Source organism: Lepisosteus oculatus, chromosome 29 (assembly GCF_040954835.1).
Source record: "Lepisosteus oculatus isolate fLepOcu1 chromosome 29, fLepOcu1.hap2, whole genome shotgun sequence".
Lineage (NCBI taxonomy): Eukaryota > Metazoa > Chordata > Actinopteri > Semionotiformes > Lepisosteidae > Lepisosteus > Lepisosteus oculatus.
In genome coordinates this window covers 2,900,348-3,035,158 of record NC_090724.1, presented here as the reverse complement: position 1 = coordinate 3,035,158, position 134,811 = coordinate 2,900,348, and the positions used below count along the sequence as shown (strand labels likewise).

The window sequence follows — 134,811 nt, the reverse complement described above, 5'->3', positions numbered from 1 at the left end:
TAAAACATTCCAGAGAAACACAAAAAAAAATCTAGGTTTAGAAGTCACTTCACCACAAATAATCTATCATCTAGTACCACTTGAAATTAACACAGTTTCACAAAGATCTCAAGCCGCTTTAAGACAAAATCAGTTTTAAAAGCATTAATAGATCTAACAGAGAAGTAATATGGCTGAAGGTAAAGCAGATAATGAAGGCAGGCTGTTGCTTCAGAGTGGGCCCACAGAATTCAATTGAACGAGTCTGCAAACTTCATTAGTTTCTGTGAAAGCTGAGATGTAGAGAAGCCTCAGAATGCACGACAGGTGAGGCTGCAAGTGTACAGTAACTTTTTACTGCAGCATTTACTGCCGAGCAGACTTGTCTTTCTTTCCCTCTCCATCTTGGAATTGGGTTACGGCCTTTTAATCCGGGGCACCTCCAGACGTTCTCTCCGATCTGGGGCTCTTCTCTCTCGTCTGCTGGAGTGCTTGTATTACAGCATATGGGGTGCAGGGTTGGGTTTAATGGACATCTTGAACACCCAAGACGGAACAGTGGTAGCTGGGGAAACGCATGAGGTGTCTGTTTCTCCGGGGCTCCATTGTTTTGTTTAATGCCAACCCAACGACTGACTGTTAAAACGAAAGGCCTTATCCCCTTATATTGTGAAATAAGTGAAAACCGGTCTGTTGCTATATTCGACATTTTTCTACCTTTATTCAAAAAGGGTGAAGGTGATTTTTAAGTATCTATTTGTCTAATCTACCTGAATTTAACTTTCTGTCAAGCACATTGAGGCAGAGCTCATGAATAAAGGCAGCTCAGTAAATCCAAATCGGACTGATTTGATTGCAATTGAATTTAAAAAATCATCCATACTGCCAAATACCCACTCTCCCAAACAGTAAGACACGTCGTGTTTAAACGGAAAACAAATATGTAGTCAGTAATGGTTTTGATTTTGTATTTGTGCATTGTTATGGTGGTATGCTTTAGGACATACAACATGTTTGAGAACTGACATTGATTTACATGACATGCACAATAGCTGATCCTGAGTTTTTTTAATATTTGCTGTTTTATTCTGTATATGCCTGTCAAAACATCACGTTTTCCCAATACAGATACATTACTGCCACCCGAGAAGGTTGTTGCATGTCAAGGAGAACAAAACACTGAGACACTTGGGGATAGATTAAGGCTTTTTTTTTCTTTTCTATAGGAATTTTAAACCAGCAAATGCAGCAAAACTATCCAAACTATCCAAAAAAATGAGGAAATCTGTTAGAAACGTCTGTTTGATATTTGAAGTTATTTGTGCCGAGTGCTGAAAAATAACAGCATGTTTAGGGCTTTTTTTTTAAATCTTGTCCAATAGAAGATATCGTTGCTTATTTTTAGAATGTGTTTTAATATCAAAATAAAGAATCAGCAAAACAGAGGGTACTGTGTGATTTTGCAAATGAAAAACAAGTTTTAGATGTTTCAACATAGTTACCCAAGGGGCTGAGCTATTTATTCAAAGTGATGTTTTTTTTCACAACATGAAACTGAATTTGCTTCTGAAGATGCATTTCCTTTTTTCTAATTGGCACTTCACAAATGTAGGGTGGTAGGTTGTGCCAGAGCAGCATGCTAACTCTGTCTTGACATGTGCCAATTTGTCCACAGGTTTGGCATTAACAAACAAATGCACCGTGAATGTGAGATTCCTGGCTCTCGGAAAGCAGGCCTGTTAAAGGCGCTCTGGAATGTGTGTTCAATCCAGATTGTTCCTCCCCTTCTTGCACTTCAGCTCAGTTTGACTGATGGGTGCCTGTACCTCTTGCTCTGGGGTACATCCTGTTGCCAATCAAAAAAGCACATTCCCCCCAGGCCATTCCCTGTCATCACCTCTCCCCCAAAACTTTCCATCTCAAACTGGAGCTCCCTTATTTTATTTTTGCTTTTGTTTTGGTATGGTATACGCAGATATGTTTTTTTCTTGGCTCATTTTTTTTTTGTCTCGCCTTCTAATTCATCCCATTGTTCCTTAAAATGCTTAAAACCCTGTTCCTTGATTGTAGTTTGTTTTGTTTTAGGAGAAATGGCCGACAATATAGATGGAATTCAGGAAACGGGCTCGTGGGGAATTTAACATGAGAAATTGCGCTGATGATCTGCAAAACAGAGTTCAGCTGTAGTCAGAAAAATAGCACGAATCTTAAAATTGTTGTTGATCGTCATTTATTTCATTTTTTTCATGGTCATCATTTAAACGTGACAATGGACAGTGAAATGCATACTTCTCTAGGTCTGAAATCATCCCAAGCACTTGATGTGAATCATTCAGCACTAAAACATATTCCTAACTGAAGTATCTCAGTAACCCGCAGGATATATATAGCATTTCTAATATGCTGACCAAAGTTATTATTCTCATCCATCCCATTGTCAAAGTAATAGCAACCAGCTCCTTTAAATATTGAATGGATTGGTAGTTGGTTCAGCTGCATAATTAGCAAACTGATTGAAGCAAATGCCATGAAATTGAATAAAAGAGTTGCATATCGAGCAGCTGTGATCTAGGTGTGATTCCATTAGCTAGGTCTCCTCGTTAAACCCCCAGAATGTTTAAACACGCAGTTCAGGAGTTGGGAAAGAGCATCAAAAGGTTTATCTCTCAGCAGAAGAATAAGAAATTGCAATCCAAGCCCCAAAAAGAAAGCAAAGAGACCCCTGATGCAATCAACATGATATGACGTGATATGTAATCAAAGGTGCTCAGCATGGAGTTTTGCAGTTGAAATTATGGTGTGGAAAATATGAATAACATTATTATTTCTGCTTAAAGCAGGCCAGCTATTTACTATACATGTAAGCGTGCCTGAACAATGGGGGTTCCAGTCTGTAATCTGCAGGGTATTTTTGATTTGGGAATCTTGGTCTTTTTGGTCTATAATACATAGATACAGGGTGCTTTTGAATTTAGTTGACCTATTCAGACAACAGTATCCTGAAAATCATGCATTGTAAATGAGTGGCATTTAGCACATGTACAAATGAACCAGGGGGAATGATTTTCATCAGAGAATGACACTCTATATATTGTATATTGTATATATAGAATAGGAGTGTGACCACCACTTGTGCCCATGATGCTTGTGTTATTGGAAAAATCAGTGGCAATTTGTAACTGGAAAGTGTATAGCAAAATAACGGTTTTGGCTGGTAGTCCCAATGCTTTTGGAGGATACTGTACTGTAACTTGAAAAATCACCCTCTTTTGATGTTGGAAACATGAATGCCCTATTGCAGCTCATGGTCACTGTCCTCTGCATACAGGGACTTTAAAACTGATGAAAAGGAGCAAATGAGTTGGGTGTAATGGTCTCCCGTTTCCAAACTGAGCTCTGTCAGTCCTTTTTAGCAGTTTTTGTGGCAGCTGCTTAGGTGATCTCATATACATTTTGACATTCTAATGAATGATTCGGCTTGTGGGGAAAAGAAAAAGCAAATGACCAAAAGTAGCAAGATGATGCCTGTCTGTTGCACAAAGCAGGGGGAATTGTGAGCAGTGCAGAGCACCAGACGAGCACTCTATAACATGTCTATGGGGGAGTCGATACAGTGTAAGGCAATGAAGTATCTCCAGGCGCCCATTGATTCCACAGAGAGGAGCCAGCCGACTGTGTCATTATTGGAATGCATTGAGTGTCTTCCTCTTTTTCATGTCTTCACACCCGGTGAGCCTTCAATCGACTATTTTTTCTGCTGCATTACCCTCGGAGAAGGCGGGGGTGGGATGGGGTCGTGACGCCGAGCCGTTTCTCAGACTCTGCATTGAGCTGCCCGCTCTGCTGCGGCTCTTGGCAGCAGCGCTCGACTTCATCAACGCGCCCGCTACGCACTCCAGCTCGCCGGCTGCGGAGCGGAGGAGAACATGAGGGCCGCCATTCGGAAAACATCTTGGAAGCAACAGCAGGGCCGTTCTGCGTGACGCGGGCCTGGCATCTTTCTTTGCCCTCTTCTCTTTTAAATCATGGCAGTTGCTTTCCAGATTCAGATATCTGCTCGGAGCACAACTTATCAGTCTGATTTCTGTTCTTTCATTTATTTATTTTTTTGGGAGGGAAACTTCTTTCAAAAGCTCTGTGCTGGGAAGAAATGACTGCACTTGTTTCTTTCTTTTAACCATGAATCACTGTAGGAGAACAAATGCATCTTCTGTTCTGTTTTATTGCTCTTCAGAAAACAGTTTTTCACAATGCAGGTCCTGTAGGGACTGCTCTACGGATTCTACAAGATATTTAAACCCTCCTACAGATGCATGCTGTTGAATTCTTCCTAATTAATTGTCCTTTTGTCTTCAGATTTAAAGGACAGCGTGGATAAGGCTGTGAGTCGGAATACATTGGATTCTCTAAATTGCGACAAATTCAATAAATCACTTCTTTCCTTTTCTATTGCTGACTCCTCCTTAGTCAACGAGTAAAGACTGAAACTGAAAATAAGTTGAAACTTCACCCTAACAACCAACATGCAACTTACAGGTCCTCCAGTTTCTTTTTCATAGAGTCACTGTGCTCTCAGTTGAAAACCGGCCATCATGCATTCAGAATCTGTGTCAGGGAGCTGTGGACTCAAATTTGGATATGTAAAAGATTACCAAAATGTCTCCTTTGGTTGATCTTTCTTTCTTTACCATGGAGAAAGGAGAAGAGTCCCTAAACATGGCCCAGTGGAATTCTTGAGACTCATTCAGCTAAGAGTAGGAGCCTTCAAGCAGAGGCAGTACAGTCAGCTGGGTCCCAAACCCCAAATCCCGAACTTTAAGCAGAGAACCAAGGTCTGATCAAAGCAGAGGAAAAAGAAGAGAAATGAATGGTGAAACATGTGATGTGATCAAGGTTACCAATCGTAAGGAGAAACGCTAAGTGTGTGCTTGACCTGCTGTGTATTAGCTCCTTGCCTGTCAATGAGACCACAGAGTTGGTGAGGGGCTGTTTGAATGTAATGTGTTGAGACTGCTCTGAGCAGGCAGCTGTCCTGTCTTCGCCCTGGAGAGCCACAGTACCCAGTGAGAGCCATCCTCCCCTCCTCCCTTCCCCTCCTGTGCCCTAACAAGCCCTGACACTCACAGCTCATCTCCAGAGAGAGCCCAAGGGCAAAGAAGGGTGCTTCTGCGAGTCTGCGCTCATTGCTAATCAAACCTCATTCCAAACCAGTGGTCGGAGCGCACGTGGAGTAGCCCCTTCTATGCATTGCTAATCCCTTCTTCCACGGCTCAGTGCTGGTGTCTGATTCCAATTCCATTAAATAATATATGTCACAAACATCAGATCTACATGTTGTTTTCCCTGTCCACCCCATTGAATTTAATTGCTGTGCCTTTCGTGCTTAGCCCTGGATTTTGCCTCAAACCAATATCATGTCAGGTGCCAGTTGACCTTGATGAGCACCCCCCCTCCACCCAATGTGTCCCCATGTGGTTAAACTCATTGCAGTCTATTAGCAGTGCAGAAGCTGGATGTCAAAACTGTGTTAGCACCCCAGGACCTGCTAAATGTCAAGAGTAAAGGATCCAGCTCCACAATTATCGTCTTCTCTCTTCTTCTCAGCTGCATAAGGCTCCGCACCTGCAGTCTCCTAGGAGGGAGGTCAGTAAGATGAGGACAAGTAGGGTCTGTACTTGGAAACCTCACTCCTCTGCCTCTTCCCATTTTCCTTAATCCCTCAACCCCTGCCCCAGCGCCCACCGACCCCCTGCTTCACCCCGACCCATCCTTTCCCCTCTCTCTCCCCGAACCCCACTGGGTCGTGATCACAGAGTCCTGCCCTGGATGTTTAGGAAACTAAAGGAAGAGGGTTGGAGTCCCACAGGCCCCAGCAAAATCTGAATGTCCTATCTGAATTATTGATGCAATGTAGACCATACATAATGCAAAATACATGGTTTGGGGAGGCCTGAGGCAGTGCTTTGGCAGGCAGGCAGGCACCTCTTTCTGCAGAAACACATGGTACTGTGAAGCGCATTGTTGTGTACGCAACAAGCAGAGCAGCTGTGGGTACAACAGATGAGATTATGGACAAAAGTTTGCACACCTTTTCAGTCCTTTCAGTGCAGCATGCTTTGATTCACCCCGATACCATAAGCGGCTTACAAAATACTTCTGCCATGTACTGTCTTGCAAGTCTCGTCATCCTCCTATTTATTTCAGCTGTGTGCACACAGTGACTTTGAAGGTAGGAAAGACAAATGCGAACAGTAACTCATTCATGTGAGCTAGCTGCTTTATTGCATTTTTAATTAAGGTTTCCCAAATTCTTTTAAAAAAATTAAGCAGGAAATGAATGATAGCTGTTCCTAACAACATTTCATGAGGTGGATTTTTTTCTGCCTCATAATCACAAATTTGAATATTTCATGCAACAGTTCTTTATTGTAATTGCAAACTACAGGTGTTGTAATTGGAAACTACAGTTAGATTAGATATTCTCATTTACTAGACAGGTGTAGTTTGATTTAAATAGTTTTTTTTAACTGAAGAGCATGTATAAGTGTCATCATTATGTCTGTAGACCAATTGATAGACTTCTGTAGCTCTTGTATTTGTGCTAAACACACAGCAAATTTATACAAAACGTTGAAGACTGAGGTTTTCATTCATTCTGAGCCACGCATTCATTGTGGCTTAACTGGAGTCTTATTCTGCAGATCCTGCTAGACTGAATGTGGACTAGGTCATCAGTGTTAGGATTCAACAAGTGGCAGTGCATAACTGACCATAATCGACAGCTGTGTCACTCCACAGACCAGTAAAAGCTCAGTTATAGACACTGTGAGACGCAGTGTGAAAATGTTTAATGGCTCACCTGTGCACAGTATGACTATGTAGCTACAGTACGTTCACTTTGCAAAACATGTTTTGGAAAGGACATGGATCCCAGCTATGAAGTTTCCTTTTTCCTTCCAAGAAATGGAAATTGAAGTGAAAATTTGGTAGGAATCATGGCAAACAAGTTCTCCTTCACCTCTCTCATTCTTGTCTTTCTGCATCGCTCCTCCGCAACATCTCCACCTGAACAGCTGCCGCTTGGTCACTCCTCCCTCTGCTTGCAGGTCCTGACTTCCTCACCCTCAGCCTAGCTGGCTCAGCCATCGTCTCCCATGCTTGTCTTCTTCACACACACACAGGTCTCCACGGTTTTTCTTACTGGGTGTTGTCCTTCCTCATAAAGTTGGATTTGTTGATACCAAGGTGAAGCCTGAATGCAAGCAACACACACTGATTTGTAAATGAAAGGGTTCCAGAGCCTCCTTTGTCTTGTACTTCTTTAGTACATCTTCTCAATGAAATTACACATTTACAGGTACAGGTGGCATTCCATGACAGTCGAACTGCATTCATCAGTCCCATCTTCCCATCTCTGATCTACAGGTCTCTGAGATTTGGACATGTAGAGTTGTGGAAGAGGGGTGTTGGTTTTTTGCACCCTCTCCAATCCCATCTGAACCCCTGTCTCTCAAACTATGTGGCTGTTGAACTGTGGTTGACACGGGCTCTTAAAATCCATCTATGCCTCCTGTCACCAATCGCATCCCCTGAGCCTGTCACTTTACTCCGATTTCAATGCATCAAATTTTAAATTTCATGAAGCTCCTTGAACCAGTATCCAGCTGTGCTGGTCGCTACCAGGAGAGGATTGTGATTCCAAGATAAAACAGGATTAGCATACCGAGCCCATCTTCATTCTTAAATATGTAGGTATGTCTCATACTCCACTGATACAGGGATGTTAGGGTGAAAAGAGACAGGGGAGTGCCTTTTAAGTCTTGTCTTGTAACCTGTATCGCACAGTAGCATGCTTCAAATGTGTCTTTTTTTAGCAGCAACTAGTTAATATCAATTGTCTTTCTGAACTTCATGCCTTTGGAAGTCTGAAGGTACCTGGAATCCGATGGCTCTTTAATGCGATGTTTGAACCAGCTGTCAACACTACAGTCAAGGACAGTGAGTTAAGGCCTCTGATAAGACATTCTGGGCTAAATGATTTATAAAGATGGCATGTATGCAGGAGATGACCATGAAAAATGTATGAGGGCTATGTAGTCTTGGAGTTTCTGCTCTTTCAGTGGAAGAGGCAGCTGTCTGAAAAATTGCTGTCTTAGGGCATGCTGTTGTGAGGACTGAGTGGCTTGAAGCCCGCAGAAAAAAGAAGGCCGCACATCGAAAAGATCGGTTTTGGCTTTCTCTGTATCTTGCTAGCCTTTGTCCTTAATGCCCCTTCATACTACTGTAACTCTTTGCAAAGAGTCGCTTCTGAGTGGGATAAAAAAGTGTTCTAAATCACACTTTAGAAAAAGCTGCCCCAGAGATACAAATTCTTTCTTTTTTCCCCCCTCTTTGTCTTTTTCTTTATTTGTCAAAAAAAAACCTCATCACGTCAGGGGCAAAATGAAGAAAAATGATTTCAATTCTCCTAACCTGTCTCCGCACAATTCTCCCAGAGGCCTGGAGCGCAATTATTCCATACGTCCACACACCCATATTGGATAGCAAGAGAGACAGTGTGGGAGTCTCAGCCCCAAGTCAGACTCCCATTTGGGACAAAATGTAATAAAAAAGATGATGTCTTGAGGGAAAAACAGGGGCCTGGTCGATATATCTGCGAGAGTGCCCTGTTTCGGTTGACAGAACGCATTACAGTGGAATACGATTTGAGTTTCTGGAGCGAAGTCTTATCCCAAGACATTCTACAGGAGCACAGAGAGTATCTTCCTGCCAAGATTGCAAACCATCCAAAATCCCACTTACAAATAAAAAAAGTTTTTTGTTTTTTTAACCATTTCATGAACTGCCCTTTTTTTTTGCTTTTCTTAGAGGCATGTACAACTATGTCTGGAACTCAGGCTAGAAGACAACACAGATTCATAAGATAAATTCTTCTTTTTAACTCTTGTTGAAGACTGCACTGGTGACACTGCAGGATAAATCAGAGAGCCGTATTTGCCAGGCTCTGCCAACAGATGGTGATCACATCTGTTTTGTGTAAAGAAGACCTACCGCTGTCTGAGATACAGTTTCATAGAATGCATCCTGCTGGTCATGGTAGGGTTAAAGACGGAGAGAGCCGTTATACATTTTGTGAAACATTTTGTTTCAAGTCAGACACAACCAACATTTTATAGTGAGAAAACTAAAATTATTTGTCTAATTGCAGAAATATGAAAAAGGAGCACTGGATTTAATTCCTGGGGTCCTGTCTGCATGGAGTTTGCATGTTTTCCCTGTATTCACGTGGTTTCTTCCCAAAGTCCACAGATATACTGGTGTGTTAATCGGCTTGTGGGAAAAATTGGCCCATGTGTGGTTGTGTGTGTCTTTCCCATCCAGGGTGTATCCTGCCTTGGGCCCAGTGCTTCCCAGGATATACAGTATGACCCCCTTCTCACCCATGGCCAAAATGTGTATCTTTCCTAGAAAACAGGCAGATGTCTTTTAGATCAGCTGGGCTTCCTTCTCAATATCTGCAACATATACAGTGTGTAGAGAGAAGGGAATAATCCAGGCATCAGGAAGAAGGGGAAACTGAGCTCTGCACAATCCGAGTGCTTTCTTGTATTTTAACTGGCAGTGAACTTCCCAGGAAGGCTTCCTTGGGAGGTCTGTGAAGGACTCCCCTTACCCTGTGGGAACAGTCCCTTTCACATGTGAAAGCGAGAGCACAACAGCAGGGTGATCCAGGAAGACGGGGAGGCATGAACACTGAGGGCACCGGGACAGAGGAAGGCAGGGATCCGCGCCTCCTTGAAGACATCCTGCCATTGTGGGCCCTGAGAGTCGCTGGCACTCGCCGTGGCCCTGCCCCAGACACCGGTTTCCTCCCGCGGGAGAAGCGGGCCGGAGGGAGCCGGCTCTCCGTCTCGCTGGGCTCGAACAGGGGAAAAAAGCGTCTCTCCAGTGACGGCATGGTTAGATCCCGGGCACCGCGCTGTCCGGCCTGCTTGTCTTCCGTTTACAATCCACCGCATTTCCCAGCTTTCTCCCAGTGCTCCTGTATCCAGGAGGGCCGTGGAAATGTCACCCTCCTGCACGGCCTCCTGCATCAGGCCCTGCATCACACACGACATCCAGCTGACGGATGCGAGTGTGTTTGCGTGGCGTTTTGTCCCGGTTTTACTGATCTGAACGTCACGGCTAGCTGCTTTAATGCAACACGGTTTGTATTGTTGCCTGCGTCTTGAGGAATTTTGCTATGGCTGCTGCGTGGATTTGTTTGTCACGTTGAGAAGCTAGCTTGAGCAAGGCACAGCGCCTGACAATCAGATTTGAGGAGTCTTCCTGGCGGTCGTGTTATTTTTCTTTGACAGAAACCTAGTTTATGCGGACAGTAGACGGAACGGAGAGTAATTCACATTCCAGCGAACACAGCAAAGGACAGAGAAACCCAAAGTAAATTATATAACACACTGGAAACGGATAAAAAATAGCAGACAGATATTGCAGAGCCTGTTTTCCTGAGTAATTTGCTGTAGCTGTTCCAGTGACAGTCACCCTTTTCATCCTTTTGCGACTGTGTGTTCAAGGTTTAACTCCTGAAAAACTCCAGCCATCAGAAGCCAAAAAACATATATTTTTTTCCACCAATCCCTGTAGTTTTTCACCCATTTGCCTCATTTTGTTTCATGCTTATAGATCCAAAAAGCTCAATTGATTTTTACCTGCATATTTTTTTCCAGCACTCACTGTAACACAAGTCTCCGTTCAGTCCAGAATTTGCAGTTTCTCAGGTGGCTCCACTGCTGGGCTGCGTCTTGAGTTTAAGGTGATACGTTTTGGCTCTTTTCAGGAACTTAGAACACAACAGATTCCTGAATCTGGTTAGGTTGATTTGTTACCTTTGGCAGGCTTTGTAATTTAAAAAAATAGCCATACCGTCCAGTCTCTATGATTATCATCATAAGCTGCATTTTATTTCAGATAAAAGTTTCATCTCTATAAGTAAGTTTTAATGCAGTTCTACCATTTTACTATTAGCAGATAAAAGAGATAACATTAAGGGATTAAGGGATTCCTTATTAATGATAATATACATATTTAATTATTGGATATTAAAGAAGTTATAACAGATTGATTTAGCAATGCAGATCATTAAAATAGTCATAATGCTTTCCAATACCTTCTCAAAGTACAAACTCTCCATAAAAAGGTTGGTTTATTATTATTATATTTTAATAATCAACCTGCAGTGCTTTATTAATACTTCATAACATCTTTATCACCCATCTAATACATATTTATAAAACATTTATAAATGAGGCATTAATATAAAATGCTATTGAAACAGAAATCTGGGGTATGTAAAAAATGCTATTATTCATCTACAAAAAGGGCCATGATTAAATATTTGTCCCACTGCCAGTATGTTTTGGAGGATTTCAATTCTGAGAAATCGGAATTTGACAAATCAAACTGCGACAGATTGTTTTCCCCAGTCATTGTGTGGACCAGCTTCCTTGCAGCGCAATCATTTGGAAAAAAACAGAATGTCTCTAATATCTCACTGCGAGAGCACATTTGTAACAGATTCATTATCTGCCTTTTTTTTCATTTAGAAGCTGCGCCACCATCTCATCCATTCGGTGCTGAAGCTGCCAATACAAATGGATGAAAATGAAGTCATCTTTCATTTACTTAACGTGCTTAACCCAGCAACGTTTTTCTCCTTCCTTACATGAGTAATCGGTTAAATTAGAAATAAGCCGCTCTGCAAAACCATTGCCTATTATGTATGCAGTCAGAGTAATCAATGCAATTGCTAATATATTAGGGTATAAAGTAAATGCCTCGTAAGAGATGCTGGTATTCCATGAATAAGCACCCAAGGGGATTTGATAGAGGAATTATGAAATCCTGAGAACTGAACTAAACATAGGAATGAATAAAAATCTTTGTACAGAAAATTGCAAAATGGGTTGACAAAGCCTAGTTCTGGGACAAGACCCTTCTCCTTTCTAAGGATACATTTTTGGATCGGGGTAGGTCGCTGCCCTCATGGGGTGGTAACATTGAGGTTTCCCAACTGTCCTAACCAAAAAACAATTGGGGGAAATTTTGAGACCACCATAGGAGGAATCCAGCTACAACTGCCTCCAAGAGTCAGGCTTCCATGCAGCAGGTTGCTGTAAGCCTTATTTATGTCTTGGTTTGGCAGAGTGTCCCTCGTGCAAGCTGGGCGACTGACTGAATCAACCAAGCATCATGCTGTCATTTTGGTTCTTAAGTTTCAATGTTCCTCGGGAGCAAAAATCAGGATGGCAGTGGAATTCCTTGGAACAGCCTGGAGAGAGACTGTTAAATACGTCTTTTCTTGTTCTGTTGTTTCATTCGTGCTCGTGAATGCCACAAGTACTGCTCGTATTCTGCCTCCATTTCTCATAGTTGAAACTGCGGGTCCACTGTGGAGAGTCCTCTAATGAAGAGCTTGGCATCTGTCCATTGAGACAGGTGAGCAACAGCTGTAATCAAGGATGTGCAGTTTGGAGGCAGACTGCTAGCGGAGACACTTTTTATCAGATAAGTGACCAGCTGAGACCTGAATATTAAACTTGCAGAGCCTATAACAATTAAAGCAAAAGCAAAAAAAATAAAGCTTGAATATCACAGAAGCTGTTGCTATCGAAGCCCTTCTAACCAAGCAGACTTTTTTAAAGATTTTGCTATCAGGGAAATAATCGTTTGGAAACTAACCGGTCTCTTCTCATTCTTTTTTTTTATCCTGACAGTATTTATGATTGAGCGCTTGAAGTTACGGACGGAGGAACAAAATCAATTGGATTAGTTGGCAAATTGTTGATACAGTATCGACTCTGCCTCAGGTAACCATGGCTACCGAGCTAAACAAAGTAATCAAAATTGGAGGCTGATGGAAATGGAGGATTAAAGCTTCATTTCTAAGAAAAGATATTCCGGAAGGGCATTCAAAAGTTAGACACGGGGGGATGGCAGAAAGCAATTTGGTTTTTAAGACGGTGCAACAAAAAAAACTTGCTTCTATTTGGAATAAAACGATACATATCTTCTATTGAGGGTAACAAAAATGTATCGTGCTAAGCGTGAAAAAGCTCTATTTATGATTAAATGAGAACTGAAAGCAAGACCTGCAATACTAAATCTCACGGCATTGACAGAGAAAATGCACTTGATAGTGTGCCTTTCAGTGCTTTAAATAAAAAAAATAAACAAAATTGCTTATGTGTGTTCCCAAGAAAAAGGCAAGACTTTTTGTGTTAAAGGAAAATATCAACACCTTACCAACAGGCATATTTTTCTTTCTGTAACTGTATAAAAGCCATAAATATTTGACTATCCCACTTCCAACTTTTTTCTCTTAGGCCTGTGTGTGCTTGACTACCTGGTTATATTTCCAAGCTTTTCCTTAAGGGGCCCCTGCACAGCGGTCTTCTTATTCTTCATCGATGTGTCAAATTGTGGATAATTATCCCGCCAAGGTGGCGACCCTGATCTTGTCATGCCTCTTTGACTGCTATCAGCCGCTCCAATGAGGCACGGTCTCTTGAACGGCAGCCATCCCGCTCATCGTCTGGCTGATCCGTTAATGACGTTCCTCCTCATCCCTGGGGCAGGAGAGACCTGGCGCTGGAGTCACGTCGCAGTCCTGCTCTCAGCCTCCACTTAGGATGCTTTATTGGAATCACTGTGGGTTGCAAACGAGAGTACAGCAATAGCTCAATCCATAACATCAAGCGCTCAAATTATGTCTGTAATATACAGAAAGCAGAAGTCTGGCTGTGTCATCTATAATGCCTTGATGGGAAAATGCCTGTCTTCAAGCGCTTTCCTTGTAAAATCCATCATGCAATAAAAGCAGTCTACTGCAACTATAAAGTTTGTGGCCTCCGGTCAGCACCTTGGTAGCAAGGGCTTAATTTCTTTAAAAGACTTATCTTTTCTTTGAGAGACTGCATGCAAGTTCTTTTTAAAGGATCGTTTTCATTAAACGTCCCTGCTTTGGGACTTCATGGTCGGGAGTTTCTGAGGGCAAGACCATCGCTTGGCTAACAAGAAGGCAAGCCAGAGAAACACTCTCTGGTCTGGGGAATCTTAGCTCTTGTTCATCACCCAGAGGGGACAAAGGAACCCTAAGAGCTCCTGTTGAATGAAACATAGACAAACGAGCAGACAAAATGTTCGTTCAAATAGTGTTTCAGCAGTGGATAGAGTTAAGGCTTTTTTCACAGAATCCCCGTCGGCCTGCTCGTCACTCACGAGGAGATTTGGGTTGAAATCTGGCCGCACAACATTCTTGTCCTGATTCAGAACCCATCCACCTTTTAAACAATGACTAGATTCTTTGTCTGTGTTCCAAGGTTCAGCTGCAGCACCAGTCCTGTACACAGTGTGAATATACAGTCATGCTGCAAAAGTATACATCAGCAGTTTCATGACACAGAGATGCCTTTTAAGCCTCTCTCTATTTATTTATTTCACATTCCCGACTTGGGCTGGGGGGCGATTGCTGCTGAACCACACGTGGGAGATGATAGCCTTGCAAATTCCCATCATACCTCAGTGTATCAGTGGGAAATGGGCAATAATCTTGTAGCTCTTCCTAATAGCCATATGGGGAGGATGAGAGAAGAATCGACTGAAGTGTGTTTGCGTACACCCCTCTATCCAAAGGTCTAGTGCTGCGAACCGTTTAATCCCCGAATACAATTGCTGCCAAGGCAATATTAATATTCAAGATCTGCATTGATAGCCTGTCTTTATTAGCTCCTAATGAAGATAAAAATGCGTTGTGTGATTTATGCTGAAACTATATAAATGCAAATCCACATCGGTGCTACTCTGCTTCTCTCTCCCCAAGCAGCAGGATGGAAGTCTTTAGTCAGGCAGCCTGTCGAGGGGAGATTTGTAAACAATTTAAACGACCAAATTGATTTTTTTCTTTAATATTACTGTATTATGCTAGAGAGTCTCAGAGCTGAGCGAAGTACACTGATTAGGCAACCAGGCGGTTTTTTTTTTCTTTGTACTCCATTCATGCCTTTAGATTGTGTAACAGATAAGCCTTGGCATTTATTTCAAAGCTAACATTTCTATAAAGGTCATCCATATACAGATGCATAGCTGTTTTCTAGGTGCTCTTGTACTGATGTTGAACACAGGAATCATTGCGGTTATCTGTGTAGTGATTTTGTGTCTTTGTTTACTTTCAAGACCTTGCTAGCGAGTTGGGATTACTGCAGTCCCAGGTTCCATCCTTACAGTTGATGACCATGAGAAACTACAGGGGTCTGAACTATTAGTGTAATCTGCCGAGGTCTGGTCTGATCATGAGAGTTTTCATTTTCTGTGAAGAAAACTCCTAAGTAGCTCCTTCTGGATTATATATTGTAATGGTATGTGCTTTTGCAATTTTGCTGTTGTTTTATTCTGATTTATTTTCCTATGTCTGTGATCATTTACTGATGCTACCCAGTTGTGAACCTTTGGTTTGAACAGAGGAGAATATGAGGGCATCTGATCCACGTGTTTCAATTTCTCAACGGCCTAGACAGAGTCGAACCATTGGGCTTTTTCAGAATTACAAGTGATGCCGAAACCAGAGGTCCTACGTTAAAACTGAGAACAAGAGAAATGTCTTTACACAAAGTGTTGTTGCTGTCTGAAACAAGCTACGCTGTGGAAGCTGATAAACCTGGTTTCATTCAGGAAACACCTGGTTGAAATAATTGGATCAATTAGCTACTAACTATGCAACGGGCTAAATGGGCCAATTGTCATTTGTAATGTTTCTTATGTTCTTAAATACTTTTTTTAAAGCAAAACAGGGGAAAGTAATATAGGTTGGACTGTGCTGTGTATAGATTTTTATTGTCATGAGGTATGGTCCAGTGCTAAATTCTTACTCTTTCATCAAGCTCATTGAGAGGTGTCATAGTTTTTGCTGGAATAGTTGGCAAGCGCAGCAGACCACTCTCCTCCCAAGGAGAAAAGAGAAACACACGCACCCATCCATCCATCCATTTTCAGCCTGCTTCATCCAATAGAGGGTGATGGAGGAGCCGACATCCATCCTGGCAAGTAACAGGCACAAGGCAGGTCCTTCACAGGCCACACACAAACGCAGACACACACACATTCGCATCAGGGCCAGTTTTTCCAGAAGCCAGTGAACCTACCAGTGTGTCCAGTATGAAACCCATGTGAACAAAGGGAGGACACAGTTAGCACCCCAGGAATTGAACCCAAGGCCCCAGCAAGGCAGCAATGCTCACCACTGTGCCACAGGCATACCGTACGTCATAGATTAAAGTAACTAGGAATGGCAGATGATGTACACGTTTTCTTTCAGAGCAAAACTGCAGAATTTGCCAACGCCGACAAGAAAAACTCAACACCCCCAATTTCATGACAGGCTTGACGAAGGAATTGAGTGAAAGGGGTTCGTGTCAGTGAATATTCAACAATTGCTCCCTCCTGAGTTTCTTTCAACCACCTTCATCCTTCAAAGAGAGGCCAGGCAGAGAGCTCAGTAGTTCAGTTCACATTTCCTCTTGGATTTGCTGGATTTTAGGTTTCAGATCTCGAGATCTGATGGACACTGAAGGTAACTTTCTCGAGAATTATAAGAAACCTCCTACTCGCACAGTTTCTTAAGTACTCCATCATCTTTCTCTTTTCTTCTGACAAAGATGTATCTGGAAAGGTCGGGGCATGCATTTCAGCCGGAATTCATTTCATGGCGTGACTGCAGTGTTCTCCACAAGAATTTAATTTCCCACTCCCCTGCCGCTCAGGAAAGCTGGGGGAGGGTGGGTGTTATTCTTTCCTTTCCTTTTTTTACTCAGTCTGTACTGTCTCGTTAATGAAAGTGCCAAGGTGACGTCAAAAGTTTGGGAAATTATCTGAAAGAATTTCATATAGCTTGCAAAACTTCCAGGAGTGAGTGTGGGTAACTCGTTAATTCCTTCCAATTAATAGAGAATTGTACTGAATACCACAGGGATAGAAAATGCGTTTTATCTGATTTCATGAGCCTGAAGCCTAATCTAAACCTCAATCTTTCTCATGTGGTCAGATTTTGCACTGAAAGGAAAAGCTGAAATCGTTCACACAAGTGGGTCAAATTCATTGAACACATTACAGATATTGCCCACAATTTCTTATAATGAACGAAACTTAATCTCATTGCCTGGAGGGGGGCACCCTTTTGGCCTGGGACCCCCAGAGGACCACTTTCCTCCTCCTATTGGCAATCTGTGTTTTCAGGATGGTCTACTGTTGCTGTACGATACTGTCAATGACTGCAATTCTGTGAGGAGCCCTGAGCAGACTGTCATAACTGCTGTAGCAAATAAAGCAATATTGATTGACCGATTCATTCATTGATCTGTCCATTTAATTAATACATTGATTGATCAATCTGATGAATTGAAATGCACGGTGCAATCCACACTGAATTCATTGTCAGTTTTCATTCATGCTAGTTCAACGTGAACTGCGGTAGTAAGGGGCCTCCGCTTCGTAATCAGCGCAGTGGAGAATCTGTGAACGGAGTTCAGACTGAAGTTGAAGAAGACAGAAACTTCATGCTCGCGTAGTGCGGTAGCCGTGAAAACAGCGTCTCCTTTGGTGGCAGGTATGCGTAATGCATTTCTAATGGACCTGAGTGCCTATTATCCCTGGGTCTCAGGTGTGAGTTTGTTTAATTTAGTTTAACACACTGGCTCTATTTATTCTGCTCCCATAACTGGAAAATTGATTTCCTTGCCTTTGCGTTGTTCATTATTCACCAGCCAACGAGCCTAAATGCACCGAAATAAAACATGAAACACTTGTGGGTTTTAATTAGCCTTCGCTACACTTGCTTCCACACACAAGCTGACAAGGAGAGGAGGGGGTCGCCTCAAGTCAGTAAATTGGTTGCTGCAACTTGGGAAGACCCGACGCTTTTACTGCGTGGTTATAAAGGCTCACCGTGGTAGGACCTGCCAATCTGCGTGCCGTATTTGCGAATGGTATGCTTATGAACTGTATTTACTTGGGCTTTAACAAGTTTCACCTTATCTTTGTGCTGTTTCCTCCATGCATCGTTACACAGCTCACGCCTTGCTGGGCTAGTTTTGCCTCTTCCTTTGCGTGTGCACAGGCAGTAGTCATTTTTAGGATGAGCAACCTCCCCGGTTTCTCCACACTGGAAATGTGGCTCATTAAAATAAAGAGGAGGTTTTTTTTGGGGGGTGTGGGGGTGGACAGAGGGGTTGGAGGCACAGATTAATTTTGTAGGCTGTCGACTGTTGAGACTTCAGTTAACTGCACAAGTTAAATGCATTCATAGATCCCAGCTTAGCTGGCCGTGTTCTGTCCACATTACAAATCCAATTAACATTAACACAGTGCTTTCCATAACAAGAACTTTAAGCTGCTTTGCTTAAAAAAAATAATAACTATTTTAATAGGGGTGACACTGAGTCCTTCCAATATTACTGCAATTATTCCAGTTTTTGCAAAGTTCTTCCAGTTTTAATGAATATCAGACTGGTGCAGAACCGTCTGCGTCAGGCCCTGCATGGTGCACAAGGCTCATCTAACAGTCCCACCCGCTCTGCTCTCTGGTCACGGATGTATTAAGACTTTGTCAAGCCTGCTTATTTCAATGTAGATCATACTACAAAAGCTGGGCTATGAATATTGATGATGTTAACGTAGCTGTTTTAAGATGTAAAACTTAGCTCTGACAGACAGTTCATGAAGTGAACTTTAAAACAAATACAGGTGTTGAGAACAAATGTCTGCATGGCGTTACAGGACTTGAAAATGGCGACTCCTAATAGCACTGAATTTTCTCAGGACCTAATGACACAGCAGAGATCACCGCTGCAGAGGTGAGGAAGAGTGTGCTTGATAGGTGATCAAATTTTATCTGGGATGGGAACAGCAAACTGAGTGCACAACTATATGTTACAGAGTAGGAGGAAATTGAATCAGCTTTCAGCTTTTAAAGATGGAAGTGTGTGCAGGAATGAATTTATAAACACAAGTGTGTTATCTTTGTTAAACTGGGTAAATTGTGTTTTCGAGGGTTAGGAACTAAAATACCTCAGAGGCCAAAATATAGTGATACTGTACGAATAGCATGAATTATGAATAATAAATATTCATATGAATCTTCCTGTGAATAAAATAATCCCCATCCATGAATTCTCTTCATCACTCTGCTCTCTTCCCCACTGATAACTGGTCTGTGGGGAGTGTACTGGCGCACTCTGGCTACACATTGATCCTGGTGGAGGGGAGTGGAGTGTCCAAGCTATATTATTATTATTTTTAATTATTGTATTATTTGCTGTTAATAATAATAGAGTCTAGGTCAATTTTTCATCAACTGTATAAAATATATGAAATGGATTTGGTAGAGAACTAAACTAAACTAACGAGCTGCTAAAATCCTTTGTGTTTCCTATAGGGATTCAGGTGCCCAACTCCTTTGGTATATTGGGTCCAATTACAAAGGTTACATTTCCTGGCCCATTGTGCTGTTTGTGAGGGCTCTGTACTGCTCCGTGTGTTAAATGTCTCTCATCATGACAACTATGAAGCCTTCGAGGAAGAAGGCCCAAGGTAGGCAGCAGAGGTGATGAATTGTTAGATGTGAGCAAACATCAGCACATGTTTTAATGTATCATTTCTGAGGGGGATCCCTCTGGAGGGCTTCAGGAAACACACACTTGATCAGGGGCAACTGAAAAACGTCTGCAAGCTTTTGCCAGTGACTGCTGCTTAGAATTCAAGTGCAGCCCAGGTTTTCTGACACTGACCCACCTGCTCTCAGGTCGCTTTATGACACCGTTTTCCACTGCCCAGTGTGGGCTTGACCTCGAACAGTGGTTCCCATGGGCTTGACCTAGAACAATGGTTCCCAGTCCTGATAACCCACACACCTGCTGGTTTTCATCTCAGCCCACTTTCATCAGATAATAGCCTTACTCGATCGAAGAAGTTGCTTGAATTTACATTGCATTTCTAGTCATAATTTGGGATTTGATTTCACTCACAAAATACAATGGTTAAGGCTCCAACATGTTTAAGAGCTGGGAAGAAACAGTTCACATTCATCCTCTTATTAAGTATGATCATTAAGTTTGATTGTGTACCTGAGGGCTTGGTGAGATCAAAAACCAGCAGGTGTGTGTGCGTCACCAGGACCCAGACTGGGAGTCACTGACCTAGACGCATTGCCAGTTTCTCCATCGTCCTTAGTCTTCTTCGCTTCTGCCCTTCCTGGATCTGTGGTGAAAGCATCAATCAAAGCAGGAGACCTCTCACAGACCCAAAACATTTCAGCTAAACATGTAGTTTCAGCTTTTTAGGTCAGGAAACCCACCTGACTGTTTTTGCCGAATATAACTATGAAATAGGCCAGTACTTTAAGCTGTTTTTTAGCTTTTTTCCTCTGATGGGGCAGATTCATATCTGACAATCAGCTGAGAGACTGTGCCCAGCCATAGCTGCTGCCAGTGTCTTTTACGTCTCGTAAGGGCTGGATGTCATGAGTAATGTTACTTCCTTTAAAGTGTCAGTGGAAAATTACTACTATAACGAGGGAAGAACACCCAGCCAGCTCCTTCTCCTTTTCAGGCCTGGTCTTTTCAGTTCTGAATCCCCGGTTGACTCACTCAGATGTGCTCACAGGTTTTGCAGCCATTTCCAAGTTGTTTCCCATGCAGTCACTGTAAAATCAACAATTTAAATATGGGTCACCGCCAGGCACGTGTATCACTTAACCTTCCCCACCTGACGGGGAAGGATCACTTCCTGGCACCTTCCCTCTCTCTGTTTTGCTCTTTCTCTCTCACACACACACACACCGCTTGCTTCCCCATCTTCAAGTGCAGGCTGTCCTTTTGATTTTCATTCTACTTTTACTCACGATCCTCTGGTCCTCTGACAGGAAGGGCAACACGGGGGAAAGCAGACACAGGAACAGGAGTTTGAGGTGCTTCTGGATTGGAAAGGGGGTTGCACTTTTTTTATTTCAACCTCTGTGGTCTGTCAGGACGGAAAAGCCACGGCAGCAGAAAAGGTCTATGAGCTCCGAACCTGGGCTTCAAAGGCGAGGAACGGAATTTTTGTGACCAATGATATTCCACTGCAAAATAGAGGTGGCCAAGTGTCAATAGTGTCCTACATCTATGAATACATATATGAGCACTTCTTACTTATCATCACACAAAACCACAAATCCATACCACAAAGCGTTAAATAAAATCTGTTGCATCACAGGGCAAATTACTGTCTTTAGGAGGACATTTTCTTGTCAAGTCTTGTATCCACAGAGGTGATGGGTAAACACACTGTACTACATGTCCTTACAGGGACCTGGCTTTGACTGATATCCCAGTTATGAATAACTATTTGGATTTCATTATTATTCAGTCAGCATAGATTCTTCTTGAACAGTGGAATAATCTGTTCTAGTCACTTTGGAAAGCACAAAGACTTGAAAACCTTTGTAATGATTTAAATTATAATCTTTAAAAGAACATGAATTCAATATGACTTTTAGAGAGCAAGCAGTATCTTTGTGAACTATAAACTACTATAAAAGTAGTAAGATGTGTATATTTGTGTCATGTCCCCTTGTAATCTTCCCTTTTCCAGAAGAAATAGGAGATCAATTCCTTCAGCCTGTCAGTGCTGGACACGAGCCCTTAAATGTATATGGCTGCTCTTCTCCAGAAAAATTCCAGTGCATCAATGGATTTTCTGAAATACTGTATGATGACTAAAACTTAACGTCATTTTCTAAAAGAATGTTTACTTGCAATGACTTAGCCCCTCTTCTTTCTAATCTCCCTCTTTGTGATGACCAGACAGGTCCATCTGCTCAGACAGTCCTCCACAAACACACATTTACACAATGTGAAGAGTGATCTAATTATTTTCTGATCACTCTTTATTTAAATGATCACCATGGTGCTTCACAAAGTTGTGTTGTACAAAAAAAATGCTGTCAAGTTTTATACAACCTTGAAATTCAAGACAATAAATTCACTAATCCTAATGACCACAAATAAAACAGTCAATTTGAGTTTGTTAAAAAAAATAATAAATGATAATCCAAAACTTTAAGCGAATTTCATCGCTTTTAAAAGGGGATTAAAATGGCTCTTGCATTAACGCTGTATTTGTGAATTTGCATAAATCAGGGTCTCATAAATTTACCATTAACTCATAAAAACACTCTGTATCATGTAAATTGAAAGTCAATAGATGTGAAATTCTTAATAAATAATGTCTGCAGGCTGGGAGACACAGACAGATGGTGGAATGAACTAGATCGTGTTAAGTTTTATTATTAATTTTTTAAGGGGGGTTGCATCCTGACACATTTTCATTTACATTTTGTCCATTTCATATTTTGTAGACTGTTTTTTTATGGCTTTATTCAATGTGTGTCAAACCCTTATTTATGAGGAATATGATAGCATTGCTACATTTTGTCCTTATACATTTCCTACCATGTACACTGCTTTTATTAAAGTCCATAAAACTCCAGATAAAAGAGGCTGGTCCTGCAGGAAAAATATCAAGAAGCTGTGTTCTTATCTTTTTACAGCACTGGATATGATTTGTTAGTTTACCTAAAGGTTTACAGGGCAGATGTGGTGTGATACTGTATATGGAAAAATCAATTACTTAACAGCCGATGTAACTACAGTATTTTATATTCAAATGATACAGGTCTCCTCAAAGTGTTCAGACTACAAGGGCAGCTGATTTAACTATTTGGAATCCTCAAAGACGCTGACAAAGTCAGACTAGTGCACATCTTCAGAATCTGCACTGAAACAAGAACCAAAGGTCACAAGTGAAAATCAAGGGAAAGCGCATTTAAAACTGAGATCAGGAGGCTCCTTTCTACACAAAGAGAGGTGGGAGTGTGAAGCAAGCCACCCAGCCAGGCGGCTGAACCTAATTCGAGAGACAGCTGGATGAGCTCCTGGGATCAATTAGCTTCTGAGACTTAAATGAGAGGACCAAATGATCTCCTTTTGTCTGTGAATGGTCTTTTGTGATACACTAGCCTGTGTTTCTTAAACTACATACTGTAGTCGGACACAGTGTATTCCTAATGTGCGTAAATTATTTAGATTATTGCTGGATAGCTATGCCTGATTGACCTCACTCTTTTTTTGGGGAGTTTATGACAAAAATCCAGCTTCTTTGAATCAGCCAAAATTAGTCAGTGCTTTGCGAAGCACTTTTAGCTGTCTGAAAAAACATTCAGTGCACTAAAAACCCAGCTCAATAGATAATTGCATAAGATAGTTCTGGCCAGCCTAAAAGAGTAGGATTGGAGTGCGCTTTAATAATACATTGAAGTCAATTAGAGGTATCAATATTTTCCAGCACAGTTTTTATGATCCTGTGAAATCCTGTTAAGTATAACTTATTGGTAAAGGAAGGAAGCAGAATGTAGGAAAGAGATAATAACGACGGAATGCTTTTCCCCCGCCTTGTATCAAATAATGGTTATATGGTTAGCCCATAATCCAAGTGCGAAAAGAAATCAGCTTGTAACAAAAAGTCAGTTTTGCAATATAGTGTATTACTTTTAATACGGTATTTGTCAGTGTTGGTTTTTGTCTGATTTGCCTTTATAATAGCAGTTGGCAAAGTTACCGCATTTGACCACATGCTGTTTCCCTGTCTGAAAACAGCTCAGCAACTTGGTCAAAAAATAATAGGGGGTTTACTTCTATCCCATAATAGAAAAATACGGATAGTGATAAAATCTGCTTTTAAAAGTATTCCAAGTTTCCATTAATAACCTCATTTAAGCCACAGTAATGTTTTGTGTGTTGGCTTACCTCCATAAAGTCTCCACACAGATTGTAAAACACAATAGTCTATACAATTTACAAAGTGTTCATAATGAGAACATGACAATCTCGAGCAGGAATAAATCTTTTGGACTATTATATGTGGTTCAGACCCTTCGGTTTGAAGTGATTTTGCAACGTTGAAGTTGATATCTGGAGTGGGATCAGAAAAATGTCATAGCCGCGCTTTTATAAAGCATTCTGGGGATTTGTTGTGCTTTTTTGATATAAATAATGAAGTCCACTGTGTTGATTATCAATCTATATGTACTGAAAATATTCTCAAGCCAAGAAATATGAAGACGTTGCGAGTCCCAAGCGAGGGAATCATTACTCAGACCAATACTATACAACAGCTGGGGTGCCCTCTATTGGAGAGTTGTAGCACTGCTTCTGTACTCTCTAAACCCGAACAAGTTGGGCTTCTTGGCGAGCTGTAACTTTTCATAGACAACTCTCACGCCTTATCGATTCCGTTCAGCAGTCGCTTGCATTTACTTTGTAGCCCTGAAGGATCACGCAGCAGTTGATGTGGAGAAGAGAGAATTTTCTGCACCAGTTTAATGAAGTGGGAACAGAAGGGAGCCCAACTTGTGCAAATCCAGTTTGGGGCTTAGCCTCGACACCGGGGGTCGAGGCGCTACTTTTTCGGGCTCTTTAATTACCAAGTAATCAGAATCCAGTTTCACATGTCATCCGTATAACACATGAAGGTCCTTAATTCTGGAGAGCGCGACACAAGTTTGATTAGCTATAATGGACTTTGAAGTGGGCATATTTAAAAAAAATACATCGTGTTTTTCTGGCCTTTTTTTGTTCTAAAAATGAAAAGTAGAAGTAGGCCTATATAATTTGATAAGAGTAGGATTTTTTTTCCAAAACAATAAAATATTCATCTTTGAAAAATATCAGAATAAAAAAAGGAACTGTTATGTGAATTTCCCTTTTTTAAAGATTTTAGAACTAAAAGATGATTAGACTTATAAATAAAGCCATTTTTACAGCTAACAAAAATAATTCATTGTATATTTTAAAATGTCAACCATGGGTGTCAAAAACAAAATAATTTTAATTACTAAAATTGGTAACGATCAGAATTAGGAAATTCTCAACACTGCGGATGCGTTGCCGTATTTGCGCGTGTAACTCAAAGTCGTATTCGGAGCTCTTTTCAAATGTCTTCGGAAACTGTAATAAGCAGAAAATCTTATGAGTTTTGCTCCCTTGGACGTATTTTTGTGCTGGAGTCTGATGTTTGCTGAAAATGGCGCACCGCAGCCACCTACAAAAACGACGAAGTAGAACTAATATACCATTTCTACTGTATCACATTTGCGAGCCAGCGGTTCGGGCGGTAGCGAGTACCCTGCCCGCGGTAATTCGGATGCGGTTTCCTTGCACGGTTTATTAAGGGTTTTTTTTTATCCGGTGCAGAATTTGTGAACGTCTCCCACAAAACGCGAGTGAACTCCCTTCCCGTATTTAACGCTTTTGTCCGCACGGCGCAACATTGTTGTCCGTTTTCGACTTTGGTTTTGCTTCCGAATTCACTACGTGCTCGGGTGCAAAGAGCAGACGGCCTTGTCAGTACGCCCTGGGTCTGGAGGATTACTTTACTACATAAAGTATTTCTTGGGTTGATCTGCTGCGACCTCACGGAGCCCGTTAGACTTCGCAGGAGCTCCCGGAGACTGGCGACAGCTTAAGACAGGTCGCACCGCCGAGGCGCGTCCTGAAACTGACCAACTTCACAGGTACAAATACTGTTGATAAAACGCGGCTGAAATGGATTTGACCGTGGAAGTAGGGAGCGATGGAAGGGGGGGGGAAACGCGTTGTTTTCTTTCTTTTTTTTCTGTGTAAGAAATAGAAACTTCCGCGGCCCGCAATCCTGCAGGGTTAATTCACAGCAGCCCTATTAGTGCGCGTTAAACCGTCGCGAACCGCATGCCTTTGAAGGCCTGGTCACCGCGAACCTCGGATGTTTTGCAATAGCTACGATGTAATTTAAACTTTTGTAAAGTTGTTATTTTATTGTTACGGGGACATGTAATCCCTCATCCACCACACTTCCGCGTTATGCAAGCACCTTGGGTTTTTTTTGTTACCAAAACACACTTTTTTATATATAGGATACCTTCTGTCCTGGTGGTAGCTGAAGTCAGAATGTGTCCTGTTGTATAAAATACAGGCCTACTATGAGGTTTCATCCAGGTTTTTTTCTAATTATTTTTTAATTTGAAAAACGTTGCTTTCCAGATTGCAATGTTGAGCGTTACAATTATGTCGGCTCTTTTGTCAAATGTAATTTCTTTGTAGGGTTTTTATTAATTATTTTTAAAGAATCTGTTTTGTGTTGAAATAATAACTTGGGGCAAATGTAACGTAGCAATATCTGAAAAAGCTCTTGATACAATTGTTTGTTTCATTCTTTGGTGCTTTATTTTATTTGAATTTGCAATGCATAGGATTTTAACTCCCTGCCATGGTGTGTGGGTGTGTACCAGGCAATTCTATGAAGCCAAGACACTGTGGCAGAGCTCGGAATTTCTAGTATGAGTCCGGCTCACGCCAGATATTCTGAGCTTGAAATAAGACAGGAAGCAGAATCCTTCGCATGCGATCTTGAGTGGAATTTGTTTTGCTTTGTTCAGCCTGTACCTTCAGGGTTTCTGGCTGGTTATTCTGCATCCTTAACAAACTGAATGTGTAGTTTAGATGTGAAGCAGAATGTCATGAGGACTTCTAAAATGTTAACACGGAAACCTAAAACATATCAGTACGGTGCATTGAATTCACTGTAAATTATTTTAATATTACAGAGATCGTGATACATAATAATATGAAGAAATTTTAATATACAATAATATTTTAGAAAATATTTATAGAGATTACTCGCGTCCCAGAATGAAACAGCATATTATTTTAATGTTTTTTTAATTGTCTTCTTTCATTTAATTCATTTATATTTCCTTAAAATGTTTTGGAATAACACAATGGAGGGATTCATAGATTAGGCTATTTATAAACAGATCTTTAATTTTTAAAATGAGGAAATAACAAAGTTTTCTCCCCTCCCCCCCGAACAGAAAATAATGGTAACAGAAGTGATAATTAGTCGTGTAGTATCTGCAAATGAAACATAAATTGGGAGTCCTGCTTTGGGTTAAATGATGGGTGATTGTTTCCCTAGCCCGAGTGTGTGGGTGCCTTTCGCCTCCTTGAGTCTAATTGAATTCTCAGCACTGTGTGATTGAAGACATTCAGGACAACCAGGTTACACCCGGAGTTTTACCAGCTGGCACCTGTGTTGAAAGGTGCCAACTGCGTATTTTTCGGTTACTGCGGACCCAAATAAAACGAGCCAAGCCTAACCGACACTAAAGAGACGTGGAAAGCCTGACCTAGACGGTCTCAGCAAGGCTCAGACAGGCCCCCCAGAACCAGGAGCGCCCCTTTATAAACCCACCCGAACTACTCCCGTATAAACCCCACGCTCTCCCTGCCCGACAACTCCGGGTTCACCGTCCTGTTTCGGGGGGGTTGACGTCACTTTTGTAACGTGCTTATCGCACTCAGCCCCGTTAAACGTCCAGCAATCCATCTTTTCCTCACAGAGCACGCTTTTGTGGTATGGTAAGCAAAGTGCATGGTTGTTGCTGATGTGCCTAGGTGTAAGAATATATAGGAACATGTAATAGGTTTATTCCATGCTGAAAAAAAAAGAAGAAAGAGAACACAGCGTTTCGGCCGTGGAGCCTTCTTCAGGTGTGGTCAGGTGTTGACACCTGAAGAAGGCTCCACGGCCGAAACGTTGTGTTCTCTTTCTTTTTTTCAGCATGGAATAAACCTATTACTTGTTCCTTTGCAGCTGACGCAGCTACCCACCGTAAGAATATATATATATAGTAACTTTCATTGCTGTCTTAACGTGAACGTTTTTCGGTGAAAGTCAGCTTTGGAAATAGATATTTTAGCATTTGCTTTTATCAGGCCTTGGCCTTTAATCTGTGCTCCAGCCCCCTCTTTCTTGGCTAATGAAAGCCGTAGCCCTGCGGCCCCGATCAATAACCGCTCCGAGCCGGGCGCGCTTTCCCTTCCCGAGCTCTTTGGCGGCCGCAGCCGGCGGTGCCGCAGTTCACTGGAGTCGTGGTAGCCGGGAAGCAGAGACTTGTCCGTCTCCCGCAGATTGAAAGGGCCGGTCAAAAAAAAAAACTAACCACTCCCCGATGAGAGCCTTTAACAACCGACAGGAGGAATTAGAAATTGACCTTCACCTCTTCAGAAACGCAAAGAAAACTCGCCCTGAAACCGTTGTTCCACCTGGACCCTTGTTTCGGGAAGGCTTTGAAACAGTTTGTGTTTTTAACCGCAGAGGCATTTAAACCTAATCAATTCTGTACTTTTTTTACATTTTGAGTTGCCTTACTATTTATTTATGTTAGACTAGAAGATCAGACTCTTTAAACCTCTGAACAGCGCCCTTGGCACGATGACTGTAATTTGTAGATTACCCGTTAGTTAACAGAGGGTGTGTAGAAGACTTGAAGCACTGGCATATTCTCAATTTACTTTCAAACTGAGTTATTGTCGTGTCATTCTGTGCTGCTTCGTTAAAAGCAATGATCTAAATGTGGTAAACGGTCTCTATCGATTCTTATAAATTTTCAAAAACTCCATTCTTAAAGGGTTTTTGCATTAGGGACCTAGGGACAAAGTGCGATTCCTATCCAAAAAATCTTCAAATTGGCAACAGTCCCTCTCCTCGGTGTTGTTTCTCTGTGTGTCTGCTGCCCCCTGCTGTCTGACATGTTAATGAAAATATTTCTGAAGAAAATCCTGCTCGGATGCCCAGGCCAGCTTCTCTGAAATACCGCTGCAGATCGATTCTGAATTCTATTTCTCAATTGTATGAAAAAATCGTGTTATTAAAATTAAATTAATTTAATATTGAATATGCATCTTCAGCTGCCATTTGGTTGTGTGTATTATTATTATTATTCAATGGGCAATAATTGTGTATGTCTAATTACCCATACACTGTAAAATAATGAAAGCCATTGATAAAACAGAGTCGCTTCTGGCAATTGCAGGCTTGCAGAAATCATGCAATTAAACTTGAATCATTGCCTGATTATATATGGGGTGACAGTTGTCAACCTAAATTAATACGTCAAAATAAAAATATTGAGGAAAAAAAACTTTTTTGACTAATATTCGGGGTATTTTAGTCAATCTGAAGTCTCGCATTTTAAGATGGGAAAATGAGAGCAGTCAGCTTTATGCAATAAAGGGATAAATTATTCTATGGCTAAGTCGCATATTTCTGGAAAAGCCCCAGAATCTGCATTATTAGGCATACAGATATAAAGGAGAAACAGTGAGAACTTTACAATCCGAACTCTCTATCGCTTCTATACACCCCAAATCTAAACATCAAGTTCTATTCCGATGAACGGACCCCCTTCCCAAAATTACACGCGGAAAATACTGTATGTGCTCTGTTCTAAAATGTATCGCACATACTGCACCTGTCTAGTTGGTCTTTCACATCCTTTCCTATGTGCCGAGAATCGCAGTTCTATTTATAACTGCGTTACATGTCGATGACTTCAACAATGATGTATGTATTCTAGGCTTGCGTTTTTGTAGATCCTATACAAGCTTTCACAGTTTTACCTGGTTTCCTTTGATCGTAAAACTCCGCAGGGCAGAAGGGTAACCTGTACTGCATAGCAATTACAAATACGGTTGTGGGGATTATCGCCTTTTCTTCATACTTCGTCATTGAGAACGGTGGACAGAATGTGACAGCGGCCTTAAAATGAATCAAGAACGGCATATTGACCAAAAATATTTTTATTCTGAGTGCGTAGCACAGTAAGGAGGCAAAGAGAGAGCAGTGACGCGGATGGTTTGAAACACGCTCAATTTTTCCACGACTTTCCACCTTTATCCTCCGTCCCGTGTCTCCCTCCCAGAATACAAGCTTTTTTTTCCCTTATTTCTTCTGGCACATTGACTCAAGAGCCCGTAGGCAACCGCTGCTGTCGTGAAGGAAAAAAGAACAAACCATACAGCTGGAATATAAAATCGCCTAATACTTTCTCGTGGTGAAAAGCAGTGTCTAATACACGTTTTAACCTTTCGCCTACGGTTGTCTTTGGGGATGGTGGTGTACTCGTCTCCCCCAGTTTGTAGTTTAAGTTCTTGTAACTTGATGCTGTTAGTTCTGAACTCATTAGCTTAATTACAAACAGATTAAAGCAAAGCAGGGGGGCTACAAGCCGCCTTGTGCTGTGACAGGGCATCGGAAGAGACAGTGAACTCACTCATTATCTCAGCGGTGATAAACACAAGGATGTGTCTGTCGCGTAAAGTTGAAAAATAAGGAAACAAAATTCGGTGTAGTCTCCTGTTAAAATATTTTTTCTGTGTGATTCAGCATGTTGTCTTGTTGACTGGGTCTGATATCAATCATTTTTATTGATTCATTAATAATACAGTGAGAGTACGGTATTTACTTGTAGCCTTTTGAAAAGTATACATAAATATAGATAAGGGGCATTGAATGCTTTGAACTTGCAATGAATGTAACTGCCCTGACAATTACCCTATGTGCTGGACATTTTCGACAGACAATTCAAGCAAATCTTTAAACAATCTTCTTGCCTGGAAATCTCACCCAAATAGCTCAATACATTCCAATTCACTCGTGATCAATATGGCGCAATCAAACTTGTGGTCTGTCAGGACACACTTCGGAGGAATCAATAGCCTACCAATAGTAACTGGGAGTCCTCACAATGCTTACTGATGAGCAGATCTTTTGCATGGACTCTGGCGAAGTCAGACTAATACAGCCGACACCACCATCTGTAAGTACGGAATCGCGCGCTTCAGTGACGGGACAACATACAGGAAACTCTCAACAGGAGTTTGAAGGGTTATGTTAAAAAACATTTGCTACAGACACTCATGAGCCTGCAAGAGTGCCTCTATTTGTTAGGAGGCTCCTGCGTAGACCTGAGCCAGCAACGTTAATTCCACCAACACGTATTTCCACGAAGAAGGCCTACGCCATCTTTGTTGCTACTAGTCTCCTTTACATACCTCCCTCGCTCCAGGCTCTGTGTGTCCCATGTATGGCCTGACCACTATAATATAAAAAGGGTCAATATCAAAGGAACAAAAACTCAAATAAACTGGATTTATCCTGAAATGAACTGGAGTTCTTGCTGTAGTGGAGTCGTTGGCGGAGCAGTGTATTTTTAAGACCTTGTTTTGAATACTCCCGGCACTGATTTCGAGGAGAGACTAGGAGAACCTCAAGACTTCCGAGCCATATGGGAGTTATCAGTAGCAGGCATCCATGAGCTCTAACAGACCCGTGTGTGAGACTTGAAGTTTACCTATAACAGCACTACACCTGCACTTCTGCATCTGGAAATACCTTAAATTCCTACGATAGAGTTACTTACAGGCAATTATCAACTAAAACAACTGCTTGCTTTGGACACAAACAACATATCGGGGCTCAGAGCTTCCAAAATCATATAATCGCGTTTGGCTATCACCCTTTAACAAGCACTTGAGTGGTAGATGGTGACTGTCTTTGTTAATTGGACCAATTTGCTTTGCAAACTCAAATTCCCCTCGAGCAAATCCGAAATAGCAGTTAAATGAGTCCAACGATTGTGGCTAAACCTCGAAGACACTCATCTTTATTTTGTGGTGGGGAATATTTGCATTAGATGTCAAATTCTTTGCAAACTCTCACAGTGGTTTACTGTACATAAAACGTGAACAATACGTTGGCAGCCATCAGGTTTCTTAAATAGAACTGATATAAGAAAGTACATAAATACACGAATTCAGTTTATCAGACAAAGGGTTCCTGAAGAATTGTCTTTGAGTTTAAGCACAGTCTAACACGGTCACCACATGTGGCCAGTTTACTTTTCCTTAAAATCAATCTCGGAGCAAACCATGCACACTAATTACTGTCCACAAGAAGAAGGGTTTTGAAAATCTTCCTAAAATGAATCAAAATTCAGAATGGCGGACATGACGTGTAACACACAAAAACTACTTTCACAACAGGTACAGGTCTGCGTGAATCTTTTCCGAGTTAGGAGGTTTCCGGACAGTTCTAGCAAAGTTTTGCATTGGTCCGTGTGGACCAGTTTGAGCCCTCAAAGTGTTCGTGTTAAAGAAGGAGAATTTCAGCACGATCAGTCTGGTGTTTGCCGTACACGATCACCTGTGCAGACAGAATCCAAGATGGCAGCTTGGCGTCACAAGTGTTCACCGCTAGTAGGCAGTGTTTTCAATTGCATAGCACCATTGCCATATTTGTGAATGAGACGTTCTTTTTTCACGCTAGACGGGAAAAAGTAAACATAGTGTTTACAGACTCAGTGAGGTGTAAGAATCAAATGAAAGATGGTGTCATTTAGCCACATGAATGCTGTCCAGCCGCAAACTAATCAGAATAAACTGTTAATCTCTGACCGGATTACAGAGGCTTTTACCATAGTTGATCCCTGGAAATAACGCCCGTTTCCTGTCGTTTATTTCCGAATTGAAAGGCGCAAATACGTTTTTTTTAATTAAAATATATCCTGCTCTGGATTACTACTACTGGATTACAACTAGAACTTTAGCTTTGTAGAAGTAAATATTCTGTATCCATTGGGTGTTTTGAATCCACATTAAGGCAATTTCTACCGAGACACCCCATCCACAAAAATAAAGAAATCTTATTATCATCGCATACCGTGGTTAGCATTCCCCTGCCTGGAATTACAGGCTCGATACCCTCAGGAATACTCAGTGAAGCAGATGTTTCATCTCAGCAGGAGTTTAACCTCGTTAAATAAAAAGATGACGATGTTAATGGAGATAAATGAGCTCAGCCCGGCATCTTTTTTATTTATTCCTCCGGAGTAGGAACAGCAACCCTGACACCGTCTACACAAACAATTTGGTGCAAAAACTAAATTGAGGTTGAGTGATGAATAAAGGGGTTCAGATTGCTGCCACTTAAATCAGTCTTAGCTCTCCGGGGAGAACCCCCCCTTTAACATCAGCACAGACTACAGGTCAATACTACATTCCCGTATCTATATTAAATAAGAATTAAGTAATATAATCGTTAAAATATGCGAAAGATTTTATTCAGAGAACGGCAGTACAGAACCATGATGCTTCGACTTTTGTGGTTTGACTTTGACTTTTGCTCTCGCCCCTTTCCAGATGTATGCTTTGTTAATGTGCAATACCTACGAGCTGAAAAAAAACCCTCAATCAACACATTTAAAAACTGGGGGGCATGCGACGATGGAAGATGTTATTGTACCCGAAGGAATTCAGCGAGATTAAGTGTTTAGACGGGTAAGCGACTTTATATAGCCAGCCAGCGGGGGGGCCAGACTAATCCCTCCCAAAACAGGAACAGCAGCTTCGATTTGAAGAGGCTCAGAAAAACATTTAGGTCAAAGTGTTTGTGTACTTATTTTAACGTAAATTCAATAATTACGACGAGCTTTCTGAGCGAATTGCTCCATCCGGTGGTCTTTCAGGGGAACAGCTTCAAAACACAGCTAAATTAACAAGTAGGTTCAGACGAGCTGCTGCCCCTTCAATCCGTAATCACTGCTGTAAAGGGGTGTTCAGATTGTTTCGTGAGACGTTTTGGCCCACATACTCTTTAATGGAAGCAATGCGCAGGTTTTCGTCCCCTCTTCCAAACTGAGCGCTTCAAAAATCGACCCTGTACTTCTCCTCATAGTCCGATCTGATTTTGCAAATAAATCAGCGTTTTGATTTTCAGTCAGATCTCGATGGGTGATAATTAAGGACGGTAATTGGCATGACTTCTTTTTGCAGAGTAAAATTGATTTTCAGAATATTGGTAGTTGTTAAATCAGAGGATTTTATTCATAAACCTCATAACGACAGAATTTATTTCAATAACGCTATTATCACGGCATACATTATTTGGTATGAATTGCTGTCAAGCAAGTCCCTAAAAATTGATGTCAATGAAAAAAATCAGCGTTTTCAATCTAGTGCACCAAGGACTTCTCTCCTAATGACAATGTAGATGAATGATTCATGCTATTACAATTACTTGTAAGTGAAATGATCCATTTGAAATTCCCTTGACTACTTCTGCTCTCAGCAAGTCAATTCTGTAATATTCATTTTTTGATTGCCTTGACACAGCGATCTGCCACCCGAGTCTCTGTTCAGAAATTAACCGCTGCTTTCAGAGAGCACAAACGGAAGCTAAGCGGACTCTGGAAACAAACTAACAAGCCATGTTGTCAACGTGATTCCCCGTCTCCTTTTAAGAAATCGTCACACGAGACCCTTGAGTCCACCAAGTGAACTAGATTTGTGAAGTAGCCTGCCCACACTGTTCTGATGTTCTGTATTAATGTTTTTTCAGCAACCCTTTATAAGTATCTGCAATTGGTTTCAGTACAACAGCCTACGATGTTGCCAAATGTGTCATAACTTGCCAACTTCTATAAAAAGCTTGACAGTATAACACTGTATGTATTGTATGAAACCTGACCGTGCTCCGTCCTCTTCAACAGGACCGTATCTTAAGTGAAGTAGTTCCAGTAGGGAGCTGCGTCAGCATGCCTAGGCTGCAGAGGAACAAGTAAAGGTTTATTGCATGCTGAAACAAGCAGAAAAAAACCACAACTTTTCGGCAGTGGAGCCTTCTTCGAGCAAGAGCTCTACTCCAAGCCCATAGATTAATGAGGAAGGGGCCTGACTCTTGTCCCCCCTTTGTTAGATGAGATAATGTCAGAGTACCCAAAGAAAACCCAGGTAAACATGAAGAAGAACATGCAAACTCCACACAGAATGCACCTTTTTGATCAGAACCCTGAATCAAATCCAAGACCCTAGAGCTGCAAGGGAGAAACACACCACCCTGCTCCTAACCTGATAGCCGTCTATAAAGCATTGTGAGCTGACAGATGTAATAGGTAACCATCTAAACTGCCTTTTCTCTTTGAACCACTTATTGCACTTTGAATCGTTTGTTTTACAGAAAGCCTCTGCCTTTGGTCAGAATTAATCCCACACTGTGACATTAGTTGTTAGTTATTCTAGACAAGGTTTTGGGTATTTGGAGGCCTACACCATGAATCAGTCCACAAAATAAGAGGCTCTCCCAAGCAGACTGGGTCCTCATTGGCTCAGGAGCATGGAGAAGAACTGAGCTGGGCTCATCTGTTAGGTTTGCTCAGTTCAGAGACAGAAAGCATTGTGTTTTCAGAAATGAGTAGCCTAGTGTCAGACAGCAGTTGAATCATGTACTCTGTGGCCATCAGCTGTAATTATGATTGGACATGGGCATCAGATTTGGTGGGTTATGGTTTAACAGGAGACTCAGGCAGGGAGAATGTAGCTTCAAAGAAACAAAGCTCATTTGACAATACTGTGTGCATGTTTTAGTGTCAGTGGAAATCCCACTGGGACTCCTGCGTGCTGCCTTTTTCATCACTGTACCCTGCAGCTGGCATTACTGAATCAGCACTGACTCAGTTTAGCTCTCTTGCTTCGGGTTTTTTATGTGTCAGCTCCTTGGTTTAACTAAGCAAATAGTTTGTTCAAATCAGCAATTAAAGAACTCACATGGCATTAAAGGAAGACTGCTCTCCCTCCTCTCCTGGGAAACTGAGATGAGCAACTTTAAACAAACTCAGCATTTTGACATTTTAGGCATCAACAGTACAACAAATTAATGATCTTGGACTGAGGACATCATTGAAAAAAATTCAGCTCATGAAGATGATCATAGTTTCATCTTTCTTGTGAAAGGCAAGAGTCAAAAGTTCTAATATTGATTGTACGCACATGAAGTTTTATGCACTTATAAGCTGGCAAAGGTCATAATAATAGATGCACTTTACATTAGTTGAAGGAATCTTATTCTTGTGTTATTACATGTCCCGTATTATTTTATAATCTATGTGTGACCCACTGTTGTCTCTCTTATTAAAGACTCAGGGAGAATAACCTGTTGAAAGGATTCCCTGTGCCTAATGAGAGGTAATGTTACAAATGGACTTCATGAGTATGTGTGACATTAATTAAATTCCTCCGTGGACTTCCTGCCCATTAGTTTTATGGCAAAGGACATGATTGTTTCTGAAATTGTGTATAGGCAAAGACAATAAACCACAGGAAACATGCAATATAAAAAACAGAACAAACACATCCCATGATTGATAAGGCCTATATCAGAAAAAACAACATAGAAATAAATACTGAAATGTCTTTTTAAAAACACTCGAGCCTGGAAAAGCTCTTTCAATGAGGAGTTTAAACCTTCAAATTGCTTTTACACTTTTGCGGTCTTTGTCTGCAAAGGTTACTGGTCACAGCGTGGTTTTTAACATTGTTAATCAAATTATTTATTTTAATTCCTGAAAGGTAACAGAAACAAGAAAACATTCATCCTTTTGGACACCAGTCTTGTTATGTTCCCTTCTGGCTGGGCTGTTTCTTGATTGAACCAATTACATCCTTAATTAGATCTTTTCTTCACAGTTTCTAAAAACTTACGGCTTTCAGGCATTTCAATAACTTTGCAGATGACTAGAAATCAAAAGCTCTTCTAAGAGATGGAAGCAATTAAAATGACTAATTAGGACAATTATTGGTTCAATTAAGTGTCAGAATAAAAACTAGAAGGCAAGACCATATTGGGGAACATCTGTATTAATGCTAGAGGACATTGGTACTTACAGAATTTTATCAACATCAGAAACCTGATGGGCCATAACTGACATTCACTCGACTCAAGTAAAGGCTCAGGCAATACATACTGTAGCAGAGAAGCTCCCTGTGGGCCACACCACAGTGCACTGCAGCAGACTTGTATTTTCACAAGCTGAAGGCTTTGAGACAATTGAGCATCTAGTGAATTCGGTGAAGTAATTCAAAAGGCAGGGTATAATGAAAGATTCCTCAGTCTCTAGAAAAACCAGGCTGTACACGTATTGTATAAACTAGTAATCTCTTACAAGAGGAAGGCCGGGAAAATCTTTTGGAGGACAAGGAAACCAATGATTATGTTGGGTTTTTTTTTCTGAGTCTCCCTGATTACATTTTCTCAGTGATTACAGGTGGCATGGAATAGAAGCACACTTAATTCACCTGCTGTTCCCCAGTTGGTATTGATTTAATACAGGGGCAGTGCACCTTAATCCAGATGAGCCTCTCTCAGCCTCCTCCGTCCACCTTAATCAGCTCTCAACAGCACAAGGCTTTTTGTTTATGATGATCAAGGCAGGAACATCTGCATAGAATGGATTTTGAATAAAGGTGGAAAGAAGGTAGTATTTAGGTGCAATAAACTGTGTCGAAGCATAAGTCTCTCTTGTCTGCGTCTTTGTCATTCTCCAATGTGATTACTGCTCCTGCATGGATCTGAAACACAGTTCGTTTTCACGTCCCAGCTTTTGGACCAAGGCAGGGAATTTCTACAATAATAATCATAATTTGGGAAAAACAGAAATAAATGCTGAGATTGAGGAGAATTTTAATTTCTTTTTGTTCAAAAATGGCATAAAGATAATAAACATTCATTAAACACGTGCTGAGTGTGTACAGTATATTGTACCTTTATAATGTCTACAAGTTTAATGTTACTGAAAATGATGGAAATTCAATGGTCACTTGAGATTGGAAATGTGACTTTGGGGTGGAGTTTGGTTTGTGCTTCTGGTCTGGTGTCACCTACTGTATTTGTGCTGAACTTCCCTGCTGCCGTCTGTGGAGAATTGTGCACTCAGGAGATTAAGTACATGGCTTGTGCCACAGTTCCACAGCAACAAATTACTGTAGCCTTGCATTCAGCATCTCCTTTTTCATAATCCTCCACATCGAAATCAGTTTCTGGGAGTCTAGTGGGTCTGGTGAAAAGGCAGATGCTGTGCTTAAGAGTCCCCAGAATATCACAGCAGAAGTGCCTGGTAGTAATTTCTGCACACATCTTAGTTAGAATATCTAACTAGAACATCTTATTTAAAGATGGGCAAAATTAACAGCTGTCAAAAACATTGCAATGCCTCTCAGGAAATCCATTATTTAATATTACAAATCAATAAATCAGACTTTACACGGTGATCTGCTGACAAAATGTATGTTTGAACACCTGTATCACAGGCTTGTGGACAGAATACCGAATATTAGTGACTAGCAGTGCTCTAATAAAAGGATAGCTTCTGTCCACATTTGCTAAATCACTCAATGGCGACGACAAAATCCTGCTTCTGCTGCGGATTGGCAGACGTCCTGCAGAACACGCTATATTCCGGTACTAGTTACTCGTTTATCTGTGCCTCTGCGTGTTTACTGAGACAATTAACACCGCAGATCTCATCAAGTATGTAGAATAAATAATTGAATACGAATATGCTGATAGGAAATTGAACTGTTTTTCCATTTTTTTTATCGTAGAAGATTCAGTTTTTCCCCCACCTTGGTTTATTTCCCTATTCCGTGTGCACTAAATGTCACGGATTAGACAGTTCAGCCGTAGTAAAAAGGAGCTGTTCGCGGTCCTGTCTCGGCTGTGTTTAATCAGTCCCGGGAATTGTGAGATTATGGAATTTTTAAAGATTAAATTCTTTGATCTGTTGTAGCGGAGTATTAATGTTGGGCTGTTTTACTGCAACCATAAAGGCTTGGAAGGACCGCTAAATATAACATAACTAACTAGTCCATCGATTCTCAAGGCGCTGCTGGTGATGTTCAGAAAACATCACCTATTTAAGAGTGACCATTTTCTTGTTCAACCGGACCGTGTATGTACCGACTGGGGGGCGGCACGGCGTGAACCATCAAGCCCCGCTCCCCCGACAGATTGACATCTCCGGTTCCAATTGGAAGCCAGCCTGGTCTTTTTTTTGCCGAAGCTCCTGATTGGAGCAACCGGTCAAGGCCGAGGGCAGGTGGAATTGCACATTTTTCTCCGCAGTCTTTCGGTGAATGTCCGTGCGTATTGGCGGACAGGTGGGAGAGTGTGCACGGTGCATGGGTGGTGATACGCCGAGTTGGGATATCTGATAGTGGATCGGAAGATTACACTCAATGTTCTGAAGCTGTTGTTGTTGTCGTGGTGACTGGCTTGGAGTGATTGTGGGTTAGGAGCCTGGCAATTTGCAGATGGGCATCCTATGTACGACAGCTCGCTTGGATGTTCCAACTAAAATAACAAGGCAAAAATGACGCCTGGCTGACAGCACACCTTCTGTTGTACAAAATGTTACTTCTGCGTGGTTTTGAATACATGAAAAATAAATAGAAAATCAGAAGACCGTGGCTCGAGAATCGAAAACTCACAGCGGAATGAATTGTTTACTTCTGATGGGAAGACGTGGCCCACTACTGATTAAACAAGTCGGCTGAGACAGACCTTTTTTTAATAACTAGTTGAGCAATTGCATCAGCTAGAATATTTATACGGATTGCCCGACTCTGCTTAAAAATAAAATAAAAAGCGTGTATCGTTTCAATGTTTAAAATGCATCTTGCTTGTCAGGGGCTTATGGACAGAATGCCGAATACCTGGAAGAAATAAACTCGTAACCTTGCGGCGGCTAACCGAATTCGTTCACAAGGAAGAAACCCTCCTCCAAGACTTTCATTAATACGCGTTGACGATCGAGTTGCGATTCGACTGTCGAACCTGGCTTGGATTGAGAGAAGATAATTTTTAGTGCTCCCAAGGCGACTTTCTTGTGGGTGTTTTTGCCCCGGTGCTCTCGAAGTAGCCGGGTTCGGGCTGAGCGTGCAGGTGTGTTAATTTTGGCAGACAACATGCCCGCATCCGGGTCCGGTGCCAATCCGGTGGAGTACTGGGTTGACGGGTCCCGTCGCGATGTTGCCATCGGGAATTACTACAGCATGGGCCCGGAATTAGGAAGGTACAGTACTCAGCCGTCAACGGATTATTTCATTTCATGCATTCACGATCCATGCATTAGTGGTTATTAATTATCACACATTCGAGAAAATAATAAAAACAACAAAAAGGCCTGTTTGAACCAGCTAGTTGCCAGGCGTCAAAATTCGGATTTTAACTCGTAAAGTTAGTTTTCCAGGTGATTAAAGTCAATATATATATAGTCATTAAGCGTGATAATCCGTTTTTATTTAAAAAGTGTGTGTCTGAGAAGTATTTATACAAATTCTGTTGTTGCATTAGCGCAGAATATAGGTGGTCTATATACAGTAGCTAACTAACTACTCCTAGACTACATAGATTGTGAATTAAAGTTCTTGCAATTCATCGTGGTTCTTTAATTTTGTTGGCCTCCTAGAAAAAAAGGTTCATACTTTTTATTCTGTAGCAGAACACTAAGGCAAAGGGACGGCTCCAACTGCGCCAATTAAAACCTAAGCTCTTGAAGCAGCTGTTGCTGCTGTGTTGTGTACAAACACGCAGTAAGAAATTACTAGACGAGTCATTTACTTTACAGGCTCCGCAACCAGCAATCAGGTACTGTTAAAACTCGCATTTTCTCAGTCTTAAACAGCATCAATTAATCAATTATCAATTATATCAATTAATGAAATCCGTAAAAAATGTCACCAAGTTTCTTAGCTTCGTGGACCGGCCGTGACAGCCGAGTTTAGAGACGACAGAAATCCGAAGGATTCGCATTTGAGCCTGTGCAGGGACGTCAAGTTTTTCCCCTTTCCACGAATAATTCCACGATTTTAAACAATTAGGATTTCGATTTTTTAAAATAGATTTTCAAGTTCTCCTTGGTATTTTAATTTGTGAACTTAAGTAAGTAAGCCTGCTGTTTTATTGTTCAATGAGGTTAGTCCATACAGTTGGTGCACAGCTCCAGCCTATCAGAGACAAACTCCATCAGGGTTTTTATAGGTGTCTTTAAATGTTCAACAGATGAAGACCTTTGAAAAGTTTAATTGGCCCAGTTAAGCTCATTATTAGATCATTAAGAGCTGGGAAAAACATCAGGTATCAGGACTTTCAATACCATATTTTCCATTGTGCTGTGGTATTTCTTTCAGTTTCCTAAATGATATACTTGCAGTTACCTTGAAGCAATGTCATGCATTGCAATAAATGTTACTCAGTCTATCCATGATGTAACAACCTGTCATGATTTCTGATTAAATTGCAGTTGTACTGTAGATTTCTGATCTTAGGCTGAAATGTCACTGCAGTTTTGATGCAAGTGTTCTCAAACATTTTGGCTATAAATCCAACTGAAATGGATTCATAGAGTAATTAAAACATGAGATCCTATTGAGGCGTTTGTGTAATGCAGGAGTCTGGTGTCTGAAATCCTGCAGGTTTTCCATCTCATTAGATGTCAAGAGCTGAAGGCTGTGAAGAAGGGACAAATTGGTCCATTTAAACCTTAACTGAATCGATTTATCACATCTCCTGGGTGCAGAGCTCTTAATAACTGAAGGAGCTGGATGCCTGCAACAGATAACAAGGTTATCTGTTATCAGGTTGGAGTGGATCTGTAGTGGGTTCAGAAGCCCAAGAGCATGGGGGCACAACTTTAGTCCTGGAGTACTGAAAGATTTATTCTTGTCCTTCCTCCTGAGTCCGTGGTTACCTAATTGAACTCATTATTTGCTTAATTGGACAAGTTGAAGCCTTTCCTTGTTTTGATAAAGCTGGGGATTTAACGAGCCCTCTAAAACCTGCTGGACAGTGGCTCTTCAGGTTTGGAGTTGAGCTCCCCTGCTCAAGATCATTATGCATACTGAAGGGACACATACTGAAGGGACACATACTGAAGAGACACATACTGAAGCTTCTAAGAAGAACGGCTTGAAGATTCATTTTAAAATGCATTTTCTGTCACAATGGTCTGTTGTCAGTTTTGACATGGGTAATATCCTATACTGGAGACCTCTGTGGTGGTGCTGGATGTACCTAATACCACTACCAGACAAGTCATTTAGAAGAGCCTGCATTGACACCTCACACTACCGTCTGCAGACCCAGCAGCCGAGTGCCCTCAGGGGCACACACTAATGGGAATGTCTTTTTGCATGAAGAGGAAGCTAGAATGGCAAATCAAAATAATGGAAAAGAGAACAAAAATCATGCCTCCAAGCTGCTTCTATCCCTCCCTTTTATTAGGTTGCAGGTGATGCAGACTGGGTCTTTGATGCTAAAGAGAAAACTACAATCTCCCTGTGCCTCTTTACTCAAGGACATCCAATAGCCCGCAGTGGAGTTATGGATTTGTGGAACACTGCCGGTACTTCAATGTGTTTATTCACCCGGGGTTTCGAGATGAATGAATTCCCACAACCCCTCGCTGGGGGAGGAGCTCAGCGATACACTCGCCGATGTTCATGCTCCACTGACTCTCTGATGAGGTTTCTGTGAAGACACCCCTAAACATTTCCTGTTGTTGTGCACTAGATACTTTAGGACAAATTCCATACAGTATTTATCCTACCAAATGTGAAAGATACCCAGCTATTTGTTGCAGATGATACCCTGATTTATTTCAAGAATGAGATCTTTGGATGAACTAACTACAGTTCTTACTATCAATCAGGTATGCAAGCCCGAATGGCCTTCTCTTGTTCTTATGTTCTTATACATGACCATATTTGCCTCTGTTTTATTCATCCAGCCAGCCATGGGTTATAAGGAATCTTTTTCTATGTAATGTTAAGGACTATGACAAGACAAAATGTTTTCCTGAAGAAGCACAGGACATGACTTAGAACTAGATGGACATGCCTGATATCATCTTGGGTGACAGTCAGTCTGTTACAGAGCTATCCAGAAGGGGACAAAACACTGTAGATTCCACAACAGACCAATCCTGGCCCTGGAGTCCCTCCCACATCCTGGTTTTCAGTGCAGCTGAACCCCTGACTGAACTGAATCCTCACATGTTGTTTGTTTGGAACCTTTACTGCTTTATTTTTCTGCTCAAAGGTCAGGTTCGAGATTTTTAGATACTTAAGAAACCACCATACTTAAAAGTATGACAAGAAATAGGTTTATTCCATGCTGAAAGGAGAAGACAGAAAACGCAACGTTTCGGCTGTGAAGCCTTCTTCAGATGTGAGCACCATACTTTAAAGGCCACCTTCTGCGTGTTAAGGAACTGAAAACAAAGAGTGCAGAGTAAATGAATTGTTAGGGCTATTAAGGACTATGAGTGCTCATCCAGAACAAAAAACAGTAGTTAGGGAGCCCCCAGGACTAGGACTGGGAACGCCTGATCTAGAGAATCCTGTCAAACCATAGAGAGAACATGGAGTGTCCAGAGAGTTTGAAGCCAAAGTCATAACCAGGTGTCTGGAGCTGTGTTACAGCAGTGCTTGCTGAACTTAACCCCGGCCTGTCCCACCTTTGGGTTTTTACTTATGAAAAAGGAGAGGATGCATACGTATACCTAATATACAAATTTGAGTAAAGGAAGCTTCCTTTTTATTTCCCCAGACCTCTTGATTTCCTTTGTCAAAGCAGTGCCGTCGACTTTCAAAATATACTGTACTTTATGACTATGGCTTGAAAGGTGTGAGGCGAATATGGACATTGGTCATCCGTCAGGCTGTTTTTTGCAGGATTGTGGCGATGAGGAAAGACGAGTGCTAGGAAAGTTGAACTGGATGGTGGAAATGGGCTCTGTGTGCAATGAACTGAGTGTGCTCTCGCGCCCTCTGGCAGGCCCAAGCTTTGGTCTCAGCAAGCCCTAGAAAAATGCCAGCACTGCTCTTCAGTCCGGGTGGCAGATTGAACCTCAGATATGAAAGGTTTCGGCCTCCCACTGGAGAGACCACATGAGCTGGGAGAGAAAGATAAGACCCTTCATCTGCTGTTTTCCATCTGGCTCCATTCTTGCCAGGAAATCAGAAATTGCATCTTTTCCATTTTTTTTTTCAGTATAGCCTCTGTGAGTCACCAGTCTGTGGCTTCCGATCCAAAGAGCCACCTGGGACATGGAGCTTTCTAGGGTTTTACATGGGCCTAGTGCTGATGAAATATTTGTCATCTGAGCAGATGGAATTTTGCCATGCAGTGGGAAATATAAATATATTTATATTGACAGAAGTTCTTTGAAGTTGGTAATTAAGTGAACTTAGGAAATCCTGAGGCACAGTGATCATCAAAGATCAAAAGTATGGGCACAGATTAGTTTAATAAATCTTCTTTTAAAAATTTGAATATGAATCCCTGTATACAGGAACAGTCCCAGAAACCTAACATCTTGTGTACATTTTTGTGGCTCCCTAGTACTAAAGGAACTTCATCACCCTTCCTTAAAGATGTAGAATTCTCCAGGTCCACACTGGCATGAAACTCAATAGCAGTAATGTGTTGTTATCCTGTACGATGATGAAGACTTTTCATACCCAACACCATATTTACCCTAATATAAGCTTTCCCAGAAATTGGAACTGTGGAGATTGAAAAAATAACTCTATAAAGCACAAGTTACCTTTCTGAATAATTAGTGGTAATGAAAGAAGTTCTCTTGGTTATAAATAAAGGAAAATGGAGAGTTTAAAAGACAAAATGCAAATATGCTTTCAAACCATGCTTTTTTCCCTAAAAACTTGTCTTGCTTCCTTTTTCAAGCAAGAGCTCTTCCTTCATCTCTCTCCATCGTATTATGCACTAGTGCACAGCTTGAACACCCCAGACTGCCTTCCTGTCTGATGATTCCCATGCTGTTCAGCACACAGGATCACCTCCTCCTTGAACACAAAGTGTGCCCTGATCTCTTCTTCATTTTAGACAACACAAACGGTTTTTAGGAAGTTTTTTTTTAATCACTTGATCACAACAACACGCCAGAATCAGACAAAATGATGGTCTGTTACAGTATGTGCAAATGTGGTAAATACGTCAACAACCAGATCAACTTTCTATTTTTTTACTTGTATTCGGATATACGTCTCAGCCCAATTGTACCACCCTGAAATTTTTTGGGAAAAAAGTGTGGCTCTTATTCAGGTATATATGGTACTATAAGGCAAAAGAACAGATTAAGCAATATGCATTTTATATAAGGGCCATAGAAAACATGGTTATCCCTTTGCATAAGAAGCTGAAGAAAGTTAAACTGCAATTCTGTCAAAATAAGCTGTACGTGAAGGGATGTTAAAGACAGTGGTCATGCAAAAAAGGTGTCCCTTAGTATTCAAGAACATGGAAATAATGGTTTCACGCAGGTGGATAGTTCTCTTTTGATTGCAGGAAACAATAAAAACTACCCCTCCACTCCCCACCTTCTCCACCTTTCCTCTCTGCTCTGTGCCTGGAGCTGTATGTCTCCTGGGAGAGGGAAGGTGGTTAGGAGCTGATGTTTTGGAAGAAGCATGCTGGTTGCTGGGGAGATGAGTGTCTACAGTGTAAATCAGAGGAATGGACTAATTAGTGAGCCACTGGATGACTGATAAAAAATGGAAAGATGTCCAAGAATGGTCCTGATCTTCGGGGAGTTTTCCGAGAGGCAGTGAGAGAGCAGCAGATTCTATTCTCTCTTGTTAGGTTGTACTTTCATCTTGTATCATACTGAGTGTATCCAATTCTGGGCACCGGATCATGCTTTTTAGCTTTGAGGTGGCATGATTGAAGGGAATTCGTTCTTCAGCATGGCTATTTCCTCACACAGGCAGGCAGGCTTTTCAGAAACACCTGAGACAGCAGTGGAACACAGCAGTCCAGGAAAAAAAATGTACAAATCTATAAAGGGACACAACTCTTTTTCTTTTTTCCAGCTTCCCGAGAGATCGATTGTTCATTGTGATAAGTCGTTACTCTTTTTCTTCCATGCCTCATAAATGTGTTTTCTGAAAGTGTAAGATGTGCTGTTGCCACAACCCATATTTTCACACCGCCATGCAATCAGGGGAAGAAATGAATAGTGGCTGGGCTTAAAAATGTTCTTACGGCTGGTTTCTTTGTCTTTAGTTATTAGAACTTCACAGAAAAAAGTGGAAAGGGAAGACGAAACAGAAATAGGCAAATACAAGCCCGTCTATTAAAGGAAACTTGGCTCTTTCGTTCAGTTGCAAGTCTTAGTTCAAACAAATCCATAATAAGGAGAACCTCAACACTTAGCCCGATTAAGAAATAAAGTAATCAAAGCATTGACTGGACTGTAAAAGAACATCTGTGAAGTGAACAATAAGAAAAAGGAGAATTGGGAGATTGAAGTCCAAGAAAAGCCAAAGTTATCATCTACCTAAAGTACTGGAATTTCAGCGGAACATATCCATGTTTTCATCGTTTCCTAGCACTATGTCATAGAGAGCAGAGGGCAGTTTTTCCATGGTTGGAACACACTTTGATTTTATTTCCTCAAATCATCCTGCAAAGCCTGGGCCCTCCACTTTGCCTTCCCTGGGGTACATGAAGAATGTTGCAGAGAACCGCAAAAAGTGAAAAGTGACTTAATGCTGCCTCTCAGATGGGGAGCATGGAGGGGAAAAGACACAGGAAGAGGGGGAAACTGTTCGAGTGAGAGTGTCTCGTTAGAAACAGGGAAGGACTGGTGTGTGGTATATTGAATAGTGAAGTCCCCTGTTAAGCCTCATCGATAGCCTGCAGTGGGTTGTTTTTGTCCTTTTGGAAGCAGAGGCTGTATTTTGGATGCTACAGAGGTCATGAACCCTGCTGCGTTTGTCAGGCTATTAGGGATGTTGATTCAAAATCAATAGCTTCTCTTGGGCTGTGTACAATTAAACATCATCACAACTTGCTCCTGTATTTATTGTTCTTAATTTTGATTTTTTTTTCCAGTTTCAAACTGTACTCTGAAAGAGCCAAGCTTTCAGTGAAATAGTTTCTTTTGAAAAAGTGTGAATATTTGTTGGAGCACCCCATTGCTCCTGTAGTTTTCAGTTCTTGTGGTAGGGAAGGTAAACGAGTATAACAGAAGTGTCAAAATAGGCTGATTATTGATTGCATAATTGGACCTGCTGTTCAATTCAAAATGTTTCAATACAAATGCCATTCCTGTGCAATAGTTACAGAAAGAGATCACAGGGACACAAGTGGTGACATTTAAAAAAGACTGGACAGATGGAGTCATGGATCAATGTGAAAACAGGTGTATTTTGATTCAGCATGCTGTTGCACCAGGGGAAGAAACCAACTGCATGGAGATTCATATTCCAAGAAAACAATCCAGTTTGCCAGTTCCGAGCTCGGTTTGTGATGGATGAGCTTGAAATGATATGAAATTTTAGTAGAACACAAATAAGTATGTGCAGTTAAACTGGCAATTGTGTGTGTTTATCTGCCGTTCATTTTCAAACTTGCAACAAATTCTCCTTTCCTTGTTTCAGAAAGGAAAACGATATTAGATAATATACATACATAGCGACATGCTTTTAAATCGCAGTTATGTCATAACTCCTGTTTCCTTCCTCCAAAGCGCTCCTCCCCCTCACCAGGCTGAAAAAAACTGAAATATACATCTGGCTGCAATATTATCTGCAAAGGAGATTAAAAGACAGGACTCAGCAAGACCAAGCCACATATTAAAGGCAACATACTGTAATATCAGCAGGGTGCAGAGATTTACAGACACTTAAAGGGGGCGGGAAATCAGCATTTGGTCAAGGACCCTAATAATCAGAAATCCAGTATTATACATCTGCATCGGCTTCCTATTAAATTTTCTCTTCTTTAGCCAATGAATATGGTGTTTGTTCCACCCTGTGGTATCATCTACCAATAAGAATTATGGTGCAAGAGTCTTTGTGATAAGAAATGCTTCCCACTTAGAAAACGTTTCAAAACCCAACTAACCCCTGAAGCTCTTTATCCCAAAAAGACTTAATTACTCCCATACAGGAATTGACCATTTCTGTCCTTAACTAATTAACAAATGATTACCTAATTCACCTCCATTGTGCCTGTTTCCAAGTATAAGAGGCCTTGTCTGGGATCAAGTAGCTCAACCAACACTCGGTTTGAGTTTAAATGTTTTGAGTAAATTAATACCCCCCTTTTTTCCCCAAATAACTTAGTGGAAAAGCTCCAAGGTCACCTGATGCATGTTAAATAATTCCCTCAAATCCTCACCCCTTATTTTCAAACACACAGAGTAAAATCTATGTATTCACAACATAGCCACGGTGGCTCAGCTCAGATAGAGTGTTTGGTTTGGTCTTTGGAGGCCGTCTGACCTCTGTGTTGAAGGGATATGTGACCTTGTGTCAGGCTAATGTGATTGTCTGCAGGGATGGTTCACTCACTGTGTTAGGCCTTCATTCTGTGATTTTCCTAGGGGGGCCACATCTGTAGTTTTCAGGTGTGAAGAGAAACAGACTCAGAAGCCCTACGCAGCAAAGATACTAAAGAAAACGGTGAGTAGCTGCCATTCAAACCATCTTTCCACACCGTCTCTGCCCTGCGGTTTCTATTCCCCGGGGCAGACAGGATCAGTAACGTCATGTAACAGAAGGGAGAGCACTTTTGGAGTTTGGGTTATTCCCCTGTGGAGTAACGGCCAAAGATAGAATCTTGTGCAGTGGTTATGAAGGAGATGTGATGGCATTTTTTCCCTCATTTGAGTAAAGCATTACTCATTTTTTGGAGAGTAATTAGCCTGTAAACAGGTAGCAAGGTGGTGCAGTGGCCAGCATTGCTACCTTGCAGCTCTGGGGCCCTGGGTTCAATTCCGGACCTGGGGAGCCATTTGTGTGGAGTTTGTATGTTCTCTGCGTGTTTGATCCGGGTGTTCTGGTTTCCCACAGTCCAAAGACATACAGGTAGGTTGATTTTAAGTGGCTTCTGGGAAAACTGGCCGTGGTGTGTGTGTGTCTTTGTATGCCCTACGATGGACTGGCATCCCATCCAGGGTGTACCCTGCCTTGTGCCCATGGCTTGCTGGGATAGGCTCCGGCTCCCCACAACACTGAACTGGAGGAAGCAGCTAGAAAATGGATGGATATTCTGTAAACGTTAGATCAGTGTCACTACTATGTAAACAACATGCTCTGCAGAGAGATTCTTTCACAGAAATATTCCACATACTGTATGTGGGACTGAGCTATACCATAAGTATTATAAGTACCATTTAATATTGATCACATTTGAAGTGATAAAACATCATTTCCGACCAGAATCACAATCTTGAAATGGAGATTTAATTGACAAAAACCCAAATTAGCTTTCAGATTTGGAAAATAATCGCAATTGTAAGAGTAGAATGTAAAAAATTAGACAAGTGTTCTGTGAGAGTTTTGGAAAATTAAATTTTACACTATAATTATTATATTTCAGATTGACAAGAAAATTGTGAGGACTGAAATTGGCGTCCTGTTACGTCTTTCTCACCCGAATATAGTAAGTAATCTGGGCAGTGTCCTGAAGTCATCCTTTATTTTTGTTTTTTCGTAAAGCAAAAAATGTAAGACCTTTCTTTACATTTTTTCCCAGCAAAAAAACATTACTGAAATCTCCAGAATGATAACTGTCAGCTAATGCTTCTCATTTCTTGTTGTGTTTCCTTGTGGCCTTCAGTTCCTGCTTCAGTTACTTCCCACTTGTCTTTTATCTTCTTGGCTTTTCCAGCAGTGTTTTTATCAGTGAGGAAGCAGAGGCCATAAGCCTCTGCAAAACAATTTCACAATGTTCTTCCTTTCAAATTTGTCTTAACCTGTGAGATATTGCTTGAAATTGAATTTAAGAATGAATAATTACGAGATGAGATCCTGTTTCATGTCCTTGACACTCAGCCTACTTGATGATTCTAGTGTCACACCCTGGTACTGGAAGCAGATTGTTTCTGGAAAAAGGACCTCTTTATCATTGAATTATACACTTAATACAATACATGCTTCACTGCTTTTTATATACTGTAGTATGCATTGTAGTATTGGCAGTCTGGTGATTACAATTATAAATAGTGATGTCTGTCAAACCTTTCCCTCCACACTCACGGGAAATGGCATAGTGTACTTTCTCTTGAGGGTTTGTAAATGTCATCATGAATATTGCATCTTGTGAGCCCAGTATAGTTACAGACCCGGCAGTAATGTGGCTCTTGTGTGGTTAACTGAACTGGCCACAGTATGACTGGCCCCCTCTGTGTCTCCCAGATCAGGCTGAAGGACATCTTTGAGACAGAATCGGAGATCGCCCTTGTGCTGGAGCTGGTGACCGGAGGAGAGCTGTTTGACAGGTCTGTCCCCCGATCAAGAATTCTCACAGTCTGATAGGATAGTTTGTAAAACAAAGTAGTTCAAGTAGGGAGGTGCGTCAGCATGCGTAGGCTGCAAAGGAACAGGTAAAGGTTTGTTCCCTGCTAAAAAGAGAAGAAAAGAAACACAACGTTTCAGCTGTGGAGCCTTCTTCAGGTGTGAGAAGACGGCTGCACAGCCGAAACTTTATTTCTTTTTTTCTCTTCTCAGCATGGAACAAACCTTTACTTGTTCTTTAGTTTGTAAAACAGTTCCTAAGGAGGTCATTGTTCTAAGTGGGAAGGCCTGTCTGACCTGGTCTCTTTTCAACGTCTCTGCTATAAACATGTAACCTGTACCATGCGGGTGAGAAGGAAGAGAAGGGTGGAATTTTGAGAGGCTCAGTTGTACGGAATGGTTTTCTGCGATCCTCACTGGCGGGCCGTTCTCGCGCAGGATCGTGGAGAGGGGCTATTACAGCGAGCGAGACGCTGCTCACGTCATCAAGCAGATCCTGGAGGCCGTGGCGGTAAGTCCGCGCTCTCAGTGCTCTTTTGGAGGGTCCAGTTCGCCTTCCTGTTTGGAGTTTTTATTTCCCCTGGCTGCTTCTTTTGAAAGTAGCATTAGCGTTGATGTGTGGGTCCTCTTTATTTCTGTACTTGTTGGGATCCACTTTAAATAAGTCAATCATCCATAGTGTGGCTATTTATATGTTATTAGAGGACTTACTGCAGCCTCTATTGGAAGTGGCCTCCAGTAACAGCATCATTTTCTTATGCCAGTCTGCCACAGTAGCTAGTTGATTCAAGGATCTTATCCAGCAGTTTCTTGGAAACCCGGTACAGGCTATTTCACAGGCTTTGACCACATGGCTGGGTAGTTTGTTCCATACTTCTGCAATCCTTTTTGTTAAAAAGAAAGTTTTAAAAGTGCTCCTATGTGGGTTGCCCCTGTGTAATCTGGTTTTGATTCAGTGTTGATGCTGTAGAAGTCACTGGGTTGTCTTTGTCAATGCCTTCACTGTACCCAGTCTTCCAGACTGCACTTCATGCTGTAGAACACCAGTCTGATTCTGCAGACTTTAATTTGTGCATTCAGTGTAAAGGGAAAGGGGCATCAGAAATTACCATCATACTGTATGTATCAGATGAACTGTTCATTGGATGCCGAAGCAGACACGCAGAAAGGCAATCATGAAAACACCTTGAAGAGATTCTCTTCGTCAAGTCCAGTTGCTTCCAAAGAAACACTGAGGCTTCATTTGTATATTGATTTTTATTCAGAACAGTATTACACTATGAATTGCATTCAGCAAGTGCACAATGACTGGAAAGAAAATGGCACCAGTGCCCCTTGAAATGTCAGGGGGTGGAATTGACTGATATGAGAGATGAAAATCTCCCGGCGCTTCGCAGCCAAACAGACACATTGGTTTATCTGAAAGTGGGTAGGACCGCAAGACCAGGGCTTTGTACCAGAGCTGTGCTTCCTGGCTAAATATGGGTCAGTGCTGTCATCACACGAGAAAAAGGTAGTACTGGGCGGCTCTCCCAGCTCCTGAGCATGTGGATTAATCCGTTCAGAATCCATCTCTTTTTTTTTTTTGCTTTTAATACCCTGGCCGAGCAGGAGAGGCAGCAGGGACGTGGGCGGTGCTATTATGTAACCTCCCCCGTGTGCATGTCGCCATGCCAGAGTGTTGTTTTTGTCAAGAGTGTGGCTGTATGTGCCCGTGGGGCTGTGCGTGCCTGAGAAGCCTGTTCGTCTGGCGTGTCTGATGCACACCGCTTCCGATTATGTACATGCAAGCACCCGTGCTTGCGAGAGACCGGGCTTCGATTTCTCAGAGTATCTGGCCTTCAGTGTATGCAGTGTGTGCCGATTTCATCTGCTGTTCCTGATCTCTCTGATCTCCGCTTTAAATAAATAAAAGTGGGCGGCGTGGTGGTTTGCAGTGCTCTTTTGCAGCGCTGGGGCCCTGGGCGCTGTCTGTGTGGAGTTTGTTTGTTCTCTCCAGGTTTGTGTGGGTCTCCTCCGGGTGCCCCGGATTCCTCCCCTGGTGTGACTGGTTGTATGTATTTGTGTCTGTCTGCCCTGCGATGGACTGGCTTCCTGTCATGTCCAGGGTGTACCTGTGTCCTTCTTGTAACCACGCAGTGAAAGTGGTTAAAAATGGATGAATGGATATGTAGCAGCCTTGTGCTTCTTATTTTCTCTTAAGGCCTACTCTTAAAAATGCAATGGGATGACATGCATCTCTGACCATGGGTCCCATTTATCTCTGACCTGCCACATTGTTTCAGTAAGCTGGGAAGCTGTGATGGTTGGAAGATCATTATTTTGAAAGATCAGCCCACTGTGTTTGCATGAACATAGAGCCATAGGGCACAGCAAAGAGAGATGGACAACAGAAGATGATCAGTTTGAGCCACAACATCTTCACTGAATAGGAGAAGTGGGAAGTTCGGATCGTTCTGTTTGTCTCTGATTGCCACCAGAGAGGTTTTCTGCTCCATACAGTGGGATCCCTTATGTTCTGGAGGTGGTCTACTGACAAGACAGTGAAAAACAGGGCCTTTGTCTCATGTGAGTAAATAGAGTCGTTTGAAGTTCAGACCTAGTGTATCTGAGAATGGCTATCAGAGATGGGGGTCATTCTGCAAAGGCAAAATGAATACCGTGTGATGTGTTCAGTGAGGTTTATTTCAGCTTATCAATATTATCCTCGTAATGTTTTTTCCATTAGCGCTAATGGCATTCAGCCTGCCACTTAGCCTGCAGTAGTTTCAGTGGAAGTTAATGGGGCTAATCTTAACAGCCTCTCTCTAGACAGTGTGTGTTGCTAATGTGCTGGAATGGAACATAGCAGCTGACAATTGCTGCTGACAGTAGCTTCTGTGCTTATCTGAGTTGCTCAAGAGGAACATGTTTAAATTTATTTTTATGTCTGTTGTCTTCAGCTGAAGACAGGTGTGAAGCCCCTTGCTAATAAGTAGAACAATGAATAACAGTCTATTCAGGAGCTCTGTCTTAGTGTGCTAGACTATTGTGGGTTTAAGTAGTTGCGTGAGAGTTAGCACTACTGCTTACTCCAGGATGGGGCACCCGTGGTGAGTTGTGAACATGTGGTTTGTAAATTCTCTTTCTGTAGGGGGTGGTTCCCAGTACATCATGTGTAGCTGGTAGAGATTCAGCAAAACGTTAGTGCATTGCGAATTGGGTAATTCACAAAGCAGAGTGCAAATAAGGAGTGTATACTCAAATTGGGATAAATACATTAATGGAGTTTAGTGGAGAATCTGTATTAGGACCACTGTTCTACTTAATTTATATCAATGGTCTTGGTTCTGGTACAGTTACTAAAGTAGTTAAATTTTTCAGATGATGCCAAATGAAGAGGACTAGCAACATCAGTAGAAACAGCTAATGAAATAAATTTAAAAAAAGATATAGCTCAAATTCAAGACTAGGCAAACATCTAGCAGGTAACATTTAACATGGACAGGTCCAGGATTTTGCATGTACTGTAAGGAGCAAAGACAAACTATGAAACTGAAGAGGCCACTTATGATTTAAGACTTAATAATTTGTTGAAACATCACTTAAATCTTTTAGACAATGAAGGGAAGCAATAAAAAGGCAAACAGAATGTTAGGTTGTATAGATTTAGATATATACAGTATATTAAAAGTGTAGAACTTAAACAGTATATCAAATAATCAAATCAGTCAATATCAATATAAGAAAAAAGTAAGGCCTCATTTAGAACGTTGTGTACCGTTTTGGTCACCATGTTATATAAAAGGAATTTCTGTTTTGGATGCCGTCCAGAGAAGAGCAGCCAGATATATTCTAGGGCTCAAGGGAATGGTGTACACTGATGGTAGGAAGGAACTGAACTGTTCAAGTGGGACATGGACGACTACGAGGAAATCCAACCCGAAGTGTTCAAAATCCTCCATCACCACGACAAAGTTAAGGCAGCGGATTTCCTAAGAATGAAGAGTGAAATTCAGACAAGAGGCCACAAGGTGAAGCTACAGGGAAGTGCATTTAAAACCAAGAACAAAGGGCACTTCTTTACCCAAAGAGAGGTGGGAGTTTTGAGCAAGCTATCTGGCCATGCTTTTGAAGCTGATTCTCTGTATTCTTCCAAGGCCGGATGAGATCCTCAGATCCATTAGCTCCTTACTGCCAAAGATGAGCGAGACAGGCCAAATGGCTTCCTCTTGTTTCTAAATATTCTTATGTTACCTTCTTATGATTATGGGACTAAAGAGAAAAAAAACCCCGGATGGACTCGAAAACCTGAATGGCCTCTGTTAGAGAGCTGGGGCTACTTAAACACACTGCAGCCAATGTTAAGAATAGCTAAATTAAGCAACATCTATATAAATAAAAGCTTATGTCGATCAATACTAAGAGCCTCAGGCTGCATTGTCTTCAGTGGCTCAGTGCTAGAAAGCAAAGGCTATGTGGTAAACAGTCGGAGAAGGAGCTTTTCAAACACTGTCAAATGTTGAAATACTCAGAAAAGCAAAGCTATATAATGGGAAAGGATTTGGATTTGATTGTTACCAATCTGTAGAAATAAAATGATCCCTGAGCTTCAGAGAGAACCATCTGTTGCACCCATTCTTGGGAAAGGTTTTAAGTCATGTGACAATGAGTCCTACATGACAATGTCCTGACTGACATGCGCAGTAAATTGGCATCTTTTTATTAGTGTTGGTGCTATCACTGTTTTGCAAATGGAGGGGTAATGTACTGTCAACCAATTAGTGTAGCAGTAGGATACAGGATTCTATTCATACTTTAACAGATTGCATCTGCTACATGTCAGTGGCCCAAGCTGTGCACATCAGAACATGCAGTACCCTTAACTGCCCTTTCGTTACATACTTAATTCTTGGACTTCAGTTTCTAAATATTTTGAAGCTAATTAAATACATTCTGGAAAATTAAAATGCACATGGTTCTCTGCATCCTGCGAGTCTCATATAATATATATGCGGGATATATATATTTTTGTGTTCATATTATTTTTTGTGACGTGGTGAAACCATTAACAAAAAACGTCGTTTATGATTATGCAAAAGTAACTGGAGGGTGTTGTAACTGTGCTGAAACCCGTACATACGCACACATCAGTGAGTTCTGCTAAGAGATTAAACTTGATCCTGCTGTAGGGAGAATCCTCTGTACTGTACTGCTGAGCTTTTGTATACCGGCCTACAGTATGTAAATGCAGCAGGGCACAGGCACTGAGCCAGTTCCAGAAGTGATATCTCCACCTTCTGGAATCTAGACAGTGTAAAACTGCACCGACAGAGGGCCCAGTCACTGGGCATAGCAAAGTTGTCTGCTGTCTCTGAAGTGGTGCTTTGTGTGCTTGGATCGAATCCCATCAGAGGCAGGGAGAGCTTCACTTGTCACACTAACGAGACTTTGCCAAGAGCTTTGAGGACCGTGCTAGCTATGAACAGCCAGACTGAAGACTCCAATAACTGCAGGAGTACAATCGGGGTTGTGTAGTAAATCCCGTGTCCTTACGCTAGAAGGGCAAGAATGAATTGTATGCTTGTGTGGTATTTTCCACGCAAACTTCTGCATATGTTTGAAGTCCACTCATCTGGTTCTGGCGTGATAAGAGGGAAATCCTGGCAGCCTTCGTATTTCACGGTTCGTCCCAAGCATGGTTGTAGATTACATCCACATAACAAGCCTCTAGCCACTCACTCTCTTTCAAACTGCTGACGTACAATGGTTCCATGACCAGCTAGCAGGTAGACACCCACATGTCATGTGGTTATATCCAGGGATTCGTTATTATCTTTAGGCAACCACAGATGCGCGCCACACTTTCTGAACGCTTGCTTATTTGCATGATAGCGCCTAGCTCTGGGCTGCATGTTACTAACTGGCTCTCTGTGATTTGCATTGCAGTATTTGCATGAGAATGGAGTGGTACACCGGGACCTGAAGCCAGAGAACCTGCTGTATGCTGACTTGTCACTGGACGCTCCCCTGAAGATAGGTACTTGAACAGTGAGCAATGTGTTGATTGATTTCATCTGGCGATTTAATGTATCGCTACCTATGTCTGTTGCCTTTTTCTCTCGCTGTATTCTAGCCAGTTGCTTGTGTTCCTTGTAGTCTCATGCATTCTTTAGAAGTTGTCAGTTGTCAAGAGAAACATAAGCCAGCTTTGAAGGAGTGGGTATGATGGTATGCTAAAATTGTCATCCCCTTGAATACTATCTCTAATTGCCTTTTGATAAAAAAATACATTAAAATGTTGCTTTCAATTCAAGTGTAAAGCTAGCTGTGCATGACAGCAAGCATGCGCACAGCCTCACATTTTATGATGATGACAGGTATAGTTACAAAGGTTGAAAAAAGTCTGATTATCCTCAGGTGTGAAGATTGAGGTTTGATAAAGAAGCTTGTTCTATTTAGCTGGAGCTCAGATGATGACTTGAGGACTTGAGTGTTTCTTACCACTCATTATGTGCTTTTGTGTATGCAGCGGACTTTGGCCTGTCCAAGATTGTGGACGAGCAGGTCACCATGAAGACAGTGTGTGGCACCCCTGGCTATTGTGGTGAGTGACACTCTCCACCCTGGATCTCTCTCCTTCTGACCTCCTCTGGCCTCCCTCTTCGACTCCTAACTTTCTCTGCAGCTCAGCTGTGTGTGTGCGTATGTCCATTTTCAGCACCAGCAGTTCAGGTGCTTTGGTTTCATCTATGCGTGACAACAAGCATGCACACAGCCTCACATTTTATGATGAGGACACGTGTAGTTACAAAGGTGTGATTATCCTCAGGTATAAAGATTGAGGTATGATGAAGAAGCTTGTTCTATTTAGCTGTAGCTCAAATGATGACTTGAAAATCTTGGTGGAGGGTACATCAGGTTATCTAACATTTAGTCCCTCCAGTAGAACACATGAACATACAGGTTCTGAATACTATTGGAACAAGTTACCCAGCTGCCATAATACAGAGCACTTGTTCAGAGCAGGTGAGCAGCTGACATGTAAGCCAACACGCTTTCTTTTTAAATGTTGGTGAGTGGTTGAAACCAGACCACACCATTGCAGGAAGTATACTAGGTTGATTTACTCATATTTGATGTGCAGAATGTTTTGTGTGTCGAATGTTTTCCACATTGAACTCATTCTACATGTCCTTCCAGTTGGAAGAATACTTGACCAGTGTTTCTGTTTCAGCTCCTGAGATATTGAGAGGCAATGCTTATGGGCCAGAAGTGGATATGTGGTCAGTGGGGGTCATTTTGTACATATTGTAAGTGTTGCATAATTTTATAGTCATGCTATTAAAAGCCAAACATTACCATCTGAAATTTAATTCACTGTAAAGTCAGCAGTTTGTGCTCATGGGAGGGATGTACATTCTGCATCTTACAAACTCTTTCTTTAACGAAGTATTTTGTTTGACAATAAATCATGCATCTTACAAACTCTTTCTTTAACGAAGTATTTTGTTTGACAATAAATGAAGCATTGTCCAGGTTTAGTGTGAACTACGTTCCTGACATGTGGCTGCTTTTGGTCTTCTCAGGCTCTGTGGGTTTGAACCATTCTTCGACCCCAGGGGGGATCAGTACATGTACAGCCGTATTCTGAACTGCGACTATGAGTTTGTCTCCCCCTGGTGGGATGAAGTCTCCCTCAACGCCAAGGACCTGGTGAGTCATTTTTCTGGGGAATTGAGACTGCCTGAGCCTAGTAAGTGGGGGCTAGTAATGTTTTAGGTTTTACAAGTTGCAATCACTACTATGTAATCTCAGGCCTTTGATAGTTCACCTTATTGCTGATGAGTGCAAAAGGCAAATTTAACCTAACTTCCAACTTACCTCTACACATCTGTTTAATCCTTGTGTTTCATCCGCTCATTCTGTTGTCAGAAAGCCACTTATTCCCCAAGAAGGGCAGCCTATGCTGAAAGTACAGAACACAGGGAGGGACCAGATGCCAGTCCATCACACCCTTTTCATCGTGCTTCTTTGAAATGTTCATACAAGAGATCAAAGCTCATGAAACTTCAAATTATTCAAACATCTGTGGAGGGGCTACTGTGAATTGGACTTTAAAAGCAGAAAAGATCTTGCTCTTACTGAGTTTAAATTCATGGAAAAAAACTTACTGTTTGAATAGCAACAACAAAAATCTAGCAAAATCTTCATGTGTGGAATCAGCCTGGTTGGGTTTCTGGAGCCCAGCAGGAATTTTGTGTTAAGAAATGAGCCTAACAGCTGTGATTTAAAAATGGTCCTGTTGACGTAAAGCAGAATGACTCCCTTTTATGAGATTCAAATTAAAAACCTCTGCTGTATCACACCGTAAATTCAGTTCCATGGGTCTTTGCTGTGCAGTTTAAGGTGTACGAAATATACGTTTGTTCATTTAAAACAATTGTTTGTCCGATTTACTCAAAACTAGTTTCAGCTTTTGAAAAAACTAAAACCCAAGCACTCATGCCTTTTGCAGTTTTCTATCACTCTTTCACAGTTTATTTTTTAAATATAAGAAAACACCTGCTCATTTTAGGTTTATTCATTTCCTTTGAGGGTAGAATTAGACAGGTCAGTGTTTCCTGAGCTGTGTGTGTGCTGGCCCCATAGGTCAGTAAGCTGATCGTGCTGGATCCACACAAGCGTCTGACTGTTCAGCAGGCACTGCAACACCCCTGGGTGCTGGGTAAAGCAGCTCGCTTCTCCCACATGGACTCGACGCAGAGGAAGTTGCAGGAATTTAATGCACGTCGCAAACTGAAGGTCGGACTTTGACTTCACTTGTTTTTTTTTCTGCTTGGGTTAGGTTTACTGGCATAACCGCACCGTGGTCAAAAACTGTTTCTCAACCACAGATACATCATAGATATCAGAACTGATAATAGAGTGCTTTCAGACTTTTCCCCAGTGTGTGGTCTAGGTTATATATGGTTATTCAGCGTCATTTGTAGTTCCAAAACCATATATTTATCCTAAACTTACAAATCACACATTTAAATGAATTCAGGCTTGAAAGAATGGTGGTATCTTGTTTTTTTTTTCTTAATTTGTCTTTAATTCACCTTTCTGATTAATTTTGGAAATGCACGATGTTGTTTTTCTTATGTCATTTACAGATCTGTTAAAAAAAACTTCCTAACTCTTCCTAATTTGCATGTGATCTGCCTTCAGGTAGTAATAATAATAATTAATAATAATTCCTTACACTTATATAGAGCTTTTCTGGACACTCCACTCAAGGTGCTTTACAGACAATGGGGACTCCCCTATACCACCAATGTGTAGCCCCACCTGGATGATGCGACGGCAGCCAGAGTGCACCAGTAGTCTCTCCACACACCAGCTCTCAGTGGGGAGGAGAGCAGAGCAGAGATGGGGATTATTAGGAGGCCAGGATTGGTAAAGGCCAGGGGGGATGTTTGGCCAGGTAGTGAAGAGTAAATGGCTCATCAGGTGCGTTATTCCAACGGCTTGCGTTTCTCTTCACGTCTTCACAGGCCGCAATGAAGGCCATCGTGGCAACGAGTCGCATCGGGAACCACAGCCAGCACGAGGGCTCCCGGGGGAACAGACGGGCAGGCAGCCCCGGAGGACAGGTGGACAAGGCGCCCAGAAAAGGCAGCATGCAGACAGAGCCTTCCCAGGGTGCTCCAGGGCACAGCGCCGTGAAGGACAGGCAGGCCTCGGCGGAGGACTCCCCCAGCACTGGCTCCCCGGAGCCTCGTCCTAAATCCCCCCAGCCTGGCCCACAAAGGCCTCTGGGAAGTCCGGACAAAGCCTCCAAACATCACTCCAGCAAGCCCGACATCCACAAACAAGCCTCAGCCGTCCCGAAAACGGCTGTCGTCAAGCCAAGACCCCCCAGAAAGAGCTGTTCTGTGGAACCTACCAATGAGCACGATGCATCACCTACCATAGTCCCTGCTACCCCAAAAAACCTCAGCAATGGTTTCAGGATGGAGTCAACCAACAAGAGGACGCAGCGCTAATGATGTCCTGCCTGAGACCTGTGCCATGAGGAGGCCTTCTGGTCACCTCCGAGGTCAACCCCAACTGGGCGAGAGCAAGCAGGGCTCACTACATACTGGCCCGTTGGTGACGTGCCATTTCCATTTTGTGGTCACATGGACAAAGAAACGATTTTTGAACCTTTCTTTCAACATAAAGTCCAGTTTGAGCCGAAACTAACATGATTTTGAAACACTGAAAAGAAATGTAGAAGGAAGATAATTGTGGACAACAATTTGACTTCCCTCTTTCTCATTGACTGTTTTCTTTTGTAGTTTGTTGGAACCTTTTTTATAACTGAAGTTGCTATCCACTACACCACGTAGCAAAAAAAGGAGGTTCACACTGAACTTTTAACAGGAGGATTCTTCAGGTTTTCTACATTTTGTATGATTGCACGTGTAACTCTCGATACAAATTTTTGGTACATCTTGGTCTCTTTCTGTTTTTCAAAGGTGTTTGAAATGGTCAAACTTTTCTTATTCATACTAAATAATATATTCTGTCATTTTCATAAAAAAGTACCACAAATTCAATTGAACTTAAAGTGTCTAGCAGTCCATAAGGAAGATCATAATGTTGCCCTGGGTCCAAAAGTCATACGCTGCCATTATGAATCACATGCTAACTTCATCTAAACTACTCTGACCTATGACCTTTGGAAGCCCTGGAAACTAATCCATTAAAGAGTGTCCAGTTGGCAAACAGAGAGCAGATAGTATGCAGCTGGTTAGAACTCATACATGTATCAATAAAAATATTGTGTTGGTATTATCAGCTACAATACTTATTATTTGGGGTGCTGTGGTTGACCTACTGTAGGAACCATCTTGCAGGCCACAGACCGCGTGTACAGTATGTGGAGCTCATTCACACAACTGATCCCTGTTTTCTAGTGTAAATCAGACCATGGGACAGTCAGGGCACTTGTTGATGTTGCTGTGTAAGAAGCTGTACTGTAAAGGTGCCCATGGTCCTAGTGGGCTTCCTTGTGGGCTTCTAGCTTCGACAGTAAGTTAAATATGTTAGCTGAGATCAGTTCCTCTATCTATGTTATCGTTCAAGTCTACCTTTCTGTGTTTCTTTTGTTGTTGACGAATACCTGTGGTTCCCAGTCCCGGTCCTGCTGACCCACACACCTGCTGGTTTTTGTTCCAGCAGAGCCCTCAGTTACACAGTCAAACCCTTCATTGACTTAATCTGAATAAGATTGAGATATAGGACGTAATAAGAATAAAATTAATTTGCAATGTTAGTTCCCAGCTCTTAAACTTGATGGAGCTTTAACCGTTGTAATTTACAAGAGAAATAAAGTCCCAAACTTGTGACTAGAAACAAAATGCTAATTCAATTGAAGCAACTTCCTAGATCAGGTAAGGCTTCAATGATCCAATGTAGGTGGGGAGGAATGAAATCCAGCAGGTGTGTGGGTCACCAGGACCAGAGCTGGGAACCGCTGATGTAGACGTTTGGAGTAGCAGGCTGTTGTTTGCAACACCAGATCATTGAGCCCTGCCAAGCAGCAGTCAGTTACTGCAACATCCAGTGACTCTGCAGCATTCACAGGCTGCCCTTTTATCAGCATCACAAATTACATGAAAGTTTGATTGAGTTTTTTTTCCACATTTTCAGGTTGCGGTTATTTCACAGTGGAAGAAGTGAGTAAGGGTGATCCTCAGATAAAAGTACAGCTTGCTACTACAAATCGCCTCCTTGTAGATTAAGTCGACTTTTTGGGATTAATCATGCAAATGTAGATGAGCAGTGACTTTGGTCTTCGTTTTCATAGTCTGTAACTCAGCTGTGGTGCCTAGTTGTGTGTCCCATGTTTGGAAAAATGAATACAGTAGACAAAGAAATGCATGTGTACAGCATACGGTGGATCACAGTATCTATGAAACAATATGGGCCTATGTATATCTGCATGTATTGAAAATCTTCCTCTTTTATTCAAAGAAGAACCTCCGCAGCCAAACGTATCTACGTTTTCTCAGAAAGCACAGAAAACATAATCAATTAAGACACTTTTAAAAATCACTGCTCCGTACTCTATATTATGCAAAGGACTATAGACAGCCATCTTGGTTGTCTTTCATTGGCTGTGGGGCAGGAGATAGACTGGTTTGAGTGGAAATACCTGTGGTCGATTGTGGATTTTTCTGTCTCTTCAGTGATGCACTCTTCCATCTTAGTTGTTTGCATTGTGTGTGGTACCTGTAGCTCATGGTGTTCATCAATCTTCTTTTAACTTTCTTGTTATTAATACTACTCAACATTGTGTAGTGGATTATACAGATGACATTGTTATATGTAGTAACTATTTTAAATCATTTTGGTGCTTTATCAGGTGATGCAATTGGTCCTGGAGAAAGCTGACCGAACTCTAACCGTAACACTGGTCAGTCACTTCGGATACCTCGGTGCTGAGCTGTACGGTTTGTGATTTGTGAGCAGGGAAGTGAAACCTGAACAGAGTTAACCTCATTTTACTGGCTGGCGTTGGGAAGCACTTGCTGAGGTTCCTGTTTGGCTGGGAGGGAGGATGGCAGTGGAGAGAGAAATAGGACAGTCTGCTGATGTAAGCTGTACAGCTCTTGCTAAAAGGGAAATAAAAGCTCATTTAAATTCAGTTGTCATGTAGATTTGTGTCGTTAAGTAGTTATAACAAACCCTTGCCAGATACTGCAACGTTATTTTAATGTGGATCGTCTCTCAGAGCCAATTGTGCCAATGGCGCCCCCTATGGGGGGGGGGGGGAAAGTTGTCTATATATAAGGGAGCCAGAGGCTATCCCAGCAAGCAACAGATGCTAGGCAGGATACACCCTGAATGTGGTGCGTAGACACACACACACACACACACACCAGGCCCATTTTCCCTGAAGCTAAGTAGCCTACCAGGAGGACTTTGGGCTGTGGGAGGAAACGTGAGCACCCAGAGATAACCCAGGTGAACATGGGGAGAACATACACACTCCACACGGATACCTCAGGAGCAGAGTGGATCTCCGAGCCCAGCAATGAGAACCACTGCGCTGTGTGCCACCCATTGTCTGTACGCTCACCGCATAACCTGGTTCATACCAAGGGGTGAAACAAAGGTTTGGCTTCTTCTACGTATGTCCTTATATTACAGTATGCATATATAAACCCTTAATATCTGATAACAAGCTATTGAAGGGGATACTTGGCTTCATTCAATGCGTGGATCAATTATATACTAAGTGCCAAACTGGCTTGCTTGCTTGGCTGAATTGCAGTCTTTTGTTTGCCACTGTTCTTATGTACATATTATTAATAATAATTATTATAATAATTATAATAATATTAAATACACAAATACAGGGACTGGACATATTAAAATATGACATGGCTTCTATCCAATCGCAGGTGAAGGGAAAACTGTCCGTGTTTTCTTCATATCGTGATTTTCATTACGTCGTCAATAGCTTTTTCTTAATCGTGTATTTATACCTTTTTGTTATGAAAGTGTTATGCTGTTAAATTGACATATACATTATGTCAAATTGACATAAAATGTGGGTATGCAAGGGTGGGGTAACAATAGTTTCACCGGAGAGACAGTGAACGAGAAGGTCCCCTATAGTTTCATTGAATTTGCTCTGAAAGCTATGAGGCCAGGCGTACTGAGGTCTTCACGACAGACACCTGTTGAAGTCTGCTGCCGTCTGGCCTTACGAGGAGGCGTAAAGGGAGGCTTCACGTAAACTACATTTCCCATGATGCAAAGGGAGGACGAGGCGACGAGCGCTTAAAAGTAGACCACGCGACCGGAAAAGGGTGTTTGGAAGATGCCGTGGAGTTATTATGGAACTTGAACGTAAATACGAAGATAAACAGCACCGAACAGGGAGTTGTACTGGTAAGGCGCGTAGGCGATATTTGCTCTAACGATGTGTACAGACAGGCGGCTTAAACATTTTATCAGCAGGTCGCTTCTGACCACAGGCGCTTTAGGGCGGAGAATTTTTTGAGTCCTGTTTTTGATTGTTTCGTAGTCTTGTAATATAAAGGCCACCAAGCACGGTTCTGGAGTTCACCGGGGGGAAAAAGTACTTATTGCGGCGGAAAGTCACATGGAAAAAAAAAAAGACTGCTGCCTGCGAACGAGCTCTTAAATGCAGACAACGCGTGTCGGGGGCTCGGCTCGGAGGAGCTGCGTGCCTCTTTGCCCTCGGTAGTTTCTGAGGTGTGAAACGGGGAACAGGGGCGTGTGGGCATCGGCGGGGGAGACCTTCGCTTGCACGGCTGCGGCTCGGCAAGGCGCCGCAGAGCCGACAGGGTCGGGGCGCCATGGGTGGTGCCCAACCCCGCACGACGTGTGCTCCTCCGACTCCGTGGGGGAGAGCCCACAGCTGGCGAACAGCCTCGGCAGGAGAGGTGGGTGGCCGCACTGCTGTCTGGCGTGGAGAGAGCGGGCGCAGGCTCAGCACTCAGAAATACGGAAATATGCGGTTTTAAACCCGAGATCATTCCGACGTTTGTTGTGAATAACTCAACATGTGTGGCGGTTTGGCGTTGGAGATCGGGGGGAGTGTATAGTCACCTGTCGTGCTGCTGTGAATTGCACAAAACAAGACTGACTTTCCACCCTCGAGTGTCGATGGATGTAGGGTGTGTAAATTGGTCTTGCCATTGAGATATATATATATAATGGCACCTGTGTTTCACAAATCGTCCTGTGTTTTGTGAATGATCTTGTGGGGAAGTATGTTCATGTTAAACAGGTCGTCCTCGGTGAGTTGCGAGGCGTTATCATCGACTGTGATGTTTTGTTGTTTCATTGTTGACTCCCGATCCGATACTTTCTGGCTAAACACCATTTTTAAAGCACATCTCGTATCATTTCCGCAGATGACTTCATGTTCTTCCCTGAATATTGATATTAATAACCTGAATTCTCAGTGCATCTCTTCACATCGGTTTTACGGAGTAGTACGTTAGTTGTGGTCTCTGCGTTTTCTGTTAAGTAGGGACGTCATGAATGCTGACGTAAGCACTTAATTGTAGCGTTTACAAATACATTTGGGGAAGATTTATTGAGAATGGCCCGATTACCTGATGAAATGATACTAGTGATGATTGGTAACTGTCACTGTTGAAGTCGGTGTAAATAGGCTTTTGTTTAAAGTGTTTTGATCTATCTCCTCGCAGATGTAGTACTGAGCAACAGTAGAGCATTTTATTAGTTATTTTTTATGAAACTTTCCATTTTAGGAAAATTAATACTCTGTTATTTTGAGTGATTTAGACTAGTTACTACATATGCACATACATTTAACATTTCCATTAACCCCCTTTTTTACAGAAAGAAAAATCTGATGCTGTTCCTTAGAACTGTGCCGGTGTGATTTTCTTTAATAACTAAAGGTGAACTTCAGTGTAAGTAGCTTTTTAAGGAAGAGTTTAAGATGCCTTTAAATGCCACTGGCCAGCAATGGTCAATCAAGGAGTTGATTCTGCTTATTTTTAAGAATTTTGAATCAAAAGTCAGTTCAAAACTAATGACCATATTCATTGAAAGTAACACTCTCTGTAGTGGTCCATATAATTTAAATGTAGTGCTTAAATAATTTGAACAGCAAATTAGTCTCTTGTGTGCACCTGATTGAACAATATGCAAACTGAGTCACTTAACGCACAGCACCATTTACTTACATACAAATTTAAACAAGTCCGGGGTGCTGTCTGAAACAAGAATTTTGTCTATGGTGTGCCTCAGCATGTTCCTTTGCTCTCCAGCGAGTTTTACTCTTGACTTTTCAGAGGTGAGAGGCGTAAAAAGTGAAAGATAGAAACACATCTTTCTCGGGTGTCAAGGTGTTCCTGACCCTGGGAGTGTATTTTTACAACATTAATAGTGTTACCAAGTGCAAACTGAAAAGGTAAAGTAGTAAGTAAAAAAAAATGATTCCACAGTAACTTCAGTCAATGTGGACAAGGATCTGAGGTTTGTATTTTTTTTAAAACACACCCCGGGATAGATCTGACTATGAATTGTGAATACGGTTCAACAGGATGCAGGTTTCTTTGACAGCAGTGTTGGTGCATTGACTCTTTCCTTTGCTGCTCTTGTTTGCAGGGCAAGTTCTTGTAAAAGGAGGATGCAAAGTGTGCTGAGGGAGTTCCAAGCGGCGAGCTGTCCCCGACACTAACGTTTGTCTTCTGTGTTTTGGTGCATGTGCAGTAAGCGATTGAAAACCTGCTTTTGGGTGCCTGCTCTTCAGGCTGTCCTCATGAAGATCAAAGATGGATGAACCCATGTACCTCCTCTGTAAGTGGGAAGGACGCCTGTGGCCAGCCAAGGTTAGCTCACAGAGAACTGCTTCATTACTTGTGCCATTGATGCTGAGGCAAAAGCAATTTAAGGTCAAGGAAAGGTAACTGTGGAAAATTAAATATGCATCATTGGGTTAACGGTGCATTTCTGATTTCTGCTGCTACCCGTAACCCTAAGGCTTGCAGTTTAATGCCATGATGCAGAACCCCACACAAATTGCTAATATATTGTCCTCTTGTCACAGCTGTATATGTAAACTTTTAAATTACCTCTGACTCCGATCATAGCTTGTTGTTCTTTTGCAATCTCGGTCCCCCCAGGTTCTGTGACTCGAACCCCTCCGTGGGAGTCAGTCTTATAGCACTGGAAACAACGTGTGACTAGATTTCTAAGACTAGTTTAAATATGTCAGTTCTCAGTAATTGATGTCTAGTAAAGAAATATTTATTGGTGTTTCTTTTTTGTGTTAGATTTTGAGAAAATCTGCTCGGCACTCCAGAAGGGCTGATGGGCTAGAAGTGGAAATATTGGGTGTGAAAAAAAGGTAACCTTTGTTCTCTTTCTGTCCTACATCTGTCACAAAAGCAATTGCATTACAGTTGTAACGCGTAAAAGCGTTAAATGCTTTATCTTTCATTTCCTTCATGTTATTGAAAACATCTTTCGTTTTGGCATTTAAGCCATTGATGGTAGCGGATTTGTTTTTGCATACAAAGGGATTGGTGTAAGCATATTTCTTTTCTGAATGAGTTTATTTTAATTTTTATGTAGCAAACAGAACACCCCCCTCCTCCCCACACATGACAGGTATCCCACTCTGGGTTTGTGCTCAAGTTTGAGCCCTGAAAAACATCTATGGGTGAAGGATGCAACCACATTAACAGGACCCTACTGTCCTGTCTGGGCAGCCTAAAGCTCTGTGTAGTTAGTGAAGATAGGACAGCATTTGTTGATGCCAGGGAGACATTGTAGAGACTCCAAACTTATTGTTTAGCTGCAGTGATCTCTGGCCAACAAGATCTCCCAATGCTGCAGGCAGAGGTCAATAAAAAACAATCTATTGTGTATTCTTCAAAGTGAGACTTTTTTTCCAGTTTAGCTTGATGTTCTAAATGTCACTGTATAGTGCAGTGCTGGGGTATTATCTTTTCTCTTTCTTGCTGTTTTGAGGCTTGAGGTTTCATGTAGACAGTCTAATGCAACAGTTAAATCTTTAAATAACTTCAGTCTTGTAAATTACTTACTAGCAGAATCGTCAAATATCCTTAGAAATAGTATTGTTTTTGTGTTCATACACACGTGAGATCAATGACATATTCTTTTTATGTACTGTACAATTACATTTCTGTCAACCCTTCACAATTTCTCTGACAATACTTATGTAACTGTTTACATCGTTTGTAACAGTTTGTTAATTCTGGTCTGGCAGTGACGTAGAGATCTTAAGTGCTGCAGTAATTTCTTGTGTTTGCATAACTTTGTCAAGGAACCCCAAAGACGAAAGGGCTGTAACACAGGAGGTTGACCACTTGAGCAACACATGGCAGCTATAATCTGCCATCAGTCCCATTACACAGCAGATCAGGTGAAGGGACCCTCTTTGCTAGTTCAGACCTGCATGATGCAGCTGTTTATTTTGACCAGGATCTGTGTGAAGCAGAAGGAGACGGCACCCCTGACACAAGGCAGCATTGAGACCATCTCCCTGCAGCTTGGTGAGTTTCCTGCTGACCTCCGTCAGCACATTGACATTATCATTAACATTGACGGTTATTTTGGTGAGAACTCAGTGGGACTTGAAAGACAATTTGAACAATAGTTAGCAAGGCTAGATAGGTTCTGGACACCTGTATTCATTTGCATGCAGGGAAGACAAGCAGACAATCAGTTAGTGAAATATATTTTCTGTGCACGTGAAAGAAAACCATAGTCTTAACACAAAGCTGAACCCTTTCCCTGAAAGTGGTAAAGTATTGGTGTATGTGGTCAACTTAAGCAGTTGAATCTCACACCTGGCTTTCCGAGTTCCTTCTACAGAACACTGGACATGTAAAGCAATAGCACATAACCTACTGATACACCGTATACCTTTGAGCGCTCAGTCACACTGAAATGAGCTGTTTGACCCTCATATACCTTCTTTTGGCCCAAGATATGTGAGCACCCCCTGGCACCTTGAAATCAAGAACATAATAAAGACTGCAAACAAATTGTCCATAGAAACATGTACTTGTGCATGTGCCAGATTTCATTCCTGCACGGTGTAGTTTTCCCAATACAGTTCTTTGAACGAGCGAGCCAACATTTGAATCATGATGTACTATGTAATGTGGTAAAAAGTGCAGATATTACAGTATGAAGGAAAGATGGAGTCATCCGTGAACATTTTCAATTACTGTTAAACCTAACTTATATCCGACAAATCCCTGAAATGTTTCGTTTCAGATCTGGATGCTGAAAAGCAGCGTATTATACGGATCTTTTTGGACAAAGATGACAGCGATGAGGAGTTTGTGGGATTTCCCCATGAATGTACCCAAGCTGGTGAGTATTAAAGAGCAAACAGTTATTTTTCTTATCTGGCTTTAATCCCTACCTACCCCAAATCATGAGGGTCAAGCATACCGATACTGTTTAATCATATTTGTATTATTGGATGATTTCCTTGTGTGTAGTTCAGCTTTGACGTGAAGAAATATGAAATCAAGTGTTGTTTTTGTTTAGCTTCCATTGTGGAAGATAAGTGCAGAGTATAAAATGGGAATTCTCATCAGTAAACCCCACCTCTGTCCTTGTAATGGTTATGAATTACAACAGAAGAGGTTTATGCTGCGTGATTAGTCTTCCCTGACAGTATCACCGAATGTTGTTTTTGCCTGCAGTTCAGGAGACTGGGATCAAAGAAAGGGATCCTATTCAGGAGTTGCTTTACCGGAAAGCACTACGCTTGGCTTTAAATGTGTTATCCAGCAGTGACTCTCATTGCACTTTGCCCTCGAACCCCGGGAAAGCACCTGAGGGGGCCTGCCAGATCAAGCCTTTCATAACCGAAAAATCACACCAGTGTACCTTTACCCTTGGCGGAACAGTAGAACCAAAGATGAGACACAAGCCAAGGACAGCTAACCTTGAGATGAGAAAGGAACAGCCGAAACGCGTTCCTCAGGGTCAACAGGGGACACAAAACAGAAGAGCTGCAGTTCTGCCCAAGTCTGGGACAGGAGAGAAGGCACACGAGGACGGTCTCGTGAGAGGGCCAAAGACTCGGCAGTCTGGCCTCAGGGCACAGGCAGAGGCACAGAAACGCCACCTTCCACAGGCAGGAAAGAGCGGGAGCAAGAGGAAAGCTTCAGGAGGGTCGTCTCCACTGTTGACAAGGGAGAACCGCCATCTGCGGCCACGCAGGCTAATGAGCAGCTTGGATCTGAAGTGCCCAGCTGCGGTCTCTCCACTGAGTAAGCGGGACAACAAGACAATGTGCTCCACGCCAACCAAACTGAACACTGTGCAGCATTCTCAGGTGGGGAAAGGGGCTCCTAGAAATAATGTAAAGCCTTCGTTTTCTACCCCCAGCCCCAAGAAAGGACCTTGTCAAAAAACAACATTCCCAGAAACCCCGAGCCCCCGTATCCCGAAGGGGGACCACGCTGCCTTGCAGAACGGGGGTACCCCACACGTCCTCCCCTCTCCCCCAGACTCTGACCTTGACACTTATCGCAGTACGGGCGGGGTGAAACAGAGGAGAGGGAGGCCTCGTTTGCGAGACTTTCCTGTGAGCTCCACGCCTGTGAGTGAGTTGGAGGAGCTGTCTCCGAGGAGCCAGACACGGACCGAGGAGAGCACGCCAAAGAGAAAGGCACCCAGGACAGCACAGAAGCTCTTTGAGAGCCTTAAGAGTCGACAGGTAATATTGCGCTGGGAGCTGGCGTTTTGGGGATCCAGTACCACTTGGTTAAGAATGTTTGATCGATATGTTTCCTTATCCACTCTCTTAAGGTATATTCCTACGGGATTCAGTCTGGCTCCAGCCTCCAAATCGCTCCTCAATCAGGCTTACAATTGATAATGGGCTATAGCAAACACTTCATCCCATACTATAAAGATTCTAACTATAAAAACATTATTTGTTGGTGTTATATGTATCTTACTAAATAATATGTGCAGAATTAACAAAAAAGACTCCATATTAGAAGTTTACCTTAAAGGGGCACTATTAAAATGGATAAAAGGAACAAACATGTGAGAAAACCTTGTCACAAGTGTTCAGTAAAGGGAAACGGGAACATAAATGAGTAAATGCAGTCTCCCTTCTTTATCTGAGCAGCACAGGAAGCTCAAATTCTGTATTCACTAGATAGTCATCTTGTGATTCTAAGCAATCTTTCCACACATCTCCTGAAGTACAGTATTTCTGCCTTTGTTGAAATTTCATTTTTAATCCACTATACTTCAGGCTTTGAACTGTTTCTGCAGGTCATGATGGCGTAGTGGATCGTTTGCTATCAATCATTCTACTTTTTCACTGTAGGAGCACGAGGTGGTAAAGGTTCTATATAAGCTTTCAAATCAGTGTTTGAGTTGATATTTGTTGAGCAGTATTTGAACAGTTCTTCAGAAGTAGTTTCCGCCTAAATGAACAGTAGAACGCGTGCCAACATTTAAAAATAAATATGTGCTGATCATGAATGCTACAAATGACGATCGGTTAATACAATTAATTGTTTTTTTTTAAAAAAGTGGCAATTTGCCTGCTGATTGACCTGCGACTCTGTGCTTCACAACTACAACGGCAGAGGAGCTGTAAAGGCTTGGCTGTTGTGCTGTGAGCTCCGTGTCATTTCTGAAATCACGAGCATCTTCATCTCCCTGACCACCTCCACCAGGACCCTCGGCCGGAGCTGGTGCACTGCGGCAAAGCCAGGTGTGGGGGCCGGCCCAGGAAGGGGGCCGCGGAGGAGCCGGCCGGCCGGCAGGACGCAAGCGACTGTGGCCGCGCGGACACGGCCCCTTCCTCAAAGCGGAGACGGCGGAACCAGAGTTGTCTGGAGCTGGGCGGCACGCAGACATCCGAGCAGTCGGAGCTCCCCCTGCCTCCGTTTGAGCCGGAGGGACCGGAAACCGATGAGCCAGGTATAAATCCTGTGCCTCCCTAATTCGATTAAGCCTTTAGTATCTGTTTCAATCTAGCCTGCAGCTCTGCACTCGCAGCTGGAAGGTTGTGGGTTCAAATCCCAGGTTGGGGCACTGCTGTTGGGCCACTGATTGAAACGATTAACTGAGACTGTTCCAGTAAGGCACTGTCCATTCGTTTACTACCTGCTTCCTCCAGTTCGGCATCGCGGGAGAGCAACAGGCACAAGGCAGGACTTTTTCGGATTTCTGTATCCTGTTATCCAACAGAGCAGTGGACCTAGATGGTCTATGAATTAATCTGTTGTTTAAAAAAAAATCTAATTGATCAGCAGCGACAATAGCGATCTTTAAAAAACAATATGCTTTGTTCTCTGAAACTCAAAAAAGCACACCTTTTGTGTTTGAATCTCAGTCTTTGTGGACATGAATCTTTGTTGTTTTCAGGGGAAGAATCTGACTTGTCCATTGAGCTGAGTTTGCACAATGAACCCGATATGCAGAGTTCTCTGCTGCAGGAGGAAGATGAAGAAGAAGATGAAGAGCTTCCCAGTTTCTCTTTGACAAGGGAGAACAGTAAGTGCTAGGTTTAAAATGAAGAGCTTCCATCCTTGACCAACCCTCCTTAACGTTGGACATCCATCTGAACTGTTCCTGGGACACATAATGGATGTGAAAAACACATAATGAATATGTACAAAAGATATTCGTTATGTATTTTCAGATGGGCAGGCATCTGGGATTTTGCACTGTGTGCTGTTCTTAACAGTTTCTTTAGATTTCCCAGCTTAACCCATACTATGATATTGTACAATTTAATGTATAAAAGCAATATTAAACTGTAAAATTAATCTGAATAGATACAGGGGGTCTACGTTATAATTTGCCCTGCTAGCCGTCGTTTTTTCTGCATTGTGTTCACAGAGCCTTCATCCATCACAGAGGGAATATGTGTCTGGTGTAAATTCAGAAACTACCCTTTCTGGCCAGCAATGGTGAGTACTCCATAATTCCATGCCTGTCTTGTTTTCTTTCAATAATCGTACTTCAGATAGGCCAGAAATAACCTTGAATTGCAGGCAAACCTGAAAAAAGGAAGGGTAACAACATCTTCTTGCGCGGCTTCAGTTTGGTATATATAGTAGCAACAGAAGCACTTATTTTAATGTTTTTCTGGTGTTCAGTTTTCCTGCTTTTAAGCTTGCAGTCAGTTTGGATGAGGTAGTGGGTTTTTAACGAAATTATTTTTATGTTTCGTTAGCGAAGATTTACTGGCTATCTCTTGGGTAGACAATTGTACTCGGAAATAAACACCTATAACACTTTGAGCAAACACTTGACTGTGTGAGTAAATGTAAGGCCACTTAAAGGTAGCTTTTTTTCCCCACCGTTCATTTTAAGAGCCCGATATTGCAGAATCTATTCAAGAACCTGTTAAGAGCACTGAACCATTGAGAACAATACTTCACTCAGTTTCAGTGAAATCTAAATGGGTGCAAATGCATGTTGCTTTAAATAGAAGTGCCAGCCAAATAATCATTTTGAGTAAATTCACATTGTAAAACATGCAACATGAAGCATTTCCTTTTGTAGATTGGGCCATATATTTGTTCCCTTTATATTGATCTATCCCTCCTAACCTTGTTCTGCTCAATAGGTAAAACGTGTGAACCATAGGAATAAAAAGGCAAGCATCATCTTCATTGATGACTTGTTGTTTGACAAGAAAAGAGTTCAAAAGGGGTAAGTGGGTGAAAGTTATTTCTTAATGTGAAGTGATTTTTTTCATTGTGTGTTCAGAGTAAAACACAAATGGTTTATAACATGGGTTGCCGACAGTCATCATGCTACAGTTTTACAGCTCTAACTGCAGTTTAGAACTGCGACTTGTGGTAACTACAACACAATCAGCCATGATCCTAAGGAGGCAAACTATTAAATATTCTGATACAAAGGCCATACTTCAATAATTGAGGCTAATATTATCTAAAAACAAGGATTATCTATTCTAAAACAGAAGCAGAATGGGTTAAATGGCTATAATAGAGTTAAGGATTTTATTTGTCAACTCTAATGCCCATTTGGTCTTTCACAGATTTTGTGTGTCCTTAAGAACCTTGAAACCTTTTGACTGTGAAGAGACAGATCAGTTTGTGGTAAGAAACGGATGTCTTTCAGTGCCAAAGTCTTTTTTTTATCATTATTTCAGTCATCGAAGCCAAGGGCCGCCAGTACGCTTTGCAATAGCTAATCCCCTGAACCAAAGGATGAAGACCCGGGAGTCCGATTCTTGACTTGAAATTGAGCATTTCATAACATCTGTTTGTGGCATGGTCAATCTGTGCTAGAATCAAACCCTTGTCTGATTTTTAGGTTAAAGCTCGGGAGAAGTATAATACAGCCATCAACTGGTGCTTGGAGCTGATTCGGGACTACCGGATTCGCAAAGGTGGGCACAACTTGGCAATGCATCATTTGGGACGTTGGGAGTTGAGTACAGAATAGTCAGTTTCTCTAGAGCTGTGCTGATATCCCTTACGATCTAGAAACATTTCGAAAGGAGAAAGGTACATGAGAAACGAAGGGCTGTAATGTTAAAAACATTCATCAGTCGATTGTTGTGGAAACGTCTTAGGAAGTCATTAAATTCAGATAACAACATTGAGACAGAGTTATTACAGCATAGTTTAAGAATGTCATCTTTTAGCACTTTGGTTTGGTTTCGTCATGCCTTGCACAGTAAGGCAGGAATGCTCTTCCATGCATGGGTCATAATGGAATTCTCCTTAACTCTTTTTTCCTTCTCCCCTATACAGCCTGCGGTTCCTTCTCTGGCTCTTTTATTGAATACTTTGCAGATGACATAAGTAAGTGTTACGCTTGTTTGCTGGCAGGAATGCTGAACGTGTCTGAATTGTGGCGTAGCAAAAGAAAGCTACACTTTAAGCAGCATGTATTAAAAGAAACATCATCTGGATTTTTTTTTCATGCATATTTTTTCTTTTGTTGTTATATATTTTTAGTTTAGTTTTTTTACAATAGTTGACTATCAGCCTTTATAACCTCTAAAAACAATCTTCAATACTGATTGAGGGACAATGGCTTGTTTACCAGTTCTACAGCAGTATTCTACATGAGTTGATTAAAAGACGTGGTATACTTGTATGCTGTTTGAGAAGCCCTTCCAGCTAGTCATTGCTTTAAACAATAATGGGCACATCGGGACTTGCAGGAAGAGCTGAACTAATAGGTATGTGGAACTGATGTTATTTATTTGTCTCATGGCTCATTCAATGGAGGAATAGTTTGTTGATTTGCTCTGTAAAAGTATATTGGCAGCCAACAAGCAATTGCATCAAATAGAATTAATGACCTCTTTTTTTAAAAAAAAGCACAAAACCAATTTGGCTTGCTAGCTTAGAGAACTATGCCTGCTTAGCTTTAAACAGAGAGCTGTAATTCACCAACTGGCTTTATGATGTTCATTGTGATGTATTTGCCCTAGGCTGCCCAGTCAGGAAGATGTACCTGCAGGACTCCTCCAATGTGTCCTTTCCCAGCACGCTGATAATGGAGGAGCAGAAGGAAGGATCGGATGTACATCTGGACAGCACACCATCCCGCTGCAGGCAGTCCAAGAAGCTGCTGCCTGACCGCTCCAAGGCTCTCCGGAACCGAGCGAACGAGAAACTGGTCCAGTTTATTGTCAAGAATCAGGGATTGGAGAAGCACCTGCAGGTCAGACAAAGCAGGGGAATTCTTGGACATCCGAGAACACATTTCCGTCTCCTGTCTTTCAACACAGCTTTGGCAGCTGCGCTGTGTTAGAGCAACAGATAGAGATGAATAGTGCTGGCCTGCTCAGTTATAAACTGCAAGTTTAATACAGGAGATTTATGCTTTTCATAATTATTTAAGGAATGGTTTAAATACTGGTGAAGAAAAATAACTTTCATTAAAGAAACTGAATTTGTGGCATTATCTTTTGAAATTATGTAAATGCAGTGCAATTAAAGACAAAATATTTACATAAAATAGATAAACAGATCTTTAGCCTTATCCAGTACCAAGGGTAATTATGCAGTGTTTTCTAATTAGCACCTTAATTCCACAACACTCAGTCTTTCTAAACTAAACTAATGGTGCTAGTGTGTGCAAAATAAGGAAACCTTTTTTGTGGGGAGCAGATTAAAGCACATTCTGGTTGTGATGGGTAGACATATGTAAACAGTTTGTTCCCAAGTATAAGTCTGGACTGTTTCTTTTCAGGGAAAAGTCTTTGTAGAATAATTTTTTGAATTTGTTGTCTTTTTGTACCCGTCTCCTTCAGTATAAACATTTCTGTACTTGGCTTCAATTTTAGTATTCAGTATTAGTCTCTCTGCTTAGAAACCACCTTTATTGTATATGAAAACTATTAATTGCTTCACCCTGATCCCATTTAAAAGCTGTGAATAATTGGGTTATAGTTTTGCTTTGGAATAATTATCCTCAGAGAACTAGCTATTTGTATTCCAAGCCCATGTAGCATTTAAGCCCCGAAGCTCTTGCTGTTGAAGTTCTTGCCTGGTCAGCAGGCCCTGAGGAGAAGAGTCCTGCTCATTTCCTGGCCTCTCCCTCAGGCGATCATCAGTGGCAGAGAGAACTCCAAGTGGATGAAGGAGTTCCTCAAGTTCAGCCGCTTCATGTCCTGGGTGGACACCTACCTGGAGGACGAGGCCCAGGTGGACCTGGTGTACAGCTACCTGAAGTCCATCTACGAGAATGCACCTGAGACCGCACCCTTCCTGACCGAGGTGGACACCATCCGCTTCATCCTGGACGTGCTGCTGCCCGAGGTGAGGAGGCCATTGCTGGGCTCTTTAATTTCGTTAGGTAGATTATTAACATAAAGGCATATGCTCTTCACGGAGCTCGACTATTCCACTTCATGGTCTCCGGGACACTTGGCGAGTCAGCAGGATGTCAAAATTACCCTTGATCTTTTACATCTGAACTTCGGATACTTCAAGTATCCAGTCCCGAGTTTTTTTCTCGTTTAATTTGTTTATGCACAAATAATGAATGTCCATTTTTCTTAGCTCAAAACAACTGTCAGTCACATTATATTCAGTATGAATGTATATGGAGTCAGCTGTATAATTTTACTGTTCTCTTCATTGCTAACCAAAATCATGAAATCAAAGCCTTCAACTGGGTACGCCTATCTTTAAGACATTGACTGCAGTGTTTCTGTGATGGTGTGCAAGGGTTCATATCGTTGTTGGGAGTTTACAGTAATGACGTATGCATTGCTGCTAGCAGTGTTTTGCCACAGTGTGGTGCTGCTCAGTAAGTGACTAAGAAGTGAAAGTGTCACAGCAGCAATCAGAGCAGCACCCGTGGCAGGAAGTCTGCGCCTGCTGAGCAGAGGAGAACGCTGGTCCAGTGCCCTGAGTCCAAGTGGTCATGTTGTAACGCTGCTGTCTTATTTTCAGGCCATCATCTACGCCATTGCTGCTGTAGACAAGATCTCCCTGGACAAAGCAGAGGTTAAATTCTTGAAGGGGCCCGACTTGAGTATAAGGTAATGAATAGTCTGTGGGTTTCAAAAGCTGTGCATTTCCTTCGCATTTGCAGGAATCCCACATTATTAATAATGTGAAACAAGATAGTTAGGAAAACAGATCTAAGTTGCACATGCATTATACCCTGTGCTCTATGCTATTGTGGTAACACCTGTATGATGTTACTGTAAATTTATTCAAAAATCTGATGTGGAAAGTGTCAAGACCCAAATCCTGTCATTAGTAACAAGCATTACCAAAAACAGCACCTATGGAGCAGAGAGGAGGTAGATTTAGAGCAATAAACATTAGATGAGCAGAGTCACTAACAGAGACCGTGTAAGTCACTAATGTTGCTTTGAATGTTAACTTTTTCATGTTTTACTTTTGCTAGTATTCATTTCTTCTAACAGGGTGTTGTTTACTGAGACGTTTAGCTTTACATTTAAGACAGACTGCAAGCTCCTTCAGGCCGCTGGTAGATCCAAACAATATTCTAAACTTTAGGAGTAGTAGCTCCAAATTGCTGTGCTACAACATCTAAAGGTGCCTTGTTCCATGAGCTCTGATGCTCTTGTACAACACCTTAGACCTTTAACCTCATCAAAGGATGATGAAAAGATACTCTGTGCAGCATGATGTAGGAGCACAGGGTTATGGTTTGGAGGAGGTTTTGTATTGAATTTGTGTTCCTGCTCTTGTGATTGACCGAAAACCTTTGTTGCTTTCAGAGAAAGAGAAGAGTTCGACATGCAAATCGAAAAGGAGATGATGATGAAAGCACTATCCCTAAATGCCCAGGAACCTAAACCTCTTTGACACCTGCTGTCTGAATGACTCGGCGTTCTACAACACCTCCAGCCCTGGTGACGGAGCCATTGGGCCATTCCAGCAGAAAGCCTTGAGGATATTGCTACCCCAGACTTCACCTGCAAGTTTTATTGAACAGTGGCCGTCAAAGCTACAGCTCCAGCTTGCTAGGTGTCAAGTCAAAGGTCAAAAACTAAAATTTAAACCTATGAATGTTTTAATCCTAGCACTTAAATGTAGAATCCAATAAAATCACAGGTCACAGAACATTTTTTACTGTGCAAATGGAGTATTTGAAGAGAACATGGGATGCTGTCAAGAGCACCTTAGAAGACCATGAAAGGAGGATGACTGAGTTGGTGCCGTTTTCTTTGCCCACGAACAGAGCCTGACAATTCTGAGCATTTGTTTAATTGGGAGGTGGTCCACATTCCCCTCCAGGTGATCCAGGTGGTGACTGCCTTGGGTGCTTGACCAGTCCTGAATGAACTTATGGAAGTAGTCTTTGAACCCTTTGGACAGTACTGGAGTTTGCTTAAATGTTGTTTTTTTTTTAATGTTTTTTGTATATAGGGACAGTGAGAGGAACATTATTTAGCTGTAGTTTTCCAATACTCAAGGAACACAATGCAACAGCATTCCATAATGTAGATAGCCCTACTTTTAATGCTAAGCTGAGATCCGTTAACCTTTGTTGATTTGTGCTTGGCACCTAGTGCTGACTGATGTTCTTAGATTATCAAACGATATGAAATAATGACATTAATCATGTAAGTGCTGAAATGTGGAATTATTTCAGAGGGGTATTTGGATGTGTCTTTTCACCCGTTTTATAGTGGCCAACTGAGTCTTCTTTGGAAAAGTTAGTTTAAATCTGATTTTACTGGCCTTAAAGATAATATGGAGCTAATCAACTTGAATTTAAAAATCGGTATCAATCAGTATTTATTTTGTATTCCCTTAGTAGTGCGCAGTTTGCATTTGCACAATAGTGTTTGGAGATTTTTTTTAAAAGTGTGTATTCAGTTGATTTTCATTTTAAAGAAAATTGCAAGATAAGAAGTTGGCATTATTTTAAACGGTGTTGAAACATGATTACGGCATTTGTTTTAAATGCTTAAAATGTTTCCTGTATGGTAATACTTTGATTTCCTCAGAAAACATCTGAAGTTGAATGCCCTCAGGAGAAGAAGGTAAATGAATCATAGTTTTTTCTTCCCCCATAGGAAGGCAAGCCACTACAATGATACTGTCAGTTTTCATGAGGATTAATTGCCCAATTGGACCACCCATCAGAATGCTTTGCTTGTACAGTTTGATATCAAAATGCAGCCTTCAAATTTTGGTCGGCTTGGCAGATCTGCATTCATCTTTATCCAACCTGTAATTCCCCTGAATATCATTGATAAACCATGGCCATGCGCGCCATGTATGAATTGGTCATCTCTGTTGGTGTCCATTTTAAAGCCTTCAGGTAATTCTGGCACTTTATGGTATGAAATCAGTTGGATGGATGGAATTATGGTTTGATACTAGTAGCCTATTCAAGTAGTTTACCACCATGTACCACTCATCCATATTTTGTAATCAGCAAAGCTTTTGCTTAAATCTTTGTCAGCAAAGACTGTTTGACTGTTTGTCAGACAGTTCATAGTCGGCAACACTTCCCTGAGTTGAGTAGGGTTTGTCTGTCTTACTAACATTCAGCAGCAAGCTAGTGTTGGTGTTTTGCCTGTGCCTGTCAGAATTAATTCATATAGCCTTCTAGTGATATAGAGGCCAATGCACTGGCACCAAACTATGGTGCCAAAAGTCTGCATTCTTCCAGCTTCCTGCAGTGGGGTTTTCCTGTTAGATTATCATGTCTTAATTATGTAGTCTGATTTCTGTTCCCAGGTAATGTTGCATTGTTGATGTGACTTTTACTTTTTCCCCAGTCATGCCTGCCTTGAAACTTGTACTTTATTGTAAATTGCTTCCAAACCTTAAATGTAGCCAAATGTGTGGCAAAAAACTGAATGTGTAAGTGACAATCAGGAACTGCTGTTAATGTAATCCTTTGTACATAAGAACAGCTTTTTATGAAATATAAAATTGTTTATGCACAGTCTTTAGAAGTTATTTGATTATAGTTTTAATATGTAATTTTTTTTTACATGGTTTTAAACAGTGACACTCGATACGTCCAACTGAATGTAGCAAGAAGCATTCAGCTTGGGCAATCCTTTTGCGTAAATTTGTTTTTTTAACTTCATTCTTTCAACGTTTGGGGCTACGGTGTTGTGGATCAGCATCACAGCTTGAGAACACAGAAGCCCTCTCAGGTTGTGTAGTCTGCAACTTGAACTGCACAAATTAGTGGGGTTGATAAGTGCAGTGAGAGCGTTTGTGGTTGTCTATAGGGAAAGTAAAATAGGGAGGTGTGGGGAATGGTAGCAGGTCAAGCTGCTGATTAAGCCATTGGTATTGCTGGGTGGCACATTGCAGTGATCAGGGTGTCGCTGGTATGAATCCGCCTTTGTCGCAGGAAACTATTTTAGTTTGCTTCTCCCAGCAAAACCAGGGTCCTCGCGTTTCCAGTTTCAACTGCTGTGCTTCCGTTAATGGGAGGCCGAACAGAGCCGCCACGCAAACGTAAGATGTACTGATTATCATTTTCTCCTCTCAACTGACCATTCAATGTTGGTTTTAAAGGTATTACAAAGATCTTTATGCTGTTGCTGTTATTAAATCACCATTTAAGTGACTTGGGGACTTTGTCTGCTGGAATAGATTTTGAGCAGTGGAGGTAGGATTGTAAGTACCTGGGGATTTAGCTTTCATGGATGAAACACTCACAGCAGTCATGGATTACTGCAGTCAGACATTGTCCGTAGGCCCTGGGATTCTGGATTAGCCGATTATCTGTGCTTTGTGCAGGTCATACTATGCATATTTTTACTACTTTTTAATAAAGGAATTGTACTTTTTTTATGTGTACCTCCAGTTAAAACGCACTCTTGTAAATGATTTTTGATTTGAATGTTGCATTCAGGACAGGTAAATCTGATTTCAGCTGTAGCATTTCATATTGCAAAAGAATCGACTGTTGTCTGCTCACACATCTCTATATTAAATAATTTGGTCCTGCGGTTTTGTCTGTGGAGTTTTTTTCACGCGAAGGGTGTTCCAAGTGAGTTTCTCTTCAAATCAGTATAAAACAATAGAAAAGCTGGAACTATTGTTTTTTTTGTAACTCCATGAGTCATTCTCCTTTTGTCCCTTTTTGAGCAACAATTATTTACAAGTTTAGTGGGTAGTGTTTTTTTTCCCCCGCAGTGCAGGGCAGTGGTCAGTATTGCTTCCTCTCAGAGCTGGAGCCCTGGGTTCAATGCCCTCCAGGTTGTCCAGTTTCCTCCCGCAGTCCTGGTACGGGTAGGTTAATTGGCCTGGTGTGTGTGTGTGTGCAGTGGAATGGACTGGCATCCTGTCCAGGGTGTACCCTGCCTTGCCTGCAATCCTGGTTTTGGATGAGGTGGTTAGACAGAGGAGTTTCTTTTGCAATATGTACATGTGCATTGGGCTTCATGTACATAAGTCTAATAAACGCCATGTTTGGCATAAGTGAAGACCGTTCAGGTTGGGAGCTGCGTCAGCATGTGTAGGCTGCAAATGAATAAGTAATAGCTTTATTCCATGCTGATGAATTTATTCCATAATTAGATGAATGGGCAAAAAAAAAGTGTTAAAGCATGGCCATCAGGTACTGCCTGAGACTGCTAAAACAGAACAGGCAGTATAGAAATTATGGGCTCTGGTCAGGTAACGGAGTACTCTTAGCAACAGTGCTCCAAATAAATGAATAAAAGTGAAATAAGTATAACTGAGTAATCCCATTGATTTCTCTTTGCCGCGATCAAATGCTAACAATCTTTGGTCATAAATAGTAAGTATGGGCATAGGCTCTCCGATTTAGGAGCTTAATTCGCACCACGATTTGTTAAAAAGATGCGGCATCATTGCCTCAGCGAGTCGCTTGGGTGCCATTTCCATACCGTGTCAATCAAGAACATTGTTTATAAACTCGGAAAGTATGTTAAGGCACTTTTGTAAATGTTCGGCACTGCAAACTTTTCTCTCTCCATTTTCGTCTTCGTGCGAGTTGCCACAGTGCTCCGTGATCACTGCAGTGTGGGTCGCAAACAGGGTTATTGTAAGGGGACCACGTTTCCACCTAAAAATGTTGAGATTCAAATTCTGTATTTGTCATTGTGCTTTACAGCAGCTTAAAATATACGCAATGTGGTTTGCATACTTGTCCGGTTCTGTTCATAACCTGACTTTTCTATACTTTGAGCAATTACGGTGAAATTAAAGCAGGAGGAAATTCAAAGCAATTTCCTCATTTGGCGGAAGATTTATGATTTACACGTTTAAAAACAGATATAGAAGATATATCGAATATTCTGGTTAAACTGCAAAAGTTGCGATAAACGGCAATCGTTTCCGGTTTATTTTGCTGGAAAATAAAAGATTTGCCGAAACCCGGGATCGAACCAGGGACCTTTAGATCTTCAGTCTAACGCTCTCCCAACTGAGCTATTTCGGCCCGTTGGTAGAGCTGTAATACGGTACGCCTTGTTTAAGGATTGTATGTGATGTTTGTGGTTGCAAATACAGTTTTAATGCGAAAAACTGTCCCACATCCTCCTAAATGTTCTTGCGCATTCTCTCTCAAAAGTCCCTCTGCGCGTATTCTTACAGAATTAATCCTCTGCTCGTGTGGTTTTAAAAACCCCCCGCAGTGTCGAGATGAAGGCAGAAGCAGTTGCACAGTAGTGCCGGATCAGCGAAATTCACTTTCCCTTTGTAGCTGATTAAACAGATCGTGCTAAACATTCACACACAGATATAAAAAAAAACGGAAGTAACACGGATTTCGGTCTCTCTTTTAGTGCTGCTTTCAGAGGCTCAGTCGTGCCAGTCTCTGTGGCGCAATCGGTTAGCGCGTTCGGCTGTTAACCGAAAGGTTGGTGGTTCGAGCCCACCCAGGGACGGGTCGTATTTTAGCTTTTTAATTATGTTTATTTTAATGTTTGTTAGGTACTGTAGCACAATCTGTACGTAGACGTAAATCTACAGATTTATGTTCTGATCCTTCTAAAATTTAATGTTAAAAGTGAATGAGTTGCGCTGCAGTCCTCTTGTGGCCAAATTGAAGAACTGCAGCTACCTCGGAGGGGAAAAAAAAAGTTTAATTGGCTAGCAAGCCGCCAATATTTTGGTTATTTTATCTTAAAGAGTGTTGCCGGTGTGAGGGAAGTTTAAAATTCACAGAAAGCAAAGCATAGCGATAAAAAAATAACATTTCCACGCCCTGTTATTTAAATTGTATCAGATGCAAAATCTCAGGCGGAAACCATTTACTCGTACATTAAAAACGGACTCGGGATGTGGACAATCACATCTCTCCAGACTATCTTTGGCCGCCGGAGACTGAAATGCCTTAGGCCCAGACTAGTTGCTCTATGAAGAGAGGGAAACGTGTCCCAGTTCAAGACCTGTAACTCAATATAAACCAGTGAAGCATCTGTAAATTTATGCAGCAATGTGTTAGTAAAGGTTAGCAATTCGGATACAAGTCACGACCTCTGTTAGCCCATCATGCTGCCCTGGTATTTCTGTTCTGAAGAATGTGAAGTCATACCCCATTTCCTATTTAAACTCAATTAACTAAATGCTTTGACATTAGACTGCAGCCAAAATGTTTCTTCCTTAACTTCTAGGACAGGCTTGGAGGACCCCAAGTGTCCTCGCACTTCTGGTTACAACTCCCTGCTGAAAATGTACACATTTTTCTTAACTGTGACTTGAAAGGAATCCCTTAAATAAGAACCTATAGCTGTCATGTGGTTTCAGGACATATTAAAAGATTGAACCAGTTAACTCCAACCATCATTGCCCCAAATAATAACCTCTAGTCTTACACATCTTAAAATACTATATAAAATTCAGTACAGCTTGTGCAGAATTAAAAGTAGCTCCTGGGGACCCTTTTATTTGTGCAAGAAAATCTGCTGTCACTCTACATGAACCTCAGTTAAATAGTCCTTCATACAAATGGATTCAGGTACCAAAACATAAACAGAAATAAACACATCTGAAACTGTGTAAAATGACATGGCAATTTTAATCAAAACCAGTGGAATAATAAGTTTAATTCACATGGATGAAGGGTTAAATTTTATAAGGCAGAAAATGAAAAATAAAAAAATACCCAAAATGTTTTTTTAGATGTCATGATTAAGCTGAAATCTCCCCCTATTTCTACATGCTCATTTACCTTCCTTTCAGTAAACAGCTACACAGTAGCCACACAAAGTTGTCGGACACCTGTCAGCTTCAAATTTCCCTTCTAATATAGTAGTAGTAGAGTAATTTACTTTCCTACTATAAGCAAGCTACTAAAAAACAATATATCTACAATCACTGGTAAATCTGTTTACAAAATTCATGTAAATGAGAAAGAACTTGGATCTAATCAAGATTTGCTAGTGATTTCTAAATACATGTAATTTATAACACTCCCTACAGAATGTCAAGAGATCCCCAACTAGTGTGATTTTAAAATAAAATAAAGTTAGAGATTTTATTTACAATCATGCTCACAAAACCAGCAAATCTTCACGGTTTCCTCTCTGACCCACTTGTGACTGGCTGGAACCCGGAGTCCAGCTTCAGGGTTTTTGCTGTTTGCAAATACAACCCTGAAGAATAATTTCTCAAATAGCCAGTCTGATACAGGGCAAATGAGCAAAAGGTCACCCTCCCGAAAGTTAAAATTAATTTTCTCAGGTAGTACTTTCTCAGAAAGGAGGGTCTTCCAAACCACAGTGGTTCCCGAGAGGTGGAACTGTAAATGCACCCGTTCCGGGTTCTGTTTGGACAGGCCCGGTTCCGTCCATAATCAAGTCGTCCACGTTTCGGATTCTGGGTCTTGTGGAAGCAGGGTCATTCGTTGTCATAGATATCTGTTAAGTGGGGGTGGGGAGGAACAGAAACATTTAAAATTTGATGGAAAATCTCACCAGATTTCTTCCAATTCCTTAGAGCAGGCGTCTCTGATCCTGGTGCCACCGAGTTCACTTACTATAGATGCTTGTTGTCAGGTGGGTTTACTCCACTTGTTGGTTACAAGATCACCTTGATGACCCAATAACTGGATCAATAAGGACTTTGTGAACATAGAGTCCAAAACATCCAGCTCTGAGCTCTCAAAGAGATTTAATTTAACAATCTTAAGACTTCTTATGGTAGGAATTCTTGTCATCTGTGATTTAAATTCAAATAGTAGACACCTAATTTTTCTAACATTCTATTCTCAGTTTAATGTCCTATTACACATATCTTGTTATACAGTAAAAATAGTTTTTGGACCTTTTTTGTAAAGGGTTAGACAACTCATTTACATGACTAAGACTATATGAAAAAAGTACTGCAATGTACAACTGGACAAACCTGAAGAATTCTCAATGTCATCATAAATGTCTCCTTCCCTGCAAGCAAAAAGAAACAAATACATTTTTCTAAAAAATAAAAAAAATAGAATAGTCTTAAAAATATATACAGTATATCAATATAATTCTTATGTGAGTTATCAGTCACTGTATTAAAAGAGCACACACTCTGATCAGTTATATGCTTAAGAACTTGTGTCCCAATATCCCAGATTCCCAGTGCTGACCAGGAAGTATGAATTCATTATATGTTGCCCAGCATGAGGCCAACAGGAAGCCTGTGTGTAAAGATGACTCATCATTGCTCACTCAAGGATATGTACTAGCGCAGGACTTAATCACCTCTTAGTAAATTATATATTAAATAGATTAAAGAAATCAGATTATTTAGGAGACCTTTATCAACAATGAAAGTGTACTCAAAAGGCTTGCTGATATATTTAGAGTACATATTGAAATGTCTAATAATGTCTTCATCAGGGACTAACCACATTTTTTATTTGGTCTTCACGCATCTAATGATGCCTAATCACACTACACAACAAACAACGCTTGACTAATAATAAAATAATAAAATGACATAAGTGGTTTATACATACGCTTGAAGGAGAGCTATCCTGGGCACATAACCATCTGAGGAAGAACAGAAAAAAGCAATTTGTTCAGAACTTTCACAACCACAAGCATGGACCAACACCAGACCTGGAGCCACAACACCAAGGTTTCGTAGAAAAAAAACTATAATCAAATTTAGGTGCGAAGCGCACACGTTTGTTTGGGGTACCTTTTATTTCAGTAAAGATTTGATTTCCTTTAACAATCTGCAGTGTGCATACGTACATTTCCCCTGACTGTTGCGACACAGAGCCTTCTTGTCATTTACGAGCTGGATGACATCCAGGATCTCTCCACACACCAGAGTCAGGTCCTTGCCCCCACCCTTCTTGAGACTGGCGTTGGGGTTGACCATCATCTGACAGATCACCTCAATGGGCCCTTCAAACTGGACACAGGAGAAAGGCTTTAAATTCCAGTCTGCGGTGCCTGTAGCTGAGCCACTCTGAAGCCTGATCTCAGCAGTCACATAGTCTGCTGTATGTGAAGTACTGTCATGGGGCTCACAGGGTGGTGCCTCCTAACTCCAGGTAGGATTACACTCCCTATTCCACTTGAAAAAGAGCTTCACAGTTTTAAATGCACAGCCCTACAGAACCTGCAGGCATGAAACTGGCAAAGAATTACCCGACTGACACAAAATCATTAACAAACGAATGAGAAAAAATGTAGGCATCCTTAGCTAAAGAGAAGACAGGTTCTCCTAATTGTTAGTACGTTTTACAAGAACAAACTGTACATGCTGTAACTGCTACGTCAAGCTATGGACTTTCATCTTTGTTAAAACCAGTTTTGCTTCGGATCTACAGTATGTGAATGGCCCTCCTTCAGGCTGTGTAAAAGTGGTTCCCAATCGAAATCCAGCAGCACACATCTGCAGGTTTTTATTCCAGTCAACCTTAATTAGATAATCGATGTCTGACTTGATCTAAGAAGTTGCTTCAATTGACTATTTGCACTGTGTTTCTAGCCACAAGTCTGGGATTTTATTTCACTTACTGTATTTCACTTACAATATACATTGGTTAAAAGTTCCAACATGCTTATGAGGTGGGAACAAACATTTCATATAAATGTTATTCTCATTAAGTCATTGAAGGGTTGTATTATGTAACTGAGGTCTCAACTGGAACAAAAACCAAGAGTGGGTGAGTCACCAGGACTGGGAACCACAGCTGGACATATGGGTAAACGCAGGACTGGATTTATAAATATGACACAAACAAAATGTTACCTTAAATTTCTTTCTAAATTCCTTTTCTTCTTTCTCCTGCTTCTTGCTCTTTTTAGGATCCAGGCTGAAACTACAAGGGGTAGGGGTTGTTATCTGTTGGTTTGCTCGTTGCCATGATTACCTTTGCTTGATCACAGAGTTTCGGTATATTGTTCCTCAGTGGGGCACTCAAAACAGTCAAAAACAGGAACCTGAGAGTGATGAGCTGGTTTCAGCGATCCCTTCCCGTAGCGCAGGTGAGGACAGGCTCAGAATGACCTTCGCTCCAAACCCATTACTCGTTCTCAAATTACTAGTCATTCTTTTTGATCAGGTTCTGAAAGGCTCCTCCTCAGCCTGACCAAAAGGTTGTGTCTGGGCTTCTGGGTCTGGGTGTGATTGCAGGATGAAGTGGGCAAATTTACACCTACCCTGTTCCAAGCCAAGTGGTGTTCTCAATTCAGGCAGATAGTAGACTTCTATCCATACTTGTAAGCAGCAGTTTCTTAGGTGACCAGATCAATCTTATCCTTTCAGCAAAGCCCTTTTCCTACTGCTTTCCGAGGGTACTCATTAACTGCAAGGCTTATGCAAATGCTAACCTAGGTGTGGTTTATTTGTTCTGCAGCTTCCTGTTTTAGGTGTGATTTGTTTATCAGCAGATCTGATTCAGCAAGCAGTGTTTCTGTAAATCAGAGAAGGAAGGAGCTTATTTCTTCACTCCCAACATGCCCTATGCCTAAAAAAGGCAGCCAAACTGCACTAAAATTTGATAATGTGATTTTATAAAGGCCAGTCAAATGGACATAGCATCATATAATACAAATTACATTTCCTCCAAAAAAAGAAACTGTGATTTAAGTTTTCTTAACTAAATACAACTGTGAAATACCAGGTCTACCTTGTACTTGTAATATCACACGTGTTATCTTTTCACTAGCAAGTCTGTATTTACATCCCTCAACCCTCTACCCCCCCCAGTATTCTAAATATTCTAATTCATTTATTGTTTAAGACTTTGAAAGAAAACCTTAAAATATCCATCATGGAAACTAACAAGATTTCAGAAGGGATGATAACATTAGATGCTTGTGAATGCTTGGATTATTTTGGTAGAATATATTCGGCTGAACAGGCTGCTTCCTGGCCACTGGACATTAATAATAATAATAATAATAATAATAATTGCTTACACTTATATAGCGCTTTTCTGGACACTCCACTCAAAGCGCTTTACAGGTAATGGGTACTCCCCTCCACCACCAGTGTGCAGCCCCACCTGGATGATGCAACGGCAGCCATAGTGCGCCAGAACGCTCACCACACACCAGCTCTCAGTGGGGAGGAGAGCAGAGTAATGAAGCCAATTCATAGATGGAGATTATTAGGAGGCCATGATTGGTAAGGGCCAATGGGAAATTTGGCCAGGACGCCGGGGTAACACCCCTACTCTTTTCGAGAAACACCCTGGGATTTTTAAAAACCACAGAGAGTTAGGACCTCGGTTTTACGTCTCAGCCGAATGACGGCACCTGTACAGTACAGTGTCCCCGTCTCTATACTGGGGCATTAGGACCCACACAGACCACAGGGTGAGCACCCCCTGCTGGCCCCACTAACACCTCTTCCACATTGCTTGTCTTGATCACAAGGAAGCCCTGAACCCCAGGCAGAGGGGACTGAAGAAAGGGGGGTGCACAGGTGGAGATGGGGCGCAGGAGGGATGCTTGAGACGAACTCAGTTCCTAAACTTCCATCAGGAAGGGGAGAGCTCAGCCCGAAAGGTTTAGAAAGACATGGAGAAGGCTTGTGCTCCTGCTGAAGGGGAAAGTGAAGGACGAAGCTCACCTGACTTCTGGAGGTGGTGGGGGAAAGTCCTCTGGAATGGCCTGGACGTCGTCGTACACGTCTTCTGCAGAGGAACACGCCGTGTCAGACAGGGTAGTATTTCCAGATCTTCAGGTGCACTGAAAGGTGCTTCCTACTCAATACCTTCCCGACATAGGGAATGTATTTGGAAATGATTCACAGATAACCCCAGTCCCTCCCAGTTTAAGTATTTAAATCGTACAGGGAGGTAATGAGAGAGACTTCTAAAGCAAGAGTGTTTGAGGCGTGAAGCAGATGGCAGGTAATCAGTGATCTGAGCGTTTTGATGCTCTAGTTGCTTTTAATTCTGACAATTTTAAGTCACTTGCAAGTGAGCTACACTTGTCTTGTGACTTAATCTTCCTGGTCACGTTTGGACCAAATAACTTCAAATACAAGGGTGTTGTTTTGTGGTGAGTCTTGAAATCAATTTGAAAAGGTCACCTACCATTGTCTGTGTTCCTGCTGCTGTAGGGAGAAAAATAAGAACAGCATTAATGTCACAGCTGACAAAAATCTTCAACTGACTGTAATTCGGTGTACTGGTCAGCACTGCTGCCCCACAGCGCTGGGGACCTGGGTCCAGTCTGTGTGGAGTCTGTATGCTCTCCCCCATGTTTGCACGGGATAACTGGCCCTGGTGTGTGTTTGTTTCTGTGTGTGCCCTGCGATGGACTGGCGTCCCGTCCAGGATGTACCCTGTTGCTTGCTGGGATAGATTCCAGTCCCATGTGACCCCTTATTGGATAAAGTAGTTAAAAAATGGATGGGATGCAGTAGATTCTGGTACAGTCAGTAAACTTGCTAAGATTGCAGATGATACAGAAAAAGGAGAATTAGCAAACGCCATATGAGCTGCACTGCCAGCTCACTCGTGAGAGGTAAAGGTCAAGTTCAAAGGTCACCTGTTCATCTGGTCAGAGGAGCCAACGTCATCGTAGAAGTCCTCGTCGATGGCCGTGGGGCCGGGGGAAGACTCCAGCGTTTGGCTCCGGATTTTCCGCTTCACCTCCTCATAGTCCACGTCTACACATGTGTTGCTGATGTAACCGTCTTCGCCGGCGAGAAAAATAAAATGATCCAGGAGGGGCATTTAAAACGCATACGCCACTGGTGTAAGCTTGCACACGTTTCATTTTTTTCTCCATCTTCCTGGGGGCCAGTTGCAGAGCCCCCAAAAGGTTACATGGTTTTCATATTCTGCTCTCTAGTTAAGGGGGAACAACATTTTCATCCAAGAACAGCAACAGCACCTCGTTAATGTGGGGGAACTGGGGGGTGCCTGGCAGTGTGAGTGACCATGTACTGTACTGTTTCATCGCCTCCTGTCCCCCCCAAGATGAGGCTCCGCAAAGGAGACCGTGAAAGGATCTCCCAGCTCATGTCAGACCATGCTTTTCAATGTCTTAAAGCTCACATTGATACTGTAGCTTCTGTGTTTAATTCACTGTTTTAATTTGTGGATACCTATCTTTTTGGTTTGGCTTTTGTATTGGGCAATGCTTTGCAATCATGAAAAACACTACATACAATAAGATATCATTGTTTCTTACGAATCAAGTGAGGAACTATTGTCTTATAGCCCAGAGAAGAGCAATCAGACACATTCCTGGGCTTAAGGGAATGTCCTACACAGACAGGCTGAAGGAAATGACCCCTCGTTGTCTTGAAAAGACAATACGGGACCTGAAACACGTGCACAAACTCCCTACGGTAACAGGACTCAACCTGGGTAAATCTGACTTTATATTAAAAACCTTTCATGATGAAAATTTGGAGTTATGGATGGGGTATGCGGGAAACATAAAGAACAAGCAGTGCAGCAAGCTCTTTCTGTAGATCAACTCAGAAGAGCATTTAAAACTGACAAGAGGAAGCTTTCTTCTGTACCCAAAGGGTAGTGGGAGTATGGAACAACCTAATCAGCCATGTTTTGCAAACCAATACCCTGACTCCTTTCACGAAATGACTGCTTGAGGTCCCCGAATTAATGAATGAACTAGTAAACGGGCTCGTCCGCCACGGTCACTCACAGGCGCCCTTCGGGGTGCGGGCCAGCCACTTGCCCTCCGGGTTGTTCTTGACGCGGATGATCTCGAGGCTGTCGCCCTGCCGCACACAGAGGTCGTTCTTGGTGCCGCGCCAGTCGTGCCGCGCCTTCGCCGCGTGGAGAACCTCGATCGGCCCCGTCAGCTGCAGCGGAGACAGGCGGGGTCAGGGGGTGGGGGTGGGGGGGTTGAGGGGGCTCGTGAGCGCCGGCCCCTGTGCCAGGGCCACTCCAGCTACCCGACAAGGCCGGTTCGGCCCCTACTAGACACCAGCGGCGCCACTTCAATAACGTGGAGTGAAAATGTAAAAATATGTTAATATCCAGACACTGTACAGAATAAAGCAGCTTTGGGGAGGCAGGGTGTTTGTTTTTTAATACTCAGTTATTAGTTGTGTCTTCAGGGACCTTTACAGGGTGACACACACCACAGGTAGCTGCAGACAGAGTAGGCAGGGACACAGACAATGTTTTGAATCTTCATCCCTTTTTGTTTTATGTTATTCTATCTTTGAACTCAAGAAACACTGGGTTGTTGCAGTAGGTCTTTCTTCCCTTTTCTACAACAATGAAAACCAAAAGTTCTGTTCCCTTTTTATCACCCCCAGGACACAGCTGCCATCACTGTAGAAAAACAAGATTTTTTATCTTTCCTCAAGTGCACCATTCTAGGCTTCTTGTGTGAGACACTTCGTAGAGTTTGAGAAAATGACAATTAAGGCTAAGAAGTAGATGTAAAAAAATTATATTGCTTCTTATAAAACAAAAGGAAAGAAAAAGGTGATACTGGTTCCCTGCAGGGTCTATATTTCTTAAGCAGAAAAGGTATAAAAAAACTGACAAAATGTCTATAAATTTAGGTTGCTTTGACACCTGTGTCCTTGCTGCCCTCCATTGATCTTTTCCCCCACTCATACGGAGGGCTTGGGTGACACAGTGCACGCTTGTTACCATTGCTGTCTCACAGCCTGGGCTACCGTCTGTGTGGAGTTTTCATGTTCTCCCTGTGCTTGTATGGGTTTCCTCTGGGTGCTCTGGTTTCCTCCCGCAGTCCAAAGACATTTTAGCAGGTAAACTGTCTTCAGGGGAACATTGGCCCTGGCGTGAGTGTGTGCGTGCATCTGTGTTTGTATTTGTCTGCCCTGCGATGGACTGGTGTCCTGTCCAGGGTGTGCCCTGCCTCATGCCCGCTGCTTGCCAGGACAGGCTCCGGCTCCCCCGCAACCCTCCTTCGGAAGAAGCGGTCAGAAAGTGGATGAATAAGGGCTTGGGGCCCGCTGCAGATGAGCTCTCGGCCTACCTTGAATTTCTTTCTGATCTCACTCTCCTTTTTCTGCTTCTCTTTCATCTCCTTCCTGTCCAGCTCCTGCTGCCGCTTCAGCTCCTTCTGACGCTTCTTGTCGTTGTGGTGTCTGGGAGTGCTCTCGTGGCTGTGCGAAGACAGGGGGTTACCAACTCGCGCCAGGGGTCTCCAAGTCCTTCTAACTCCACTGCACAGAACGTGATCCCCCCCTCTCTGGGGTGAAAGGTCATAGGAGCCCATTTCTGCCTTGCCAATGGCTCCAGAACGCTTGGCGATGTGCTTATGCCTTCAGAGTAGGCCGACAGCCTGCGAATTACCCTGGACGGGAGTCTGGTATTTCAGAGAGAGATTTAACCTAGAGAGAAGCCCTGCATGTTCAACTTTACACTCGTAGATCTATCCAATCCCCACTCAGACCTCCCTCTACTCTAGAGAGTGCCAATGAAAATGATAAGTTTAGACTCAGTGAAGGCTCTATCGACAGTCTCTCTTCTGACTGTTTTCTCTGTTTATGAGCTCAATAAAGGAGAAATTTCCAAAGTCACTCTTGAAGCAATGCCATGCAAGGGTGGAACATGAATATCCCTGAAAATTGCTGAAATGGTCGACTTGATCATTGACATTCAGTAGTTTGGGTTAGATCCTAATAAATGCGAGAGAAGACGAACAAGTACTGTACAAAGCGTTTGGCGAGGCTTGCTGAGGTCAGGGAAAGTCAACCTATCCGAAGCATAAAACCCCTCTGTCTTGAGAGGATCAAGCTCGGGAGCTGCTGCAGGGTGAGGTGGGGTGACAAGCGGGGTACTAGAGAGATGCACAACAGGAAGTCCCGGGCGCGAGAGTTATATATGTAGGCAAGCGGAAGCGTTCGAGATTAGGATCTAACCTTCCTCTCAACCTAGTCTAATTCCATTCCATTATGTGGAAGGTTTTTCATTTCTTTCCGAGGACAGTCTTCAGTCATACCACACTGGTCCATCGACCCTCCACCCCCCCAGGTCAGAACCATAGTAAAAACACTTTGTTGATCAAGGGAAAAATGTTAAAAATTAATTTGTTTCTGCGTGGTGTTTCAGCTCGTCTCTTGCACCTGTTGGGATTTGACCCCCATATCACCATCTCTTAGGGAGACAGGAGAATTCATGCAGGATGACATCACTGTAACTCAGATACTGAAGAGTCCAATTCCATATGTCCATGTGTGTTTATCCTTTGACACAAAATTAGACTTTCTGCAGTAGAAGCCATTTGTAAGTTCAATTACATTTCTCTTTTTATCTACCAGACAATGCATATTATCCATAGCTATTGTAGCAAAAAAGAGTGCATCCTCTAAAGGCATTGAGTTCTCAAAAGCCTATTATTTAATCAGAGATTCATGCATTATCTCTACCTATATAACATATACCATATCAGTTTATAATATATGGCAATGACAGCTAACCACAGCAAGTACAGTTAGGAAAAGGTGAACTTATATGCAAAATGACTGTTTATTTTGAAAATTTGAAATCACTTCTCATTTAATACAAAAACCTTGGAAATGGAAGCATTTATCAGGGCATTATTTATATGGTGCCCTCCACTGATCCAACCCTCAGTGCACCATTTAGTTTAATACTGTACTTGTCTATAGTAACTAATAATCAGATGTCATTTTAGACCCTTGAGAGGGCCAGTGATGATGGGGAGGTGTTTTTGTTGATTTTTTAAATGCAAAATAAATCGCTTGACAAAAAAGGAAAAGGAAACACAGCCAAGAAAAGACGATATTAAGTGTTTGTACTTTACAAAAACACACATGGAGGAGTGTAAATTGCCACGATAGTTTCAGAGCTAACACTTACTATAGGAAAATAGATAAATTAAAGTGATCACAGAGCAGTCTTATTGCAGGGCCTCAAATCTGCATGTTAATAGTCTCAGAATCAAACAGAGAATTTATCATTTATTCTGGGGATTTCTACTTGCTATATAATCTCATTTTTTTTTATTTTCATATCCTTCATTTCTGACAAATGAAGGTTTCTGTTATCTCTCCTGAGGTCATAAGAAATGCAAATGGAGTATAGTACGGAAGGGGGGGACTAATTACTACTGCACAAAGACCTTAAACACAATTGTTGAGATATTTCTGGATTCCAGCTGTACTTTCTCTGTGTCATTTCCTCTCATTCACATGACAGAAACCATTCCATAACGTTTTTTCTTGAAAAAACAGTTCATTCCAAGCTGAATGCATCAAGTCCATGAAGAAATTTAATATCAGAAAAATGTATGTACTGTATAAAGTTCTTTGATGGAAAATAAATAATTTTAGGGTGCAATTTACTTGTAAAATTAGAGATTTGTTTTTAAAACCCACTTTTGCTATTCAAATCAGTAAAGCAAGTCTTTTTAAGCATATAATGGGTTTGGTGTTTGGTTTTCCAAGTGAAAATAAAAACAAGACAACTTACTTGTCAACCTGCTCATAAACTTCGCTGCCATCACTGTCCTGTAAGGGCAAAAAACAAGGCTTAGCATTACAGGAAACTGCACTCTCACGGTCAGTTCCAAAATTAGTTACTGGTCTGCGCTGAAAGATACAACAAGAACTAAGAGAAATACAGAGTTCAATTTCCTCAATTATTGCAGTTGCTGGAAAAAAAGACTAAGAAAAATGGACTGTGTATGTGAGGTAGCTTGCATCTTGGCTCAAAACACAGGCTTAGTATGTCCATCTGTTAATTGGAAAAACCTGGGGAATGAGACACAGCTGATCTGAATAAGTAATTAATACTCAGATGAAGTTAAATTCCACATCAGCAAAAGGAGCTGTGTATAATTGGTCACTCTTCTTGGCCAATTAAGAGATTTATAAGACCAGATAGAGGAGGGGAAAAAAGTATTTAGTTTGGGACTAGGCTTCAGCCAAGCAGAAGGTGATTGCTTCACTGGGGGGGGAGAATTCCCCTCTAATGAAAGGGTTTACAGGACCATAGGACTCTGTCAGGTAGGGATATTTGAGAAAACACAGCTTAGACTGTTCTGAGGGTGTCACAGGGTTGGGATGGGTGGGTTATGAGGCTGTTTGCAAGGCTCAATGGGAATGAAGTGCACTGCTGAAATAGGACTGTCTGGAGGTGTTGGGACCTGTGGGAGCTGGGCGCTGTGTGGCAAGGTAAGTGCACACTGCATCAGGGGTGCAAGTTCCTGTTTACAGATGAATCACTGGCCAAACAGGATTGGCCATGAAAGTTAGTTGGTTGATCATTGAAGACCAGGAATTGGGTGATGTGGAGGTAACCTGGTTGAATACTCCAGTGCCTGGTAATTCTGAAGCAACTTTTAGTTATAGTGGTGAATAGTGTTACAGAGTGAATTTAAATATAGAAAGATCTAGTGAGTTATGTCAGTTGGACCAGAGTGGGGTGAGACAAATAATAGCTGGGATCCCAAAAGGGGTCTGGAAGATGGACAACATGTGAAAAACATAAGTGACATGTTTGCTGTGTCAGTCTTGGGTTGATGTGGGTGGGTACTGTCTTTTTTTTTTGTCAGTATTAAAAACAATCTGCTTCATTATGAGTTAACTTCTTGTTCTAATGATCTTTTGTGGCCTTCTTAAGAACATGCATGTAAAGTGTTTCTTGGTTCTCCGTAATCTTCCCTGATCTTCATTTTATTATACAATTAATTACAAGTCTTTAAGTTCTGTTCTTGTTCTTATTTTTTCTCATTTTACCAAGTTGGGATATTTGCAAGTACACTTTTACCAATGTGAAAAGCACGATCTTGAGATAACCTCAAAGTCTGGTTTTCCTGAGAGAGCTTCTATTGCAGATAGAATCTTCACACCTCTAAATTGGCACTTGTAGAAGTACTTGCCAAAGAAGCAAAGGATGCTATTTTTGGCAAGACTTTCAAAGACATTTTAGGTGTAAATGTAACCATAAGCGCAGAGTCCCATTATTGTTTTTCCAACAATTAAAATATATACTGCATTGAGAGAGGCTTAAACCATTATATGAGCATTGATGTCCTTTACTGGTTAACAATGGGGAATAAATTGATTTATTGGGGAACAGTGTAAATTAGATTCTCTTGTTTGTTTAAGCAGAGGCAAAACACTGTGAATTGGTGCACATTAATAATGTTTGAAGCGACGATATTACCGTTTGCAGTCCTTAAGAACTCTGGTTTTCCCAGATGCCATCACTTGCAGATGGCGTGGGCAGGAACAGAACAGTCTGTGTGAAAGCTTTGCTTTTACTGCTCTGTAACTGTCAGAAAATTTCCCAGCAAAGAATTCACAGAAGTCGGCTTTCATTACGAGGAATAAGATGTTCAGATGCATTAAGTAAAATACATTCAGGCATGCAAGCTGCTACTCCATCTTTTGAAATGCGCTGAGGATTGGGGTAGATAAGTGCACTGCTTTCTCTTAAAATGTTTTTTTTTTTTCCCCAAGAGACTCTTACCTCGTCACCTTGAATGGAGCTGTGGTCGTTCAAGGAATCTGAAATGAGAGTATAACGTGTTTAGTTTCATATAATTTGAGAAACAGCTAACAGACACATTGGTGGTGGGGTGGGGTATTTATACTGTCTGCATTAACCGATACGTGATCCGACAGGTATCTTATTCAATTTAGTATCCCCTGGAGATCTGTATGCTACTCCGAAGTGCGCAGGCGCCATTAAATTTTTCCTTTCTTGGGGGGCGCATATTTAAATGGTTTCGATGAAACGCATATTTTCTCCTTCATGCATATAGCCTTTGTGCTTTCTTTTTGGGTCTTCCCTGTCTTGTGTAAAGCTCATTCTTGTTTTCATTCACCTGGTGGCGGTCAGAATTTCTACATTCATCCGCAGGACACGCTGCCAAGACGGAGAAACCGATCGATTTAAAAACACGCACAAACTACGGACTCCCTTTTCCATCCATCTCGTAATAAGCAAAGGAACAAACGCACACGAGCAGTCCCTGCCGTTATCATTAGTTATCGCGGAAGGTTTTGCGTTGCATTTCGAAGAACGATCGAGACATCGGCTTTAGCCGATTAATTTAGATTAATTTCATTGGTAAAACTAAGTAGCAAGCTATTTTTTTCTGACACATTTACAGATGTTAAAAATCTTAGAACAATGCCAGGCACTCTGTATTTTAAGCGGTTTTTATTTTTACCTTAAAAGGAGTATCCGTTTCCTAACGTAATTCAGAGTTTTACCGGAAATGGTGGTTTTAATGAGTAATTGTGATCGGCAATTAATTACTTGTCCTTAATTACTTGGGTTATGAACTCGCACCTCTGTACTGGTGCATTGTAGCACTGTCTGTTTTCTCTACAATCGCATGATAACATTTCCCCGGTCTAAAAAAACAAACAAACCATCTCTTAAATTTTACATCCTCATTACTGCCTTCTGCAAAAACGAGTTTTTCTTACAATCTGCAAGAAAGTGAAAACGTGATGTCCCAAGTGAAGCGGCAAACAAACTCATCGGATCCACCACTTCGTACAAATTAAAATACCGTTTCCTCGTGGAAATGATCTGATTTGAATCGACTTTCTGTATATGGTTCTGTGCTTTAAGTAAATGCTCCTTTTGAGCGCATTCATATTCTGTGAATCTCCAGCTGGCCACAGTAATGTGTACAACTTATTGAATCTATTGGCCATGTATGGATAGGATACAAAGCAATACGTTTTATTTTCCAATTTAATGTGCACGTCACTACAATTTTCACGGGTGGAGCAACCAACACCTGTTTTAAGGAAAAATATCGGTTTTTTTTTCCACGGAATAAACTCACTTCATAAACGGGATTTTACTGAACCGCCACTTGATCAAACGCAAAAACCTCCAGGACAGGTTGATTATCTTAACCTAATATCTGGGCTCCCGGCCCCCTACTTATCACAGCTATTTGACCTCTTACCCTCTCTGAATTTGGGGGGAGGCGGAGGTGGGGGCGGGAGGATGTCCACGTCATCGTACGTGTCCTGTTCCTCTTCCTGCAGCCTGTGAAGAGAGTCGGAGGGGGGGCTGACGTCAGACAGCGCCTTAATCAACAGTGCTTAGAAACGGCTTTCACTGTCCTTTTGCAGTGCTTCTGACCCAAAATGTTAAGCTAAGCCGGTTCTATAGGTTCAGTCTAAATAACTGAGTGAAAAGCAAAATCTTTCAATAACTTTCTTTAGTAAAAAATGTCCATGCTCATTCACAGATTAATGAAGGCAAAGTTTAAACGGCATTTCCCTACTGCTTGTACAAGTAACGGGGGGAGGAGAGGAAATTAATTGGGGGGGGGGATATGAATAGTCGCACACTGCAAGTTGCAACATCGGTTCTTTTTCATTTTCAGTAAAGAAGCAATCAAGGATGTTTCAGAAACTACCAGCTTGATTTGGTCACTTTTTAAAGTAATATCGGTTAGTAGCCTGAGGGAAGTTAAAGATATATATACTCTGCAAGTCTGCCTTTAATGGGCAGATCTAGTAGCACCTACAGATGAGGGGGAGGGGATCCTTTTTGGTAAAATGACTTTTTCTAAATAAGTCCTGTCTAAGCCAAGTAATTAAGTGTGTTTTTTTTTTCCCCAATAAGTATGTTTCCCTTTTGTCCTTATTTGACAGCATCTGCTATGACAGCAGTCGAAGGTACCCAGGGATAGCTGGGATTTCAACAGGAAGTCCAATAGAAAAAGCACACTAGTACACAGTGGCTGACATAACCGAGTCAAACCACACGGCAGCATGCCAAAACAAAGGAACAACAATTGCTTTCTGTTGGCAACCATCTCTGTGATGTGAGATGTTGCCTATGTTTTAGTTCATGAAAAAGCGTTTCTGTGTCGGCACTGTGAGCTAATGAAGATCTTATCAGATTACCAACATCCTGCAACAGGATCGATGCACAAGACAATGATGCACTGCAAGTGTCGGAATCAAGCTGCAATGGTTCTGCTGAGTATCGCAAGTTAACAAAAATAAAAAAAAAAAAATCAAAAGACCAAACGACCCATGCAGGCTCAATGCAATCTCCCGGCATCTATATATATATCAACATGCATCCAGGGAACACAAATTCCATTGTTGAATCGCAGATGAATTTTAGGTTCAATTTTCCCCCTTTTACTCTTCAAGGAGAGTTACTATTTGATTTTTAAAGATCACAATTTCGGCAAAGGTCGCCCCATGTCGGAAGCACTCTTACACTTTTAAAAATCTCTTGAACTCTTTTGCCCAAGACACCAAGTCCACAGTCTGCGAATGTCATGGTCATCTGAGTATCTCAGATTTTGAAAGAAGCTGGAGATGACGGGTCTGTGTGATGTCTCAGTTGCTCCAGTGCATTGGCCAAGGCAGTAGCTGAAGCCAAAGTCTATGATCTGTTTTCAAGGCAAAGCTGGAGGAAGGCCAATTCACCTTCCATCCATTCTTTTTCTAACCAGTACTGGGTTGCGGGGGAAGCCAGGGCCTATCCCAGCAAGCAATGGGCACAAGGCAGGGTACCCCCTGGACAGGTTGCCAGTCCATTGCAGGGCACTTGTAGAAACATGCACACATCCCAGGGGCAATTTTCCCAGAAGCCAATTAGCCTACCAGCATGTCTTTGGACTGTGGGAGGAAACTAGCATCTGTAAGAAACCCATGCAAACATGGGGAGAACATACCAACTCCATGCAGATGGCACCCCAGGAATTGAACCCAGGGCCCCAGTATTGAGCGGCAGCAATGCTGACCATTGCATTACCTCAATTTCACCTTGTCTTGACATCCAATTACATGAAGCCACCCTACATAACCCTTCAGAATAATGGCCACGAATTCATAAGGATTCTGACTGGATATCCCAAGAAGACTGAATCAATATCCCAAACACTACTTTTGAGTTTTGAAGACATTCTTGAAAGAGATTAAGTTGATCAGGTAATGGTTATCTATAGTCTTAAACAATACGATTTGCCCCCACTGAGCCATGAACACACAACTCGCACTACAGCTTAAGCTTACAAACTAGAAAATAAACAGTCTATTTTATTAAATGTGAAAATGGTTTGTTGCTGCAACCCACTTGTTTCACTTTTTTTTTTTTCTGCTTGCTTATCAAAACATTGCTGCACCTACATTGCATAGCTGGGAGCATCGTTTCCATTCATCAGCTAGAAACTGAACATTGGCACCGTTATTTTACACTGGATGGTTTGTGCAATTTGTTTTTTAATACAAATACATATGGGGAAACAGTAAAATGAAATAGTACGGCTTCCTACTGACAACACATTTTTATACCAAAAGGGAGATACCTTTGCTGACTGCATGGGAGGATGTTGTGCCAGATTGACTCTCTGGTCACATGAGGTCAGACTAGACTAACCTCAGCCTTGTGGGCTCTGCTTCCTGATATTATCCACCAGTGTGGTTCACAACATCGGTGTCTCTTAAAGCTTTTGAGACCCTCAAAAAAAAAAGTAAAATCCCACTGAGTGCAATGGGGGAAAAAGAGGGTCTGATGTGATAAATTTGTGATCTTTGAGGGGGGGGGAACCAATAAATACCAAATACCAATGTCTTCAGTACTACATCTAAAACAATGTAGTTAACCAGGGGGGAAAACAGCAACATGATGTTGAGGTATGTTGTAAAATCTGAATGGTTGAATTACATAATACATTGGTAAGATCTCATTTAGTAAACTGTATATAGATCTTTTGCCCATTTACAAAAGAGATTATACCGTTAATTACTGGCCTTAAAATAACTTCTTATACAAACAGGTTAAAGGAAATTAAGCTCTAGCTCAGAGGGGACTATAAAGAAACTTGCTAGAACTGTGGGGACAATGTCTTGACCAAATGTGAATCTAGGACCCAAGGAAATCGGGGATTTCCTTTATATTGCAGTTGGTGGGGATTTGGAATAAACCACCCTGCTGTGCTAGTGAAAAATCTCCCATGATCTTTAAAGACTCAGCACCAGAGTGTCCTCGAGCCATAATCTTCCAGCACCAAAGAAATCGGATGAGCTGAATGACCTGCTCTCATATGTAACCTTTCTCATGATTAGATTTTCTTACACACCAAATATGAACAGAGTAATTTTGAAGAGATTTTCAAGATCAACTTTTGTGAAAAGATCATGCCTCTTTTTATAGAAAAGCGGTGCTTTCAAAACTAGGTGCAGTGTATAAAACTGATACAGTGAAAATGCATATTGATCAGCTGTCACCATTTATGTCGGTTATGGAGAGCAGGCCAGTGTACAGAATGAAGCCCACAAAGCACCAGCCTCTGTTCCACAGCAATAGTCCTGTGTTTAAGAAAAATGGCAACAGACAAAGAAAAGAGCTGTGCCATTTCTCTTTATAGTGGAACTAGAGGAGAAGGAAGTGACAAGAGACGGTATCCAAAAAACAGAGGGACGTTTGTGAAGCACAGACGAACTAGACACCATTTACCCTGGCCACACATCACTGAGGGCTGTCGGTGCCCACTTCATCAGTGTACTCACGGGATGGACTGCTGATGGACCGAGGCACTGAGCTTCAGTGGGATTCGTGGTGGAGTTGTGGAAGAGGCCAAGCCCGGCAGGGGAGGGTTACCACCTGAACCAGATGTCAAAATGAAATAAGTTGAATTCTGCACATCCTTCAGCATTGTCAGTATCTCTGACAGACACCCCCTCCCCAAAGCTCAGCTTTACTAGAGGGCCTGGATACTGGGTAGCAACTAACTAGACTAAAAATAATCGGCCGTCGTTGTGTCATGTCTAAGACCATGAGTCTGATGTTCTTTTTTTGAAGGTGTGTGTCGGAAGTTTATTTCAGCTCAAATAAGAACGATCTGGTTTTGGGTGGGATGAGGGGTGCTGCAAACATAGCTTTTTCTAAAAACTGCAAGATTAATCTCAACCCAAAAATTAATTCTCATAACCGTAGTTATTGTGGTAAAAGTCGAAAGCAAGGTTTAAGATGGCCAGGAATTGGAGAACTTGGTATGTTACAGAACTGTTCTGGCAAGCATTACTGAGGACAGTGCTGATGGTAGTCCTCGTCTTTTATTGCTGATTAACTACTGTTCAAAATCAATTGTGTTCCTCATTATCTTCAAAAATAGAAAAGATGTATCCATTAACAAATGCATTTTGCATTATCGGTTTCGATTTGCAATAAAACTTGGGAAAACCCAATCAATTCTACTTGATTTACTTAAATTAGTCATGGTCTACGGAAAAACGGCCATTATCTTGCATAAACGTATTGATCCCCTTTTCAGAAACCACTCTTCCTTTGACTGAAACCCGAGAAAGCTGCTAAGGTTTTTTGCAACTAAATTAATTTCAAATGCGCACGTACAAAGAAAATGCACAAAAAATGATGTAGAAATTCCCCGTCTGGCACAGTCTGAAAGAATACTGGCAATTCTATAGCTGTCTATACAGCTGGGTAAGAGAGGTCCTAAAATGAATCCCAAAATACTGAAATAAAGGCCCTGGGTCTCATTTTCTACTCCTTTCCAACAACAGCCTCAAAGCAACAGCACCTATCTGCCAGCTGCGGGCTGACAATCTGAAACAGTCTGTAGTTGGTGTGGATGAACAGTGGATTAAAGACGTAAAGAAGCACAAACAAATACCGTTGCTCCTCCCGTACGGTGCTCTCGCAGGCGATGGACACGAGAGGCCCGTCTTCCTGAATGCCTCCAGGCTGACCGTGGGGGGGCGCTTGGGTTTGACCGGTCGGGGTCCCAGGGTCTTTTCGGAGGGCAGCGGCCGCCTCAGGGGGGCCGCGATCTCCGAGGCGCTCCTCTGGCTGCGCAGGGGCGGGGTGAGGGCGACGGGGGCGCGGGGGGGCTCCCTGGGCTCCTCCTGCGTCGCCTGCTGCTTGACCATGAAGTTCTGCCGCAGCTCCTCAGCCCGCGACCGCACCGGGCAGCCCTCGGGCGCCGGGGGCTCGGCCGGGGGCTTGGGCTCGGGGGCGAAAGGGCCCCTCCCGGGGGGGGGGCGAGGGAAGACGCCAGCCGGCGGGGTGGGCGCAGGGTCCTGCGCGCCCAAGGAGGTCCTGGGAAGGCGGGGAGCTGGCGCTATACGGAGCTTCAGCGCTTCGTTCAAGGGCGAAGGGAAGACCGAGGGTCCTAGTCTTCCCACCACCGGTGGCTGCTGGGGCCTGGGGCCTCCCCCTGTGTCCGACATCTCGGCCTTGGCGTGAAACTTAGCCCTCAGGGCTTTGAAGTCCTCCTTTTCCTCCTGAGACGGACAAAGAGACACCCTGTAAGGAGCCGCGCACCTTGAGACAGCCCCAGGAAGGTGACAGAAGCAGGCAGCCTCCTCCCCTCCCCCGCCGGCCTCCTTCCACTCCCCCTACCTGCTCACCGCGCTGCATCTTGCCTTCAGCGTCGCACTAAAACCACCCACACAGACCGTACTGCCTCAGCATCCAGCTTCGGAGCACCCTCTTCAGGCCAGCTCAGTCACGCACTGGCTCTTTAAAGTGATGGCAGGAGAAAACTTTGTTTTTGCATTAAAGCCATGCAAAAATCCAAATACCGTTAACCTTAGTTAAATAGTAGGTTTATACGCTGTGACCTTTTCCCCCCTCTCCGTTATTTGATCTGTTAAAACGGACTTCAAGCACAAACGCTAGGTCCATTAACTCATGTGCTCTGGCCCCTGAAACCCAGTGCAGTGCAGTGCAGTGATCGCGCCGTCTACAGAAGACGGCGGCCGTAGCCTGCACTCCCCTCTTCTGAAGACAAGGACAAGTGTCATGAAGTGAGAATCCAACGTTCACAAGAGCCAAATATCTTTTTGCCACTTGTCACGTCCAGCTATCTGTGTTGCCTTGGAAGTAGTGAAAAACCACTGTGGGCAGCAGTGTACTCTCTGGCGCCAGTCCTTTAAGGAAGCTGGTACTGTATACACCAGCAATCCATATTCGGACAGCTGTATGCTCTAGCTCTGCTTCACCCGTCGAAACTACCCTAGCCCCTGCCATCATGACTCCAGCAGAAACTCTCTTTCAGCTCAGAAATTTCAGCAATTGCTATACACTCCAGCTGAGAGCTGAATCTCAAGGGATGAAGGCTCCTCTAACTCTGTATGTGTGCTGGATGAGTGGCTGGGCTCAAGGCAAAGTCCTTATAGCTGGAAGATTTTTAGTAACGTAAGGTTTACCCCATAAACCCAGACCTTTTAGAGCCGTACTGTCAAACTAAGAACTATTCCTGTGAATAAATGTGACCCGCAACCATCCTGCCACAAACTGTATTCTATAGTTCTGAAGACGGGCTTCTAGGCAAAACTGGGTTAGCAGTCCAACCTGAACAATGCAGAAAAGCCACACTAGGGCAGGAAACGGTGCACAACCACACACCCCATCATGCACCTTTTGCACTTTTAACAATGGTAGTCAGGGCAACAAGAGAAGAGAGTCTCCAACACCCTATCAGACACATGCACAGGTTGCGGGAGCCTCTGTTCTCAGAAGCACAGGAAACGAAGGCTGTGCAAGTTAAAGCAGTGTTGCAAGTCACTGCAAAATGGTTGCTTAGTCAAAACCCACGTCTTTTGCATGACTAGACATAGGCCAATGCAAGAGGTGATGAAACCCAGGGTAGGGGCAGAGTATTTCAGGGAAGACACCTGACCCAGACTCAGACCTGCCTGTGCACAGGCGAGCACCTTTACTGGCTAATCCACTTCTGGGTAATTGGAACACCAGGTCATAATTGCAACCTGTAGTAAATTTAGCTTAGCCAAGGAAACAGCTGCAGAAGCCTAGGCCTGTTAAACAGCTTGTTTTTTAAAGGTGATTCTGTAAAGAGCAGGTTTTTAGCCTGTTCATAAACATCAACAAAAAGGTAAACCAATTACACAAGTCTTTTGCTAAAGACATTTTTCTTGTTGTACGTATAAGCATATTCAAAGTGTCTGTCTAGGAAGTCGTGTTACAGTTTTATTGGTCTAGTGCTAGAAAAGTCTGCTATGACAGTTTCCTAAATGGAAATGAATCCTGGATAGTATAGATCTAAAATTACAAGTACTTAGGTTTAGATTCATTGCTACCAGTACGTTCGTCCTCATTTTGTAAATCCTCTCACAAAATGAAGAACATATGAAAAGAGACCATTCAGCACAATTATCTTGTGTAGCTGCTAGTACTGTACATGTTTTATGCATCTATATTTCATCCAGGCTTTTCTGAGAAGAAACTAGGGTGTCAGTTGTTTGTGGCATAAAAAGTCTCGGAGTTTTAAATGCACTTCTCTGTAGATTCCACTTGTTTTGCTGTTGATCCCGAAGAAGTTCTACGTCTTGACTTTTTCCTTTGAGGAAGGAATACTTTTTAATAGTCAGATTGGGTGCGCTCTTAATCCTTTCACCTGTCAGAGCAGGACATTCTTTTAACCCTGGGGATGCATCTAGTCACTATTCACTGGATCGATTCTACAGCAGCAATATCATTTTTGTAAGATTGTCGCCTACGTTGCACACAGTATTTTGAATGAGATTATTATTAGTGTGTTGTACAATTATATCACAAACTCCCTGATTCAAACTGTTCTTTTAACACTGACCTTCTTTAGTGCTTCCCCACATCATCTAGAAAATGGAGGCAATGCCTCAACAATTCCATAGATATTTACTTCAAATTCAGCATTTCTCCTCTATGAATCTGCTACCTGCGTGTGACATTCTGCATCTGGCAGATGTCTCCCCCATTTAAAATGTTTACTTGGTCCGTTTTAATTTCTCCTGCAGCTCATGAGCATTTGCAGATTCTTCTATTTTGGTGTCATCTGTGGCCTTGGTACATTTTCTAACAATATCAAAGTCTGTTTCCTTCCTGGTCGTCACAATTGCAAATTTGATAGGCACTGTAAGATGGTAAATACAACACCTCACTTTGATCATCTTTGGAGCAAAGATATGAACAGCTTGAACTCTACAGCTGGAATCAATGATTTACCTGATAAGTATAGTATAATTAGAAATCAAAACAACATTTTCTGATCGGCTGGGCCTCAAGATCTATAGGGGTTTGTGAAATCAGCTGCTTTGTGTTCTTAACTGAACATAATAGTTCAAACACTTAGCTATATTTCTAGTTGAAGTCCTTTCTAAAAAAAAAAAATTATTCATCACTTATTTCTATGCGATATCTTTCCTATTTGAGATCAACAGTTTAGCTTTCTAATATGACCCCCCTTGCTCAGGCAGGAGACTGTAGATTTGCTTCTCTGACATGCCCACCTGTGGAGCTGTTTGCCATTTGCATTGTTACCAGCATATTGTACTTTGCCCTGGTATTTCACCAGATGTTATATAACAGATAATACACTTTCAATGGCCCTTCATAGTTCCCCATTTATAGCAACAGTTATGCATGAGGTGCTTGGTAATTCACAGGCAATACTGCTGAAAGGTTGAATGACTTCCTTAATTGCTTCCGTTGTGAGTAAGTACTGTACACCTTCTTCACCATTCCAGTATAAGCAAAGCCAGCACTTTCCTTTAGATTCTACTGTAAATCACATTCCATGACAAAACCCCACAGCCCACATGCCAAGACCTAACAAAGCTCGTGACAAAAGCCGAAGAGGGGAAACGGACTTAGTGGGAATTCAAAAATAAGCTTTCAATGCTGTGTGACATCAGAGGCTCTGGGATTCAACCATGCCTTAATTACAGAGATCAGGGGCTGGAAAGAAAAAACCTCTTTGAGAAAAAACTTCCAACTTTCACACGACCTTCTTAATGGGAAACAAAGCCATTTCCGTGAGATAAAGGCAAAATTAAAAGCCCTGCTCCAGACTGAATTGAAACTCTTACAAGGTTACCATATGTTCCAGCACTAGGGTGTATCGTGTGTTGACCAGTATTTTTCCATATATACAGTATACACACACTGTATATAACTTGTGAGCTATTGATTCATCCATCCCTTTTCTAACTGTTTCATCCAGTTCAGGGTTAGGGGGAAGCTGGAGCCTATCCCAGCAAGCAATGGGGACAGGAAACACACACACAGTCTTCCCAGAAGCCACTTAACCTACCAGTAAGTCTTTGGACTGCAGTAGAAAACCGTAGTAGCTGGAGGAACATACAGACTCCACACAGACAGCAACCCAGGCCCCTGAGCTGCAAGGCAATAATGCTGACCACTGTGAAACTTAAGGTCACGGAATCATTTTGGGGAAAACAGCACTACTAAAGCTCAGGTAACATCAAATTCACAGAGCAAAGTTAACCAAAGACCATCGTCACTGGCCCTAAGAAACCCAGAGTCAGATGCCTGATTGATTATCATCACCCTGTTGCACTCACATCGGTTATCATGAAGTGCTTCAAGCAGGGCGGTGGCTCTGTGGCTCAGGATCTGCACCTGTGGCTGGAAGGTTGCCGGTTCAAATCTACAGGATCCTTCTCCGTTGGGCCCCTGAGCAACCTAAACCCTTAACCCTAACTGCTTCAGGGGCGCTCTGACCCCAGCCCTCTCTCCCTGTCTGTCTCATGGAGAGTGAGTTGGGGTCTGTGAAAAGACAAATTCCTAATGCAAGAAACTGTATATGGCTAATAACGTGATTAAATAACGTGAGAAAAAAAATACCAGAATACTTCAGAGCAATAGAAGCGGAGAAATGAATGGAAATCTAATTTCATTTTCTTCAATGAAAAAGAAAAGGCGGAAAAACCTTGGCACACACACACGCTGAATAGGTAACACTTCGGTTCATACATTACTGACCCCCATAACGTTTTTCTTAAATGCATGTGGATTGTTTACGAAGGTTGCCAAAGTGAAAGCCTTTAATTAAGTACAAACATTACTGTTACCTGCTTCTCGATTTAAATAATGTAACCGTATGCACATTTTCATTGTCTTTGTAAGCCTGGGATAAAAGTCCGTCATACCAATCAATTTGTAGCCATAACAAATAAGATGTTTTTCCCCCCAATTCATTGGGTTTTACGTAACCATCCTGCCCCTGTTGTTGGTATGACTTTTCAGGTCCTTTCAAAACTTCACACCTCGTCTCTAGAATGAACGAGAACACTTCTGTACGAAAATAACTCTTAACAGTAACACTGTGTGTTGGTCCAAAAGTCCTCCTGTCGTTTTTAACCTTCCTTATAGTCTAAAAGTGTAGCCCACAGCCTGCAGTTTATTTAAGTCTTAAAGCCTATCAGGCTACTGCAAAGTGCTGTGGTGTGGTATTTAATCTTATCACAGTTTTAAGAGTGCTGTACTTCAGTCCGAAGCCAATAAAAGAAATTCGTTTAAAGCTAAAACAAATTAGTACACTTCAAGCGCCCAAAATATGTTCATGCGTTTCCCCTTCACACGTTTTTGATTCAATGTGGATATCCTGAGTAGTGACGCAAAGCTTAGACAGTTCAAGACATGTTTTCTGCCCTGAATTGTGAAAACCTGCAGATACTAGTAACCCCTGATAACTGGTAGCTGTCAAGCTTTCACCTCCATGCCCCTCACTCACACTCGGACCTAAAAAATAAACTTTCGGCAAACTTTCAGTAACAGCGTCGGATGGAAAAAATCATTCTTACCATCTGTGTAATAGAAGACTTAAATATCCGAAGAACTGATCCAAGCTCTAAATTCCCCCCCAATCAACTGCAGTTTCCCGATGTCATTGTCTCCGCGGCTGCCGCACTATGCAGTAGAAGTTCCTCTTTCTGATGAGGTGACCCCAATCGCCACATATGCACGGAGCATAAAGTGAACACCGTTTCAGGAAATGTCTGCCCTGCTATCTGATGTTCCCAGCGCAGGTCTCAAACATGTTTTTGTTTTCTGCGCTATCTTGTTACGTTTTGAGTCCGACGCTTAAAAATCCAGAGGGTACTTTTGCTCGCAGGACGGTAGAGTTTCGAAAGGCGAAATTATATAACTTTGAAATAATGACGCAGGTGGCCATTTCACATAAAAAGATAAGAACATGGAGGTTCAGTAACGGAATAGTACATGGCACATTTCCTTCTTTCAAGTTTGAAACAAACGATATACTGTACTTGGACCACGTTATTAAAAATAAACAACCTTTTCCCAATATAAATGTATGTAGCTTGCTTTCGTTTGATAAACACTTGTATCGGTATTTCCAATGGAGCCTGGACCTAGGTGAATGTCTTCCCTAACTACAGTATATGAAAAGCAATCACCTGTGAACCTAGGAATTACACTTTTTTTATCATGTAGATAGGTGGTGTGGCAGATAGCACTAGTACCTCACAATTCTTTGGTCCTGTGTCCAGTCCTGGGAAGGACGACCTTCCGTGTGGAGTTTGCGTGTTCTCTTTGTACTCATGTGGTTTCGGCTGAGCCGTCCTCTCTCCTTTCTTGTTCCTAGTTGTGGACTAGGTTGGTTAGTGTGTTGCTGCTACCCTTCCCGGGAATAGGCAGCTTGCTGATAGGTGGATGGATGAGTAGAAGTCTATAATGACTCTGGACCTCATGGACCATGGAGAGAAAACCAGAAAATGTCAGGTACTCCGGGACTGGAGTTGTGCTGCAGCCCACCCATAGAAGCACCACTTAAACCACCACCACCAATGTCTTTTAATTCTATATTGTTTTTCTCACAGGTGTCTTATCAAAGCTATCAGGAGCCATGGTCTTTGTGGGGCTGCAGTGACTAATCAACCATAATCTGTGCATTGCAGCAAAACTCAGAGAAGCAAGGATAAAGGTTTTGCCTGACTGATGGCATGACAAGGGGTATTAGACCAGTGTGCACAGACCAGAGTTCGTGATGGTTCAGCAGTGGGCATGAGCAACACATGCACATGTTTGCACATGTTTTGGGAGTCAAATGAAGAGAGAGAAAAGCACATTCAGAAAAGAGCAATTCAAGCAGAACATGTACAGTACAACACAGCAGGCAGAAAGTTCCAGAACAGAACAGATGATGCACACGCAGCCCTCCTCTTGAACTGCCTTAGCCTTGAAAGTTCAGGAGTAGGTCAAAGCCTAACCTCACCCACCTCCCTCTACCTGTGATCCAGTTCGCCTACTTGCACGTTATCTCACACCCTTCCCTGCACCCCGCCTTCGCTGCAGCTTCCTGGGGTGGGGGAGTTCCAGCAGCCTCATCCGAACAGTCGGATTATCTTTTGTTCATCCAGGTGAGCATTGCCTATAAATCAACCTCTTTTTAAATAACATCTCTCTTGTCTTAATCGTGGAGTTTGCATATTCTCCCTGTGTTCAGGTGGGTTCCTTCCACAGTCCGAAGACATACCGTTAGGTTAACTGACTTTTGAGAAAACTGGCTCTGACATGAGTGTGCACATGCTGTGTGTCCTACTATGGAATGGTGTCCCATCCAGGGTGTACCTTGGTTTGTGTCTGTTGCCTACTGAGATGGGCTCTGCAACACTGAGTTGGAATAAATGGTCTGTAAATGGGTGGATGTCTCAATCAAGGGACGAGCAAACTACTGAAATGGCAAAAGTGGTGAAGCACTTTCTTTGATTCATTGCATCGCAGACTGTATATAAAAATGGACATGGAACATAAGGTTAAACTTTTTACGCTTGGTGGAAAATGCATGATGTGAAAGTCATTAGCAGTGGAAAGGCTGGTGCACTTGCAGATCGAGCAGGTCACTCGGCACGTAGGTAAGTGTGGAAGTCTTGTGAGTAAAAGTACGAGTTGCACTTGTGGTCATTCTGTTAACCCAGGTTTGCCTTATGTGCAAACACTGATATACATTTTATCTCAGGTTTCGGTCCTGCTTTTAGAACAGAAAGCATAATTCTCTGACCACACCACCTGGGCTATAAAAAAAAATCTTAGTTTTGTGCTTTGTTTTGTAACATCTTAAAGCACATTTAACATCTCGTGCCACATTCATGAAACTTTAACTTCATCACACCTTGTTTAAAAAAACAACCTTTTAAATTAAAGATTTACATTTAGTCCTGAATTATATACAAGTATGCTATCTGCTTTCATTATCTTTTTAAAAACCTTTAGAAATATGGCACTATAAGGAAGCTTTACAGTAAAGACCCATATTAAGGAGAAAAGTGACAGTACAAAAGACACACCTGTTCTAATTGGTTAATTGGTGTAGGGGAGTGGCCAGTTCCATTCAGAGCCTATCAGTGTGCTCCTTTCTTCATGTGGAATCTCATTCCCATTGAATGCCAATTAACTAATTAAGACCAGGCTTGTCTTGTTTTTACTGTGGCGTTTCTCCCTAATGTTTTTTTTTTCTGTAAAGCTACGTTTTACTGCCTCACAGGCCCTTAATCCAACTCAACAGCATATTCTCTTTTGATAGAATTCTAGCTATAACAAATGAACAGATATATTAGTTTGCATTGTTCCCTTTTATTTCAGCCTGAATACTGTTCACCACACCTGCACCCTAGCAATGCTCACACAAAATCTTTAAGATTTACCAGAGAAAAAGATGAACCGACATACTGTATACAGCTTTAAAACTGAAACCACTGATTACAGCACGTGTTAATACTGAACAATTACACATGGAACAGGGTAAATGCATATACTGTATCGATACCTTTTTCTACAAAGGGAGAAAAACGCATCACACTGGATTTTTATTCTGTTTATAGGCATTTTTTGACATTGTTGTTTCTTGAAAAATCGCATGTCAATAAGTCATATCTGTCATCGTACTAGTAAGCGGTTTCCTATATTTAACAAAACAATGGGCTAAGGCACAAAGCTGTTTCTAAAAGCAAAGGTTGATGGAGCTTGATGTTCGTGGATAACCACTCACATCGACACGGTCTTCTGCAGACTGAACCGGCTCTGCATGCACCTCTGCAAAGAGCTGTAGAAAAATCCCGAAGCGCAAAACCGCACGTTTTCATTTTCTTCAGCTAAAAAAAACACCACATTCCTTCAAAGGCTGCTTGAAAGACTCCTACACAGCTTTTCATATCAAAGAAAGCCTAGTAACAGAGAAATTGTCGTTAGTGCTATTAGAAGAAATGGAGCGTGAGTGATTGTTCTGGGAAATGTCTTGGGGAGGGATTTTTCTTGAGGTCTGTGAGTTAAAATGTGACATCCCAAGCTTCTTAGTTTTCTTACTTTTTATGGAAACCCGATCGCTAATCCCATGTTTAAAGCATGATCTGGAAATGAAAGAGCTACCCGCTCTGGTCCCGTCTTTCTTTCAAAAGCATTGGATTTCAGAGGTGCTGTCGGTCTGCCTCTGCTGGAGGGCACGGGCAAACGGAAGCACAGGTTCGAAAAAACAGTGAAAAGGGGCACGGAAAGAGAGAGACGGCATCTTTAAAAGGGTGTTTATTCCTCTGGCTGCACGGCAAACAAGGTCAGGTTGGGTGGCTGTCAATGAGGGCGGAGAACGCCATCTGTAAAAGATCAAAATAAAAATCAACATGCGATTCAGGCCGGGACTTGATTCAGTTCACTGGCCATTCGCAGATTACAAAACCAGTCCCCGATGGCACAACCATTATGATGGAGCCTTGACAGAACAAGGCCTTAATCATTTCACAGAAGTTTCTCCCTTGGTTGCTAGATCAAGTAAATAATCCTAAAAAATCTTTACACTTCTGTAGTCCTTTTCTGGACTCTCCACTGAAATTGATTCACAGTAATGGGGACTGCCCTCCACCACCACCACCCATGTGCAGCCGGACCTGGATGATCTGACAGCAGCCAGAGTGCACCAGTACACTCAGCCCACACCAGCTCTGTGGAGAGGAGAGCAGAGTGATGAAGGCAGTTCATGGATGGGGATTATTATGTTCTGTTTATTTACTATTTTTGCATGAAAGAAGAGAAATTCTTAGAGCTTTTAAATCTAAGGAGTTGTAAACACGGGCTCAAAGTTTTGATTTTATCAAGACCTCCATTGGCTTTATATAAAGCTTTCTGTTTCGCAAATACACCGTGTAAGTATGGCTATTTCTGCATTTTGTGCTCAAAGAAATGCAAAGTGTTCATCGGAGCTCATGAGGAGACATTTACTGAACTTCCAGATCCAATTTCCATTCCCATGCTTATTCAATCTTATCAAAACAAAGACCTGTAACTATTTTAACACTGGTTTTATCTTGTTATGTGACAGAGTACTGTAAGAAACAAAATGCGTTCAAGAAAGTGGTCTGCTTTTTTTGAAGGTTAATGGTTCTTTAGTTAAATCTTGCTTACTTTTTAACTGCAAAATTAAAACTAAAAAAATCAATTTCAGACTAAATTACAGTAAACAAACATTACAAAGCATTTAGGTTTCCATATGGGTTGCCAAAACGGAACCTCGTGTGTCAAAGACTATGCACAGAATCCAGAAGTTAATAACTGCATGACCCCATCTGTTCAGTGTTATAAATTCCAAGGAACAAATGAGCTTGAGCTGTTTCTTCAACAGAATAATAAAAGAATCATTAGCTTTATAACACAATCCCCCTATACCTGTATAGATTTTGGCCAAGAAAACTGCATAGCCTGGGATGTTTTGACAGCAGTTTGTATTTAAAAATGCAAAACTGGCCTAAGACGTTTGTAATTCGAGCTTTAAATCAATCTTCTTGCATTCAAAAGGCGTCTGCATTATAATAAAACCATATTTTGAGTGTCATTCACTTGTCTAGGTTCTCTCCTCAGAATCTGGGACTGGGAGCCTTCTGTGACTTCTCAAAATTGTTGCATTTCAAAAAACCGGCAGGGGAGTCTCTAGTATCATTGCAACAGCTCCCCCGTGTGGCTGGACAGGGGCAGCACCACACAGGCTGTAACTCCTGGTCCAGTTCTGCTGTGTCAACAAAAGCAACATTCCCCATGGGTATGTGTGTCCTGATCCTGGAGCTTAGTGTGGGAATACATTGTCCATTCAGGCTGGATAAGACTGGCTACCCCTCAAGTACCTCTGTGTCCACCCCCCACTATCCTTAACAAATAACAATGCAGTGTTGCATGACAAAAATACAATGTTACCTAGAGAAGCCATTTTTTAAATCCTAAGCTTGACACAGGCCAAGGACACGGTCTACTGAGGTGTGACTGCGGTGTCAGAAATGTGCATAGGATTAATCATTCTGAATTAATGAATAAACAGATACTTGCCAGGTGTCTGTGCTACTCCCTGTTCCCAATGAGCGCAGGGCTGCATATGGGTCCGTTTCAAAAGGGCAGGACACCTATAGTACAAAGAAGTACTTTAAGACCCCATGTGTGACAAGACAGGGTCTTTCAGGTGTGAAAAACAGCACTAGCACTTGAAAGACTAACCAAGCAGAACAAATAATACCACTTTGTGAAGTGCAGACTGAAAGAGCTGATCGCTGCTTTTGACAGAAGAGCTGTCCTATGATGAGTTTAAAGGGGGCCGAGACTCCCAGTCTTCTAAAGTTGACAGGGGGCTCATCTATGACTTCAGTCATTCAGGAATTAATGTGGGAAAACAGAGGATTACTGCACTGTGTGTCTACTAGAATAATAAAAGATTGTGTCTGCAGATAGGACAGTAAATAGTGTTCAATTAATGTTCATCAAAGCAGGGGAGTCCATCTCCATCCTTCAAGGGCCACTACCAAGGAGGTTAGAGGAGTGCTCAAAACATACTCGATTATGGCAACTTTCAACCTAAAAACAGCAAACATGTGCAGATGCGATAGTTGCTACTCCCATATCTCTTCATGGAAGTGGCTCTATCTCAGACTGTTCCTGCAGGGCCCAGTGTCCTCTGGTTTAAACTCCAGCATGAGCTGTATGTAAGTGTGAGCGATATGTGTGACTGGGGGGGTTATAAGTAACGGTAAAAGACCTTAAATAATGTTGTTTACATCTAAAAACTAAGATTATCTAATTGACAACTCAGGCTGGGAAAAAGGAACAGCAGACCGGATCTCCAGGGACTGACAGCCCTGTAAATAGTGTCGTTGAGGACTCCTTATCAGTCTGCTGTATGACACAAAACATGACAAATTTAATAATACTTATGCTCAATCAAAAATGTATTTTGGTATGTCCTCTTACCCAGGTCTTGAATTTCTTTATGGAAGGCTGTGGTTAGAAATTTAAAGAAAGCTGAATTTCAACACTTCTTGGGGATGTGAATGGTCTGCAGATTGCAACACTCTGCATATTAGATTTTTCGGAATGTATAATCCCGAGATAAAGAAGCAACGTTTACGGTCGCCCAATTTTCACTTTCATCATTAACTTGCTCATAAGCTGCTTGTAATATTTTTCATTTTTTGCGCAAACAACCTAGAAGGTTTGCGGCCCGGTTCTGCTCTTTGAGTAAGTTTCCTCAGTCCGCCCACAGCCGCTTGACGCCTGCAGAGCCGTGCCTGAAGAAGCTGCATAGTCTGCCCCCTAGCGTTTCCTTTCTTCCTCTGCACCCAGAAAGAACACTGCATGGCTTTTCTTGGGCTCGCTGCTAGTTTAGCGTAACACGTGACATTCGTTAAAAAGCCTGAAGGTTAATGGATGTAAAGCCTTTCCGTACAACAGACTGGCAAGCTTCATTGGTAGCACAGGCGATAGCTTGTAAAAATGATAAAATGTTGATCTTGCTTGGAACGTCTTGTGTTAAAAATCAGACGGGACAACAATTTATAAATCGGTGCAGGGCGTATGTGTGAGATTACGGATGGAATTGATGCCTAAGGATAGTTACAGCTTTCAAAGCACAGGCCAGTGTGTAGGTGTCAATTATGTACACATTACAGAAACTCGGTGGTGTGAAGAAGACATTGGAAAATCTGGCAAACAGTACACACTGTGCATTAGGAAGCAATATGAATAACCTTACTTTACCTATAGAACTGAACCAAAATAATACAGGTATTATAAAGATAATCTGTTGATGGTGCTACGCTATTTATGGCACTGCGCTGGGGGCGTGGCTTGAGTGACGTTCTCGCGGGGAATATGCAAAACCGGACACTTACATTGGCCGGTCCCGGTTGCCGGGGTAACGGTTTGGAAGATTCCACTGGCGGTCTGAGGAGGGGGAGCCCTTCCCCCGGTGTCGGCAAGGTGCTAGCGGGATGTGAGAGAGGGGCCCCATGCCCCCATCCTGCCGTGGGATGTGTGAGGACGCCCAGCGGCTGGGGCCACGGGGCTCCCTGAGGGCTGGTTCCGGCCTGGCCCCACGCTGCCACGGGCTGCTGAGGACCCCAGGTCCCCGAGCTGTCCCAGAGGCCCGGTGGAGATGGAGGCTGGGCACCGTAAGGCCTTTGGCCGGCCCAGGTGGTCGCAGGCGGTTGGGTGAAGGGGTTTGCTCCTGCAGGTGGTGCAGGGCTGGCCCAGGTGGTTGCAGGCGGTTGGGTGAAGGGGTTTGCTCCTGCAGGTGGTGCAGGGCTGGCCCAGGTGGTCGCAGGCTGTTGGGTGAAGGGGTTTGCTCCTGCAGGTGGTGCAGGGCTGGCCCAGGTGGTCGCAGGCAGTTGGGTGAAGGGGTTTGCTCCGGCCGGCGGTGTAGACCAGAGATTTTGCTGCAGAGTCCCTGCAACTGTCATTGAAACAAAACAAAACAAAAATCAGAAAAGGGTCTTTTTTTCCCTACATTGAAAGATATAAAATGCTCAATTCGCCCCTTCTCTATTTTCCTTCACACAAAGTTGCAAAATCCAAAATGAAGAATTGATTCCCAGCTTTGGACATTTACAGGAAGGGCTCCCCGTTAAGCGCGCGAGTGCAAAACAGAAACCGCCCCCTTCCTTCCCGAATAATGACATCAACACTCGTCAAGGAAGTTTAAATCATTCTGTCAATGTGGAAGATAACGAGCTTAGTGCGTGTCAGCTTATTATCTGTAATGGGTGCTCATTGAGGTTATAAACCTTGAGCATAAATTGGAAACGGATGAATAGGACAGTAATTGAAATGTTATATGTAATCAATTTTTAAATGAACACGCCATTTGTGTTATTTTTTCTATATATTTTGGCGAATCGTAAGTGTAATGCAGAAATGTAACCAGATGGATAATTTTATTCTTTTACTGTTCATCCAATCAAAACGTGTTCCCCAACAGAGGGGAGATACTCCAGTTGTTTGGAGCGGGGGGGATTTCGATATAAAGTGGGTTTGTGGTGAACCAGGCGTGTTTGTCACGAAGGGGGCTTTATACAAAAGCATCGGCCGCTTTTTAAATCAGATACTCTGGAGTACATAGCATGCGTCCAATTGATGCTGTTTTTTAAAATAAAACGTCACGCCACCACGCTTCCTACCGGCGTCCCGGGGCGCCCCGGGGTGACAGGCAGGGCTCGGTCTCCTGACACCCACCTGAGCTGCAGGGATTCGGGGGGCTGTCCGGGCTCTGCGCTGTGGGGCTCACGGGAAACACAGCCAACAATTCGTCTGTGGACGAGCTCTAGGCGGCGGGCAGAGAACCGGGAGAGCTCAGACAACACAAAGCAATGGTCAGGGTGTCCGATGTGATTTATGGCTTTCTAAAACTACATCAGTTCATTCAGTTCCCTCCAGCCGACCGACATGCAATAGCTCAGCCTTAACGTGCAATACGACCTAGATTCTATTGCAGGTCGATAAGTTCTGCTATGGCTTTCGGAAGCAATCAATTTTACTCTACAAGGCAGATTAAAAAAGACATTACAATGCCTGATTACCTATTAAGCAGATAGAGAGTTCCTACAGAAATTGATAACAGGAGTGCTTATCATTTTTAGTTAATTGTTCAAGAGGGTAATATGTTACACAAGAGCCTCGGTAAATTGGATTCAGTCATTCGGTGCACACAGTGGATGACCCGTAAATTTAGTAGCTCCACCATCAATTCTGATTGCTATCTACTGTAATTTATTGCCTCCAGCAGCTGAGACAAGCTGACCCAGGGTTTGCCACAGAGTGGAAAGAAAATTTCTCAATGTACTTCCTCCCTGTAGTGCTGACATGGGGATAAGGCAGTGCTGGAATAACAAATGGGCAAATTTCAAGACGGCAGAAAAAAACTAATCAACATTGAAAAAGACAACATTCCCCTTTTGTGCTTTGCTGACAGGTATTTCATTTGAATTTCCGAGAATCAGGCTGTGTGAATAAGAGCATGGGTATTTGCATCAGTTCCCTAAATCGGTCCCCTCCACAAATCTTGTCAGATTTTGTGCGTCAGATCACCGTTTGCATACCGTCTTCTCCTCGTGGTGCTGTGGGGGGGAGCTGGGTGTGAGACCGAAAAGATCTAGCTCCTCCAGCCCCTAACAAAAGAGAACGGAAGAATAGTTCAATTTCTGTCACAAAGTCCTTTTAAAAATCACTGATTTTGTACTACAAACGCATGTTCTGTGACGAGATCCACTGTCAGTACTCCTTGTATGCCCCCCCACACACAGTCTAAATGTCTAACAATTTCGAGAGAACACAAAGGCAAGACCCTAGAGTTTTAGTAGTAAGTCCTAATAGTTACAAGTGAGGGATCTAACTGTTCTTGAAAAGGCCCCTTATATTTTTCTGGTATATTGCCTTGTGATACCTTCTAGTACTGTATATTCACCGTGAACCTCCAGGAACTGCAGAATAATCTTATTTCTAAGAAATGAGGTTTGGAGTTCTTTCCTGTAATTGTATTCAACAGCAAGCCCAGAAGTTGCCCGCGAAGCACATTTCTCAGCTTTCCAATAAAGGGTTAATTTAACATCTAAGGCATCTGAGCTGAGCTTTCCTTCTCTTTTCATATTTTGTTCTTTTTCTTCTTCCTCACCAAAAAGTAACACATTATAGAACGAAATCCCATAAGCAAGTGAATGACCAAGACGGAGACAATGGTTTGGATTGGCAGCACTGAAGCCTAAAGCACATTCCTGGCAAGAGTGACTGTCCACAGATCCCACAGAATTTATTCACTCACCTTCGGAGCCTTAGCCACTTCATCCGGTAGCAGAAGACTGCTGTTCTGCAAAAGACAAGCCAGTGCACCAGAAACATTTGGTTTATCATGGGCTCTGGAGCTTCTCATCTTCTGACACAAGAATCTGATTGAAATTTACATAGTAGCTATGGGCAGGAGGCAATGTTCCCTCTAATTTTTAACGGCCTATGAGTGTAAACATTTCAAATTGTACAATTGTTTGTCCCCAGTGACAAAAACCTGTGAACACTAAATTGAGTGTATGTAAAATTGTGAACCCTGAAGGTATTTTTTGGTAATATGGTCATGCTCATAGAAGCATAGAGATCCAAAAGACCGGGACAGTGACTCAACGAGCCCAGTCATAGAGACTGAGTGTGGAGCGAGCAGGAGCAGGGAGGTTCGAGACTACGAGAGCGTACACATCGATGATCGAGTAGGGATAATAATGCACACAGCCAAGCTGGGCCTCTCGCAGCCAGTCAATTGATGACTGTGTTTGTTTTATTATCATCGTATTTTTGGGGAATTTAATTTTGTTGTGCGCAGTTCAATTTCCTATGTGCGCTGATTTCATAACCCATGTGCACCCGCACACGCACACAGCTTAGAGGGAACATTGGCAGGAGGCAGTCTAGGTTTACAAATCCAGCAGAAGAAAGAAGGAGTACTCGTATATTTTCGGTTCTCACCTGCATTGGCGTGGTCTCGCCATTTACCTGTGGAAGCACAAAGGAATTCAGTTCCGTGTCTGTCATGTTCCCCTGGAGATTCACACAGACACTGGAGCTGCGTGATCTCACTGGGGGAACTAGTAGCAAAGATAGTGTGGAGACCTTTTACTCACTTGATTTTAGAGGGCTCGTGTACTGGAAGTATTGTTATTTAAGAGATTTGAATCCTCATCTTTCACATTTAAAGCATAAATGCTCATGAGATTCCTGTGCTTTTTGAAACGATGAAATTCACAAACCAGATTCATCCCATTGAATACAATACAATTTTTAATTTTGGGCAGCCTGACCACTTTCCTTTTTTAGATGACATTTTAAAAGATCACTTTGCTTGCCTAAGGCACAAATATTTTGCATCTGAGAAGTTCTTTATGAATACTAGAGTGTTCTGCATTTTTACTTTGTTTTTTTAGCTTTTTCGCACAGAGGTTCAAAACTACTAATAACTTCACCATTCTGGAAAATGGCCATAATGTCATTGTATAGTTGGTCTGTACCATTTAACCATACAAATGCTATTTTGACCTGCATTGAAAGTGATTTTCATTATTGATCCAAAATCTCCAGTTTAGAAATGCCAGCTGGGCCAAAATGCAAATGCAAGAGACCTTGTATTTATGCAAGGTTGAGATAAAAAATACTAAGACAGCCTTCTGTCTCTCACCCTATTCAACATGGTGAGAGGCACAATCTGACGTACGTCTTTGAAGTCCTCAATTACAGGATCAGCCTGTGGGGACAAAAACATTTAAATGTTGAGGAACAACCACAAGTTCATGCTAGTGACAGATAATGTCAATTTAGGCGCTGATAATTTAATTCATTATTCCATTGTGAAGTCACTGACAAATGAACAAAATGCAAAAACATTAAAGGAGTTTCAAATACATAATTCAAAGAAGGTAAAACTCCATAATTGACAAGACAAAATATGTATTATCCCCCACAACACCTAATTATTCCTTATTAGACCCAGATTCTGCAAGTGAGATCAGACTAGTGTTCTCCCCTAGAGAAAAGTTGTGAAATGAAATACAAAATTATTTTAGCCATAAAAATGAAAATGATTCTAAAACCGTCTGAATGCATTTCTCTCCACAGCCTGCGTCAAGATCATCTCAGGTTATCATTAAGATCATTTCTTTGATCAATAACTATAATGCTCTCAGGCATCAGGATTGTGTAATAGAGCATAAAAGCCTATGCTGGGAGGTGACTTAGGAGGCCATGAGTCATAATTGGATTCGTGGAATTAAGAACTGGTTTCACGTGGCTGGTTTTAACATAAATAATAAAAAAAAAGAAATGGGATCAGGTGGGTTAGTGATTATCTGCTTATGTCTTCTCTTGTTTGTCCAGCACAGAATTCTGTAACAGGACTGGAGTGAATCCCAGGGAACATGTTGAGCAATCCTGCAGTTCATCATTTCTCTCCTCCAGAACAGACCTAGTCAAGGCCCAAGAGGTTTGCAAATAAAACAAATTGATGGACGGTCTGACCCTACTGCTTAGCTGTTCGACACATCGGTCTTATACAACTTGAAGTGATCAGGAATGGGCAGCCTTGACTCCTCCATTAAGAGACTCGGTTGCTCCTTATCCTTAGTTCTTTATGGGATCATTAAGAGGCGGGTCTGTGATCAATTAAGGAAATCCTGTTCTGGATTGCCTTTCTGTGCTATAACATTTCACAAGAATCAGGCTATCCTGTTCTCACCAGAAAGCCTCAGAATTCATAATGGCTTGCTGGCACTCTGATCCAGAGGACGATTAGAGCAAATTTAGGATGTAGCAACCGTTAAGTGAGCATTTCAAGTCATGGGAGTCAAACTCAGTTCCTGGAAGTCCTACTGTCTTCTGATCTTTATATCTCCCAAACACAGAGTTGAACAGCTGGTCTATTTTTTTAGTTAACAGCATAATTGTAAATACTTTAACCAGGCTTGAAAGTTTTAGGTCAGTGTAATTCTACCAAAATGCATTATTTCAGTAATCATCTGTAAAGGATCTTAAGAAAAATCCTTTATATCTCTAGTCAAGAAAACAATTAGGTTAATTGTTTAATTGACTGCTCTGGTTCAAAAACCAGAAGGCATTAAGCCCTCCAGGAATAGTGTGTCACCCTAGAGTAAGGGTGTGCCTGCTCCTGTCGTCTCGCCATGCTACTGCCACAGTGTGCCCTTACTGCATTGGCCATCTTGATGAAGAAGAGTTTGTAGATGCCCTTGTGTCCGAAGATGTACGCAAAGGCTCGGGGATCAAACTCATCCTTCTTCACTAAGCTGATCTGCTCCATTGGGTGCTCCAGCTCCACTTGCTGCACAGAACACAAGAACGTGAGACATTAGACTACAGGTTACAAACGAGAAGTTATTTGGGCCTGTACAGCCTGGGTGGTGTGGTGACCTAACTAATCCCAGGATCTCATTCATCTGTTTCTCGAAAGAAACCAGAGTATCGGCTTCAATAAGAGGGCTGGGTAGCTTGTTCCAGACTCCCACAACCCTTAGGGTAAAGAAGTGACCCCAGTTCTCAGATTTAAATGCACTTCAATGCAGTTTCCACTTGTGCCCTCTGGTTCGTCTTTCACTGCTCTTTCTGAAAATACATGCTGGGAAGACTGTCAGTGTCTTTGAGGATTTTGGAAACTTGCATCAAGCCCCCCTATAGTCGTCTCTGTTGAAGACTAAAAAGGTTCAGTTCCTAGAGCCAGTCATTGTGTAGGAGAGACAGTCAAGAAGAAGCAGTCATGAAACGTTTAAGGCCATTCTGAACCCATGTTATTGTTTCCTTCAATAATAAAACCGTAAAAAACGAAGTTGTACCATGTCGCATAAATCATTCAAGAGAGCAATTGAGAATCCCTTATTCTGTAGTGTGAAAAGTCCATCGATTCAAAAAGGATTCCACTGCTCTCTTAATAGACAATGCCTACACCCTGAGAGCTGGCTAGACCAGATTCTGTATTGATTAGTTACTACAGCTACCAAATGAACAAGTTAATAGGAATGGGCTCCTGTTTGTAAACCTTTCTGTGTTCAGGTTTGTCCTTTTAAATGCTAAAAAACCTGCCGACGTTTTTATTCCTAAAATTGAATAAGATACTATCCAGAGAGACTGTATTATCTGAGTGGCAGAATTTCTCCCTGTCTAACATTACTAATATTATCTTTAATTACAGTACAATAACACAAAAGCTTCATGAAGCTGGACTGCTAGCCATGACCAGCTGTGAAGGATTTCAGAAAACACGCTGAACTCGGAGTTCTGTGAGACAGACCTATGACATCTCCTAAATATTCCAGGACACCCACACTTTATTTTGAATTTGGTAACAGTTCTCTGCAAATATAATCTTGTGAACAATGGTCACTTCCCAGAAAATACAAAAGAGGTGACTACATTGAAACCTTGAATCTATTCACTCTGTAATGTAGTATATTAAAAGCATTTATCCCATCAAATCAAACATTTATTCAATGACTGCCAGACACTAAAGTTAAATATTGGGTGTTTGCTGAAATAGTTTCAGAGAAATGGAGGAATGGATTGCACTATAAAAAGCATGACAAGTTGGCTAGATCCATGACTTTCTTAGAGCAAGCGCAAAGTGTTTTACTGAATCCTTAAAATAAATAAACTATTCTAAATTGCAATACCTGACTTCGAGTGCACTGATGAGATCTCAATGTTTGGACACATGTCTGTTCTGATAGAATTTTCTAAACGTAAAACACTGGCATCTTTTTAATTCCAAAACTTCCAAGAATAATGAATATTGATAAAAATAAGAGTGCAGTTTGCTGCCTCCGTTATGCGTAAATAGAGAAAAGGATTGCAGCATTGTGATTTTTTTACTTGCACTATTCCAGAATTGGTTAATGTTGTGGAATTGTGTGATATCTACTTGGTCATTTAATCTAACATGCTGTGGTAAGGCACCCTGTTTCATTTGATCTGTCCTGTAAATGCACTGACCTTACTGGAAATTCTTAAAATGCTTTGAAACAAATCTTTATGACTTGTTAGTTTGACTGTCCCTGTCTGTGCAGCTTTCCTACTGTAATTCTACTGCACTCTATTCTGTAGTGGGGTGAGTCACTGCCAAGTGCTTTCATAGTCACCTCTAAAAAGTGCTCTGTAAAATTAAGAATTAATGGTTTGATTACAAAAAGAGTTTCCAGCAACAGCAATTAAAACTGGTTATTTAAAATATGACTTGCTGTGTTCATTCCTGCAGATAAGATTGCAATCTTCCTACGCTCTAAAGAGTGCCAAAGTCCGGAAACTTTCCCAACAAAGCCAGGCTTTCTAATGCGTTTATCCCCATCTGAGCTTTGGTTGCTGTGGCCTTCAGTTGTATATTCCTGATCACTTCAAGTTGAGCTGTCCTCAATCACATTTTCCATTTTTATTTATCGTATTGGAGAAACCACACAAACATTTGCTTGCACATGTGCCCAAACTCAATGCCAAGCCCCCGTCAAGCAGAGTTCATGTCGCCTTGAAAGGATTGTTCCCAGGGACCCACAATGCATCAGGCCGAGTCCTACCTACCCCTGATTTCTCGTCCATGATTTTCACCCCCGCGGTCGACACCTTCAGCCAGATCCTCTGCTTGTGCTGACCTTGCTGACGCGCGGCCACCTCCCGACCCTGAGGTGAGCAAGAGGCCACAATGCTGTCAGCCCGCACTACAAAAGCCTACCAATGAGCTTTTCCCTTTACTTTCATGGTGTTCACTGTGTTTTAGGCTGATATACTTGGTGCATTCCCTCAGTCTCTGATTGTCACTCAATTTTAACCACAGCTGCTAGAGGATGATAAAATATTTCCCCCCAAAAAGCATTCTTTACAATACAAAATTGCCCTTGATTCAATATTCTGACTTGTTCGTGGTCATACAGAGACTTAATTTAAGCACCAGCGATCGGGCACAGTTCTGAAACAGGGCTGGTTGTTTTCCAGTTTACCTTGAGCTTCATCATGGAGTCCAAACACATTTTGTCACCCTGGGGCTCGGGGACATCATCCACCCCAATGAGCTTGGCCTTGTACCGGACTCCATCGCCCTGGAACCGGGCCATCAGGAAGGCTGGGGTCTTGTCTGTGACTGCGGGGAGGAAAGGGCTGGGGTTAGAGAGAACGTGGATGACGGGCATTTCAATACCATGTGGCAGAAACTCAGACGTACCCAGCATCTTGCACTATTCCATCACTGCAAAACACTCTGCAGTTTTGCTATTTGCACCCGTTTCAAGTAAAATCTGCCACACTGTTGGTGAGGAACAAGCACTATTCCGTTAACCTTGCACAGAGACTTCAGCCCGCAATGCTAGAATCCTGCCATAGCATTTTGTGAAACTCCAAAGCAAGAAAACCAGACAAGGAATACTGGCAAAAGCACGTAGATTGTTGTTTATCAGACTCCTGGTTTCGGAATAAAAAAAATAACTGTCTCATTTTTGCACAGAAAGAAGTTTGGACATATCTAAACTTTATATTCCATAGATTCCAGGCCACTGTTCAAAATCTCTAGCTTGAAAAACACAGCTCAGTGCACACGGACCTGAAAGGCTGGGGGGCTTCCTCTCAATTCTAACCTATCCAGCTTGTTTGGTCGCTAGTTGCTAATTGTGTGGAGGTAACAGATCTGACCACATGGCATGCTGGGTAACAAGTCTCAGGCTTCAACTGCAATTTGTGTAAAGAAGTGTCTCCTGTTTTCCATGTTAAATGCACTTTCTCCATAGTTTACTCTTGTGTCCTCTGATCTGGGACTATAGGCTCTGAAGATGTCCACCAGGTTGTCTTTATCTCTGCCTCTGTGTCAGGTCCAGTCTCCTGCAGGTTTTCTCCATTCAGGACTCAAGAGAATCTGTTAGTTTAGTCTACCAAGACAGGATATTCCTTCAAGCCCAGAGATGTATCAGGCTGCTCCTCTCTGGACACCAGGCCAGTAATATCTTTTAGTTAGTGGGTTCAAACTCCAGCTATGCCCTTAAATCCAGTGCATGATCGAGCTTCCTTTTGGCCCTTCGGTTGACAGCTAAAGTAAATCCCTACTATAAGTGACTTGGCCTCAGCAGTTGCTGATTTTATATCTCACTCTGGTGATGCATTAGATTCAACTGCCCTCTATATGAGTAATGTCTGCTGTTATTCTATGGAAAATGCTTGCATGCACTCTGAGTGACCTGATATATCCCACAGGAGGCTACTTGAAATGTAATGACATGTGTGAAGCATCAATCATACACAAAGGTCAAGAAGCTACATGTATCTCACCAGATTTCAACTCTCCCTTGTCAGATAAGGAATTATTTAATCTACAGGGTGGGATTAATTACAATGGATGACGAACAAAAGAATTACAAAAGTTTATAGTGGCCTTTTTTGGTGGTGGGGGCACGTTCGTCCAGCCCTGCTGACGAGCAGCGGAGTGAGCTAGCATTGACGCAGCAGCTGGTTACTTCACCATCCAACCCATCTCCCAGCGCCGGTTGTCGTGGATACCAATTGTCTGGAGACTTGGATCACCTGGGGACGATTTACGACCACGCCCATTCCAGGTGGTTCAGAAGATAAATGCTGGGATCTGATTGAGCTCGAGGGTCTGACAGAGTTTTGCCTCTGAGCCCCTCAGGTCTTGCTGCCGTTTTTCTCTAGTTTCCTTATCCTGACCTTTGCTTTTGCATCTCTCAGGTCCCCCCTGGTGTTGGTCCCTTTGCTGCCTTTTCTACAGATCCAGGATCTGCCCTTTGCTTTGATCTGCTCTTCACCACGTTCCTGGATCTGACTCTCGTGCTTTAGACTGTGCTTAGTTTCATTTTCATCAGCTTTGACTCCCTATAGCTCAGCCACGGACTGAGCAACTTCCAAGGAACTGCTTTGAAGTCTGCTTCACAACCATCTCTGCCTGCTACAGCACCATGTCGCTTCTGGCCTCAGAGGCCTGTACACTTCCCCTCTGTGTGCAGACAACACTGTGTAGTTTCCCTTGGCTGTGAGCTGATTGCTTCCCTTTGTCCTTACCTGGGGTCATCTGCATGCTCAGCGCAGTTACCTGCCTGTGTGTGTGCCTGCTGCCTGCGCAGTTCCCTGTGTGTGTGTGTGCTGCCTGCGCAGTTGCCTGTCTGCAGGTTTTCCTGTCTCAGCTGCCTCACACCCGCCACTTCACTCCGCACCTCAAGAGTTGCTGCTCATCCCACCACAGCAGTCGATTATTTCAATAAAATCCTTTCCACAGCTTGCTAAATATTTCCTTCCTTACATTTGTCATGGAAAATTCTTCAGGGAAACAGAAAACAATCCATGATGAGATAAATGCGAAACAATAAAATGGCCTCTCATGTGTTACCTATTCTACACGGTTGCGAACCATAAAAAAAACAGTTTGTACAAAATAATGGGTAAACGGCCGTTGCAAATTCTGGAAGGCAACGATGGCGGTCTTGAGGCCAGCTGGAGGACATCCACAAAACCACGTGATGCGTATTTGTCCCTTGGTGGGGGCAGAGCCGACTGCAGCACAGGGAACTCGGGATCCCTTAGCGAAGAGTGCATAGCCCAGTCCTGGCACCGTTCTGTGTTCACTGGGAATGTCTGACCACAACTCACAAATAGCATAGCCTGCATTCAAATCTGTGATCTCCAAAGTAATAGACAGGGTCAAATCTAGAGCAGCATTCTCTTACAAGAACTGCAGTCCTACAGCTTATTGTTTAATTGATTTTATAGCAAAGCACTGTGTTTTTTTTTAGTTGTTTCACATCACAAGAAATCAGTTCAGAGGGTTAATCACATCCACATTTTGTGGTTTCAGCAGTAAACATAGAGAGGCCTGTGTTTTCTTTATAACCTAGTTAGCTGAATCCCTCTGCGTACCAAACTCTCAAAACTCCAGGACACAATGAATAAGATTTGAAAACTGTTTGGTCTTCAGAAAAGAAGCAGCAGAAGCTGAATAAAATAAAGACTGAAATCCGATGCATTCATCATACCTAACCACCAAAAGTCTCTCCACACACATGCAAACAATTGATATGAATGCATGGTCATGAAATACAGTTCGGTTCTTGCAACCTCACTAGAAGCCCCAGCAGGCTGACTTCACCACAGTGGAGACTTGTAAGAAGTCCCAGCATACTTCAGTGTCATTCGTAAAGAAGTGTGTAAAATCCACTCCACACCGCAACTCTTCAAACAACCTCTTGTGTTAGCATAGATGTGTTTAACACGGAGACACATATAGCATGAAACAGACACCATTAACTGAAGTTCAGGGGGGATAAGAAGTCAACCACACACAGCCCGACGGAACCGCCATTTTTAGGGAAATCAGCTCTACATTTTGAACACAAACACTCCCCTTTCCAGTGGTTTCAAGTATCCCTCCTCCACCCCGTCTCCTCCTAGCAACTGCCCCTAGGGTCACTCGGTCTGACTGGGGTTTGAGCCTCCTCATCCTGTGACCATTAGGCTGTCCATTAACCAAGCGGGCTACAAGAAAATAGGTATTCTATCATAGAATTGGTTCAACAAGGCAGAGGAAATTCCTTTATCCTGTTTTCTTACTTCATATCTTTAACCATTAGGCCGGAACCCCCCCCAACATTTAAATTGTAGAATACAAAAATGCTGAGCTAACGTATGTTGTTCTTATAATAAAAAAAGAACTCTGCTCTAGGAGCTTAATGTTTAACCTGATGTCCTTGCTGGAGGATTTTTATTCTGTGAAGTGCCCTCTCACAGTTCTGCAGGGTCACGCTGATCTTGAGGTGAAAAGGGAGCTCAAGAGCTTGCCGTGTGATGCCAGAACAAGCTTTGTTTGCAATTGATCTGAAACCCAGGGCATTCAGGGCAGACAACGGTGAGAAACCCTTTGGCAGAAAGTCCTATCACCATTACACACTTCAGCAGAAAGATCTGGCTCAAAGTACTGCACAGTAAATGAAGCAATACCCTCCTCTGAATCTGCCTGCTATTTCCTCTGTTGCACACTGCAATAACATATCACATTCCTTCTTTCCCATGTAAAGTTCACTGCTTCAGTTTTAAAACAGTCTATTCAATCTGGGAGATAAGCTTTTACATTTTTATTGTGATAAATCTTGCAATTAGCATAGCCTAGGGTAGTAAAGCACACCAAGATTATTGAAAAACACTTGGACAGCACTTTGAAAGTAAGGTAAATCAGTAAATTGAATAGACATTCACACTAAAATGCAAAATTCACCATGGCAAACTTTCATTAGCTTTAAATATTGTGGGATACTTTGGCTGGAAACCTAGAGTGGTTTTATCAGTGGTGGCTGGGAGGTAAAATGGTAGGGATGAATATTCTTCTGCTTTGTTTTTCTTTTTTTTTTCCCAAAGAAAATAAAACCGGAGGACACATAAAGAAAACGATAAGTGACAAAGAAAGAATAGACGATGACAGAAGACAAAACTCCCCATCCAGTCAACAGGTACTTACAGGAGTTTCCTAATCCAGTCCCCCTCACTCCCTGCTCTGTAGAACCCCAGTCCCGCAGGATTTCAGAAGGAACCCAAACTCCTCGATGGCTAAAGCAGGGGCCTCCTGGGGACCCCCAGTCTTGTTAGTCAGGTAGGACACTTGCTTTTAAAGATTCGCAAACCTGGCAAATCAGGTAAGCCATTGATGAATTGAGCATAAATCTGTTTGATTGAGAAAACTCTGGTCTTTGATGGCCGAGGGCTATTAAGATTTAATGATCATCCTAAATGAGCACTAAATTTCTTAATTTATCAATCAATTAATTTAATGGATTACGATGGAATTGTTTCATATCTTCAGAAATTGGTGATTTAATGGTGAACTGCAAATCCTGCTGGACTGGGGCTCTGCAGGACCAGGGTGGGAGATCTGTGGACTCTGAAACAGTTAAATAAAGTCAATAACTAATTGATAATAATTTAATTAGGCCATCAACCATTCAGGTAGAAGCCAAAAGATTCTGTGTCTCCCTTTAACAAGAGTAAAGATCGCTTGTCTAGAGATCAGGTTTTCAAAACTTCAAATCACAGCTAAGGAAGGATGTGAAGAAAGGTCAGATGTTTTGAGACTTCTGAATCAAGGGGTTGAGGTTTACCCAATCACACCTGGAGCAAGGGTACAGTGCCACATCCATCCGCTACGCCAGCAGGAGAAACTAGCTGTGACCTGTTCAGAACCTTCCATCCACTTTGAGATCTAATGGACATTTCACTGGTGTACAGTCACAGCGGACAGTTGTATTACTACTAGTAAGGATTACAGGCAGTGTCTTCAACGGCAAATAAAAAAAACCTATGTGAAAGTATAAATACTGCATCTCAGCTCTGCTTAGCCCATTTTTCATACCAGACTCCTCTGCTTCTGAGTGCTAAGAAACAAGGTTCATGTGCACTGTGACCTAAACTTGGAAGAGTGATACTGCAGGATTCCAAAAAAGACAGCAGAAATAAGAGGAAAGTTTAGATTTTACTGCTCTTTCCTGAGCTGTAACAGGGGGATTTTCACAGCAGTTTGTTTGACCAAAAACGTATTTTTGTCAGACTACATGCATACCTGGAGAGTGGAGTGCTTTCAATTGTGAATTGAAGTTAACCGAAGAAATGTTTACTAGGAATGTTGACGATTTTATTGCATATTTTTAGTGGTTCATAACATCTTATTGCAGGTCATTTCAAGACTGGCTTTTATGGGTCATTGCACGTGAAAGGAGGACAGAAAGGAGACACAAGGAGACAGGAGAAAGGAGAAAATAGATCTACAATTTAGCCAGCTAACTGATTTCAGTGAAACCACCACATGCAATTCTTTCACTGCAGTCAACATGCTGCGCATATGTATTAATATGAAGTTTCCACCAACCAACTTACCTTGATGAGCATAAAGAGGGTGTTGATACAGGAACAGTGTAGAGATAACCTTCTGCAAGAATAAGTGATCTCTACACACATACAATATCTGTAGCCTGCAGATCTGTCTGTAGACTGAGTAATAAAAGCCTTTCATCTTTTACCTGTGGGCTACATATTTGGTACCGGGTAACATGACTGCAACTTTATCTTTTGTTTATTGAGCAGCTGGTTTTTATTTTAACCTTCACCTATATTCAGGACATTTAATTCCTGTCACCTTATTTTAAATATTTTGGCACAGACACGCACATGGAGTTAATATATTGCATGTATGCAGTTCATCTGCATCTAAACTGAACTTGAGGAAGAGCATCTTGCAAAATCTGAAGTGGAGAAAACTGCTAGGTAATGGGATTCTTACTCCTTTACCTGTACTTGAGTACATATGAACGTACAAGCAAACAGGCACATCCTTTATAATGCATTACCATTCTAATCTTTGACAAGCGTTGAGTCATTAGTTTCATTTCAAAGAAACAAAACTAAATGGGTTCTGTATCTCTTTAAGCTGCAGTTCATGCCACTGAAGACAGGGTGTCAATAATACCTGCTCTCGTTCAGATCCTCATGAGGTCTCACCTTTTTTGCTGGTCCGGCGAATCCTAATGGGGTTGTGGTTCTGAACCGGCGCACTGAGTGGTGGGGTCTGCTCTTGTTCTGTCGCCATGGCAGTGTAGGATTAAAGAGGAGGGCCAAGTCCAGAGACTCCGGGGATTATCCAGTCAGTTTGGCATCATCATCCCTCCTGTAGACACCAGACAGAATGGACTTCCTGTAAGCTCTTGAGAGACAGGTGCACTGTCGGGTGAAAAGGTGGTCAGGTCTGTGACTTGTCTGGCTTAAAAGAGGTGAAAGGAGAATTAACAGTAATCCTATGCTTTTCCAAGAGACAGTCCTGATTCAGAGTTGTTTCCTTGGCAAAGCATAACAGATGAAGAGCGGGATTTGGATGTGATAGCTTTGGCGGGTACAGGCCTCATTTACCAGCATTTACCCTGACTCTGGGACATGCAAGATATGGAAGAACAATTGCAAATTGCTGTATTGAAACCTCTCACGGGCTGAGAGGGCATTTCTGCATAGCGCAGCTAGGAGAAGAAGGAGTGGTTTCAGAGCCTTGATAAATTTGCACTGCCAGCAAAAACTCGCCGCCTGCCATGCAACTCTGTCGAATTCTGAGAAAGAGCTTTCTCACCTTCCCCCAGTATTGTAGCAAACGTATTAAACAAAGAATCATACACAGCTTGAAGTGGGGAACAACAGCTTAGAGAATTGTTTATGCAGTTCAAACTAACAGTTTACTGCATTGAGCTAAGTAGAAAAGGCTACAGATGTTCACACAGCTCATATTACACAAAACATGGGAAAATGATATGACTGTTATTTCCAGGCAGATTATTGCTTTATTTCACAGTGGCTGTACGTTTGTTCACAGATTCTTAGCATGCACACCATTTTTTTGAAAAAACAAATGAATATCCCACTTTTTGGAATTTGCTTAAGGATGCATGGCACCCAATAGTCTGATTATCAATCTGTTTAGTAAAAATCTCGCAGACAGATTTATTGTCTTTCTCCATGTTTTCCAGCAAATCAAATTAACATGTTTGCCACTGAAGTCAGAGTAGAGAAAGCATTTTCTAAGCATTGAATGCAAAGGATGTCATCACTATCCCAGAGGGCTTATCAGTCTGCAAACATACAGCATTTGCATCCATCACAGATACCAGTTCTATTCTTGCTGAGTGCAACACAAATTCTACCTCTTTCTGCCAGGTTGTCCTGGAAAGAGTGAAGACGCTCGGCAAGTTAGTGATGCTTCTTACCTGCTGGGAGTCCCTTTCTCTCTGCTCACTGGTTGTCCTGGGCTTGCAGACTCGCGCGCGCGCAGTGGCCAAAGGGCATCATGGGGAAGCAAAGTTCGCTGTGGATGCTCAGCTCGTGACACATTAACAACACGGGCATCTGGGAAATGAAAAACTCCCATTGGCTGCAATGTTGTCTAGCTGCTGGATTGCAGCACAGCTGATCTGACAGAGCCTTGGCTGATAAGAGATTTCCCTCACTTCCTCTCTCCTTTCACCAGATCACGGGATGGGTGATAAAGCATGCTTTAAAATGGCAAATCTAGGATGCTGAGTTACAGTGTTCAGTGTCCTTCATTGTATCTGCTTAGGTACTTACTGGGCTAGTGTTAGTGTTAACGTTCTAACATAAAAAACTGATGCATGCTGGGGGGTTTAGCGTTACACAGATCTCTAGATCCCATTGTCTGCTGAATATTTGTTACTTAGTTGAAAGCATGTACCAGATGCCTCCAAAGCACAAATACAATTCTGTATTTTAGATAGTACAGAGCTGACCCTGTGACATTCAATTGCCCAAATCTGGTAGTCAAACATTCCAGGGAAAATATTCCAGCTGTGCAACCTTTCGTGAGTTTTCTGTTATTCTTTCAAGAAACTCGACTATGTAGCATCATATTCATAACTGTACCTCACTGTTTATATTTATTCATGTTGATATCTGAGCTCCGTTTAATTCCTACAACAAAATTATTTTATAATTTCCATTGTTTATCTCTCTGACAGACAGCTGCATGTTGTTAATACAAACCCTGAAGTCAAACTGTCCATGCGACTGTTCTTAGTTGTCTTGTGCCAGTGTGATGTCCGGCTCATAAATAATGTCCTTTTATGGCATTCCTCTTCGCATTCTCACGATCTCCAGGCCTCCTACTCTTCTTCAGCTCTGTCATGAAGATGCTTTTCCTTAGGACAGCAGACAAGGCACTTTGCACTCTAGAAAGATATAATTAGAGAGTGTCAATACAGTGACCGTGGTAAAACTTTACTGGGTAAATGTCCTGGGTTCATCAACAAAACATTGATGATAGAAAATGCCCCATCTGAAAACCCCAAAGACATGTCAGCGTCCAAGCTCCTACCTCAAGACTCAAGCCTGTGGAGAGAAACGTTGAAGAGCTCACCATTTCTAGGGGACTGGGGGACTGTACCAGCAAGTCCTATGTGTCAGAACGGTGGCATAATGCTTCCATTCCTCCTGGTGCTCTGGTGTCATCCCACAGTCCAAATAGATACTGGTAGGTTAATTAGCTTCTGAGAAAACTGACCCTGGTGTGAATGTGTATGTCAGTCTGTGCCCGTGATGGACTGGCATCCTGTCCAGGGTGAACCCTGCTTGGTCCCTGTTGCTTGCCAGGATAGGACCTGGATGGATAATAATTAGAGCTGTTGTCTTACAACTACAGGGTTTGTCCTTTATTTCCAACTCAGGGAACAGCATCTTTCTGCGTGGAGTTTGCATGTCCTCACCAGGTTTGCACAGGTTTTTCCTGGGTGCCCTATCTGCCGAAGGCATCCATGCTTGGTTGGATCGGCAACTCAGAACCGTCCCTTGAACCTCTGCTGGCAGCGGCTCAGTGAGGAATCAGACCCAGTAGCCCGTCGGAGCTTTACACAGTTCTCGGAATGAAAAGAATGCCTTTATTGTAATTGTCAGGGCGAAAGAAACTCTGCTGCAGAGAGAATGAAATAATTCAAACCACACAGCAAGAAGCCGCGGCAGGAAATAGTGACTGTAAGGAATAACATCAGATTGAGCTGAGCTGAAGAAATCATGCTTTTGACGAAACGGTCTGTTAGATATTTTCCCATCAGACTTCAAGGCTCTGCTTATTAAGCCACTGTTATGATTGTACACCTGCCAGATAGGGGCGGACCAATGATTGGAGTCCAGTTACTGAAGTTCCTGGAAAAGACAATGGGACTCCTGCCAGGAATGCATCTTTGAAAGGGGGTGGGGCTTTGTGGGGAGAGGGGTCTGAAAGGACTGAAAAGTC

At 42.2% G+C, this 134,811-nt stretch overlaps 4 protein-coding genes and 2 non-coding genes across 16 annotated transcripts; 3 read left to right on the top strand and 3 right to left on the bottom strand.

Annotated features, from left to right (window-relative positions):
- The first annotated feature begins 38,777 nt into the window (after positions 1-38,777).
- LOC102698371 (calcium/calmodulin-dependent protein kinase type IV) lies at positions 38,778-62,757 on the top strand. Of its 3 annotated transcripts, none has more exons than XM_006639933.3 (11): positions 38,778-39,844; positions 48,185-48,263; positions 49,183-49,245; positions 50,001-50,083; positions 50,538-50,610; positions 56,028-56,118; positions 56,611-56,685; positions 57,316-57,391; positions 57,668-57,794; positions 58,731-58,883; positions 59,618-62,757. In XM_006639933.3, the coding sequence occupies exons 1-11, from the start codon at positions 39,738-39,740 to the stop codon at positions 60,107-60,109; spliced, it is 1,419 nt and encodes a 472-aa protein (XP_006639996.1). In that variant the 5' UTR covers positions 38,778-39,737; the 3' UTR covers positions 60,110-62,757. The 3 variants fall into 3 exon arrangements, with proteins under 3 accessions (XP_006639996.1, XP_069042065.1, XP_069042064.1); XM_069185963.1 differs by lacking the exon at positions 38,778-39,844 and adding an exon at positions 40,293-40,419; XM_069185964.1 differs by lacking the exon at positions 48,185-48,263 and having other exon boundaries at positions 39,825-39,844.
- A 1,160-nt stretch (positions 62,758-63,917) lies between these two features.
- pwwp3a (PWWP domain containing 3A, DNA repair factor) lies at positions 63,918-79,041 on the top strand. Of its 7 annotated transcripts, none has more exons than XM_015365709.2 (18): positions 63,918-64,010; positions 65,457-65,530; positions 66,336-66,422; positions 66,899-66,972; positions 68,073-68,143; positions 68,874-68,972; positions 69,311-70,332; positions 71,312-71,558; positions 72,006-72,134; positions 72,483-72,553; positions 73,216-73,301; positions 73,654-73,714; positions 73,932-74,007; positions 74,375-74,425; positions 75,064-75,296; positions 76,181-76,396; positions 77,036-77,124; positions 77,836-79,041. In XM_015365709.2, the coding sequence occupies exons 3-18, from the start codon at positions 66,402-66,404 to the stop codon at positions 77,921-77,923; spliced, it is 2,634 nt and encodes an 877-aa protein (XP_015221195.2). In that variant the 5' UTR covers positions 63,918-64,010; positions 65,457-65,530; positions 66,336-66,401; the 3' UTR covers positions 77,924-79,041. The 7 variants fall into 7 exon arrangements, with proteins under 7 accessions (XP_015221195.2, XP_015221190.2, XP_015221194.2 ...); XM_015365704.2 differs by having other exon boundaries at positions 66,336-66,454; XM_015365705.2 differs by lacking the exon at positions 63,918-64,010 and adding an exon at positions 64,035-64,528 and having other exon boundaries at positions 66,336-66,454.
- Positions 79,042-82,429: 3,388 nt separating this feature from the next.
- Positions 82,430-82,502, bottom strand: trnaf-gaa (transfer RNA phenylalanine (anticodon GAA)). Its single transcript has one exon. It is a non-coding gene; the product is annotated as a tRNA-Phe (tRNA).
- A 374-nt stretch (positions 82,503-82,876) lies between these two features.
- On the top strand, positions 82,877-82,950 carry trnan-guu (transfer RNA asparagine (anticodon GUU)). Its single transcript has one exon. It is a non-coding gene; the product is annotated as a tRNA-Asn (tRNA).
- Positions 82,951-84,064: 1,114 nt separating this feature from the next.
- On the bottom strand, positions 84,065-109,225 carry LOC102697971 (FYN-binding protein 1). Of its 2 annotated transcripts, XM_069186079.1 has the most exons (17): positions 109,013-109,225; positions 103,809-103,927; positions 103,081-103,690; positions 101,957-102,050; positions 98,383-98,465; positions 96,921-96,958; positions 94,917-94,954; positions 92,455-92,584; positions 91,141-91,300; positions 90,013-90,160; positions 89,556-89,575; positions 89,087-89,150; positions 87,260-87,329; positions 86,251-86,413; positions 86,010-86,043; positions 85,412-85,449; positions 84,065-84,924 (listed from the first exon to the last, which is right to left on the bottom strand). In XM_069186079.1, exons 2-17 carry the CDS (start codon positions 103,824-103,826, stop codon positions 84,905-84,907), a joined length of 1,728 nt encoding a protein of 575 aa, XP_069042180.1. In that variant the 5' UTR covers positions 103,827-103,927; positions 109,013-109,225; the 3' UTR covers positions 84,065-84,904. The 2 variants fall into 2 exon arrangements, with proteins under 2 accessions (XP_069042180.1, XP_069042182.1); XM_069186081.1 differs by lacking the exon at positions 103,809-103,927.
- A 2,558-nt stretch (positions 109,226-111,783) lies between these two features.
- LOC107079662 (disabled homolog 2-like) lies at positions 111,784-134,496 on the bottom strand. Of its 2 annotated transcripts, XM_069186107.1 has the most exons (16): positions 134,285-134,496; positions 133,566-133,750; positions 132,776-132,914; positions 131,529-131,747; positions 124,994-125,133; positions 124,578-124,676; positions 122,206-122,337; positions 120,685-120,750; positions 119,979-120,005; positions 119,287-119,331; positions 118,568-118,636; positions 117,705-117,792; positions 116,526-116,925; positions 116,366-116,384; positions 114,534-114,607; positions 111,784-112,816 (listed from the first exon to the last, which is right to left on the bottom strand). In XM_069186107.1, coding segments are annotated over exons 4-16 (1,248 nt in total). In that variant the 5' UTR covers positions 131,617-131,747; positions 132,776-132,914; positions 133,566-133,750; positions 134,285-134,496; the 3' UTR covers positions 111,784-112,815. The 2 variants fall into 2 exon arrangements, with proteins under 2 accessions (XP_069042208.1, XP_069042207.1); XM_069186106.1 differs by having other exon boundaries at positions 116,366-116,925; positions 131,529-131,694; positions 134,285-134,492.
- Between the last annotated feature and the right edge of the window lie 315 nt (positions 134,497-134,811).

Coding starts and splice junctions, on each gene's coding strand:
- LOC102698371 (XM_006639933.3), top strand. CDS start 39,738: ATGCCCGCATCCGGGTCCGGTGCCAATCCGGTGGAGTACTGGGTTGAC. Junction 50,084..50,537: donor GGAGGAGAGCTGTTTGACAG/GTCTGTCCCCCG, acceptor GTTCTCGCGCAG/GATCGTGGAGAGGGGCTATT. Junction 56,119..56,610: donor GGACGCTCCCCTGAAGATAG/GTACTTGAACAG, acceptor TTGTGTATGCAG/CGGACTTTGGCCTGTCCAAG.
- pwwp3a (XM_015365703.2), top strand. CDS start 66,398: ATGGATGAACCCATGTACCTCCTCTGTAAGTGGGAAGGACGCCTGTGG. Junction 68,973..69,310: donor CCATGAATGTACCCAAGCTG/GTGAGTATTAAA, acceptor TTTTGCCTGCAG/TTCAGGAGACTGGGATCAAA. Junction 74,426..75,063: donor ATACTTTGCAGATGACATAA/GTAAGTGTTACG, acceptor TATTTGCCCTAG/GCTGCCCAGTCAGGAAGATG.
- LOC102697971 (XM_069186079.1), bottom strand. Junction 102,051..103,080: donor ACCGTACGGGAGGAGCAACG/GTATTTGTTTGT, acceptor CATCTGGTTCAG/GTGGTAACCCTCCCCTGCCG. Junction 87,330..89,086: donor CCACCACCTCCAGAAGTCAG/GTGAGCTTCGTC, acceptor TACCCCTTGTAG/TTTCAGCCTGGATCCTAAAA.
- LOC107079662 (XM_069186106.1), bottom strand. CDS start 131,616: ATGGCGACAGAACAAGAGCAGACCCCACCACTCAGTGCGCCGGTTCAG. Junction 124,677..124,993: donor ACTCCATGATGAAGCTCAAG/GTAAACTGGAAA, acceptor TGCTCACCTCAG/GGTCGGGAGGTGGCCGCGCG. Junction 119,332..119,978: donor GCGAGACCACGCCAATGCAG/GTGAGAACCGAA, acceptor TGTCTTTTGCAG/AACAGCAGTCTTCTGCTACC.